Consider the following 128055-nt stretch of genomic DNA (forward strand, 5'->3'; position numbering starts at 1 on the left):
ATCATTTCATTCTCACAAAAAATACTTTTTTTTCTTTTTCTTTAGCTCATTTGAAAACAAATTGTTCACAGGTTGTTCGCATGTAAGTAATGTCATGCTATGAAGTGAAGAAAGAACCGCGAATGAACTCAAGAATATTGATCAGTGATCAGTGAATGTGACGATGAATATGTTGGTGGTTATGTTGTTGATGTTGATGTCATTACAGTTGATGTTGTTTATTTTGTTGCTGTTGTTGATGTTGATGTTGTTGACAGTGATGCTGTTAATATCAGTTGTGATGTAATTTTGCTGTATGTCTTCATTATTGTAATTAATTACACTAATTTGTAAGTGCATGTAGAGGAATATCTGTATAGGAATGAGCAAATGATTTGTATGCATGCAGTGTGATCAATTTATATTAAATGCAAAAAGTTTAAATAGTAAAATAATCTGTTTACATTATGTGTATATATATATATATATATATATATATTTATTTATTTATGTGTGTGTGTGTGTGTGTTTGTGTGTGTTTGTGTGTGTTTGTGTGTATGTGTGTGATTATTTGTATATGTGTGTGGTTATTGGGATTATATAAAAATTGAGTTAGAAAATAATTACTATTTGATAGGAGACAGTTTGAATTTTCAGAAGAAAAAGTATTTGGTGCTATTTTTAACCTTAAACAACATATGATTTTTGTGTTTGCGCGTGTGTCTCTGTGTGGTTTGCATGTGTGTCTCTGTGTGGTTTGCGTGTGTGTGTGCTTTGCATGTGTATGTTTGTGTGCGTGTGGTTTGCATGTGTGTGGGTGTGTGTGTGTGTGTGTGGTTTGCGTGGGCGTGATTACATAAATGTAAGTAAACAGGTATTAAACAAGATACATAAACACGAACACATAAATTTATAACCCAAAAATACACACACACATATATAAATGACACATAAAGGTAGAAGAAAAATAGGACATCGAGTATAGAATTTTATTTGGCAGGCGTATGAAGGGAACATGGAGAGAGTTGGTCATTGGTCAGGTCGGTGCGTGCGAAGATTAGGTAGGAGCATGTGTTATTTACGACTGACAACAGTGGCTTACGACTTATAATATTACGACTTAATTTTACGACACTTTTCGAGGTTTTGGGAGATTAGAGGTAGCAGAAAAAATAACGTACATACGGGTAGAAAAAAAAATTAATTCAGTGCTTGCTAATAATTTTTAACCTTGATAAATAAGCCTTGACCATATTTTTAACTTTAATAAAAGCTTATTTAATGATATCTGATACATTCAGATACAGAATTGTTAACAGTTTAAAAATGAAATAAAAATATATCTTTAAGTTGGATTAGTTAAGTAGATGCGAATCTAATAAATTGTTTTTGATGTTTCAATTTAATGGGTAGGTAGGTCGACATAAAACATTTCTGCCTTCGATTTGTTTCTTCTCTAAATTATTAAACCAGCAAAAAATATTCATTTACTTTTTGCGTAAATTTTTGATTAATTGCTGAACTTGGTGCCATTTCTCACATATTTTGTGTTAATTTGATATTTGATTATAGCTAGCAGATATGCATGTAATATTAATAAATATATATAATACACATCAATTATATATAATATATATAATATATATATAATATATATATATATATATATATATATGTATATATATAGAAAACGCAAGTTTTGTGATTTATGAAAAATATAGCTCAACTAGTTTAAAATATTTTAAAAATGTGATTATGTGACTATGTGACATGTAAATGTTGAAAAAGTAGCAAATCTGTACGATTGTATCAAACGGTTTTCATACATCTAACAAACTTGAAAATTATGCGGTATGAGTCCTGTCTGTGTGTGTTGTATACGAGTGTAAGTTTGCTCAAGAACAAAAATTTAAACAATCACATCACACAATCACATCACACAATCACATCACACAATCACATCACACAATCACATCACACAATCACGACGCACACACACACACGCACACACAAAGATATATATATATATATACAAATTTACACACGTACACACACACATACAAGCACACAAACGCAAACACACTCGATGGCAAGCAGGCACACTCAAGTTACAAGCACACAGCACAACGAGCGCCAACATTCGGATTTAATATCTTGATCATTTGGATTGGAGCAATTGACCTGAACTTGACCTCGTTTCATTGATGGCTCTATATTAAAAGTAGAATAATAAAATGTCCTGGAGGCCACATGCACACTTTTCTGAATCAACTTCATCTGTGAACATCCCAGTCGTTGTTGTTGTTGTGCTCCTTGAACGTGTGCTGCTGACTGGCTGAATTGATAATCAAAAATGTTTTCCAATCTTATAACGAATGTCGTTTATAAAAGTCATCAAATTTCAATAAAATACCAAATAATAATCGTAATCGTGTTTAAAACACCAATTAAATAGTAGAAAGTATTTTCATAAAAAATTTTTGAAGTACCATAGGACCTTGGAAGTCACCACAGAATATCATTGAACGTCTAAATGTTTTTATAGGAAATGTGTACAATTGGCACCGTACGTGTTGTTTACATTCACTTCGACACCGGTCGAGATCAGATTTCCGAATGTCGTATGATTCAATTTTAAAAATTCACCAATCTTCAAGTAAAAAATTGATTTTAAAGATAAAACATTGGAAGATGTTGTGGCCTCCTTTGCGTCAAGTAATTCACCTTCTGCTGCCCGACGACGACATTTTTTAACGCATTTTTTATCTGGGCCAATTCTGTCATTTTTAATGTTGATAATGTTTTCATGTTGAAAATGTTAAAGCTAATATGGTCTTCCTTTTTATATTTTATTCAAGAAGTTGTAAATTTGTGAACTTAAAATATTATTTAATTTGTAATTTATCGCAATGCATTTATTTTTAATTCATTGTAATACATCTGTTTTTAATTTATTGCAATGCATTTCATTTATTTTTAACACTTTGTGTTTCGTTGCTCTGCATCTGCATGACTCCCATCCATCCGGCCAACCAGCTTATCCAGGTCAATGATGGAAGCATGTCTAATGAGTGGATCAATCAACAAACTTTCATGGTATTAAATTAAAGAATGTTAAAAAACATAATTTAACTTGGACCATACACGTATAGCACAGCCCTACATAATATACATAAATGTACAAATTATAATTGTTTAATAATGTACAAATAATATCGTTGGTAATGATTCAAAAAAATTTTATAAACTTTGATTTTAAAATGTTGTATTTCCCAAGAAAAGTAACATTTGGCAAAAATTTATATAAAAAACACTGGTTTTGATACAAAATCATGAAAATTGTGGAACAGGATAAAAATCGAAGGGCAAAAAAATTTTTGCCCTTCGATTTTTTTGTGTTTTTGCTACACCCATACTACAAATGCATAATTATTTGAATGGCCACAAGAAGTTTATATAACTAACTCAACTGTAAGAGTAAAAATGTAAAGAGGTGAATAAAACAATGACAATGAAACAGACATGAAATACATCCGAAGCTATCTTTCCTCGCTGTGTTCGTTTCGTACGTCAAATTATTTGAGAGTACATGCATGGGATATGGAATGCATACACGTTGCTTGCACTTATTGAGTGAGTTTTAATGTGATTTGCTCGAACCTCCTTTCATAAAAGCAATCACTCAAAGTGAGCGTTCCAGCGTTCACATCCAAATATTTTTTTCTGCCCGACATTTCGCTATGACTCTTAACTCAAATTTTTAAAGCTCTGTGTGTAAATATCAGACGTTTTTCAAATAACATGTCTGTTGGCATCAAACTTATAACTTCTTAAATCTTACGTATAAACCTATATATATATATTAAACTGTAAATCCTACCGATGCTACATGCAAAAGTAAATAAATGGCACGTGTCAAAACAACACATACATACAAACAAACACATAGATGAAACATGGATGCAAACACACGCAAACACATGGATGGACACACACAAACATAAACACATAAATAAACACCCCCACAAACACAGATAAGCAAGCACACGAACGAACTCAAGACATTCACAGACAAACATGCATAGCATTTCAAAGAACGGAGGAGGCAGGAAAGTTGGTTGATTTCATTGAAATCTCTTGCAAGCTTTCTCTGCACTAATCGAGTCATAAATATTCATCTTTCCATTGATTACAGGTTCTGCTTGCATCATACAAACGTCCCCTCTCACGATCCAACCAGTAAATAACGCCTCCTTCATAAAATAGTTTTGTTGTACTCGCTGTTTACTTTCACCAACGTACAGTTAGGTAGGTGGCTCAACTCTTTTTGTTTCCAAGTTTTACGATTGGTCACACGTTTTTTATTGAATATCTTAAACCAAAACAAATGCTACGATGATTTAACGGAGAAAAAAGTTCAATTTTAAGTTTGAATTTAATAATCAACGATGCAACAACACTGGAGACTCATGCACTCGAGCACGCAGAATGGTATGCTTTAATTTAATTTTTACTAAGCTAAGTTATATAAATATTTTTTGTTTTGAAAATGCCTAAATTTTAAGAATGTCCATAAATTCTTCTGAGATAATTAACTTTATTTCGCTAATTTTATTTTGGAAGATTTAATCGTTCAATAAAAAATTTAAATATGATTTAAACCATTTAAAGTGGCGTATTCATCGGAGAATCCTATTAAACGTTTGAAGAATTTTAAGAAGATTCAAGGACATTTCAATTTTTAGCAGTCAGTTATGAAAATAATTTTAAATTTTAAACAATAATAATTGACGAATCAATATTTAAATGTTTATTAAAATATTTCAAAAATGATATTTAAAAATTAACAAGTTTTAATAGAAAACTTGAATTTTAATAAACACTTCTAATGGCTACAATAACTTTTCCACGTCTCAGAACATTTAAGTTAAAACATTAATTAGTAGCCTATCTTAATTAAAATGCCAAAAGAACGTTGCACTTTAAGATATGTGAGCTAACCTATTTTAAAAAATTCCGTGACTCGCATTTTCCCCCGATCACGATCACACCAATGAAATGAAATATTTTAAAGTTGCAATCTTGCACCAAGTAGAGGAGCAGAAGAGACAGACGAGGGAAAGTGCATTGCAGCGTTGAGCGGGTTCATCAATCGTCTGCTCCCTTCCCGCCTGCCTGCCTGCCTGCCTGCTACTGCTGCTCAACGATGCCTCTCCGTCGTTTTACTCTTACTCGATTTTTGCTTCAATGGCAATCTGTCAACGGCTCGCTTTTTTCAAAATATTTTTGGTTTTTTATAAGAATTAATATATTTTATATGTATTTATAAATCTCTCAGAATAAAGAGAACTTTAAAAATTTGTTAAAATATCTTTCAAACTTCCTAATAAAAATGCTGAAACTTGGACTGAATTAATTTTTCATTAAGCGGAATAATTTTGCGTTTACTTTAAAAAAAATTTAGAACTTCTACCTGCATGATAAATTGACGTGTTCAACAATTAAGAAGAGAAATTTGTGAAGAGCGAGCCAACTAACTGCAGGTGGACCACTTGATCATGATCAATAACATGTTGAGTCTCCTTCATTCCAGCAAACAGGTCCTATGCTCAAAACATCAACACTATAATAAAAACCTTAGTCCCAAATTAAATAAAAAAATTGTAAAACAATCAAAGTTGAAAACTTTTAAAATAAATAGAACTAAACAAATTATCTACTACGAAATTTGAAAAAGTGGTAAATAAACAAAAGTGCTTAGAAATTTTCATTAACGAATTAAATAAAATTATTTTTCAGACTTGCCTTAGCAATACCAACGCAATCACATACAACCATAAAACTGAATCGCTATCTATTGAGTGACATGACACATTTGAGAACATTTGCACCTGCAAAATTGTGGCGGAATAATTTGAAAAGTTGATAAAAATATCTTTTATATTTTTTTAATAGTCTTTGTAGTGCCAGTTTGCATAGAGTAAACATTTCATTTTAGTAAAGATAAAGTATTTGGATCAGTTCCTTCTACTCATCAGTGTTTGATATGATTTAAATTCACATACACAAGCACATACATGATGATCTTGAACTAACATTGCATTCTTTCCGTTAAAGCCCTCAATGATATTCTTAACCGAATCACGCATTATAATATTCCAGGTCAAGCAAACACATCAATCAGACATATACAGTGACGTATCTAAGCAGGCCTGAGTGCTATAGCCCACCGTTGTAAGTTGTATTTTCAAAAAAGTCAATGAAGCTCATTTTTGCACAGAAAAAACACCGTTTTATTTAGAAGTCTTATTTTGGCTACACAACCACAAATCTTGGCTAACCATCAAAATGTCAAAATATTCTTGAACATATACATGTAAATGCCCAAATATATTATGCTAAAAGATACATTAATCATACATTTGTTCATTGGGATTTTCAAACTGAAAATTTGAATAATTTTATCATTAGATGAATAACAAATTAAAAGATTTTTTAAGTTCATCATTTTAATGTTATAAATGATTATAAATATTGATTATAAATAATATACTTTTGATTATAAATAACTATTTGAAAAATTTCAAAGTCTGTTGATGACCATAAAATTTTCCGTGAGAAGAACAACTATGCAAGACGTCAAGTTGCACTGGCTCGGACAGATCAGTGCAGAGAGTGGCTCACTAAAAGCAAAGGTGAACAAATAAAATCTCTGTATCGTATAGCAAAACAAGCAAAGCGTACGAAAAAAGACATAGTTGGTGCCTCATGTATAAAAAATGACAAAAATGAGATGGTTCTTGAACGAGATGAGATCAAGCTACAGTGGAGAGAATACTTCAACCGTCTGTTAAACGAAACAAATCCCATCAATGTTAACTTTGACGCTCCACCCATCGAAGGTCCGATTCCAGACATCACTGTAGAGGAGCTTACAGAAGCTCTGAAAGCTATGAAGGATGGAAAGGCAGCAGGGCCCTCTGGACTCACAAATGACATTATCAAAGCATCTGGTACTTCAGGTATCCAAACGTTACTACAACTTTGTCGTGAAATCTGGAGAAATTGCTCAATGCCGACTGAATGGAACTATAGCATGACAGTCCCGCTATACAAAGGCAAAGGTGATCCATTGAACTGTTCGTCATATCGGGGTATACGTCTGTTAGAACACTCCCTGAAAATTTTCGAGAAAATCATTGAGAGAAGATTAACGTCGTGCATCACAATCGGAAATTATCAATTTGGTTTTCTAGCGGGGAAATCAACAATTGATGCAATTCACATCCTTCGGCAACTGCAAGAGAAGTACCTCGCAAAGTATCAACAACTATCACACATTTTTGTAGACCTTGAAAAAGCATTTGATCGAGTTCCCCGTGAAGCAATCAGGTGAAGTCTACGTCGACAACTCATTCCAAAATATCTTGTTCGACTTTTGATGGAAATGTATACGAATACTAAGACTCTTGTCAGCACAACGGTTAAAAACACAGATGCATTTGACATCGGCGTTGGAGTTCACCAAGGCTCAATTTTCAGTCCACTGTTATTTATAACTGTGGTGGAAGAAATCACAAAACCGATACGCACTGGTGACATTTGGAAACTAGTATATGCTGATGATATCGTTTTAACAGCCACGTCTGAGCAGAATGCAGCACAGATGTTTGAAGATTGGAACACCAGACTCGCTGATCATGGATTCAAAGTCAACATCAGCAAAACCGAAGCAATGAACACTGGTGAACCCATCCAATCCACAGCTACTGGACGATGGCCCTGTTCAGTTTGTAAAGCTGGTGTAGGTAACAATTCAATCAAGTGTCAGCAGTGTAACCAGTGGTGTCACAAACGTTGTTCAAAAATAATTGGTTCTTTATCTAAAGTGTCCAATTTTGTTTGTGCTGCTTGCATGAATCAACACAACAAATTCGAAATAGCACTGTTTTTGAAGCCATTAAAATAGAGAAAGTCACATCGTTTCAATATCTAGGGGATGTTCTGGAATGTACTAGAACAGCTGAAGCTGCCGTTCGAGCACGCATACGTGCAGCCTGGAATAAATGGCATCTCCTTGCCTCTATATTGATGCGGCGTGACATCCCACTACCACTACGATCAAGACTTTATAAATCTGTGATACGTCCGGTGTTGTTATATGGTGCAGAAACATGGCCAATGACAACCAAACTGGAACAACAACTTCAACGAACCGACATGAAAATGCTCCGATGGATGCAACGAATTAGTCTGAAGGACCACATCAAATCTACCGAAATCCTGCGTCGTGCTGGTTTAGATGATATAAAGGACGAATGCCGGCAACACCGTCTGCGGTGGTTTGGTCATGTCAAACGAAGTGGAAACAGTGCCATAACTTCTCTTGCAGATGTTGAAGTACCTGGCACACGTCCCAAAGGCCGTCCAAAGAAGTCCTGGTCGCAAACAATCGAGCAAGACATGAAAGCTCTAAATTTAAATGAAATGGATACAACTGATCGTCTAATTTGGCGCAAAAAGTTGATGGCAAAGAAAACAACGTCCTACCTCGGGAAACCGAGTCTCTGGGCGCAAAACGAAGATTGATTGATTGATTGATTGATTGATTTCAAAAGTTGAAAAATGGTCATATAAAATGTTTGTTTGTCTAACATTTGGGCGAACCAGGGGGTTGACGCCCTTTTATAAAAGCAGGCCATTCAAACATTTGTCAGAACTTGCTTGTATACTTGCATACTTAGATAATTAAATGGAGGTATTTTTAATAGAATATGCTATTAAACTATCATTAACGATTACAGAAATAAGAAGAAAACCAAGAATCAGTTTAATCGATTATCAATTTAATTACTTTAAATTAAAATGTGAAAATAATGGAGAATATAATTGCAAAAAACGGGATCGAATGTGGGAAGGTGGGTTAAAAATACTTTTTAACCGTTTTCCGAACGTTAGTGCAGCGTTCTTCAAATGACATTTGTTCTTTAAATATCTAGGTTAACTTTTAAACCTGCTAAGTTTCTTTTAGCATCTTGGATTAAAAATTTGTTCAGATAATTATTTGCATTTTAGGAAATTATTCATTGTTTCATTTATTTTTTTAGTTCGTTTTTGGCCACGTACTTTTACTTTATATCTATATTTAATATTTCTTGTTGAGCAATGAATTTTTAGATGTGAATTTTTAAACTGAAAATTAGCCCCAAGCAAGCAAGTGCAAACCCTCTGAATAGAACACACACTGCCAGTCTGCTCTGTACTGTAAGTTAAATTAAAATTAAAGTAACTCAACCTGGTAACAAAAATAAAAACATTATTTATATCTCATTATTTTTAAAAGTAAAGTGTAGATTACTAATCTATCATTTTTAAACATAAATTAAAATCAAAGACTTTGATTCAAAGTGTTTTTGCTTTTAAAATTTAAATTTTAAAGCTTTAATTAACTTTTAAAATTTTAAATTTAATATGTTAATTCAAATTTAATTCAAAATTTATGTTTTTACAAGCCATACTGAATCAGCTGTTTTTTCTTCATGGCCATGTTTATGTTGGCAATTAGCTATTAGAAAAATTTTAATTTTTGTAGAAACCATATGGTTTTATAAGTTGCAAATAAAATTTATTTGCAACTTGGACCACTAGTATAATCTAGCTTGTTTAATACGTATATGTATTGTATTATTTTATAAATTATATAAATAAATAACATATCAGCATATACTACTCTATTGTTTATTGTATTTTACTAGACTGGCATACCTTAGTAACAGTAATTAGACAAGTTTGATGTAAGTGAGGTGGTAAGATTTTTGGTTTGGCAAAATATTTAGGCTGTCAACTTAATGATCATTTTTATTATTTACTCTTTAATCTAACAGTTTTGACTCCTACTGCTGCATTTTTTCAGAGGATAGAACACTCTGCAGATGCTTTCTTTTGCTAATAATGAATAATTTTTAAACTCCTTTTTAAACTCCTTCACTGAAATCATTTCTTTTTTTAAATTTTGTTGGAAGATCATTCCATCATTCCACTCTTTTAAATTAAAAAGAGTAACCAGTTTACATCAGTCACCAAGCTTTGTCCAACTTCTCAATCAAATTTGGGACATAACAAGATCTGCAACAATTGATAATAATTGATTTAGGATTTTGAATATGCCATGTGTATTTTTAGAAATGTTCTTAGATTAAGTCTTTTTTTTATTTTAGCTTCTGAAGAATGATGTAAAATTTCTATTGTAGTTATTTATTCTCTATCAGATCAGTTCCATTTATTGCTGTTCAAGGCAAGTTCTAAGACATCATTCCAAGCAGTCAATTGAACATGCATGATTTTTATATAATGCTGGTCATCTCTAATGTTAGGCTAATTAAATAATTCAAACTATTTACAGTAGCTGAAAAATTAAAAAACAATTGAAGAATGAGTCGACTTGATCAATTCTACAGAAGGTTACTGTTGACAAAGTTTTTTGTGAAGGGATGGGGCAATCCAGAAAACTTGAAAAGGTTTCAGTTCTACTCCAGCTGGATGTTATTTTCAATTTATGTCACTAGTTTGATTGAACCGTTTTTGCAGAATTTTTGAATTTCGTAAGGTGATATCGTGCAGAGATACCTGCAGACATCTCGTCTCACCTGATCATCCGGTCTACATTGACTATGTAATCATTCTTATTGTCCTGCTTAGTAGATTGATTGTATTTTTATTTAATTTTTATTCCAAAGGAAGAAAAGTACAGAGATTATAAGCTGATTGGTGGGCATTTTTTATCACCTCTAACATTGCACATGCCTGGCATCATGCCAAAAGAAACGGAAACGGCGAGGTTGGTTTATTATTTTTATTATTTAATTATCCTGTGACTGACTGCTACTTTGCGAATTGTTGGTGTTACATTTTACATTTATGGAGCTGCCCATGCTATCATAGGCAGATGGGTGAATTAAGAAATTGATGCTATGGTGGTTTGTAATGTTGCTGAAGGTTCCAAATGGTGATCCCGGTAGTCTGGAAGTCGAAAAGAAGACCAGTTTGCATACATCTGGCTGGAACCGGAGATCATGTTGGTTTTCTCCCATTCCACAACAACTTCAATTTTTCTTATGTCTATTAATATTATTATTATTATTTTTGTTGTTATTTGTTAATTCATCACAATTTAAATTGTTTTTTATACAGTTTTCATTTGAAATATTTTTAAATTTCTGGCAATGTGATGATGATTGTGGATGTCAGAAGAAATTTTGAATACTTGAAAGTTCTGAAAATGATAAGGAATATAATAATAATAATAATAATAATAATAATAATAATAATGGCTTGACAACTTCTCAAGTATTGCTGACTCTTGAAATCAGAGCATTGATATATATATATATATATATATATCAATGCTCTGATTATATATATATATAATATATATATCAATATATATATTAATATATATATCAATATATATATATATATATATCAATGAAATATATATATATATATAATATATTTTAGTTAGATATTTTAGTTATAATTATATGCGTCGAGTAATAATATTCAATTGAATTATTTAAAATTCATTTCCAATGAATGTGACAAAGTTCTTTTGGAGAAGAAGGACGCTGCTGGCACGACCTCTCCTGAAGGAAGCTGGCATTGCTTCCATCATCCTCGAAAATCCTTACTGTTGAGTTGTTGTTCAGTTGTTGTTCAGCTTGTGCTTTATAAATTTTTTATTATTAACTATTATTCATTTCTATTATTTATAATATAATTTTTTTGTATGTAAATTCTGTTAAACTCATTGAAGATCATATCAAATTATTTTTTTAGATGGCTACAGGAAGCCGAAGCAGCAAGTGTGAGTTTCAAAACGTTCACGTGGTTTTTATTCAGTTATGAATTTACTCAATTGTTTTTCTACAGCTTTAGCATTTTAAAAAAAATTTATTTAAGAAATGAATTTTAAAACTGAATGAAAATTTTCCAATTTATTATATACGCAATTTGCTTTTTATGTCATTATTTTACAATACTTTGTATTACTGTTCCTTGTCAAATCTGTCACTTGGACTCATCATTTCATTAACAAATTAATGTTACGACATGCGTCAACCATCCATCCATCCATCTATCCAGGCGGTCCAGTTTGCACAATGTATCGGACTTGTTTGTGATGGGAGGTGCTCTCGTACTTGAATCATTAGTGCTCCTGCACTGGTGCACCAAGCAGGGGTATGGACCTCTTGGTCTCACTGGTATCTCAATGGGAGGACATGTTGGTCGTCGTGTATACATAAATGAATGTGTGTGTGTGTGTGTGTGTGTGTGTGTGTGTGTGTGTGTGTGTGTGTGTGTGTGTGTGTGTGTGTGTGTGTGTGTGTGTGTGTGTGTGTATTGCGTTTGACTTTTTTTGGTTTTTACTAGTTCTTCTTAATTAAATTTATAAATTACTGTAGCAATCTTTATGATGTATATTTAAATATATTCGTTTTGTATTAACATATATTTTTAAAAATGAAATTAACTACCTATTTGATGTTATATATCAGATGGCTTCTTTAGCGGCTACCAACTGGCACAAGCCAATAGTTCTGGTTCCATGCCTGTCCTGGAGTACTGCTTCCGTAGTTTTTACTGAGGTTTTCTTCTCATTTTTTATCACCAGCATGACAATCATTTTGTTTCATTTTATTATCTGATGGACAGTAAGTAGGTATATCATTTTCAAGCCTTCAGTCTATATTGATGACTATCATGAATATCCAGGGTGTTATGAGTGGGGCGCTACCATGGAAATTGCTGAAGGAACAGTTCTCCAAAGAAATTTCACTTTATGGGAATGAATTATCTCAACTTATTCAGAGCCCCGAGAAGGTCTATATTTCATTTTTTTCGTTATTATAAACTTCAATTTTCCACTGCCTCGGCCGTATTAAGTTGGTTGCTTTGTTTTTTTTGTCTTTTGCTCCTCATGCAAATATAGCTATCATAAGGCAATGTCAAAATTTCAACATTTCGTTTCCAAAGTAAAGTTGCGTCGTTTTGGCTTTAAATTTTCGTTTTCCACATTTTACAATTTTCCTCTTCACTGACTAACTACATTCTTGAATTCACACCTAAAACTCTCTTTTGCATTTCTATTTCTATAAATTAAATAAGATATGGAAATATTTTAAAAATAGATTTTCTCAACTGTTAATGGGTAAAGTTTTAAAAATATTTGTTCATTTTTTTATTATTTTATTTTGTATCATTTTATATTTTTGCATTGACAACAAGTTAATTTTTTATCGTTATGAACGTAAATTCAGAATCGACAGAACATGGCATTTCGCCTTGGGAGTGAATTTGTTAAAAATTACCCTGAAAGTGTAAAAAACTTGGAGTCGTTGCGCAACGAATTTTTATCAAAAGATGAAAGTGACGTATCCGACTTTAAAAATAATAACCCTCCAGTTACAAAAGCAGAGAAGGCAACGTCAAAATCTTGTGAGCAACGATACGACACATATCAAAAGTCATCCTCCCTGTCTTCAATTTTGCATTTAAAATCATTCACCGACGTTTTAAACCTATCAGCTATTTTCAACTTTACGTCTCCAACGACGACGTTGTCAGCGGCAATAAAAAACCATTCCTCCGATGCCAAACCCGCCTACAAGCCACCAGTCCGACCGTTTGGTGACGAGCAAACGCTCGACTTCATGCGAGGCGTCATGGACGAATGCACTCATTTAGGAAATTTTTCTGTTCCCGTGGACACCAACTTGGTCATCATTGTGGTTGCTAGAGCGGACGCGTATTATCCGCAATCCACAGTTTTGGGTCTGAACGAGTTGTGGCCGGGTTCAGAAATAAGATACATTGACGCTGGACACATTTCTGCATACCTACTCAAGCAAGGAGTGTTCAGGTTTGTGGGTTTGAGTGTCTATCTTTATATTAATAATCCTTTTTCGTGTGACTGACAACGTATCGGTCTTATATTAATACGCTATTTTGTCGGCAGCCATTTTTTAGATGTTGAATCTAACCATTCACTGTCTTTTCCTATGAAATATAAAGATCCGTAATCATTCCATATTTTTAATGCTAATTTAAAAACTAGAATTTTGTTTAATTTTAATCAAATTTTTAATTTGCAATCTTTATAATGGTTACAAAATACTGGAAAGCTGTTATATTTTTTCATTAATTTTTTAATTATAAAAAAAAAGTTTAGAGAGCATTATTTAAACTTTTTATACCGTTCGATAAACGTTATTGTCCACTCACAGAGTCTCATTCCAGTTTCACCTCTTTCTATTATTAATTGTTTGAATAAATTAATAAATTAAATATAATTAATAATTTAAAAGTTAACATGTGGCACTTTTGGTTGAATTTTTACACGCAGGAAGGCAATCAGTGACGGGTTTGAAAGATATAATGAGAAGTATCCAACGACATGATGATCACGCAAGGTCATCACAACTCATTCGGTCATTCTCGTCATTTCTAGTTTATAATATTAATAATATTTATTAATAATAATTTGTTCCCGCTACTGATATGTGCTATGTTATTTTTATGCATTGAGTCAATTTGTTTTTGTTTATATTAACTGCAACGCATCATTTAAATGTTAATAGTTTTTAGCCCGATTGTTTTTATATTTATAATTCTAAAGTAATCATGCCCGCATCACTATTTTCATGTGAGCAGCAGACGATTGGGGAGAGGTTTCTTAATTCCTGGTCTGTTGAGTGTTCAATAAAATTTTCCTATGTCACCAGATTAAGGTTTGAGACTTTTTAGTCTTTTCAAGGATTAACACGCTGATATCTTATACATATGTATAGGTAAGATATAGATAGATAGATATACGGATGGATGGATGAATGGATGGATGGACGGACGGTGGGATGGATGGATGGATAGACAAACATGATTGAAATTATTTGCAATGGTTCTTGCTTCGCACATTTCACGCCAACATATTTTTAAGCTTTCGTACGTATTGTTTGAAAAGTTTAATCGATTCATTTGACCAGAGTGCTGTCTCTTCCGTCAGTTTCTTTCCTTTCGCACTTGGTTCCACCAGTCGATATTTTGTTGAATTTTGAATTACGCCAAAATTTTCATTTGATATTTTTCAACAGTAAAAACAAAGGATAAATTTAAAATGCAACATATGGGAATGAACAACTGGAAGTATAAGTTAAATAAAGTAAAAAATGTTACACGACGGTGTCAAGCTGAGACGAACGTTATCGTTGCGTCGGTTATTAACATTGGTATGATTTCTTGAATATGCTACAAAATAGGTTTAATTTTAAAGTAGAAAATGTAGTTCGTGGTTAAAAAAAATTTTGAAGTGATGGCCGATTCATGGTTTTGTAGCGTTAAACTCCTCTTCGCTTTCACTTTCGTCTAACACGGGAAGGTGGTTTATTTCGGCGTTCGTCGTTATCAGCTTCACCTAGAAAGTAGTTATAATGTTTTCATCAACTTTATTTAAATTTTCAACCAAACAAGTTTTTTAAATATATTGAGAAAATATTCATTTGAACAGCTAAAACAAAGCTAAGCTTATGTTAATATGTTTAGGTTGTCGGTTATTCATCTAAGTTGAGTTAAGTTATAAACAGAGAATTATTATGATTTAAACATTAGCAATAATCTTTCAAGAAAATTAGTGATGAAAATAGAAATTGTTAGTGGAATAAAATTTGTTATCGTCACATCCACGTACGTACATACCTGGTCGTATCTGACGTGGTTAAAAGCGCCATCGCTTTTGTTCGTGCCTGCCAAACAACAAAACGGTCCAAGCATTTTTACCAGGAGACCGATGACGAGGATGAGAATAAAATCGATAGCCAAGTGCCACGCGAATATCATCGTGGCTAGCATTATTTCATTGTGGTCTTCATCTTTCCACGGTATGGCGTTTGGATTGGGATTGTACAATATAAAACCAACCTGCCAGAACCACGTTCCTTGTAGAAGCACCAGAAAAGACCTGGCCAGTGCAACAACCACGTTGTTCCTGAAACGAACTTCAAAGAGGACGCAAATAACGCAAGCATGTACGACGTACAAGAGAAGTGTGTGGAGAATCACATCCAGTTTTGTTCTCCCGTGCAGATGAAACATGAAGAGAACGTCTTCAACTATGAATGACAAACAGGAGATTGCATAATCCGTGTTTTCTGGGAGAGGTGCACCGTGATGCATCAGTATGTCAACCACTCCTGAGAGACCAAAAAAGAAAAACATTGTTGCGTGCTGCCCATTGCCTAAATGTGTAAAATGGCCATCTTTATACGCTGTTATGACTTCCAGCACAAGACCTAAAGTTGTGAATGCAACTTTTAATATTCCTTCAAGTTCAAGATTTTTGCATTTTTCGCACGGTAAACAATCCGGCTTAAAGGTGACACTAGATTTGTAGGGTGGGGAACCTTTTTTTAGCGATTTGTAGTACCTTCTGAATGTCTGCACTGTCCACCACAAGGAGAATATAATAAAAAATGAGCCTGGTAACGCGTGTCCACCAAATGTGCCCATTTTGATATTTCTTCAAAGGATCTGATTCTTAGGACTTTTTTAAGAATTATCTGGATGAATTGAATTAAAAAATTATTATTTTATATTTTACTCTGAATTTGTCAATGTATAAAATTTTATTGCATTTGAACTTTTACCCAATTCACGCATTTTTTAGACTGCCTGAAAAATTTATGCCCAAAAATTCATCCAATGAACTTAAGCTAAAATTTGATTTGACGTTTTGTAATTTATGGCCAACTTTCAAGCATTCAGTGAAATGATATTTTACAAACTTTGCCAACAAATTCGACATCTTATCTGATCTTTTCAATAGTAAACAAGACCGCAAAGACATCATTTAATTAAATCGTGTTTCGCCATTGAAAGGGAGACACAAATTAACAAAAGTTGGCGCGTCTCTATCTCGTTGATCATATTTTTAATACACCTATATTTTTCAGTCTGTATGTTTATTTACGAACAAAAATCTAATAAACCCATAAACTAAACGATCTATCAGTTGTTCTTTTTCACAATGTTCACTTAGTGTGTTTTCTAGATTCACAATTTAAATAAAGTATACAATTTAAATCAAAAATAAAAATCGCCATAAATTTTGGTATCATTAAAACAGATAAATATTTTCGGCAAAAATCAACTGTTTGTATCAAGCATGAGCCAGACGATATATTTATAAGGAAATGTAACTAACATTAACATAATCTGATTAACATGCACAATTAAAGCAGATATACAAACCAGACGCCGACGAAATTATTTTAACTAAACATGGTTGCACATATTGCACGTTTTTGTTCTTATTTTTATTCCTTTTTTAAATTATATTTGTTTAATTTTAACGTCAGTTTTTGCAACGTTTGCTCCTAATGCACTCGCCTAATTTCCCTGCGGATATATTTCCCATTGAAATAATTGTTTACTTACCAAATATTGAGAGTATTCATTTTATAAAATTAATACTGCGTTTGTTTCATAGTTTGTCTGCCCAATGCATCAGCACATAATATTATTTTAGAAAATCTCGAGTTACACCAACTTTTTCCGGTAACAAATTTTTGAATATGACAGCTAAAGAACTAATATTCAATAGCCAATGAACATTTAATTTTTTTAAATCCAATTGTTAATTTTTGGATGATAAAATTTAAAATAATAATAAATTTGATTGATAATGAACTAGAATTTAAACGATAACGAACAAACTCCAGATATCCCTACCAAAACTATAGAATAGTCCAATTAATGAATAAAACATATTTGCTGATCTTAACAAACGTCAAACCGGTCGTTTTTATGATAGTATTTCCATTTTAGAATTTCATAAAAAATCTACACTAACAAAACAGCTCGACTGTCAGAAATAATAATAATTAAAAGAACGGTTAGTTCATTAAAAATGATAAACGAACCCACCTTATTCAAAGCAAGTAAAATTAATTAAGTAACTCATCAATCGAATGCATTGGCAATCCAGTCCCTCTAGCTTTACGTTAATTTATTCATTTTGATGAGATTTCAACACATTGCCAAGCTTATGTAGCATTCAAATGCTAAACATTATGATAATTCGTAAAGGTAAGTTTAATACCTGCTCTACGCGCACCTGTCTTGAGTATACGAACGCTCGAGCGCACATGCGATATTTGTTTATAACTTGTTTAGCTCGAGTGTGAGGAGACACACACAACGTCATTACAAATGCGTGTTATACATCGTGTTTATGTGTTTTTATTTATTACAAATATATGTTATCACGTTATGCATTGTTAGTCATTGAAAAAATCTACTGTTTAGTTTTTCTAAAAGGATGAAAAAAAACAGAACCAAGGTTCAGATAAGTTTTTCAGATGAAAGTTTAAAATTACTACATGAAACTTTAAATTTTTTTGAAATTTGAATGCAGTTTATAAAACTAGGATTTTGTCTTGATTAAATTTTAGTGTCGCCATGGGCACGGTTAAATAAAAATTTAATAAATTTAACTGGTATTGATTTAATCACAATCAATTTGTTTATTTCATATCCATTGTGATGGACCACCAATTCTCAGCTAGATGTGTGTATGTTGTTGGTTTGTAAGTTTATATGTGCGTAAAACCAAATCAGTTTGCATGCCACATAAATATTAAAACATATATAATACAGCAAACATTTTACATGAAGAGTCGTTGAACAATTCGTAGTTAATGTAGTCACGTGCACAGCTGTTGAGTGGTTGCCGTAGTGATATGCCGCAGATACAAGGTAGCAAAATCTTTCATCGATCTTAAAAACACTTAAATTTTTTTGTGTATGTAGTTAGTTTAAGGAGTCTGCATACACAATAACGACATGATGATTGAAAAGTATGAAGATGGTGATAAATTCAAATGTTGGAAGATGTGTTTGTGGGTGCATGTGTTGTGTATGTGTGTGCGCGCGCGTGTGTGTGTGTGAGTGTGTGTGTTGTGCACCCGAAGATAACGTTTCATCAGGCAGCATCGTGCAAATAATTTCTGAACAGGTATGAAGAATCTGAAGAACCAGTCATTGACTCTTGAGTGCTGTCGTCACGACGATATCAGATAAAAAATACAGCCGTGTATCATAAATGATTACACGACACACACACACACACACACAAACACACACACACACACATATATATATATATATAAAACATCATAATTTATTATAAAAGTAGTATGTCCTCATCATATAAAACAGATGAAAAAATATTGAAAAAGATAATAAATAACATGTTAAAGTCATAGATACAACAGCTCATTAAAATTAAGAATCTACTACACGAACAGGAAAACATCATCTCTAATAATAAAGAACAATCCCAACATTAAACCTTCCTCGGATATGAAAAGTAGTCATTTGATTTATTCATTCACATGTAAAAATGTTGAGTGCGTGCATCAAAATTCTGAATACATCGGAATGACTAAAACAACATTAACGAGAAGACTCACTATGCGTATGCATAAGCAACGTGGAGCAATAAAAGACCACCTAATGGAACAACATAACACTATTATAACAAAGGAAATTTTAGACAATAACACCAAAACAATTTATTACAACAGAGAATACTTCAAATTGAAGATAGCAGAATCAATTTTCATCGATAAACGTAAACCAGCAATAAATATTCAACTAAATAATACTAATATTCTTCCAACAAAGAAACACATGATTAACTTTAATTCTAATTAAGTTACAATCAAAGTCGCTGTAAAAACAAAGACACAAAGACGGAACAATATTATATAACTACACTGATGATGGAAGTCGATGCCGAAAAGAGCTTTTCTGTAGTAATAACGTTATTAACAATGTTTTGTCAAAAATGTAAAATATTAAAAGTTTTTTATTTAACCTTAATAAACTTCATCAAGATGATAAAAGTCTCGTTAGAAAAGTTGAGAAACTCAACTACAAGTTGAATAATGCCGAAAACGCAGTGATCTTTATAAATAATTGTATGTATGTATATATATATATATATATATATATATTTATATATTGATGAAAATCACAGCATGTATATATATATATATATAATCACAGCATATATATATATATATATATATATAGTATGAATTTCTACATATTTGTTTATAACTGATTATAATTAATCAATTTAAAGTTTGTTTTTCAATTTTCCTTACTAGAATTTTCTGAAAATTGTTCAATTTATTGAAAATAAAATTGTTATCCAAGTTCATCATGAAAATTTAATAAAGCTGTCGTTATTATGATTTACGAAATATCGTTAGAAAAATCGAAAAATTAAATAGGAAGCTAACTAACGCGGAACGAGCTGTGATTTTCATCAATAATTGCATTTCTGACCGTCTTAATCCGATATACATTAATAAAAAAGCAGATTGTTACATGTATTTTACTTTTATCTTCCTACAATCAATCGGTAATGTGTATTCCATCACTCATTTTCACTGTCTATAGTATGACTTCTTAGTTAATTTTTCATTTTATGTCATTGATACACATTTCTGTATTTTGTTTTTTATATGCTATTTATCATTCTTGATCATATATGTAATATGTATGCATATTTTATATATGTGTATATATTTATATAGTTTTATGTACTTACGGAGTCCGTACAGGATAGTAATAACTTCTGGCCTCCTATATATAACATACATATGTATTAAATTTATTCTTCTTTGCTTCTTAAAGTTTATAGTGCAGCTGAATTTTTTAAAATGACAATGCTAAAAGATATTACATCGCCTAAGTATATATGTAAATAAATAAAATAAACAGATATATGGTTATATATGTATGTATATATATATATATATATATAATATGCAAGCATGAGAATAGAACGACATACGTGACTGAGGTCAGTGATTTCTACACACATTCTGCATTCATGTATCACATCATTTTTAAATTTACTATTTTTTTACATTTGTAAGAAAATTAATCTCAACTTTTAAATTTAAAGTTTCTATCAGTTGAACACAAAAGAATTATGTCGACGAAACTTTTCAAACAGGCTCATACAGATATTCAGTTATAATAATTTCAACATACCTTTTGCACTCATGAATTAGGTTGGCGTTCGTGGCTTGGAAACCGATCAACGGCATTCATACTCCATTGGCAATCGGATCAAAAATAGATTCAGAAATAATTAAATAAACCGTTTGGGTTATATTGACTGTAGTTGAATAGTTGTTTTTATAAAAATTGTACAATAAAATCTCATTAAGAAGTTGGAAATAAGCGAAAGTCTGTAGTCAGCAGCGGTGAATCCAAGAAAATATTGAAGATTCAGATTTAGTTTTTTTTAGATTAAACGGAAAATTAGCTTAAAAATGTCATCAACCAGAAAATTTTGAAAAAATCATACCCCACCCACCGCGAAGTTTTGAGTCCGTCGTTGGTACAACATAACTTATTTGCAAAATTCTAAGCAGGAAGTGAGGTAGCTAAGAAGCCTTTAAACAGTTTGAAAGATCCGTTCTGAGGTTGAATAAACGAATATTCGGTGATATTTGAAATTTCAATTCAATAGAAGCAACACTAACACATTGGCATATATATATATATATATATATATATATATATATATATATATATATATATATATATATATATATATATATATATATATATATATATCTTAACTAATAATACTGCAAATACATCATTTTAAAAAAAGAAACAACAAAAATTGCGATCGTTAACAATTGCTTTAGTGAGAAGTTTATAAATGATAACACGTAGTTTTTAACGCTAACTTGAGTTTTAAATTTATAATGTGTACAATAAAATTAATGATTTTACATTTTAAACACGAGTTTTAAATCAATTTAAATGACAAATAAAATAAATGAAAACGCTGAAACACATTACGAGACAACAGTGATCACAAACAACATGCAAAAAACTGACATCTAGGGGTGAGCAGATAAAAAATTTAAGTGATGACGCTGACGCGAAATTTTTGAAAATCCACACTTGATAATGCCAACATCACTCAGTTAACGTTTATTATAATGATGATTATTATAATAATTCAACCTTTCATTGAAACTTCATAATTTCAAAGAAGTTAAATGCATTATTAGTACGTTAGTTAAACGCCGTGTACAAATTGCAAATCTTTTTCAGTAAAACGGTCAATATTCAGTCACAACTAGAAAATAATTTGTTATGTAACGTGCAGCATGTCTATGCTGAAATGATGAGATGGCATATCGTGGCTAACACTAGAAATAGCTACCGAGATGTTGAACACACATTCGCGCACAACATCACTACAATGATGATGTCATACGCATCATTATAGTGATGACGTCATACACATCTTTACATCGATGATGTCACGCACATCACAAAAATGATGACGCCAAGCACATCACTGCAATGATGATGCCGAAAGAGGTTCCGTGGCGTCGAACTTTTGACCTTCGACATCTATGTCTAAGAGAGCAAAAGATTTTGAGGGGAATTGAGGCGTGTCATCTTCAGGCTTCGAAGGGATGGTCTCTAAGAGAGTTGGTGTGATTCGAGATCTCGGAGAACCACCATAACCGTAGTGAACTGGTGAAATTTTTTTGAAAGCACTGGCATGTGGTCTAGGTCTCGGAATGATATCCAAGGTAACGGGTCTTTCGGCGGAGATGTGCTGGAGATGAAGTCGGCGTTCCTGACTAGATGATCGGCGGGGCGGTGGTGGATTGATGAAGGTGGGTGGAAATCCTCCTGATGCATGACAACGGAAAGCATCTTTTGTAGCAGTGGAACCAGAATCATAACTTGCGTTGCTCGAAACAGATGAAGCCATGCAACCTGAGTTTCGAGAAGGGGAGGTGTACTTAGACGACTGCAAGTCAATTTCGTCTTCTTCGTCGTCGAAATTAGGTTCATTGAGTGCGTGCCAAAAATGTTGTTTGTTTGTTTGTGGAGTTCTCTGATGATGCCCCGGAGTTGTGTTTAACGAAGATTCAAACAAGGATCCCGTGTCTGAAGATGACAACTGTCTTTGATGTTCAACAAATTCTTTGTCTGTCGATGGCGAAAGTGATATGAGCACTAGATCGTTGTTGTCAATGGAACCTTTCCTTAGTGGAGACGACGATCTTGGCGAATGACTGCTAGCAGAATACGAAGGAGTGGGTCTTCTGTCGCTTGAAGGAGTCCACATAAAAGAGGATTCGTAACCTGATTCAGTAAATTTTAAAGGCAAGTCAAAATTTACGCTTGGTCTTTTTTTCTGCTGCCTGACCAACGTAGACATATTCGAGGCGTTTGGATTGGAGCAGTTAGAAGAGCCCTGATAAAAATTGATTTGACGATTTGTAAAATGAGGAGCATTGTTGAAATCAAAATTTACATTCTTGGAGAATCGATGACTACTGTACTGAGTGTGAGAAGCTGATTTGCTTTCTGACATAGGTTTCCAAATATCATTGGAATGCTTAAATGATGATGTTGTAGCTGTGTAAGAAGTAGTCGTAACTGTTGAATTGCATGAAGATAACGAATGTGATGACGTGGTCGCTAGTCTCATGTCAAACCCAACGGCCACATTGGCTATCAAAGCTGCAATGTTGAGAAATGCTGAATCCACTTTTCTATACGTTGATCTTTGCGACTTAGATACTTCTGGAACTAATTGACTAGTAGGCAAATCCAACTGAGATTGCACATCTGATTGGCTTAACCAGTCATCATCTTCTATATCTGAATAGCAGTAGAAATTTATTTTGCAAGTAAAAAAATTTTATTGCATGATATATTTGACGTGGTTATTTTAGTTGAATTTTAGATACCCATTTCTTGAAGTGCTCCGATGTTTGCATGACCACCCATTTGTTGGAGAGATCTTTCTAACGAGGGAACACTCTTGCAACATCTCCTTTCATTGAATACCAAGGAAGGCCTCTGCTTGTCTTTCTGCAGGGTGCTCGGCCCCCACGTCTTGTTCTTCATGCCTTCTGGTGCAGCTGGTCATGCAAGGAATGGTTTGTTAATTTTTTTAATTTTTAAAAATTACGTTTAAATATTTATGTTAATCCCGACCAATTCTGCAGTAACTTTTCAGTTTGAAGGAAGATCATTCTAAATCCTAGCAAAAAAGACGGAAAACCTCCTCCTACTAAAACGTGTAGAATTGATACACAAGATCGCAGTTGATGGAAGATTTCAATCAAACTCAAGTTGTCGCCTCGGAAACGGGCTTTAAAATTTACCTTAAGCAAACAGGTGCCTCTCCCACAAAACAATCTCTCACGATCGTAGCTAATTTTAATTTAATTCCATCTGGCCCACGAAGCCTGTGTAATTCGCTTCTCAAGTAGATTGGCATCGACTAGAACTTCAGTACCACAGCCTTAAATCTAGCGGCAGAATTCAGAATAGGTTATATTATAATATTATTCATATTTACCGATCACTGCACCTGTAGATTTGAAGAGACCAATTTGCCTTTTTCAGCCAAACTTGGGACTCATCATAACAGAAAAATGAAATTGTATTAATGTGATTATCATTATAGTCACATTGTTGCTCAGTTTTTGAAGTATATGAAAACTGTAAAATTCTATTTAAAAAATTTTTTACAGAAATTAAAATGCAAAAATAAAAGAACATGGAAAACTTCAATTCTAAATATAGCCAAAAAATAATAATATATAAAAAACAAAAGAACTAAAAAAAATACTATATGAATAAAACAAAAAACAAATGATATGAAAAAACTCAACATTACTTTGTGTACATTGGCATGTGAGGATTTCACGCAAACTAAAGCTGAACAAAAATAAAAATTTTTGCCAAACATATTCATAGTTTACAAATCCTTCCTAAAATTAGTTGAAAATTGTAACAAATTCATTATAAAACATAAAAAATTGATTTAAATATAAACATAACGATAAAAACAATAAAAGATAATTAAATGAAATAATAAATAATTAAAATTGATATAAATATTAATGAATGATAGAACTTACAGGCAACACTTTTAAGACTTAGTAAATAATTTGATGCAATCGAATTTCTGACTGGAGCTCCAGATGATGATGATGAAGATTTTTGTCTTGACCTTTCTTTTTCTTGCTGATCTGTAATTTTTTAAATTTATTCAACGTCAAAATAAAAAAAAACTTTTTACTTAAAAACTGTAAAATTATTTTGTGAAAACAACTTAATGTATCCAAAAGTTGCAAAATTGTTACGTGATTTAACTAACTTGAAATTTCATTCACAGATTTGCTGCTTGTTGGTTTCAGCAACTTTAACCTACTCTTTTTGAATTTACCATTTCTTTTTTTGAGTGCAGGTTTGGAGATCATCTGCTGAAGAATCATAATGTTCATTTCTCGTTCCAACAACTCTACTTCCTTTTCTGCTAACTTATCTTCTCGCTGTTTCAGGAAATCTTCATGGATCTTCTGTTGCAGAGCTGCTCGGTTCAGTTCATCCTCTCTGGATCGTAGTTCCTGAGTGGTAAAAGTAGTTCCAGTTGAAACAATTACTTATTTTAAGTATCATTTAAGAAACATACTTCTTTTGTTAATATATTTATGAAGTATTAAGCTGATGTATAAACAAAATTTATTCCTTAAAAGATATTTTCTACGCTATTGCAAGACACAAGTTAAAATTTGAAGCATAAGAATGTTACTAGTTCTTTTGATTTGAGTTCTTCAAACATGGTTTCGATTTCTTGCTTCCAATCATTTTGCAGTGAATGGAATGATTCATGTGGCGTTCTAACAAATGATGACAAAGAAAGTTCATCCAACATGCACAAAACCTCACTGAACGATGGCCTCTCATGTGCTACTGGCTCCCAACACTCTAAGTTTTTCAGTCAATTCAATTTTTAAAAAACAAGTAATTTTCTTTTTTCTCAAAAAACTAAGGTTTGAACGTTATAAAAACATCAAAATATGAAACAAAAAAAAACAAATTAAAAAATCCATGATTGATTGATTGATTGATTGATAAAGTATTGGTTCAAACTTTCAAGCAAGGCTTTAAATAATGATGGGCAAGTGGAAGGAATAGGCAGGGTGAGTTTGTTGACAGCCACCCCATAGGCCACAGCCAGCGAATCAATACCTTTGTAAGGGGTCTCCCCGGTCAACAACTCCCAAACTACAACACCATAACTGTTTCCATGAAAATAAATCTAAACTTAAGCCAACAATATATATTTTAAAAGCCAATTGATTGTCAATATGAAAGAGCTTAGCAATAAAAAAATCAGTAAAAATATAATGTAATATTAACCTCCAGACATCACTGTATTTAGAGAAGGAAGAATTTTTTATGACCTCAGGAGCCATCCATGCATAAGTGCCGGCTGCACTGGAACTTGTGATGTGGTGAATCTCACGAGCTAATCCAAAATCTGTAATCTTCATTTTGTTGTCACGTGCTTCAACACCATCAAACTTCTCCAGCAGCAAAACTGAAAAATATTTGTTTCAACATAGGTAACACTTTTTCATAGTACAATTAGATCCAATTTTCAGTGGTGGCGCATGAACAAATAGAAAAAAAAATGAACATATCAATGTTTCAAAACTAGTGGTTAGGCTCAATCGCATCAAGATAACATGTCAATGAAAATAAAGAAGATTTTAAATTAGATTTTAAAAAATCATAACTAAATTGAAACAAATGAAATATTCTGACTGTTGTTAGACTTGAGATCTCTGTGTATCAAAGGTATGGGAGCATCCTCGTGCAAATATTTCATACCCCTTGCAATCTGGAGTGCCCACTCTACCACCACATCTGGACTCAAACGTTTCCCAGCAAGGGCTCGATTCAAAGGACCACCCCTAGCGTATTCCATCACCAGACACACGTTTGGCGGTTGAAGACAAACTCCTTTCAGTGAAATGATGTTCTCGTGATCGAGCAGCCACAGCAACTTGGCTTCTTGTCTGACATTATCAATGATGTGATCAACCTGCTGGTTACTTTCATTGCATGAAACCTTTACAGCTACCTCAGCATCACACCACAACCCTCTGTAAACCTGTTGTATTATAAAGTATGGCAACCATTAACACTAATTTCAAGCAATAATAATTCAGAATAAATTGTAACAACCTTTCCAAAGCCTCCAATGCCAATGACTTCTTCTAGCTGAAGGCTGGCAAAATTTATTTCAAACAGCTTGCTTTCGTTGCCTTCTGGTTTTGCATCATTGACAAAACTCTGTTAAAATTTTGAAAACAACTTTTTAATCATATTAATTCGAAAAAATGAGGAAAAATATTTTACCCGTGGAAAAATTAACAACTTTTTGTTTTAAATAATTTATTTTTTATAATGCAGCTCTGTCAAATGCAGAGCTACCTACATTTCATTCTATATGTTGTTGTTAAACTTTCGAGCCACAAAGACTGTACTGCCCACACCACACGATGCACATACACGTTATGCATGAACGCGCAAGACCGCACCATACGCATGTGTGAAGGTTTTTGAATTTCGGACAGACAGTATTTGAATCTACCATGCCATCAAGTAATAGCAGCTCGAGACATGACATTCCTACCGACTGGGTTAACATGGTCACCAGCTCTACAATAATGCAGCTATAGCATGTGCAGAAACCAAAAAAAGTAGAACTCAAATAAACATTGTAATGTAGAAAGAACACCAACCTGATTAGCAACATAGGCACTTGGGAAAATACCAATTTTGTTATTAAACTCTCCAGTCCACCAGCCATCATCTCCTGATATGCGAGCATCTCTTGACAAGACCTGGATCTGATCACCCTTCCTGAACGACAGTTCATCTTCTCTGATGGCCTCATAATCAAAAATGGCGGTCCACGATGTCGTGCAACCTTCATTTGATGCATTGCTTTTCCCTGATAAATCCGACCTTGTTTAAAGAAAGTGAAAATTCTAATAACTGCGTAATGAAAATATAATCTAATCTAAATCAGTGCTTCTGAAAGTGGTTGTCCACGGACCAATAGCTCACGGCGGACCAGTAGCTGCCGGTCGGCGGCGAGGTTTCAAAATTTAATGAGAAAATTCATAGCTTGGACAACAACGCAATTGAGAAAGTCATTATTATTACTAGTAGATGAGTTTAAAGGTACGCAAGCTTACGAATGCATATGCATGCAGTTATGCACGACTATAATTAATATTGAAGGTGTAATAAAGTTAATTGTTATAATCGTTTAAGCATAATTTTAATTGACGGTAATCTTAAGAGTAGTTTTGTGAAACAACGAATTTGCATTACGTTTGAAGTCCATGAACCTACTTGGCACTAGCGCTGGAGACAGCAGATATTCCACTGACAGACAACTTTTCCAGTCGGTTATTCATTATGGAAACGCAATTGTTAATTTCTGTGTGTTGTTCTCTTTGATAGGATCAGCATTTCTTTTCATCTGTCTCGCTTGCTGTTGGGCAGAAAAAACAAATTTTGGAAAATGAATGTAATTTCTTTTATTTAACATTGGCATTGCCGTAATATAAACATTTAAACGCGATTATGTTTTTAAATTCAATTAATTGGAATAATAAACAATCGACTTATTATTATATAATTTTAAAACAGTTTGATTTTAATAAAGACCATGCAAATGATGAAGAAAAACGTCAATAAGGAGTCAATGATCAGTTGAACAAAAACTGGATCATAATAAATTTTTACCTTGATTTTAAATAATATCAATATATTCTTATTTAAAAAATCACTGAATGATGTGAAGATAGCATGATACCCAAATAAGAAACAGCACGAATGAACAATAGCAGCGAATACAAACAATTCTTATAAATGGCAATATGAATGAAAATCAACTCATCAATAAAGCTTCGTTTTCACATTTGGAGTTCACACACACAGACATGTGCATGTAAAACGTAAATTTTATATTTTAATGTGAATTATTTTTACAATTTTTAGTATGCAAATCTCACCACATCAATTATTTAATTAATTCAATTTAATTAATACATCCAGAGTTAATTAAAAGTACTATTAAATTTTATTCAAGCAAAACTTTTTAATTTTCAAAATGTGATGAACTGATAACTCCACGTTTTTGAAATTGTAAGTAAATGAAATAGACTTCAAAATTCTCAAATACAATGGTAATTACATAAAATATGAACAATTATCAGTGAATTGATATTATGTAACAATGATATCATGCATCAATCTGATAGATTCACATTTGAAACAATGCTAAATGAGCTCAAAAAAAATTTAAGAAAACCAGTATAACAATTCTTATAATCAAATATAACACATGTGTGTATATGTGTGTATATTTATATATATATACAAATTGTATGTATGTATGTATATATATATATATATATATATATATATAGAGAGAGAGAGAGAGAGAAAGAGATGTCAATGTACTGTTGTAGAATTTATATATACATGAAAGACATGCATTTAAGAGCTTGCCTCAGCAGCAATTATGCTTGGGTGCCTCGCTTCACCACGCCTCTTCACAGAAGCGTATATAACTATATATACAATAACTCTATCACATTTTTTTCAAATTTCATCTAAAAAATTAAACATTTAAGAAAATAACCATCAAACTTTATTTCAATGAAAATAAGTTGAATTAAGAAATAATGTAAAAAAAATTAACCATTAGCAACGAAAATCATTCTGTTGTTTATGGTCTCAATATTTTAAAGAACATTCAAGTTCTATGTGAGCGATTATAAGGACAACATTTTTATATTTAATTCCGCCGGTTTTATCCTGGTTTTTTCGTCATGGAAGGAGATAATGTAAATTTTTGTCGTTTGTTGATTAGTAATTTATTTTTATTTATTAAGTAAAACCAAAAGTGACTGACAGTAGTTACGATTGTGTTGTGCTATTGTTTTCATTGATTTGTATTTGCATTTGTTTTTTTTTACTTTTTCAGTTTTAATTAAAATTAAAAACTTTTTCAGTTTTAATTAAAATTAAATTTTGTCGTGCATTAATAAATAAAATTTAATAAAAATGACAAATCAAATATTTTATTCATATATTTTTTTTTATGTCATGTTATTATTATTTATTTGACCTTTTAAAATAATTACAAATACATCACAAACAACAACAAATCACCTAAAGAAGATGAGCTAAAAATAAAAACCTTCCACAGCGATAAAAAGTATAGTTAATTAAATATTTTTATGAAATAATTAATAATATTAAGTTCATAGTTGTGAGTTAATTAGTATCAGGGTCAGGGAACATTTGTTAACTTTAGGAGACGAGTAACAAATCCTGTTCACAAACATAGGTCTTCAATAATAATTAAAAATAAAATATATTAAAGAAGCTCTGGAACAATAAAGCAAAAATTTTCAGCTGTAGAGTTGTCATTGGGTGAAACACACTAGAAGGTGAAATAATATGCGTAGAAACAACTAATAACTTCAAAGCACACTTGCCAAAAATAGGAGGCAAACGTTAAGTTTTGTGCCTAATGCAGATAATTATGCATTCATTAGACAAAAATAAGTTTGTTTGTAAACACAACCAGGGATATATATGGTTAGAGTTGAGCTAGTTTTTAAAATTTTAAACATTAAATTAACTTTTTTTTACAATTATAGCATCATCCGTAATTAACTACATTGAGCATGAAACAATGTTTGCCAACTAGGATCTTGAAATCTCAGTGGTCCTGTCACAGACTCAGTCTTCTTGGATCACTATAAAAATCTTTATTACGTTACGTTATGTTACGTTATGTTGTCTTATGTTAATTGTTATGTTTGTTATCATTAAGCCTCAAACGAACCTATTGTTTCAGCTATAAAATTAGCCATTTTTCATAATAAACTACGTAATAATTTTTGTTAATAATAATAATAAATGTGGTCTTTTTAATCATTAAGCCTCAAACGAACCTATTGTTTCAGCTATAAAATTAGCCATTTTTCATAATAAATTACATAATAATTTTTGTTAATAATAATAATAAATGTGGTCTTTTTATCAGTTATAAAATCACACACAAAGCATCTTCAGCATTATGGCTAACATGTAGATTGCATTGGCCCGCTGTCAATCAATCAATCAATTAGTTTATAAAGCGCTATTTCTGCATTGTTCAACAGCGCTCTCTAATGAATTTTGCAAACAGATGGGTCTTGAGATCCGCTCTGAATTTCATAAGTGATGGAGAAGTAGTCAGAAAAGTAGGTAGAGAGTTCCAGAGAAAAGGGCCAGTAAAAACAAATGCAAATTTAGCATAAGAGTGTTTAACACGAGTTAAGAAGAAGTGAGAATAAGAAATTGAGGCTTAATAATAACAAACATAACAATTAACAAGAACAAGAAATCCGGGCACAATTGCATACTGGGATTGTACATACTGCATGCCTGTTATTTATTTTTTAGTAGATAGTAAGAGTTTGTACTGTTATTTCAAAGGATAATAATTATTATCATAAAGCACACTTATGTCTATTTTGGGGAATGGTTTGAAACTTTGTTCTTCATTTACTTTGTGTACCTAAAAAAAAATAAATCATATTGTTGTCATCATCAATCATACCGTATAAAAAACATATTGTTGTAACCCTTGACTCTTGTAACTACCAACACCGATGTTATAATATTCAACTTTATTTTGTTTTTCCCTGAGAGGAATGGTATTAAAAATTAAGCTAACAACTTAGCTTACTTAACTAACAACTTGGATGCCTTCATTTCACTTCTATCAAAATTTCTACAATATTTCATTTTAATGTATTCATTATGTTATGTGTTTGGGGGAGAAAATGCTTTCCTTTATTTGTTTCCATTGTTTTGGTTATCTAGTTTGTATGGTAAGCGAAGTTGCATGGTATTATAAACTTTTATATATGGGATAGATATAATATGTAAAACTATATGAGAAAAGAATCAATTGTAATTAATCGATAAAGTTTCACAGCATAAATGAATTTGCACCTAGTTCATAATGACAAGAGTAAATTGTTTAGTATTTCAGTGAATACAATATATTCTATGTATCTCATACATTTGATATTTTCCAAATTTTATTCATAAAAATTTAAAAAAATGTTTCCTTGTTTAACTCTGTACAGGGCACATCAAGTAATTTGGACAAATGGTCAAGATGTACATTTTATGACTCTTTGTGTTACACTAACGGTTTGTAAAAATAAAATTCTCATATCATTTGTTCTCATATCATTTCATTACGTCCTACCTCAGGTAACCGGGTCTCTGGACACAAAACGAAGATTGATTGATTGATTGATATCATTTGTTTCATTATTTTGTTTTTTTTAATATTCTTGAAGGTAATGTTTAATCTAAGTGGGTGGATTTCATTTAAAAGTTCACATTCACAAAAAAAATAAATTTTTTATAATTAGTTTGATTGACGTATGTGCTTTATGAAAGCAATTGCAAATCTTTCAACACTTTATTTCAATTGAACTGCAGATCTGGGCTTACTTGTTGCTGCCTCAAGCCTCACACACAGGTATTGGACTGGCAAGTTGATTTACATTGAAAACTACAGTTTTGATGATGGCAGAATTGATGGTCGCCACTGGCAGGTGTCCACTGATTCAAGCATCACTAATATTTCTTACCTGACACAATCTGATCGCGTGCTCACTGCTCATGATTCAGGTTTCTTATAGTTTTTGGTTCTACTCTGATTTATTGGTTTACTTGTCAAAACGATTTTACAAGTCAGAACGATCTAGAAAGTTTTTTTCTACAATTGTATAAACTTTTTTCATTCTTACCTTATATTAAGGAAAGTAAAATTTTTAATTTCTAATATTTAGGGTTTTTATTCTTTCATATTTTGTTAAATATGAAAGAATTTTTTTTTTTTTTAAGAAATAATTTTATTATTTTATTTATGTTTTTTTCACACAAAATCAATGATACTGTCTTCTGCGATCAGAAGATAGTATCATTTGCTAGTTGTTTGTTTCTATATCATATTTTTTCTGTTAGATTTCTTTTATATGTGTTTTCTTAATCTCTGTTTCTCTTTACTTTTCAATGATACTTTTCAGAATTTTTTTTTTCAGATTTTTCAGATTAACAACAAATAACAACAACAACAAAATAATAATAATAATAAAAAGGCTCTTGATAATGATGACGGTACATACAGTGACGTCATCATACAGCTTCACCGTCGTCTTGATGCAAGCCTCCAAGTGGAGAGCTCATGCCTGGAAAGATTCGAAGATTCGTCCTGGGTATGACATAAAACTGCATCCACGCTGCCTTGCGTGATTTTGAGTGAAAGGCTAGGCCCACTGCTTATAACTGGTGGTTGTCGTCAGGATGGGTGTCCGGATGTAAAAACTTTTCCCCAAATTATTCCTATGCCATCACAAAGAAAAACAACGGCCCCTAGTCCCCAGCAGGCCTTAAGTGGTCAAGGGGTGCCAAGAATCCCTGGGAAGTATGCAATAGTGGAGGGATGTTGCAGAAAAATTCAGAATGGCCCCTCTATGGTGCTTAGACTTGGAAAGCTCAATGTTGGATCACTGACTGGCCGCAGCATGGAAATCGCAGAAATGCTCCAGCGTAGAAGGATTGACATCTGCTGCTTTCAGGAAACCCGATGGAAATCGAATGGTGTCTGTCATGTCAACTCAGACAAAGAAAAATATAAACTATTCTGGAATGGTCAAAAGACGGCCAAAAATGGTGTTGGAATTTTTGTCAGAGAACCGCTAGCCCAAGAGGTACTGGATATTACAAGGATTAATTCACGTCTTATGTGGATCAAGCTTCGCATAGAAAAGCAAACAATGATTATTTTTTCTGTATATGCACCACAGACAGGCGAATCAGAAGAGATGAAAAATGACTTCTGGGCTGCATTCTCTGACACCATCTCAACAATACCAAAATCTGAAACAATCCTGATTGGAGGCGATCTCAATGGCCACGTTGGAGAGAAAACAGATGGTTTTGACAACGTACATGTCGGTTTTGGCTATGGAAAACGGAATGAAGATGGCAACCGCATCCTTGAGTTTGCTGAAAGTCACGTCTCATAACATACAAAAGTGGACCATCAGCCACGCAAATTGATTTCATCGCTGTCAAGCAACAACACCGAAGGCTATTCAAAAACGTCAAAGTTATACCTGGCGAATCATGTGTCGCCCAACATAGACTTCTTGTGGCAGACCTGGTTGTCGAACTGTCAAAACATAAGTCTAAACAAATGCCTCGGAGAATCAAAACGTGGAAGCTGAAAAGCAATATTCATCGAGAAAAATTTCAACAGATCGTCGCAACACAGACCACCAATCGCAAGCCAATACAGATTGGAGTACATACAAAACCGTTTTGATGAACGCTGCAACTACAGTTTGTGGGAAAACTGGTACAAAACGTCAGCATGAACGTGACACTTGGTGGTGGAATGACAGTGTACAAAATGCAATAGCTGTAAAGAAAGTTGCATACAAGCAATGGCAAAAATCAAAGTCTGTTGATGACCATAAAATTTTCCGTGAGAAGAACAACTATGCAAGACGTCAAGTTGCACTGGCTCAGACAGATCAGTGCAGAGAGTGGCTCACTAAAAGCAAAGGTGAACAAATGAAACCTCTGTATCATATAGCAAAACAAGCAAAGCGTACGAAAAAAGACATAGTTGGTGCCTCATGTATAAAAAATGACAAAAATGAGATGGTTCTTGAACGAGATGAAATCAAGCTACAGTGGAGAGAATACTTCAACGAAACAAATCCAATCAATGTTGACTTTGACACTTCACCCATCGAAGGTCCGATTCCAGACATCACTGTAGAGGAGCTTACAGAAGCTCTGAAAGCTATGAAGGATGGAAAGGCAGCAGGGCCCTCTGGACTCACAAATGACATTATCAAAGCATCTGGTACTTCAGGTATCCAAACGTTACTACAACTTTGTCGTGAAATCTGGAGAAATTGCTCAATGCCGACTGAATGGAACTATAGCATGACAGTCCCGCTATACAAAGGCAAAGGTGATCCATTGAACTGTTCATCATATCGGGATATGTCTGTTAGAACACTCCCTGAAAATTTTCGAGAAAATCATTGAGAGAAGATTAACGTCGTGCATCACAATCGGAAATTATCAATTTAGTTTTCTAGCGGGGAAAACAACAATTGATGCAATTCACATCCTTCGGCAACTGCAAGAGAAGTACCTCGCAAAGCATCAACAACTATCACACATTTTTGTAGACCTTGAAAAAGCATTTGATCGAGTTCCCCGTGAAGCAATCAGGTGGAGTCTACGTCGACAACTCATTCCAGAATATCTTGTTCGACTTTTGATGGAAATGTATACGAATACTAAGACTCTTGTCAGCACAACGGTTAAAAACACAGATGCATTTGACATCGGCGTTGGAGTTCACCAAGGCTCGATTCTCAGTCCACGGTTATTTATAACTGTGGTGGAAGAAATCACAAAACCGATACGCACTGGTGACATTTTGAATCTAGTATATGCTGATGATATCGTTTTAACAGCCACTTCTGAGCAGAATGCAGCACAGATGTTTGAAGATTGGAACACCAGACTCGCCGATCATGGATTCAAAGTCAACATCAGCAAAACCAAAGCAATGAACACTGGTGAACCCATCCAATCCACAGCTACTGGACGATGGCCCTGTTCAGTTTGTAAAGCTGGTGTAGGTAACAATTCAATCAAGTGTCAGCAGTGTAACCAGTGGTGTCACAAACGTTGTTCAAAAATAATTGGTTCTTTATCTAAAGTGTCCAATTTCGTTTGTCCTGCTTGCATCAATTCACAACAACAAATTCGAAATAGCACTGTTTTTGAAGCCATTAAAATAGAGAAAGTCACATCGTTTCAATATCTAGGAGATGTTCTGGATTGTACATTGAACAGCTGAAGCTGCCGTTCGAGCACGCATACGTGCAGCCTGGCATAAATGGCATCTCCTTGCCTCTATATTGATGCGGCGTGACATCCCACTACCACTACGATCAAGACTTTATAAATCTGTGATACGTCCGGTGTTGTTATATGGTGCAGAAACATGGCCAATGACAACCAAATCAGGGATTCTTGTGTTTGGTTGAAAAATTACAAAATTATTTATTAAAATTTAATGGGATTTCACCAAGAAAAATAGTGTTCATAAAAATAATTTTTTCATGGTTATTTTTATTAAATAACTACAGCTTTTTATACATTAAAATATTTTTAAATATCAAATAAACTGTAAATTCTGTTTTTAACTACATTAGGCTCAGTGGCAGATCTAGACTACTTTGACATGTAGCCAAAAATTTGAGAATGTTTAAATTTTTACAGGGGGGGGGGGGAATTTTATGGGGAGTGTGAATGACGACCTTTTTCCCGCTTATCATGTTCGAATTTTGGTCGATTTATCACATAAAAGGTCTTTTTTCTGACTTATTAAACAATTGCTCACAACGGGGGTTAGCGCCTCCCCGACCTCCCCTTTAGATCCGCCATTGAATAAGCTGTTATGGTATCATATTTCTGTCATTTTTGCTTTTGCTGATATGTGCGTGTGTTTGCCCGTGTGTGCGTGCGCGCGCGCGCGTGTGTGTATGTTTGCTGCTTGAATGCCTACTTATTTTTCGTAAGAAAGATGCAAAAATACATTGAAATGAATTATTTTTTCACTAACTTACATTTTTTTATTTTCACTATTATTCTACTTTATTGTTTATAATCAAATAAGTTCAGTTATTAGTAAATGAAGAAAAATAATATACATATTCTATACTTTTGAGTGTCGCCAGTGTTGAGGTCATTGTAGTATTATCTTGGATGAATTCCATTATTGTACATTTCCAGTCTGTCTATGTTGTAGGTTTTTAATGTTGATACCATTGCACTTTCTACATAAAATTCAGTTACTATGGGATTTTATTTAAGTTCAGCTACCAACGTTGTTAACATGTTGCAATGATAAATCATGGCGACGACAGTTAACAGCTTTTCCAAACAATTAAATTTTGATTTTTGAAGCATTCTTAAAATGAATATAGTTCAATTTTTGCCACCCGATAGTTAAATAAAGTAAAGTTTTTTCATTTTATTGTAATAAGTTTTAAAATTAAAACTATTGTGTTCATGTTTAATTTATATTTTTTGTAGGCTCCATATCTATGTGGCAACTTGTGGAAAGTAAATGTTCACTAAATCTCTTACTATCTGACGATGCACATGATGACATTGTTTCATCAATAGATAATTCTCTCAAACAAACACAATTTGTTACTGGAAGTCATGATTGCACGTTAGTAATTTTTCCATTAATTTGTATAACTTGTTTATTTCCAACTTGATCAGTTTTTCAGAATTTTTCCGTTTTGCTGTTGATAAGTGTGATATATTATTATTTGTAACGTTTTCTCCAAAATAAACCCACAGCATAAAAGTTTGGAATGCGGATGAATGCCTGCCAATAGCCACACACACAGGTTTTCCATTTTTCTCATATCCCCTTTTTTTTAGAATCAACTTAGTAAAAAGTATGTTTTGAATTTAGGTCATATTGATGCTGTCAGCTGCCTGTCTTTCAGTCTCGTTAACAATGATGTCTTTCTCTCGGGGTCATTGGTTTGTACCATCTCAACTTTGGTTTATCATTGCCCACTATCTTTTGACTTAATTTAATTTTTGATAAATTCATTCTTTTTAAAAAATTTGTTTTAGTATTCTTTATTATTTGGTATTTTTGTTGTTTATCAACATATAGGACAAAAGAGTATTTTTATGGGATTTGAGAAACACTAAACCTGCTTCAACCGTTTGTGAGTATTGAATAGTTTCTACCTTTGGTTGTGACTGCTTAAATAGGTTTTTATGATTTCATTGTTTTGCTTGTGGTAACCGTTTCCATGGCATGTTTAATTCACACGCAAGAACTACAAACAAAAGAACGATATTATGGTGAAGACTAGAGTAGTGGGTGCAGATCATATGGGCAAACAATGATATGTTATTGCTAAGTCAAAATTTCGATTTTATTTTTATTTTTTGATTTTAGATTTTGTTTCTCGTTCTAATTTGTTTCCTTTTTCCTTATGTGTTTTAGTATATCAAGTCTAATTTTCATCACGAAATTTATTGGACTAAAAAGTTTATAAACCTAATAAAAATTGAACATGGTTATAAAATTTTTCAGACACATTGCCTATAGTTACTCCAACATCACTGACTTGGGTGCCTGGCAGAGAACACCAATTCATCATTGGTACAGAGGCTGGTGAAGTTTTAATCATGGACACGAGGTCCACATCGAGTCCTCTCAGAGTCATTGATGTTCACACGAGAGCCATATCTAAACTTGCTTTTCAAAGCTCAAAGTTAGCGTTTTTTCATTCATCATCGCCACCGTTTAATGGCACACTTTACTACCGAGCTAACGATATTATGTGAAGGACAAGAGAAATTAGCGTGGATGAAACGTGCAAATGGTTATGATTGCTGACGGGATTACATGTCCAGTGAACTTTTAGAAATTTTTTCCAAATACTCAATCTTTCTTAAATATAATGTTTACCCCATACTAAGACATTAAGGCCATGCATTTGCCAATTTACAACCTATTTTGACTCAGTACATCACTCAAACACTTATTTCCTGACCCTTTTCAAACATCATCATTGCTAAACACATCTACCAAAGTCGAATTATTTGATCATCTGCATTTCAGTTACTCAAAGTCTTTTAAAATTATTCATTGAGAATTTCTTCTTCCACTCATCCTCAGACCTCATGATTACAATGCTCGCCCTAAGTTACATTTATCCCTTGTATCCAAGTTACATTTGTTCCTTATATCCAAGTTACATTTGTCTCTTGTATATATCTACCGGTATCCATGTTGCTCACATCAAATGCCTTGATGGGCTAAATATATTCTGCACCTTGCCAATTTTGGCCGTTCACGTCATAACGCCTTTTCCGACCGAAACATTCCACAGAGTGTTCATTCATTGTGATTTGTTTACATTTATTATGAACGTATTATTTAATTAAACTGTAGGCACTAATTAGTTATGGTGGCGATGATTAAGTTTTATTCAGTTTTGATTATTTTATCTATGTCGTAACTGTTTTCCATTGATGTTTAAAAACGAAAGTCAGATGAATAATATTTCTGTAAAACGACCATCAAAAAATTGAAAACAATTTCAGGTTGATGTTAGCAACGTCATCTCATGATGCTACCGTGGCTCTGTCTTTGTACAGCCCAACAGATAACGAATTGAAGACTATGTTAGTTCATCTCTAATATTTTGGCAGATATCCGTGTATTCGTTTGTATCAAGTTTCATCCACTTGTGTATATACTTATTATTTATGTTTTTATTTATTTATTCATTCATACAATTCTCTCTCTTTTTCCCGAGATTTCATTAACAAACACACAGTACATACACGTTAAAACAACACATCACATACACAGCATGTGGTAGGCGAGGATCTCTTTTGCAATCAAACCTGGTCACTGCAACAGCAATGTCAGGCACTTTATCGTTACACCATCCACCCAATACATATATATATATATATATATATATATATATATATATATATATATATATATATATACATAAATTGTATGTGTGCGCGTGTTCATGTGTGTGTATGTGTTGAAAGGATGTACTCTAAGATTGGCTTTGATAATTTTAAACAACGTAGGTACAAAGATTCATCCCATAAGGATTGTGTTCGAGGTTTGGCGTGGAAGCCACACAATGATCAGGTGGTTTCATGTTCCTGGGACGGCACCTTGAAGTGCCACGAAGCAGCACAAAATAGGATGGAAGTCCTATGAATTGGAAATTTAATATTTTATTATACATACTGTTTCGTTTTGCCATTCAAACTATGTTTTGGCTGTCCTGTTTTTTCAAACTTTGTTATGTTCACTTATTGGTTTAATAACGCAGTTCAATAAATTCCGAGACAAGGTCTTCTGTGTGTTCCCCTCTTGGCCAGAAATCAAGTGTAGCGTTCGCGTCATTCGTTTGTATGTGGCTATTAAATGTTGATCGCCGATGAAGTCGGCAAACGTTAAACGGTTCACGTTAAACGTTCACGGTAAACGTTAAATTCGGTTCTTGGGTGTTTGTGATCATTGATATTCGTAACACCGCACCCTAGCATAGATGTGCATATTTTTCAATCAAGGTCGATTTTATCATTTTCTTTTAAGTATCTTTGGTTTATTTACTTTTACTGCGATTTCGATAATAACTTTCTGATCTGCTTTTGATTGTGTAGATATTCTGAAATAAATTTTTGAATTGTTCAACTGGGAAACTTTTTTAAATGTTCAAAAATAAATTTTTGTTTCAAATATTAAAACAATTGTTTTAAAGTCAAATAAGCCTGCTGACTAGTTTTTTTGTTGTCTTCTATTATATTTTTTCTATTTTTGACTTTGCCAAATTAAATTTGCAATATTTTTGTAATAGCCTAAGAAGAGAAGCAAAGGATTTCTGGAATGAAGCAAGACAAAACCCTATAACTAAAACAATAAACAACAAACTACATTTTAAAACAAGCATACATACAGTTAGAAATAAAAGATATAGTCTACCTTTACAACATTACTTTATTTATTTAGTCAGTGTTAGTCGTAACTTTTTTTAATAACTACAAACTACATTAATTAAGGATTAAAAGCTAATTGTTGATGTAGTTGTTAATGACATTAACGATTAACATTACAAACAAATGGTTTCATTTATAAAATAAAAAAAACAACAGAACTAAAAAAGATTTTTTAAACATAAACTAAAAATTTAAATCATTATTAATGTTTGTATATGACTTAGTAATTTAATTTATTTATTATTCTTTCACTGGTAAGTAATGTTGTTTGTAAGTAATATATATTACATATGTAATAAAGAAAATGAAAATATTGTTTAGTTTAGTAGCTAGCTGCTAGATTAGTAAATTGTTGAATTTTTATTTATAAATGATTAATAATTCAAAATGTTTGTGATTCTGTTTAAATTTAATTAAATTTAAAAATTGCAGCTAAATAGTCTGGATAGATGAAATAATTCATTAGATAAACATGCCGATAGTGATAGACAGATAGATAGAGCCATTGCATCACAGATAGTCATCATGTTATGTTATATTATAATTATATTATATTATTTTATTGATTATTACTTTAGCAGACAGTATCATCATTATCATTATTATTATTATTGTTGTTGTTTGTTGCTGTTGTTGTTGTTGCTGGTTCATTTATAGTTTTATTATTATTATTATTATTATTATTATTATTATTATTGATTCATCCATAGTTTTATTGTTATTATTGTTATTGTTATATATTATCAAATTAATATTATTGCAATACAAGGATGGATGATTAATCCATTAAATATAATTATGTGTGTTTGCAAGTGTTTGTTCTGTAGTGTTAGATTTTGCTATGAAATTGGAATAATCTATTCTTTGTTAATTTTAATTTTAAAATTTAAATATATACTGTTATTTGAAAATACCTATTGAATGACTGACTGAATGACCGACTGACTGATTGATCGATTGAAAAATTATCAGCTGTTAATCTCAAAATTTTTTTAAATAAATGTCGTATTTTTGAATTGAAGACTTTACAAATCAGTTATTATTTATCAATTCTAAATTAAGCAAATTTAAAAGCCCAAAAAATTAAAGAGAAATGTTTGCATGGGCTTCACATTAATTAGTTAAGGAAAACAATTCACTGGTGGATAGGGTTGGATAATAAAACAAAGTCAATCTTTTTCAAGATTACTAACTTTTATTCTTTATTAATGTTTACATTTTTCAGATCTATCAATGATGTTAATAATCTCACAATGAACAACAACAACAAAACGACGACCGACATAACGAATGACTCGAACTACAAGAAGTACACCTCAGCCATTGACAGCGCACTGAGATCATTTGAAAACACAAGTGAATGGGCTGATTTGATTGCGGCATTGGGGAAACTCAACAAAGTAGGATCTATAATGTTATTAGTGACTAAAAATAATTATCATTTTTTAATGTATATTCTTTTCTTTCATTCTTTACAATGCGGTTCTGTCAAACACAGAGCAGATTACACGTTATTCTACACTCTTAAATAAACCAATGTGTCATAAAGGCTGTACACTATTCCCAAAACTCGATGGATATACACGTGAATTATGCACATGCAAGCATGCATCATACAATCATATGATGGTCTTCGAGTTTCGATCAGGCAGTATTTCAAACCATGCCATCGCATAATAGCAGTGCGAAACATGACCCTCCAACTGGCTGAGCAAACTCCTCTGTGACCACTTTGTTATTCATTGACGAAAGTGTTAATGGCTCATTTCAGTTCAGTTGTATATTTTGCTTTTTCTGTCTGTTGATATTTCTTACGTCAAAAGTTCTTTTTGTTTGTCTGCTTCTGTTTTCTGTTTGTTTGAATCATTTCACATTAGCTCGCAATTCATTGGTTTAGTTTGAATAAAAACAAGTGATTGATGCAAGTCTTCTGACCAATGAGATAGATAGATAGATATCTGTGATCTGGTTATGTGTTTCTTATCTTACTCACATGTTTAAAATCACTTCTAGCTTATGACTATTTGTCGCTACTTGTTCATAACTTGAGCCATTCAACCAAAATAATAACAAGACTAGAGGTGTAGAAAGTGAAAAAAAAATTAAAAAATTTGTAAAAAAAATTTTTCTATTTTAATTTATTAACCGAATGCTTGAATCTGATATTGCGTAAGTCAAGTTAATGAAAATCAATGACACTCAAATCTGCCAGTAACTGCATGGATCCATAGAAATTTAATAATTATTGTTTATACAGTCTCAATGGAATGTTTATCTGGCTTTTAATTAGCTCCTGTTTGTTTGTATATCTGTGCCTACATCTTAAAAGAAATGAAAAGTTCATTTAGAAATGCGATTAACTGGGATTAATTCATATTTTCTCTTTTGTTTTCAAGCTGGCTTACTTGATTAGATGATTGCACTGTCTGAATATTTATTTATATTATTAATGTTTTTGAGTTTAAATAACAAATTTTTGAAATATACCCATTAATTTTATGTTCTAAAAAGTTCAGAATCATTATACAAAAAATACTCAGGTGTTGAATTCCTACAGCAAGTATACAAAAATTCCTCGAAAAGTGCTGATAGGCAAGCGCTTGGCTCAATGTCTTCATCCCTCCCTACCGAACGGAGTGCATTTGAAGGCCCTCGAGACGTACAACATCATCTTCAGGTGCATCGGACCGCACGAACTCTCACTCGACATCTTCATCTATAGCTGTGGACTCTTTCCACTCTTGAGTTATGCAGCGATCAACGTCCGACCCGTCTTACTCAGTATTTATGAAAATCATTTTGTGCCTCTCAACTCTTCCATACGACCTGCCATGACGGGATTGCTAATGGGATTATTGCCTGGTTTCGAAAATGCTTCAGAGTATTTTGAGAGGTAGTCATTTGATTAAGTCTACATTAGCTGTTTGTTGAGGTGATTGTAAGAGTTCTACTTGTTTATGCTCCTAGTTTCTTAGTGTTTTATTTTTTTCACTCTGCATGTAGTGAGTAATTTATATCGAAATAGAATTGATAATGATAAATATCGCAAAAACAAAATACATGCTTCATTTCCCGCTCGTAATAGAATGCAGCAGCTGTTGGAATCATTCAGCGAATGCGTGGATAAGAGCCACTTCTACACGTGCATGTGGGAGTGCATCAACTGCAACTCAGCTGTCAGGTGTGCTGGCCTCAACTTCATCATCATGCACTTTGACAAGAAGCAGTCAATGGAAGATCAGATATACCTCATGGGTACCAACATATGCCTGCTGGTTGGTCTCTTCTTTTTTTCATGTTTCGTTCATTATTTGGTCACTAGGTGATTCTTTATTATGAAAATTATGCCACATCACAACTTTGATTTTTTAGAAATGTCTATTATCTAATCTATTTTAAGGGCAAGAAGCTGAATTATATAAGTACTTCTATACTTTTTAGCTTTATATTGTGTGATTGTATGCACAATTAAACAGTAAATACGATTGTATATATATATTAATGTATATAATCATGATTGTATCTATGGCTGTATGTGTGATAGTGTTTGATTGTATGTATGAGTTTATGTATGATTGCACGTGTGGCTGTATGTGTGATTGTATGTATGATTTGATTGTATGTATGATTGTTTGTACGGTTGTATGTATGGATGCATGTATGTATGTGTAGTGCCCAAGGATTTTTACGACATTACAATTTGGTCTTATTCAGTAATTTTTCTGGATCACACTTTTCAACCTCTTCGAATTCTCTAATCGTTGACTCTGTAGACAATGTGCTGTTGTGTGCTTGTTTTCTAATATGCCAATATACCTGCCACGTCACTCTTTTCAAGTTATTTATTGACTGCGTTGACTTGCAATTGGGACTTTTTACTCCGTCAATTTTTTTTCAAACGTCTTAATTATTTAAACTTTAGTTATCATGATTTTTTGTTTCGAGTACAAAGTTGAAGTTTGTTTACTCACAAATCCTAACTAATTTTCCCCTGTCTCATTGTGATTTCTTATCAAGAGCTGATGGATACAAAAAATTTTGTTGTCTGTAAATCTTTTACATGTTACAACATCTTTACACTTTTGATTGTTAGTGATAAGGGCTGCTTCACTTGTACATGGCAATCAATTTATTGTTCAGAGTTAAATATTTTATTACCCTTCAGTTATAGGTTAGATGGATTGATAGATAGGTAGGTAGGTAGGTAGGTATGTAGGTAGGTAGGTAGGTAGGTAGGTAGGTAGGTAGGTAGGTAGGTAGGTAGGTAGGTAGGTAGGTAGGTAGGTAGGTAGTAGGTAGGTAGGTAGATAGATAGATAGATAGATAGATAGATAGATAGATAGATAGATAGATAGATAGATAGATAGATAGATAGATAGATAGATAGATAGATAGATAGATCGATCGATAGATAGATAGATAGATAGATAGATAGATAGATAGATAGATAGATAGATAGATAGATAAATAGAGAGGAGAGAGAGAGAGATTTGAATGAAATGATGTTTGTGTGAATTAAGTTTGTTTTGGGTGTGCAGTCATTTTGAGTTTGTATGCTGATGGAAGAAGTTATATTTCCATCTTTCTACATACCTTCCCTGAAATAGCTCCATTTCTCTTTGGTTATCATAACTTTTTCATAGCGTCAGTGTTGTTGATGATGAAGTAAGTGTTGATCATAATGTTGTTGTTGATCATGATGATGATGATGATGATGATGATGATGATGATGGTGGTGGTGGTGGTGGTGGTGGTGGTGAGTTAGGTGTTTATGATGATGATGATGATGATGTAGATGTCTATGCTGCTGATGATGAAGATGTGGCAGTAATGATAAGGATGACGGTCTTGGTAATGCAAATGTTGGGAAAACCATTTCCTAAACTAATTTATTTTGTAAAGAATGTCTCTGCCTATAATTGCAGTATTTTACGCAACTGTAATCAGCATTGTAATTACATTTACCTCCTAGTAACCAATCCCTTTTTTAATTATAAATAAATAGATCAATTAGTTTTTATATTCTTTTACACACTTTCGTTTAATTAAACCTACTAACGAACATTTTTCCATCAAAAAATGATGATGATAGTATATTAATGTTATGTTATTTAAGTAGCTTAGGCCTTTATACGCAACTCAAAAATTGATTTGTTATTTCTCCACCTTGAAATTTCAGTTGCTAATTCGACAGCATCATCTCTAATTTGCCACTTGCCATGGTTCACAACAGTTGTTAAGCAGTTTAAGTATATTTAATCTGGTTGTGATGATTAAGGGTCTCGTGGCCGAGTGGTTAACGTGTCCGTCTACTACTCCCATGACCCGGGTTTGAATCCTGCCGTTTCTGCAGATTCATCCGGGTAGCCGACCCTCGGCCAACCCAGCCGTCTATCCTTCCGAGGTCGGTAAATGGGGAGACGACGTAAGTTGTCGCATGTTGGCCGGCGAGATGGCTCAGTAGTTCAAATGCGCGCTGATTCGAACATCTCATTGGCTATCATACACTCAGCGTATATGATGCAGTTGACAGCAAGTAATGGCAACCTACTGTCCACAATCTTAGCCAAGAAAAACCAACGACAGCTACTACAAAGTGTTAGAAGTTGATGGTGGCCAATGTCCTGAAAAGGATAAGGCACAAAAAAAAATGTGAAGATTTAAATTTTGTTGACTGCTTATCAAACAATTAAACAATTATAAAATCAATCTTTCTTAAACTTTTCATGTAAAACCTTCCAACGTAAATTTTATTTTTTGAAAAATTTCTGCTATATGTCGTTAATTTGGAATGTAACACCAATTTGTGAGGTTAGCAATAGAAGAAAGACGTTGGTCAAATGAAGTGATGTTTATCTAGGAAGGTTGAGGAGCTGTAAGGATTGTAAGAAAGAATTATGAAAAATGTAAGAATTATGAAGATTGGGATAATTATTTTTTTTTACAATTCTTTCTTCAATATTAACCAGCAAACACATACTGTATGTAGATACATGTGAAAGAAGGCATCAGACCCACACGTGATAGGTGTGGGTCTCTTTGCAATTTAGTCCAGGCACCTTATTGTTACATCATTAGTTTTTGCTACCACATGAACATCTGACACAGCGCATCTCATGTAAGCTTTTTTGAGAAGATGGGCTTTTGTCATTTGTTTGCATTGGTACAGTGAATAACACTGTCCTAGCTTGAAAGGCAGCCCACTCCATACACTAGGAGCAGCATGGCGGAGATCACGACCTGTGAGGTGAGAATGAACAACTGTTAAGGTTTTGCGGTCTATGTAGGTGGATTGCAAAGAAATTCATAGCTCTGAAGATAGTTTGTAAAAAAAATTAAAACCCTGAGCAATTATTTTAAGAAAAGAATCCAGCAAACTAAATTTTATTTCGGTTAGAAAGTTGAAAAAATTTGCAAACATTTTTGGAGGTGCAAGCTGTACAGGGATATTTCGTTTAAGTGGGATGGTGATGGATGATGAATGATGAGGCTGACGACGACGACGACGGTATGGTGCTGATGAATTTATCTTATCTGCTATTCATTATAAAAGTTAATTTGTAACGTTAACTTGTTAGTTGAAATGATTTGTTATTAATTAACAAACAATTAATTAGGTTAATTACAACTAACTAATTAATGACTTTTCATTAATTTATTTGTATGATTGATGATGCAGGTTCAGGCATTATGCCTCTCTCTGGAGGACAGTGCTTACCTGGTGCAACGATGTGTCCTCGATCTTCTCATCTCGTGCTTTCCCATCCACAAATGCCAACTACCTCGTTCAGATATCTTGAACGTCCTAACACATGCTGTTACTATCCTGTTGCGACGAGATATGTCCCTGAACAGACGTCTTAATGCCTGGCTTCTTGGCACTGATTTAAATGGCGTACCCGTGCCGTTCATCATTCCGCAGCACTTGCAGCAGTCTCTCCAACAACAGCAGCAATCTCAGCTCGACGCTTCTTCCAACAATCCAGCAAAGCATTCCACTAACCAGCTTCAAAACGTCGATGTAAATTATTTCAACATTTTCACAAAAGATCTCTTGATACTGGCCATCAAATCGATATTGAACTCTGACAAAGATTTCAGCAGCAGTTCCAAGCAGAATGTATTGCTATCACTGAAGACAATGATCAGTCTACTGGACAGACCTGAAATCGTCAGCACCATTTTAAACGATTTGTTGTTGGATGTCCTGCGAACGTTGTACAGAGAATGCCACACAAACCTGCAGGAGAACGTGAGAACCTTGGTCAAAAGCAAGGTAAGCTTCACAACCTCATTGGCAGATGAATCACTCATTAGAAAAATTAAGTTAGAAGAGAAACAGGCAGCTGTTGAGATTTACAAGACTGCCAACATATTGTTCACTAAATTTGATCCCAGCTATATTTGGAATTTTATAGCCAAGTTATTTGGTGAAGCTTGTAAGCAATCCATTAAGTTATCATCACCAGAAGGGCATTCATCCACCTCATCATCACCACCAAGTGCACCGTATGGAAACATTATAACAATTAGAGAATTTGTTGACATTGTAACTTTCCTGCTTGATAAATTGTCATTGGTATGTCACATTCATTTTTCTCCATTTTTTTCATAATAAAGATTATTTCCTAAATTAAATAATAGTTTTTTCAAAGATGGATATGTTTGTTTGGATTTATTGTTTATTTTCTGTTCATTGATTTAATATGGCTTAATAATTCGTGAAGTTGAGTGTTTATGAATTCATAAAAATGGCAGCATGCATGTACATTTGCATGAGAACATGTGCATCACACGCTGCTGCTGAGATGTTGGGACTAATTAATTAGCTATTGATTGTTTATTGATTAACTTGGCTGTGCGTTTTTATGTGCACCACTGAATTTTTTGGTTTCTAGTTTGAATTATTATAATAAATTTGTTATCTAATTTTTAATGCAACACCAACAGGAGACCTACTTTGAAATGAACACACAACACTTCCCCAACATGCTCATCCACATTGTGCAAACCCTGCAAGAAAACTACAAGCAGCTCTCAAACGATGAACTCGTCTCTTCTTTGAAACTCTGCTCTAACATTATAACTCGAATCATTTCGTACTGCCATTCCATTTCCATGGACTACGTGCGAAACAGAACTGGAGGACATAAAAGGGGCAAGCAGTTTCGTGAGGTTGGAGCTTCCAATTGCACCACGGCAAACGTTGCAGACGATAAAGCCGCTGCCGAAACGGTGAATGATGTGAATGCTGGTGAAGTGGATGAGCACAATGATCTTGACGATGAGCATGATTTCGAGATGGTTGGCGAGATTGTCAACAAGCAGTTCTTGAACAACAACGCCGATAACAATGATGATAACGATGATGTAACTGTCTCTAACGATAGTAATGAAATAAATGAATCCACAAGGAACTGTGGCAATGATCATCAGTCTGCCACAAAAATTATAAAAGATGTTAATTGCAGGTTTCTGTACCAGGCTGGATACGTCAATAGAAATAGCTCCTTATTCACTTTCATAGACAAGTTTTTGATCTTCTTCGAAGCAGTGGTTGAGAATAGAATTGTTTCATCGAGCAACCTCACGAACCTCACGATTGATTATTTGTTCACTCATTCAAACAAAACGGCGTCATGGAAAGATTATCATAGCAAAATATCAAAAGTTATATCGACGAAGAAGATCAACTTTAAAAGCAAGGCAGAACACGAAACGTTACTGAATCACTTGTGTCTCCTGCTCTCCAAATCACTATCCCTCTCCACCTACAATGCCTCGTTCAACGATATTGGTATGCTACTGCTCATGGATATCAAATTAAATGATTATATTTTTATTTTTTATATTTCATTTTATTGATTGATTTAAACATCTTATAATTTCCAACATTTTATTATTTATTATTTAATTTAATAAAACTCAAAGATTTTGTCAAAACATAGTTTTTGTAAATCAGCTCTCACCCTCAGATGGCCAATGTAGCCAGTTAAATATAATTGTTATGTACCTAATTGAGAGGTTTTAGAATATTATGAACTTATTTGAGCATTTGAACAGCTGAAATATTCAAATTATTAACATTTAAATATCATCATCATATCTACATAAAAACATACGAAATAATTGTGCACGTTTTATCATGCAATGTCTGAATGCATAGTTGAGATGTTCTCTTTGTTTTTGCCACCACAAATGAAAGACGTGCATTTAAACTGTGCACACACAACACATACAAAGTTCGTTTCAATATTAACTCTCTTCAATATTCTGGTGGCGTATGGCCTGGTGGTTAAAGGCGCATGGTCCTGCTTGGCAGTGCGTACACTGACTGGATTCGAATACCCGCCTATCACATGCTTTGTGGCTGTACGTATGTTGTTGATATATCTCAATTTTAGAGTTAGAGTCTTTAACCTTTAGACCTTTTTCTTCAACTTTTGTGCAATAAGTTTTCTGAATATGTGGTTTAAGTAAATCTTTTTTTGAAATTCTAGTAAATATCGGAAAATTTCGAAGTACGAGAGCAGAAGAGTTAGAAGAATTAAAAATGATTCCTAGTGGATTTATAATTGTGATGATTCTAGATGTGTTCGTGGGACCTAAGAATAATTTTTGTAGGAATGAAATTACGAAAATCCGTTTTATTTATATGAAATTTTTTAGTTATTTATGAAATTCGAGACGATAACTTTTATAGACAAATGCTCTAAAAAATTCATAATAACAGGCAACTTATAAATTTGTTGTTAAGCTTAAATTTCCTTGTTTCAAACATTGCATTCAACTCAACCTACCTAAACATATTCCATAAATACTAAACATTCTACCACAGAGATACCAGCCTGGTTTCAGAACTTGTTTTGTTTGTGTTTGCTTCCACACGATTTTGGCGTCCAGTACATTTCCATTAGGTGCATCTTCCAACTCATCCACATCTGGTCTTCATCTTCGAATAGCATGCATGCCACTGCGGCTGCTTACAATGAACATGATGATGATAACGATGATGATGGCGAAAATGCAGCCGTCTCTGATGGTGATGATGTTGTTCCCTGTCGTTCTTACCATCAAGCTTATTTGAATATATTGAATGAGAAGACGTGTTTCTATAAAGTTTGTATCATTGCAGTCTGTCAATAATGTTATGCAGATGAATAAATAACGTACATTTACATTGATAATATTGAACTGTTGCATCTTTGATGTGTGGCTTTGCTTCATTAGAGCGCTCAATATGCAAGCTGTTTATTTGAAAACTATACAACTACGCAGACGTTTGTCACGTTTTTAATGCACCATTTTTTTTGTAAACAGTTTCATGAAAGAAAAAACTTAAACTTTTTTTTCAAACTTTTCGTCAGTTGGCAGGGGGCAGTGTATGGATGACGATGCTGAGAGCAATGGTGGATGGTGAGTCAACTGGCTCGCTGAAGATGGTTGAGTTGTTCAACGACATCCACCAACACGCACCTCACTCACACATCTGTGAGGAGGTCATCACGGAAGGAATGCTTTCCAGATGTCAGGTGCCTCTCCAAGGAATTTGCTTTATTATTTTCATGATAAGTAAGGATTGTATCGTGTTTTTGGAATTATGAGTCCAGTTTTTTCTAAAGTATTTATTATTCTAATTGATTATAATGTGTTTAATATTGCTAGAATGAAAAGGTTACTGCCACAATGCAATTCTTGAGTTTTTGGCAAAAGTTAAAAGAAATGGACACATTAATAACCAGAAAGAAAACATATGAAAAGTGATTCACTTGGAAAATTTTTTTATTAATTTTTAATTAATTTTGCAGTTTTTTTAATTTTTTTGAATTTATTTAAGTAATTGTAAATAAAAAAAAATGAAATGATTTTGGTCAATTTGGTTTATTGAAAATTCAAAGATTGATAATAAGATTTGTTTGGGCCTCTATATGGAGTTAAATTTTTGAATTAGGGCAATTGTGATTATGTTGGACGATCTGGACAGTGACAACCAAGTTTATTCATCATTGGCCAAGTCGTGGTTGATCTCATGTGTCAAGGTCAATGAACTCTCGAACATTATTGAACCTGTACTGAAGGTTTTGTTGCACCCTGACACTGCAAGGTAATTTTTTTCCTGTTAACAATTTTTTGTCAGGGAAAATCATTTTCTTTCATTTACTGTTTAATAATTTTAGTATTTAATTCTTTAGCTATGCTTGAAGTTGTTTTATTAATTTTTAATAAAAATTAAATTATTATTAGTTAAAGTTCACAATTTTTTGGTTGCATTGAAGATGGAAAATCATTTTCTTTTATTTACTGTTTAATATTTTTAGTATTTAATTGTTTAGCTATACTTGAAATTGTTTTATTAATTTTGATTGAATTGTATGTGATCCAGCTTAACTGCATCTTCTTCTTGAAATGTTCGCCAGAATATCAGTCCAGCAGCTCGAGAAATCATCTTCAATGCAACCAAACAAGTCACTGGCAACATCTTCTCAACTTCTCATTCAACAGTCTGACCAGCAAGAGCAGAACGAGCAGAAGGTGGTCGCAGTGAGTAACGAGGGAGGAAACATCATGTACCACGTTGACAGCAGCAACAGGTTCAAACCTCCCAAGGTTGTTTCGTCATTTGAAGATTGTCCTGCCCTAGCCCTCACTACCCTCTCTGACAAAGGCTCCTCCACTCGCAAGGCAGCCATCCTGCTGGACAACTACCTTTCTACAAACCGTCCAATGCCGTCGAACGTCACTTTGAGAGTCAATCCGTTTGGTTCTTCGGCTGTCTCCGACGATGAAGATGATGACCTCGTCTACGGAATGCCGAAAGAGAAATCATCCAATGATAAAATGGCCGGCAATGTCTCTTCTATTGCAAAGTCAGCTATAAGGCTGGATAAGGAAACGTGTTTGAAAGAAAAAATTATATTTGAAGATGAGAAGCATGGTGCCACTAATGATCACCAAGAAAGCGTTGATTTCAATGGGACTGATCAGAATAATTTTAGTTCCGAACACAACAACCTGACTATAACTTCCATCAAGGAAAATGATGTAGATGATTCCAGTTCAAACGATAAAAGCGGTGATGGTCTTGAAGATGGCAGTAACAAAGTTGAATCGTCATCTGGTGATGAGGTAGCAATTGAAATTATAAACAACATAATTGAAGAATTATTTGATGATGGCCTCAAGGAGGAGTTGAAAGAAATGGGTGGTCTATGTGATTTTACTGAATTCGTTGGTTACAACGCCAATGACTGCATCGGTGTTAATGACAACACCAACAACATCAATGACATTAACCACAATGTCAATAACACTAATGATGACGTTGAAGAAGAAACCAATCTCGATGACGATGCCAAAGTTTTGAAGAAACGTTTTGAACGATTTGGTAGTCTTGAACTGAACAAGACTTACAACGCTAACAGCAACAGAATTAATTCGCTTAGGTCTTTTGTCCTTCTGTACATTCGTCATTATGACTCTGCTAGAATTCTTTACGTTTTAAAGTTGTTGAAAAGTTTGATTCTGACCGATACTAGGCTGGTTATTCAGTCTCTAATGAACATCACTCACTTCAGCGTCAACAGAAACAAAATGGAACAGAACATCATTCTTGACCTCTTTCTGAGACACAAGCAGAGCATTCTAGGACATGAATTTCACGCTCCCCTGCCTTATGATGTGCTGGATAACCACGCCAACAACAGTAACTACTTGGAATTAGTTATCTCCATCTTATTGTATTTTGTCAGAAGTTATTATCCATGCAAGAGCATTGAGGCTGACAACTTGCCTGATAAGACAAGAGATGTGGATACTACTTTGCAAAATAACAAACAGAAAAACACGAGCGTAGATAATGTTAATGAGGCAGCTAACAACAAATCAAAATTGATGATGGTCGATATGATGAATGCCAATAAGGAAGTTCACATCAACTGTTGCTTGCTATTGAAAACGATCTTCCATGAGTTGACGAAAATCATTGCAAGTGACATCAAAGCCGCCTTCTCTGTTTCTGAACTACTAATAAAAAGCAAAGTAAAAATTTTGCTTATTTAACATCTTTTTATTTTAAATTTCAACATATTTTTTCTTCTTAAATTTTTTTCCAACTCAGGTTCAGAAAACGATTTTATACTCAATATATTCAAACTTGATAAGTTCTGGCAACTGCAATATTAACACAATGATGAACAACTCGGACTGCAGCAGTTTGTGTGGCAACATATTGGATGATTTATCCAACAGTGGCACGTACCAGAATGCCTTCCTGTCATTAATCATATCTTTGGTGCAACTCGAAGATCAGATCTCTCTAACAAAACCCGATTCATCATCCGAACAACTACCTAAAGAATTTGAACAGATGTTTTTAAAATTCATGACCACAAATGGTTGCAGTGGCACCAGCCTAGTGAACAGACAGCCGAGCAGCGCTTCCTTCGCTACCACAGGTACTCTTGCAAGCAGTCAGTCGTCGTCACACATCATGAACGATCATCATCAGGTATCATCAGGTCTCAGGAAAGATATCATGTTTGTATCTAGTCAGCCCGTCATCTATCAACCCATACTGTTGCAGGCTATCATTCATTCACTCAGTCTTTCAACGGATGAAAAAGTGCACATACTTTGGATAAACTTCATCCATCAGTTGATGCCACATTTCTCAAAAGCATCTACCAAGATCATCACAATTGTACTACTTCAACTCTGTGCCAACATTGAAAAGTGTCAAAATCGATTGCCATTTTACAGGTTTTATTTTCAGTTGTTAGTTGTTATGCATCATCAATCAGACTTTTGTGTATTTATAAAAAAAATTTGAAAATAATTCCTCCTTAAGGACTGGAAAAAATATAAATAAAATAAATTAATTTTTATAAATAGGAGACAGTCATGTGAGAATTCTCCATCAGAAGATGTTCCACCTGTCTCAACAGCCACAACCATTACGGAATCAACAACCTCAACAATGAACAAATTTTCACCCGACTACTACTCACAGCTCATCAAATACCTGACCTCTCTCTACCACTTCTGCTTATTCGACTCAATTACTTGCTACAGTGCTCGCCACAACCTCACCAGCGATGGCGGTCAGATGGGCAAAATGCAAACGTTCAGTGGTCAACTTGTGTCCGGTATATTCAGTGCTTTTACTTTTCAAGGCTCAAATAAGGTTATCTCCATTTTTAAATATAATCGCGTTGTCACTAACAATCGTTTGAGATGTAATCATAAAAGTTCGGTAGAAATCAACCAGTTTTTACTAAACTTAACATCTCATTATTTAATTATAATATCTGGTAACAATGATGTGTTCAGCTCTGGTTTTAAAAAATTTTTCATCCTGTGATTCAAATGAAACACTTTTCTGTGGTTCCACTCCATTCTCTATTTAAGTGTCGAGTTCCTCGTTTCCAGCTTTCACCACAAAATCTGTTTTAAACTTGAATCAGTTTCAATTGCTGTAAATCATGCTACATGCTGTTCAAAGGTTTTATTAAAATTTTTGTCAGGAATGCTTCATAAGCGCTAAATTGTTGTCAAACCCCAAAACTAGTTCTAGACGCGGCTTTTCATCGTAATAGATCATGTTATCTGAATTATTGGATAATTTATTTTTTGCAACTCGACTTAACAGAGTCGCAAGACGAACAATTTGTTGGCCTCATCTGATGAATCGGCCAGCCAGATGGAGTTATGCAACAACATGTTGGCCCTGTTGCCTAATGTCACAACAACAGCTTGCAGTATCTGGATCTTTCTAAAAACATCTCATTCCATTGAGGATGAGGATGATGATGAGGGGGAGGGTGGCTGTGATGATGTGAACAGAGTCGATAAAGACTGGACTCAGGTATTTCTAGCAGCATGTCTTTTTTTTGTTTATATTTTTATCTCACGCCCATCATTTATAACAACGCTATTCTTGAGTTGTATGTAACTCTTGACTACCGTATCATCACGATGAACAAATGCATCCAGATGCAGATTAAGTGCCATTAAATCATCAATTGAAATCCATGTTTAAACAGAATCTGCACTGCTGTTCGTTATAGAATAATTGTTTTTAACCAGTTTGCCATTAAAGTGACGGTTGAAATGGAAATGTTATAAATTATTTGACCAGAGAATGAAGCAGCGAATTCTCGACCTGCTGAATCCAATCGCCAACAGCCATCAACATTCACTATTGACCGCACTCGCCTTGCTGTGGAATAACAACATGATCATGTCTGCTTATGAGGATATGGTACAATCATTTTCTGCTATTTAAAATAAAGATGCCTAAAAATCATTTTAATTTCAACTATAATTGCAACTATACGTTTTAAATTATTTGGATAGACTGGTATGTGTATATTAAATCAAATGCACAAAATGAACTGCATTAAAGTAACAAACTGCATTCATCGCCGTACAGGTCAGCCCGCCCCTGACTCGCTGCCACACAACCATCATTGAGATCATATGCCAGTTGAAACACGTCTCTTTCAACTCTCTTCTGACCAGCATCAAACAGATCATCAAACAACCATCTTCAACTACTTCCACCAACAACAATGTTCAGGTTAGTTCATCTGGTTGTTCATGTTGTTTTTGATGTTGTTGGGTGTTGTTGTTCTCATACTCTCTCAATGTTTTGCTTGAGTATGACCGGAATTATTCGCTACATCGTAGTGTTGTCACTATTCTAGCTAGTAAGCAATTCAGCTTAATTTTTGGTTTATTTGTTGCAATTAAATATGTTGCCATTATTATAAGTTAACATGAAAAAATCATTGGTTTCAGTGGCGAATCTAAATAACTTTGACGGGGGAGGCAACATTTTGAAAATGTTTCAATTTTTAATTTTTTTTAAGTTTTGACGGGTCGCCGGCTAAGATTTGTGGTAGTTTGGCCAAAATTAGGCTGGCGACCTTTTATTTTGATATATATAGTTATATAATGTTGTTTTTCTGTGCGGAAAAAGAGCCGAGTTTTATTGACTTAATCCAACTATTGCCGCCACTGATTGGTGGTGTAATGTTTCTAAATGTTCATGAATTTATATAAACAAATTGATGAGCAATTCAAAAACAAAACTCGGATTCTAACAAAAATCGGTACGACCACACTAAGGCACAGAGCAAGTACGTTTCATTGGAAGCCAGTTTATTGCAGCTGCTTCTTGCATACATGAGGCGCATGCCAGATGCTTCTGTGGTAGAATCAACAACGGCGATCATCACATTCATCAAGGATGTCTTCCAAGCAAATGTTGATCATACAGCTGTCTTCGTCCTTGTTAGGTCGGCATTTTTTGTACAGCAATTGATTGTTCTGTAGAATAAGTGGAATCCTGTCCATGTTTATTTTCATTATTTAAAAATATTCATTTGTTTTCTAAAATTTTCTTCAGTAGTTTTAGTTGCTTGGTTGAATGCTTTATTCTGCTTTTGATTTTATTTTTTAAACTTTCAAACCTTCAACCCCAAACAGCATTCTGCACTGCCTGCTTCAGAAGGGGCCAACATTTGAGGAGAGGAGGGACCACAAGGACATTCACGTTAGTTGATTCACATTAGTTAGTTGTTTCATGTTAGTTGTTTCCCGTTATATTAATATATCCCATATCAAATGTTTGTTGTTTCATATATTTCGTTTGTACTGCTTTTTTCTACCAATATCATTTGATGCGTTATCATATGTGTTGTTTCGTTATTTCAAATTGCAAACAACGACAGGACATAACGTACAAACTGCTTGAAGCATGCAGCAACGTAGCTGGCCTGTCATTGGAGCAAGCTAACTTCTTCCGGAGACATCTTGCTGTCAAGTCCGATCTCGTAGCAGACGAGAATAAGAATGAGGACGCAGTTATTGCCGGTTCGTTACATTTTAAAAATAATCTTTCACCTTCGTTTTGCACATTTTAAACTTGTGCACTACATTATGAAGATTTTCACTGAATGTTAAGGTTGTAATTTTAGACAAGATGCAGATGCAACGTGGTCCTGTTGTGATGTGAAATAGTAGCAACAATTGTCCATAAATTAAATAAATCAGATCAGGATGCTAGAGTATTGCTGGAAACATTTCACGGTGTACTGATTCAATTTTATTCAATTTTAAAACGATGAAACTTGACAGATGAACCGTACAAAGGAGGAGATGCATCGTCAGCAATAATGATGACATCATCGTCTTCCACCTCAACCTTGAATGGACTTTATCAAAATTCTCTTTCCAGTTCACAGTTGCAACTCTTCCAACCGACACAAAAGCAGCCTTACAGCAAGACTTTCAACGCAACTACATATTCACAGAGTGTTCAGGGTTTGTACGTCTTGGCTGAAGTGACAGCCACACTATTGGACGTTGCATTCCAAAGTGATGAGAAGGATAAGGTCACCCCTCTCCTCAACAACATTCTCTCCAACGTCTTTCCATACCTCAGAAATCATAGGTATGAATGTCATCGCTTACTTATTTAGATATCAAATTTAAACTGAAAAAATAAGGTTTAGTTTTATACGAATTATCACTCGGCTCCGGTAAATAAAGTTTGGATAGAGTGGTTGTTTGAAGTGACCACCTGGAGTCTTAATAGTTATTTATTGGCTTGGGCTGGCTCGGAAAAAACTGTTATTTAACAAATGTATAGATCCTAAGCATTTTGTTGTATTAATAATAAGTATCTGTGTATCGTGTGTATCGAGTGTTCAATGCATTTATTGAACAAATGACAGATATGGAGTAAAACGAACCACTTTGAATTTGAAATTTTTTTTGCGGTTAATAAACTGATATTTTATTGATATTGTCTATTCTTCCGACCTATTATAACAATCGAAAACGTAGGTTAAAATACATGACCATTACTTAATGGCCCATCTTTCTACTTGAAAGGAAAAAAGAGTGAAAATAATATATATTTGCAATTTTTAAATTATCTTTAAAAACACTTTAAAGCTAACTGGTTCAAATTTAAGTTCTTAATTTTTGAAATTGTTAATTCGCTATTTAGATGTTTAATGTTTTTATAAATTTCACAAACATTCATGCCACAAAATATTTATTCACCCAATTCGTTGAAAATGTAAATCAGAGTGCAACTTTGTTGTTATTGTTAGGATGACGAACTCTCCTAGCTACACTGCCTCTTCGAAACTACTGTGCAATCTCAGTGAGTACCAGTACACGCGAAGGTGTTGGCGCAAGGAGTGCATGGACCTCATGTTGGATGCCAACTTCTTCCAAATGAACATCAAATCCCTCCAACTCTGGACCGCCATCGCCGACAACCTCATGTCACATGACAAGTCTTCCTTTCTTGATTTGTTAGGTACGTTCCACCATGTTCACCTAAATTGTCATCGTCGTAATTAAATTATTTCCATATCGGTTTTCTAAATGCAACTAGTTTTGCTGGAAAAATAAAAGATATAAACTTTTCTAATTATGACAATTTGATGCATTTTAAAAATATTTTTTCAATATATCGTAGCATTATATAGTATTGAAATACAGTTGAACCTTATTAAGATAATTTCCTATTAGCGTAAAAACATAAATTATTTTATTTCCAGCTCGGTTCAGTTTAGCACAAACCAGCTCTTTAAACTTATTCAGTTCTCGAGAATTCGAATCGGAACAGAAAAGGCAACTAATCAAACGGCTGTCCTTCACATTATTTTGCAGTGAAGTTGATCAATACCAAAAGAGCATGCCTGATATTCAAGGTTGATGTATTTTTCAATTTTATTAATATGTACTAGTCATAAGAATTTTTAAAAGAGAGTTTTTTCATTTTGCAAAAATGCATACTTTGGCCTTATTTTTATATCAGAGAAGCTGTCGGATTGTTTGCGACTTCCAAACTTTCCTGCTTTGCATGCTGAGGTGTTTAATTGTTTTAGAGTCCTTGTGCTCAGAATGTCGTCGTTGTTGTTAACTTCCATCTGGCCTACAATGATTACAGAATTGGTTTGTTCTCAATGTGGTTTTAATCAGTAAATACTAATTAATTAAAAAAGAGTTAAAATCAATTTGAAATTCTTTAATACTTTTAGTTCCGTCGTTTTTTAATATTAATTAATTGTCAATACATTCTTAGATTCAGGTTTTTGTAAATATCGAACAGAAGTTAGGAACTTTTGACCCTGATGAAAATGCAAGGTGGATTCGATTTGAATTCATTCACTTACAAACGTTGTTTCATTTTGATTATTTCTACATTTTATGTTCTATTTTATTTTTAGCTCTAAATTACCATTTAGTAGTAACATGTTTAAAACATATAGACTCATTTCGCTAAATTGAAATTTTTGTTCAGAAATTATAAGACAACAGATTTGCTAGTGGATTCAAATGAGGAACGCATCAACCTGTTGTACCTGTCAGCCTGCAAGCTCCTGGACCTTTTCATTGCATTGCCACATGAAAATCTTCCGCAATTTCAACTGTAGGTATTAGTTGTTGCAACAGACTTTTTTATTTTTTTTATTATCATTCACAAATTGTAGTGATGAACGGTCTGTTCTCAGACACATTTTCATACTTACCTACACCACTATTGTTAAATTTTTCAGGGCACGTTTTATTATTTGTAATGCACTTAATATTTCTTGATATATACATAACTTATGGAAAATATAACTGTTCTTGTATTCACATTGAAATGATTCTATTTGTTTAATGAATAAGATATTTGTAGATTAAACTTTGAAAACATGCAGATACAAATGGGCGTTCATAGCTGAATCGTCCTCTCCTACCACCACGACACTTGCCTCCACAGTCGCTTCAGATTACTTGAATACTTTCAGACAACAAAATACCACATTTATGCCACACGTTGTTAAAATATCTAGGCTGATGCAATCAAAGGTAACATATAGTTTGCTAACAAGTTTTAGTTAGAAACATTTGGGATTTTACTTGAGATTGTGTATATGATCTGCCATTGAGCCTATTTATGCAAACATCATAATTTGATATTTTGAGATAATTAAATGGTTTCTTCGTTGTTATATATTTTCATCTGAGTCTTAAGAGCTTTGTAAAACATGAAATTTAATGGGCAGTCAATATGTATTTTAAAAGTGGGTATGTTTATTGGTCAAGCCTCTTTGGCATCTAACATTTTCAATGAAGTAAACAGGATTTGTCCTTTTTGTTTCCAAATATGTTCAGCATTAGTTTTATTATGGAATGATGGACGATTATTTAACCTTTAAATAAATTTGACTTATTTTTTTAATGATTTTATAGTTCGGTCTTATGATGCCCTCCTCTAAAGTGAGGCCTCATCAATTGACGCTCACCAACATCAGAGTGACTTCGCTGAGGGATTTGCAAGAGTTTTTTGTTACAATAGCGAGTGACGCATCTACAAATATTAAACCCTTCAGGCACGATTTTGGACCATCATCTGCTACGGAGACATCCAAACAGTCATCAATAATCAAATCCAAATCTTATTCTAATTTCACAACGGGCGGTCCGAAAATCTTTCGAGATGTAGACGTAAATCCCATTGAAGCCATCGAACAATCCATTTTGAACGACTTCTTAGAAAAAATGACTTGATTTTATGTTATATATTTTTAGCTATAAAAACTCACCTTTAACATTATGTAACATTAAGTACTCAAATTAAAAACGTTAGTTTTAACATTTGGATTTATTTTAATGTATTTATTTTTTTAAATTTTGCTTACAGATGTGTGAATAATATAATAAGGCAAAATATTATTGGTTGTTTTCGCGAATTAAATAATTATTCATCATACTCTGCATTGCATAATTAAATTAAATTTTTCAGAAATTTGTTGACCCATATATTTTTCTAGAATATCAATAAAACATGTAACATAAATATCAAATCAAATAAATTTAATTTTACTTCGGTTATCAGATGAGTTTCAATTTTTGAAATAAAAAAAATCATGAGTCTTTTGTAAATTTGTTCCTTTAAAAGATTATGTCCCAAAATAAATAATAACCATCATAAAGTGTTTTAATATAGTTTTATCAAGCTGTCGATATAAATAAAGTTCTTGGTTACAAGTGTTATCCCGTATTCTACAACTTGGCCAAGTCAGAGATCCTTACCGAGTTTAGATGTCTATGCCCTGACACTAACCCAAAACTTATATTGTTTTAATGAGGGTCGCTTTTAATTAAGTATTCCGTAAAACTGTGTTTCTGAAAAAATGCGCAGTCACCGTTTTTTCACGAAATCATCTAAAATCTAAACGCCCAGGTTTACGATCGTCTTCTTGTTCTCACTTCTTCTTAACTCGTTTTAAACACTCTCTTGCTATATATGATTTTGTTTTTTCTGGCCCTTTTCTCTGGAACTCTCAACCTCCTTCTCTGACTACTTCTCCATCACTTACGAAGTTCAGAGTGGATCTCAAGACCCATCTGTTTGCAAAATTCATTGAGGAGCGCTGTTGAACATCGCGGAATAGTGCATTATAAGCTAACTGATCGATCGATTGATTGATTGATTGGATTGATTGATTGATTGATTGATTGATTGATTGATTGATTGATTGATTGAATATTGTCTGCACCATGAAAGCCATTCAGACAGTCCTCAAAAACATCAAAAATTATTTTAATGACAAAGTACAAACCACGTTTGAATTTAATTAACACAATTTATTTAAATTTCAAATTTAAATATACTAAATAAACAGTTTAATAATTCCACTAGCCCTAAAAAATTAAGCTGTCAATAAAAAATTATGAGACTAAGAAAGATTTATATAGGTTAATAATAATCGAAAAACAAAAGAAAAATCAAAATAATTACAATTAATATACGCATGAGATACAAAGCTAAAAGTTCATTACAATTCGTTTTCACCATCCCGTTCAATCAAAACCACTTGTTCCACATCTGATTTAGATTTCTTGTTTTTGTATCTTATTTTGCTCACCGTTTCCAAGGCTCCTGATTTAGTTAATATTTCAATTTCACCCTCATCATCGCTCGAAGACACCAACAGATAAGGATTTTTGCTGGCAGGTCTAAATTTGTAGGCTGTTATTACAAAGAAGCATATCGTGGACGATTCGACAAGCAATTCTCCAATCCAGGTGTATTTAAATGGAATTGTGTAAGTCAATAGCAAAATGATAACTCGAGTGAAATAAATGTAAAAAACTACAAGCATGTAAAAATGACGAAATATTTTCAATTTTTCCAAATTAATTGTAGCTTTGCCATCAGTTGATGAGGCTTGCTGGAGATGCCTGATTGACCAAACAACTGGAAACAAGATGGCTCCACAGCATGCCAGATCAACGAGAATGAACACATGGTACCATATGTTGTAGTTGGTCTCTCCTTCTTCACTCTCAAACATAATTATATGAGCCACATTTGTTAATATTTGCAGGGGAATTACGATTACAAAAATCTTTTTTTCTTTTTCAGAAAGAATATGCTTGACAAAAGTCCATCCAGCACCAATTAGAATTATGGTGACAAACATCAAAATTCCTCTTATCAAATAAATAATGTAAAACAAAATTGCAAACGTTTCTTCTTTCTCACCATGAACATCAATGAAATGATAATTGATGCCATGAAAAAGCAAGGATATAGATTTGATTAGCATTAGAACAAACATGAGATAATGCATTTTGAAGACTTCTTCTTTTGATCTACAAAGTATAAAGAGCCACAAGCCACTTAAAAATAAACTGACGGCAAAGAATGCATAATACATATATGGCAAGGGCATGTCACCAACTGTTAGAAATCTATCATTATTTTTTTCAATTATATCAACAGTCAAATTAACCAATCCTCTTCTATCACAATTGTGGAATGTTAATGTGTACAAACCAGCCTCACTAGAATTAGAAATTATTACTTCGAAACTCAATAGATACGAATCACTGTCCACATTTCTAAGTAATCTGAGTTGTGTTATGTGTTCATTCTCAACGTGAGAAAAATTGAAAGCAGGTAACGACGAAGCATTTTGGGTAGACACATTGATTGGGTAATTTATATTATTCCCAGTTGTCAACAATGCAGATCTGTCATGAAGAATTAAACTTTCCATATTTTTTGAACGATTGATCATGACTAGGTTCTCATCAAAATGAAACTTGAATAATATGATTGAACTGGAAAGTTGGTAGTGAGTTTCACAAATTGGTGTGTATTTCTCACCACCAGCTGGATACAACTGACTTGCACTCGCTGTTGTCACATCTAACGTCATCAATACTGAATTTGACTTCTTTAAGTTACTCATATTTACTGACATAGAACCTTTAAAAAAATCAAAGATTTTAGCAATCGTTTATTATAAATAAATTAATTTATTTATTTATTTATTCATTAATTAATATATTAATTGGCTGGATTTGGACTTAGTTGCCCATTTTTTATTTTTATTAAATTTAATTTAAATTTCTATATAAAATATAACACAAAAGGTTTTATTTGTATATATATATATATATATGACATATATGTCTTCTGTTTATGATTTTAATTTTTATATTTCATGTAATTTATTCATGTTATATGTAGTAATGTAATATAAAAAAAAAGTAAAACAGATTGAATATTCTAACTATCTATTTTCTAATCAATAATGTAACCTGTAATGACATATCATAATATATAATATATAATATTATAATATAATTATATATATATCAATGAGCCATAATAATAATAATGAACAATCATATTGTCATGTGGTTTTATTTGTTATTAAATTTCATAACAAATTTAGACTAGGTCTATTTTAAAAAATTAATAAAACAACAACAACAAATTACAAATTCTGATGTAAAATTATTAGGTAAAACGTGAGATCAGTACTCTTATGGTATCGTCCATGTTTACAAACTATTGCAATGTACTTTTAATAAATTGACTCCGCCCGTGTTGAATTGAAAATAATTTAATTAGGTAAGTTTTTTAGATCATTACTTGTCAAATAGTTGAAATAGTGAACATTAAATAAAAAAAAGTTAAAACATGAGTAAATTTCTGTTTTGATAACAATCAATGGCTTATGGATTGGTTAACAGGGTTAGGGTTAGGGCCTCCCTTTATAATAAAATTTTCAATCATTTCACAAATATGGAGTGGTTAAAATTTTCAATCATTTGTGAAATGATTGAAAATTTTGTTAAAAATGGAGGCCCTAACCCTGTTAACCACTCCATAAGCCATTGATATTTAATTTGACAAGTAATGATCTAAATTATTATTATAGTAATGTTCTAAATTATTTTCAATTTGATATAAATAAATAATCAAGTGCTAGACAATTCAACACGGGCGGAGTCAATTTATTAAAAGTACATTGGATAGTTTGTAAACATGGACGATACCATAGGAGTACCGATCTCACGTTTTACCAAATTATTATTAATTGTATGAAATTGAAAACTAATCTCTAAAAGTAAATTAAAAAAAAAATCAGAAAATTTTTAAATTAACCCTTTTCTGCAAATCCAAAACTGGTTAGATGGATGTAAGGCCGTCGATCTTGATGGATATTTATCTTGTGCTTTTTAGGGCGGACATTACAAATAAACAGCACATTAACGCATAAGAAAATTGCGATCCATCGTCTGGACCAGACCATTTTTAACACGAAAAATAAATGTAAATATCAATAATAATCTATCATGTAGCGCTTTCTATTAATTGAATAATTATCCAAACATCGATTCATAAACGTAAGCTGTGAATAAGACGATTACGATTATGTGAATGATTTTTTTACGAGAAGCAAAGGGTAAACAAAAAATTTTTTGACTGATTAACTGCAATTCGTCATTTGAAAAATGTAACTCAGTACACGGTCAGGATTGATTTATTGATGGATTGGCTAATGGAAACCATATACATATAAACAAACACCATATTCACGTAAAAATTCACACTCACACACACACACACACACACACACACACACACACACACACACGATTGCTCTTAAATTATTTTCGACAGTCAGTTTTACTAGGCATTTCTCAAATCTGTATAGCATTCATTCTTTTGAGTTAATATTGCACACTAATTTTTCCAGCCAAGATTTGTGGCAAAGACTCAATGGTACACTTTCAAGCATGAGTTTGATATCTTGATGATGTTCACAGGTGCACACTTGATGCGGTCCAGGCGATGAAACAGTTGCATATCATGGTGAACGCAGTTAGAAAAAAGTTGAAACACCAATTTTTAATTTTTTTTGTTAAACGAATTCAAAACAAATTTCTATGATATTTGCGAGTGAAACATTTTTTAATGGGATACTTTTTCCATGCAAGCAACTGTCTAGTTTCACTAATTTCACTAGTAATACGATCATCAATTAGTTTAATAATCTTTATCATTTTCCAAATGTAGCTTCAATGAATTACATACAGGAAATGGAGTAAACCATTTGCTCTAAACTTTGACCTAGAATCAATTGTGTTATTAAGTTGTATTTTTACGCTGTAAACAATCTCCCTGCACCAATTATAATGGTTCTCTTGCTTCCAACGAGAGCTTGCACGTTTAAAATTCCATGTGGAGCTCCGAGACATCTTTTGCGTTTGAAGAAGCTTTTCTAAGGCTTCCAATCCAGTCCAGTTCTAGAAGTCGTCCAGTGTGAGTTTTTGCAAGGAATCACCTTCTTAAAGTTAATCGGTTTTTACCTGAGCCTTTCCATTACGGGGTGAGTGTATAGAGAACAACGTCTGCTACGATTAAGCATCTTCTGACTTCCTTATATAATCAATGCATCCGTCGATCAGATGAACCTCGCTTAGTAGACACCTGATAAACAAACAGAATCGACCAAAAATAAACGATGCCGACTATCTATTTAGAACTACATTTATTTGTACGGCGTCTAAATTGTAAAATTCCAAAAACGGCAAACGTAATTTAGAAACAAACTATACAGAACTATAAAATAAAAACCGTCTAGTTATCAATTAACTAACATTTAAAACAATTGTCACAAATTTTAAAGATATATCGATGAAAATCCTATTCACAATGTGAAACAAAACAAGTCTGAAATAGAAAGTTACTCAAAAAATCAATAATAACAACTCCAATAATTACTATACTAATAAAACAAAAAAAATATTTAGTTATTAGCTTAGATCATTACCATCGCAAAATGCCAATTAATTTATTTATCTATTATTTTATTTCATTCATCTTCACAAAAATTATCTTATAAAAATATAAAATAAAATACAGTTTTTGTTCAATGGCTGTGAATAAACTTCATGCATTCACTTCCTTCTGGTTGGCTGGGTTATCCTTGCTGAAAAATTATTGTGGATATGTTGTTTTATGGATAATTTGTTGTGGACAACATCTTTTTCGTTTGACTTAAGTAATTCTCTATGTTTCAGCAACATCATCATTTTCTTTGATGTTTTCTTGTCATCATCTTCGTTCTTTTCAGCTTCACTGGGGCTGCATCCAACTAATTGATTGTTCTTTGAGAAACATTCTTTAAAAAAATTTTTTTCGACAATTAGTTGAAATATCCTAAACACTAAAATATGACGGACACTTTTTTATGAAAGGCTATTTCACATTGGAATCAAACTAGAACCCACGGTCTACCCGCGTAAATAATTTTGCTTAATAACGTTATAAATTTCAGAAGCTTTTCATGGCCATAATTTTGATTAATGCTGCTCATGAAAATATGAAATAAAACAAAAAATATTGTGATTAAAAAATTTTTACTTTGGGTATTATTTCTTTTCCTGAGGTCCCTGCCAAACAATTGGAGAGTTCTGGATGGACTCGCTCCTGCCATCAACCGAGCAGTTGCCTCGTGGGCAAACACCTTCCAATTAAATAAATAAAAATTTGATAGCTGGTTCTTTTGTTAAAACGTCAAAAACCGTCATTATCTCCAGAGAGAGAAATAAGTTCACAATTAATGTACCTTAGGCATGGCGGCCTTAAGGTGACCAGCCAACTTTCTCAAACTTGCCAGATCGCTCTGAAAGTCAAACAAATCCGAGGTGTAAACGTGGATGTTGCCGTTATTGTTAGCTGCTGTTGTTGTGTTAACAACATTCTCTTCATCACTCGATCGCTCACTCCTTCCACACTGCCACATTTCGGTGCGAGTGACCAACAACCAGTCACATGTCAATAACTGGAACGCCTGCATGGTGAAAATGTTTTTAATGTAATTTATTGGAAGACTTATACGTTCAACTATTTAAAAAGCATTGTAAACTTCAAAATAAAGAAAATAAGCAATTATATTTTTACAAAAAATAGACAGTTGAAAATATATGATGATGCAAGCAAGCAAGCAGCAAGCCTACCTGAATAATTTTGTTGTTACTCTGCATTGTATGCAACTCGATGCTTTCTTTCAAGAGATTGCTGGCTTTGTTGCAAAGCTGTTTACATGTTTCCACATGTACGTTGTTAATATTACTTCCACTGCCACTCTCATCAGCATCCATCAGACTGTACCTGCGAGCTCGGAACGCCATGTAAACACTCCTCACAAGCGGGTCACTAAGTGCAGAGATTGAGCTAGTTAGTGACGGCCAAGTGAACGTAAATGAGGATGGAAATGCATTAAAACCGTCATGATGTGGGCAATGTTTTTAGATTAATTTGTTAATTAACTTCTAAAAGCATCGTCTAACGGTGCATGGTTATTCAAGCAAAGTGAGCACATCTACATTCTACAATCACGTCGTTCAATACTGATCCAACAACAACAACAACATCAATACTGATTAAAAAAAGACATCACCTCGACTTTTGAAGAAACTTTGGCAAAGTATCGACGACAGAATAGAATCTAAAGAATAAAATTATAACAATAGAACCAACTGGTATATTTTTGTTTTTTTTTTATTTACCTAATCATCATAATTTCTGGAGAACGAAAAACATACAAACAGCGTATGAATAAGTAATCTCAGTCATCCATCATAAAAACGAAGAAGCAAACGCAGAGGCACCTTTCAGCATACTGCTCCTCTTCATTCAGCCAGTGAGCTGCCACTGCCAGCAACGACGACCACCACTTCGACAAGTCATCAGCCCCTGTAACGAGTTTCATTTATACTTATTTCATTGTATCAGAACTTATTTAGAAATGTTAATGGCAGTTATAAAAGTATTCAAAGTGGAAACATTAGTTACCATAGTTAGAGTGATAAAAACAATATCTGAAATTTGACTCTGGACATAAAAAAGCCACCAAAAAATTTCGATTACGGACCAAGTTTATTGGCGAGATGTTCGAACTGGCAGTCTCCAATGATGGCCAGGGTGTTGAAGCCCGATGAGCACTCGTTCAACAGATTCAAAAACTTCAACGTGTCGGGAGAGTGGTGGCTGACCCTGCATTTAAAAAGTTACAATTAATCAGTTCAGTTACAGCAGAGCACGTTGTTAAGAAACTAATAAAATGTATTGTACGTACATTTATCTATTCCAATCTGAAATTTCTAAAACATAACAAATTAAATCAAAAAATTGTTTTAGTGTGTGCAATCACGTTCTTAATGAAAAAAATTTTTATTACAAAAAATATTAAAAATAACGGCGACCAAAGAACCGACCAATCATTTTCGTATTTATTCAAATGGTTGTATTTCTTCTTGTAGCCAGGAGTCACAAGTGCCAGCACGGCCTTCTCCAATAAGTTCTCTCTGAAGTTTTGTAAGATGTGAGCCAGTGGGTCAACTGTTCGACAATATTAACAAAATTTAATACCAGCTAATTTTACTTTGACATAATTTTTAATTTGACGTTGTTGGTGTTTGATGGAACTTGTAATAATCACTTGTATTGTATCGCAAACAAACAGAATAATTGCATTTAGCACACACACAAAGCATACAAACACACATGCAAAGGATGAACGTTCAGATACCCTGATTTAGACAGCTGGTGAAGATGGACTTATCCATCTGCATGTTCCATGTGGCATCGACAAAATATCGGTGCCCCAGCGGATTATTGAGCCAAGATAGGGAAGCAGGGATGACGTTGCAACTTGTGAAGCAAATTGATCGAGCCATTGTCAGGAAGTAACGCTGAGAAGTGTCATTCACCCAACCATTCAACTGTCATTCATCTAATCATTCAACTGTCATTCATCCAATCATTCAACTGTCATTCATCTAATCATTCAATTATCCTTTATCCAATCATTCAACTGTCATTCATCTTATCATGAATATGTTCGATAGATGAATGATTGGTTCACAGAATGGTAACCTACAGCCAGAAAATGAAAATGAGTGGGAAGCATGATCCTTATGGACATGGCTATCAAAGTGTAGATCTCTGCAAGCATCCCCTTTGGCAGAGCCTCACCAGAAACCTGGATAATACCAGGCAAAATAATCATAGGTTATGAGTTTAAATCTTTACAAATTATTAAATTATTCTAAAAATATTAACAATTCACCAAAAGTGAATAGAAAACAAAAGAAAATTTAACGTATTGTAATCAAATGGTTTAAAAATTAGCAAAAATACAGTAGCGTAAACATTGAGAAGAAAACAAGTAGACAGGTACCTCAGCCAAGTTGATGGTGCATAAAGCCAAGTTAATGCCAGCGTACGTTCCCTGGCTGACATGGTCTGCGAGATTGTTTGTTTTTAGAAATTTGGATATTGCATTTTTTAATTTAATTTAATTCATTTGTCTTTTCGACCTTTGTACAACTGTTTTTGTTTGTCATTTTGATTATATTTTTATGTAGCAGCAACACATTCAACCACGATTTCAAAATTAAAATTTCAACCCAAAAATTTGAACGAAGTTAAAAATGAATATTTTTAATTATGCTCGGCTGCTCATCAAAATTGAATGAAACTAAAAGATAACAAGTCGAAATGAAGAACCGAAATCACATGTAAAATTTGATGGCAGGAATATAAAAGAGAAAAAAAACGAAATGAAGTCAGCAGCCAGAAGAGTAGAGATGAGGTTACCAGTGAGATGCAGTTGCAGTAACTTGTGGTACACCACAGTGGCGTCCCTTGCAGACGACTGTATGTCTTTCCTGCTGACCCCCTTGCACAGCTTGCCTGTTTCAAGACAAAAATTGCTGAGTGATTCTTTTAAAAAAATAATTAAACTTTTTGAGAAAAAAGGAAAAAAATTATTGTTTGGTTATTGATAATTCAAACAATTTGACGTCTTCAGTTATTATTATTATACATCAACCCACATAACTCTTTATTTTTTCCTGTAAATTCAAGCCAGGTTATAAATTGGTACTGATTTAAGTTGAAAATTGAATTTACTCATATCTGTATGATTGATGAAATTTCCCTTTTATGAAAATTTTAATAAATGGGGTGGTTTTTGAAAATGAAAAATTAATTAGCATGAAAAGAAAAGAAAAAAAAACCTGAAATCATTTCAAGCCACAAGCCCAGGTGAATCCTGTGCAGAAGTTGTCTGATGAGGTTCCACACGAGACTTGCAAAGACGTCAAATTTTGTAGTAGGCAGTGGTCGACCAAGAGCCATCAAACATCCACTCAACAGTGAGGACGCTTCAATGTACGACTTCTGTTTTGTACAAGTTGTTCAAAGCATTTTATCTTCATAAATGATATGATTAAAAACAATAACTATGTTTCCCAACTCTCATATAAAAATTACAACTCATAACACCAGTATGATATGTACTGCATATTGCACAGTGAAATTCGAACATTACATAATATCAATCTGGACATATAAAGAAAGAATTAAAACGACAATCATCAACAACAACGTCGCTAATAACAACAACCAATCGGAATAAACTGCAAAGTTGAATAAAAAGAAGTATGCAAGCCACCCTGAGCAGTTCAATTTCAGCTTGATTTCGCTTCCTCCAATACAGAACTGATGATGGCGACATGGGCTTAGTGAGGGGCTCTCCGAACACAAACAACTTCATGATGATGACAACGCCAACCAAACAGTTCATGGACCATACAACGAATGAGGGAAGAATGGATTGAAACCAGTACTGAACATCCACCATGTCAGATTCTGCTGATAATGTTGGAAGAATATTTAGTGATGAAATATTTCACGTTGACAGTCAGGTGTATTTTGAACGCGCGTGAGTGCAAGCATACAAATGAGATGAAAATTAATGGCCGACGACAACTCACCCTCAGACTGAAGCACCCTTCCAGTTGAGACACTGTGCTGGTCTGGAGCCGACATGAAGAAAGACATGAAACCACCGAGAAACAAACCAAGTGGGTTGAATGCAAACATGGAGAACATGAAGATGCAGAGCACGAGACGTGACCGATCCAACATGCCTGGAATAATGCGCAACTTCTCCTGAGATGATGAGGAGGAGGATCCACCTATAAAACAATGTTCTCCTATCAAGGGTGCGTGCTCATATTCATAGTTTGTAAACATCACTCATCTTATTTTTGCCGTCAGAAGAACTAATTTATTGAATTTTATGTGTTATGTGTAAGTGCATGCGCATGTCATATACTTAATAGTAATATAAAGCAATGAACATGATGCAAGTAAATAAAGAGTACAGACCAGAAGATGTGAAATCTTCACTGAGGCCAGGACTGGGAGGCCCAGATGATCCAGCTTCTGATGACAGATGGCAACTGGAGGGGGATAGTGATTCAGAGAGTCGGGAGGAGCAAGGGAAAGGATGATCTGTGATGTCAGACTTACCTGAATCGTGGATGGCTGCCAACACATTCTGGAAATCTGCAGGTTCAAAGACTTTTTCGTATGTAAACTTCAACCGAAAACATTGATACATAAAAAAAATGTAGAACTAAATTTATGAGCAACCTTGGCTACCATTACTCGCCAGCCTCAGCGCCATGTTCTCTTGCTTCAGTTTGTTGTTGTTAGCCACAAGATATCTGATGTATTCTATGGCTTTTCTCAAGACTGCTGATTTGCTCAACTGTTTGTAACATAGAATTTATTTTAGATAATTATAATTATATAGAAAAGTGAGTGATTTTGAAGTGTTCCAACATAAATTAACAAAAATGATAAGTTCTTAAAAATAAAATCCAATAAAAATGATCTAACTAAAATTTTAAATAACCTATTATGGTTACAAAGCAATAAAAGTTGTCAATTTAATAGCTATGGAAAAGACAAAGCTCAAAAATAAAAAAAATACCTTTGAGTCCTTGCCAGCTAGAAGCTCTCTTAATTCCACAATTCGATCATTGATGCTCATTCTGTACCTCTTCTCAATGGCATTGTGAGTGGACTTTGGTTCAGTGCAGAAAGAATCTGTCAGCATGAACTGGTGCTGAGTTGATAACTGGCTGCCTCCATCCACCACCTGTACCATTGTTATAAGTTTTGAAAGAATAAATAAAAAATATAAAATATCTAAGTTAATTATTTTATTTCATACTACTTTATCTTGGTTCACTTTATTTATTTCATTTTATAGCACTTTATATTGCAAACAACTGGATAAACAAGCGACACAATAGTGTAATAGTTAAGATGTCAGTCACTATGACTGGATTCAAATGCAAGAAGATTCCCTATCATCCCTTGAATGTGTGATACGTTGTTTTGTGTATATTTACATACACTGCACATTTGTTGATGATGCCTCTAAGANATACTAAAGAGAGAATAAATAAATATATTAATTATCAATTTTATTCTATTTTAATGCCTAGTTACATAAATGACTGACCCCATGAACGAAGATATAATATAAAAAATTGCAAACTCTAATGGGCAGGTTGGCAATTGTTATTGTGGGATGTTGCTGTTGTGCTTGTTGTTGCTGGACAGCAGGCTGGTTGGTCAACAAAGCAATGGAACTTGAAGCCAAATTGTTGGAATGGTTCTGGTTCAATAGCTTATTAGATGATAATTAATGATTATTAGACTATAATGATGATTAGACTATAATTAATATAATAAATAATAATATAATTAATGTATTATCTTGAGAAGATAGACAAAATAAGTTATAAATATGACTACATAAATGATTTCTAATATAAAAGTTCAACTATAATGACCTTAAAAGTTGAAGGCTTCTAATACTATATCATTATTCCAAAATAAATCACATTGTCCTATAATTCAATTTATATCATTATAAATGAAATTACATAAATCAAATCAACAAAAAACATAAAAATTTATTAATTTTGACACATAAATCAAAATCGTTTTGGTATTTAAAAGTTTTTAGAAATAGGAATAACACAAACACATGAAACAACAACAACAACACACGTTTAGACGACATTTTCCCCGAGATCGGGGGTTGCCGTTTGGCTACCTATGATGAAACCATTGTCACTTCTGTCATCATAAGTAATTTATTTGGCTAATTTTTACGTAGGACGCCCTTCCTTACGCAACCACAGTTATAAGCGGTGGGCCTAGCCTTTGATGATCCAACATCACTCACAAGGCAGTGAGGGTCAGTTTAATGTCGTAACCAGGACATTAAACAACCACAAACAAATGAAAAGGATGAAAATGGAATGGATAGATAGACTACCTGCTTCAACTGCTGCAAGCTGATGCAGGTGTTCAAAGTTTGGTTAGTATAAGTGCTGTTGGTGTTGCTACTTAAATTGTTGTTGTTTAGTATTAATTGTGTAGCACTGTTCTGAACGTTATTCAATTTCAACGGAGGCTGACTGACATTGATGCTGGGTTGCAAAATGATCTTGTGAATTTTCTTACCATCATTTACATTGTTAATGTTGTTGTTATTTATGCTATTATTGTTGTTATTTATGTTATTATTGTTGTTATTTATGTTATTATTGACAAAATTATCACCGACATTGTTACTAAGGTTGAGATTGCTGTTGTTAATATTATTATTAATTATGTTATTACCGTTGGCAGCATTATTAACAACAACTTTTAAGTTAGTTTGTTCCTTGTTCTGCAACAAAGCATTCAAATAGTTGTGATAGAAGCCTGAAGACTCAATTCTCAATTTATTCATGCCAACATTATCACTAATAATTTCATTGTTAGTATGTTTAATGTTATTAGAGACGATGACAGCGTTAGCAACCTCATTACAGTTCAGCTGGTCTTCATCATTCGTGCATTGCAATAAGTTGTCAGTTTTCTTCACAGGCTTGATGATAACCTCAACCAAATTATTTTTCTTTTCCGCATTTTGAATCTTCCTATCAGGACTAGGCTGTAGTAAAAGTTTCTTGATGATGTGATGGGATGAACTACTTCTATTTTTGCTTTCGTTTTCTTCACTTTTGATTTTGAATATATCGGCATTACCACTCAAATCATTATTAATGAAGTTTGTGCTGTCGTTTAAATAATTGTTAAAATATTGAACATTATTTTCATCAGTAAAACTGCTTGCACCAGGATTAGGTGGAGATAAATCATTCACATTCAAGAAATTATCTTCTGAAGTTATCAAAGAATCTTTAGCTACAGTTTCGGTTAAAAAATCTAAAGAAAAAAAATGCATAAATTAATAATTAAATTTTGTATGTACTAATATTCACATACGAATAACACTAAATAATCAATCATTATTATATAAATAATGCTGAAATTGCATTGAAATTATAATCTCACTAATTTTTTTATTTTAATAAATATAATATATAGAGATAACAATTTTTACTCAACAAAAAACAACGATAAAAAATTGAGGCATTGTTGGAAAAGATTTTAACCTCAATCAACATACTAATAGCAGATGAACAAGGGAAGATTGATTATTATATATGCATGTACTTTTATATATTTGATGACAATTAAAATAAAAATGATTTGTATTGAGTACTTCATTTATGAGGTGCAAGGTAGTGCATAAACAGAAGATAAGTGTTTTATTTTTGAATATCTTGTTTCCTCAAAAAATAAATATAATTATTCGTCACAGGATAGGTATATTTATCAAGCCAAAATGTATATGAAAATGGCATTATCATTAATTCCTTTAAAGACATTGATTAATGACTTATATTTCCTCATTAATGTAAGGATGTTCTAATGAAAGAACAAACAAATAATTGTGACCAAATAAAAACTTTTGAATACATTTTTTAATATTTTATATATTTAATAAAATTCATTCTTATTACGTTGAGGGTGTGTTGTTTAAAAAAGTCATTGAAATATAAATAGATGGCATAACTTAACCATTATTGATGATTACATTACTTACAGTGTTACACTATGTCTATTTCTAATTTATTTATTTTTATTATTCTTTTTTTTAGAATTTTTTTTTCAGTTATTTAATTTAATGAATTTCATGTGCTTTCATAATAGTATGTATCATGTATCCTATTATATTATATTTAAATTATCATAGAACAAATTTATTGTTCTTGTAAACCAGGTGTCATGAAACTGCATGCACGAATCTGCTTAAAGCTCACCTGATTTACTAGTTATATTATAAATTATATTAATTATAAAATTAATTAATTTTGTCACTGTTACTGTGTTGTGTGAGTTGTGGCCTAAACAATCAAGAAAAAATCAATTGATAAACCTAGATCGGCAAAATTTGACAAATCATCTTCCAAGGAGAAATTAAAATCAGAATTATTTAAGCTGTTGAGTTCATTTTCTTCATAGAAACCGGGCCAGGCATCATTATCAAAGTAAGATGATGACATCCCTGGTATCAGGTCTGGTAGCAATCAAAAATGTAATATTCTTCAGATTAATCTTTCCTCTATTGTTTCGATCGATTAGGAAAGTATTAGGCAAACATTAATAATTTTTATAAGCTTAGAACGCCCGACGTCCAACACATGTTAAACAAATTAAGCGACTTAGAATCATCATGTTTTTTATTAAAAGTGAGAATGAAGAACGAACACATCACTTTTGGTAAACTGTCGAACCACCAAAGAACCTTTAGCTTACTACACTGGATGGCTTTTTGCATACAATTAGAATACCACAAAATTAGAATAAATATAAAGGCCTACGCTCACTTTTAACGGTCGAACAAAGAGCTTAAGGGGATTTGGAGGGTGATTTTTTATCGTTCGAGTCATATAAATAGAATATATATTTTTTTTTATTGTTCTTTAAAAATCAGGATCTGACAGACGCAGAAACTGAAACAACATGCAAGGCAATAGTACAAAATTAAACAAATGAGTGAGTAAATAAATACAAAAAGTGAGGAGGAAAAATGTTAAAACATAAAAAATGAAATAAGTAAAAATAAAATAAATAAAAATAATAAAAAAATAAAAGAAAAGTAATTGACAATGAAATATAAAATGAAGTAACGGGCAAATTAATAGACTAAATTATGACTTAGTGAGTTAGTGAGGTGATCGATAAATAAAAACTAGATCTGTGAATGATAAAGTTCTAGTGAGTATTTATATGTTTGATGCGTGAGATGATGAGTGATTCAGTGATGTCGAATAATTTGATGCCTCTGAGACCATGTGAATGGAGTGTTTTGAGAGCGTGAAATGTTTGAAAGGCTTTTGTGATGATGTGAATGATATGAGGTGCTATATTGAGTGTGGAGGTGAATGTGATGCCTAATATTTTTAATTGATTTGTGCGAGTGATTGATGGGTGTTCAGGAGGTAATGTTATTTTTTACGGTTATTGTGAATGATGAGTTCGAATGATTTATAGAGATTAAGTGACAGGTTGCATCCATCGTTTTGACCATGTAGTTAATGAGTCGAGTTCTGATTGGATGGTGTTTGAGTTAGATGATGGGATGATAATTGATAAGGTAGGTGTCGTCAGCGTATTTGATGATTTGATTAGAGCTATGAAAAGTTTTGAGAGTAGAAGCTTTGATGATAAAGGTAGATGGTCCAAGGACAGAACCTTGAACTACGCTAGAGCTACTAGGCAGAGTAGATGAAAGAGTAGCGCTAAAAGAAGTAGAATGACTCCTATTAGATAGAAAATTTTATTCTATTATATTCTATTTATATCTATATTATATTTATATGGTTCGAGTCAAAAGTTACGATCGTATATTTACTAATTTTGGAATATTTTTTTAATTGTTATTCAATGTGGTAATTAATTACTTTTATTTGGTATAAATTTAAAAAAAATCGACATTACCGAGAATAATTAAAATTTGAAAAAATTGAGGTTCTTCCAACCCATAAGAAAGTGTTGAATATTGATAAGGCTTTCCTCTTGTAGAATACTTACTTAGGCTTCTGTAATATTATAACTATAAATAAATAAATAAATATATATTATATATATATATATATATATATATAGAGAGAGAGAGAGAGAGAGATTAAAAATATAAAAAAATGTAACTATTCCAAAAACCAATGTTTTCGTACCTAACGCTTCAACAACAAACCCTTCAAATGAAGAGGTTGAAGTAATATACCAACAGATATAAACAATAAAAAAGCATCACCAAAAAAGACGTCAAACTTATTGTCAAAGTTTGGAGTGCTAATGATAAAATTGGTCTGGGGTGCACAGAAAACGAAACAACAAATAATCAAAATATGGACGGGAAACACCAAACTGAAAAACTATGAAAAGAAAATATTTGGTATTAATAGAACATAAATGAATGAAACGGTTTAGACATAGAATTAGATCGTCGTCTTTAGTTGTGAAATATCATGATGAAGATATAAATTAAACCAAAAAGAAACGAAAGAATGGAGACAATAGGATAAAATACAGATATCTCGAGAAAAAAATGGAAGGAAATTAGACATGAAATAATAATAAATAAATTGAAACTTACAGCTCTGAAATTGAAATAAAAACAAAATTAAAGAATCTACAAACAGCTCTCAAAGCAACAGATCAAACATGTAAAACTAAGAAAAAAATTAAAACGGTAGGCTATTTAACTGATGAAACATGGAAATTTATAAAAAAGAGAAAATTGGAACGAAATACAAAGAACTCTGTTGCAAAATGTAAAAAAGTTTAAAACAGGTCAAATTTGATAAATAATAAATGCGAAAAGGTTTTCGCACTAAGCAAACACAATAAAACAAGAAAGGCTTACCTAATTCATATACTTAGAACCACGTGGTAGAACAACTGAAAAGAAAACAAAAGTACACGTCAAAGATTGTACAACACAAAGTTGGAAACGTCTTTCAAAAATCAAACAAATTAAATGGAGAGAATATATTGAAGATTTATTTACAGATAACAAACAACCCAACCATCCATATTAGTACAAAGTAAAATGTTCAACAAAAATAAAACGATTAGAAGAATGGTGCAAGGCAAACCTGGTTATGTTATCGAAAAAATGCAATCTGAAAAATTGAAAATTTCTAATAATTACTAATCAGTAACACTAATTTCTCATACCACATATGCAAGATTATGTTGACCACCTTTATAGAACCTTTATACTTATAGCATAACTGGTTAATAAAGCTGACTATAACATTTTTAAGGTAACTTACTCCTAATTTCACTGTTCATCAAAATGAGGTTAGCCCAACTATAAATATATGCAGCTAACTATAAATTATATTTATTCCAGTAGTGTAACTATTCAGCAAATAGTCGAAGAATGTTAGAATAGATAATCGAAAAGTAAAAAAAGCTTAACAAATTTGCAGACTTGTATAGTACAGTGCATTTACACATTTACACCATAATTTTAAAACTATTAAAACCTAATTTCAATTTTTTTAGAAACTTATAGCAAGAATAAAAAAAATGCTTTTTTTATTTTGTTGACAAAAAATTCCTTGAACGATTGGATAGAATTAGTAGCCAATAAAAATTGAGAATAAGATTGCAAAAACATAAAATCTATTGATCGACTGAAACTGCCTTGTATCAGATCAAGGCGAGAAAAAAATCTTGTTCCAGCTCTCAAAATATTAAGAATTAAAGAATTTTTTCTTCACAAACTGAACTTTTATGAATGCAAATGTAGATATCGCTAGTAACGGTATTGTAAATTGGAATCGGTTAGCAGAATGGCGAGTAAAGTGAAAAACTACAAAAAATTGTGAGGTTGTTGTAGAATAACCGTCCAGTAAAGTGATTCATCTGATACATAAATGTTTTAAATTTAAAACGAGATTAACGTATGGACAAAGAAGTAAATTATATACAAAAATATATTAGGAAAAATAACATTGTCAAAATATTCTGTTGACGTTCGCGAGAGGAGGCGAGAGGAAAGAAAAATTTTATGCGCGCGCATGCATTCGCCGTACAAGCCTAATGCATTATCGATTTTTACAGCATTAGTAGTTTTCCGTTTTCATTCATACATATCTATTCTGTACGTGAATAATATAAAAAAATGAATTATCGGTTGTAGCATTAAAAACAGTATATTGTTAAAAACTGTTTATGTGGAAACTTATGTTTCATCTAATTGACTGATATTGAATATAAATTGTTTTAATTAAATACATTTTATTAAATTTATTTTACTCTTTTAAATTTTTTTATGTAAATTTCATAATAATAAATAAGTTAAAGACTAGCATAAGCAAACGATAATATAGATTATTAACGTTTATTCAATGATCTCAGCGTACATAAAGCTGTTGATGATAATGACAGTCACTACCAGCTGCTGTAAGCAATCTCTCATGGAATAACAACATGCAAGCTATCCATGCAAAAATATACTACATAGTTTCTAATATTTTTATCAAATATCTTCTTTAACAATTGAAATTCGATAATCAAATCTTATTGTTTTTGATCTGTTTCAACGTTATTAACCGAACAAATTGTTGAATTTGTAAAATAAAATCAGATTTATAACGTCATTATGTCGATATATCGATTTTATGTGAATATCAAGTAAAATTACATTAAAAGACATTGAATTTTGGTAAGAGAAGTAATTTTAGATATATTTTATTGACTTCTAAATAAAATAAAATTTAATTATATATTTCCTTAACCTTAATCAATGTTTTAAAAATATCTAATTTATCAATAACGTTTATATCGTTTCATTAATCAACCACACGACAGAACTACAAACTTAATGGGTTCAGCCGAAAGTGAAATGATGGATGGACCTTCGCAGGATGGCAACGAGCCGGTCAGAATAATAAGAACAACTAGAACTCATTTGTTGTGTCTATCCAGAGCTCACAACAAATTTTCAATTCAGCTATACCAAGAATTTGCAAAAGATGGCAAGCGGCCGGGTAATTTTGTAATATCTCCTGTCAGTGTATCTCTCGGATTAGGAATGATACACATTGGTGCTCGCGGTTCTTCAAGAGAAGAGTTGAACAAATCGTTACATCTGCACGAAGTTCAGGATAATCAACTACTTCCAGCTTATGCTGCCCTGCACTGGGATGTGACAAAAACTGCACAGCCAAGAGGAGGAATATTCGAGTTTGCCATAAGACTTTTTGCCCAACCTGGTCATGTAATGACAGCAGCATACGAGCGGATCTGCTCGAGATATGATATTACAAGAATGAAAAATGTTGATTTTCGTAATAGACCTGATTTAGCTCGTAAAGAAATCAATCAATGGGCGGAAGAAAAAACTCATGGTCGTGTCAAGGACGTTTTGCCAACAGGAATCGCCGATACAGACACAAGTTTATTGCTGCTTTGTGCAACATATGCAAAATTGTCTTTTTTATACCCATTTGATAAAAAGAAAACCACTTGCTTACCTTTTTATTTGCACATGGAGGCCCCACAAGTACCGATGATGTATCAGAGACGATGTTTTCGAATGGCATTTATTTATAAACTTGACTGCGATATTTTAGAATTACCATTATCGAGCGGAGAATTAAAATTTCTTGTTTTACTGCCAAGAAGATCCGAAAATATTACACGTCTCGAAATGAAGTTGTCGAGATCAGTTTTGGATAACGCACTCGATCGAATGCAAGAAGAATTAGTAGACGTTTACTTGCCAAAATTCCGTTATGAATTGGGAATAATATGTTGGGATGCTCTTGTCAAATTGGGAATAAAAAACTTGTACATTAGCGGAAAAGCGGATTTTTCAGGTCTTGATGGTACAACGTCCCTCTTCCTTTCAAGAGTTTTTCACCATTTGTGCTTTGAAATAGACGAAGGCGCGTCGACACCGGCAACGGAAGTTAATTCTTCTATAGGGCCTGGTACATGCTCAGGGACTAATTCATATTCTAATTCTATTGCAGACACCAGCGTCCAGCAACAGGTTCCGAAAATTTTTCGAGCCGATCATCCATTTTTATTTTTAGTGATAGAAGAACGAACTGCAGCAATCCATTTCATTGGCCGTGTTTTCCGTCCTCAAACATCAAGTGTCGCTTCGGTTACATGATAGTTCAATTAAACATTTCGTTTTTACACAATCCAGTTGAAAATTTATTAAACTATGTAGCATGCCAAAATATAAAACTCCGTCTGAAACCTAGCATTAACTAGGTTTCCTTTCTATTAAAATTTTTCATTTCGTGTGTAATTTTTTGCAGACTAAATGTTTGAGAATTAATTGTAGACGAAACTGCACGCGCACGCGCACACATACACACACACCACGTTACTCACAAAAAACAAAACAGTCGAATAGCTATTATTTATTTGAATTTAGACTTTTTGTGAGTTGATTTTAAATAAAACTTTTTAATTTCTTTTAAGTCAAATAATTTGAAGTTTAAAAATAAACAAAAATGCCCTCACGAAGAACTGAATCCGACGTAAGATAACAAATGTTTATAATTCGACTTCAAAATACAATTCAACGACAGCCACTGTCTGAGAATGCACCATACATTCATGATTTATCAAACAGTGAATGATAAAATAAACTTACCAAGCAATAAAAATATTGGGAGAGCCACAAAAAAATAAAAAAAAACAAAATATTCAAGATCTCGATCTAGAATTTGTATAATGTTTCTCTGTTCTCGAATACGGCTTTGAATAGCGACTCGATCTCTTAGATTTTTTCTCATGAGACCTTGAACTCCTATCTTTAAATCTTTTAGCTTTGTGTGACCTCTCGGCCGACCTAGATTTTCGCTCTCGTGATCTTGATCTTTTACGATTTTTTGATTTCGAGCTTTTGTTTCTCGATTTGGATCTTCGTTCGGATGACTTATTTCGGTGATCACCTGAAGTTTTGAGTCTCCCAGACTTAACTTCTACAATTTTTGTCGGTAAGTTTTGATTCAAATCATAATTTTTTATTTTCACATCCACACTGGGTGACGTCTTGCAAAGAGCCTCTCTACTTTTTTTAGAATGATCTCTCTGATCTTTGGCTAATTCTTTCTTTTCATCTGAACATTTACTCTGAATATAATCATTATGCTTTCTAACTTTATCAATATTATCTATATTTTTTTCGAGGTAATTGTCTTTTTTCATTTTAAATGATTTTCTTTTTTTCTTTGCCTTTCTTTCTGCATCTGATTCACTCGAAGAAGTGGTTGAAGAACTAGTAGTCGTTGTTCTAGATAACGAATCTGATGTGTCATCTTTTTTAGGGACATGAAATTTTTTCTTTTCTTGTTTTTGCGGTTGATCTCCAGGTGCCGAGGTTGTTGATTCACTTGTTCCCTTTCGAAGTTTCTCTTTGGTCTCAAGTGGATTACTTGATGTGGTGGTGGGTGATCTCGTTGATGGATAGCACCGGCTCGCTAAATAAAAACACGTATATAATGCAATAATGTAAATGAATTTTCCAAAACTGTACAATACATTCAAGTCATTACATAGTTGTACAATGTACACATGCTAAGAAATCCAATTAGTTAAGAAAATAAAACGTAAAAATCAAAGAGCTAACATCGTCATACAAATATCAACCAATCATCGTTTATAGTCTCCATCCGTTATGGGTCGGATATTTTTTATAACATTCATCAGTCATATAAATATCTTATTTAATTTTTAATTCTTTGAATTTACAATCAAAAAATCCATTGCAGGTACTAGCTATCAATTATTTTCCGGTGTCAATATCGTGTCTTATTAAATCGTTACATAAGACTCATTCTCATTATCTTTATTTCTCAAATCAACGTTAGTACAAAAATTTTTTAAAAATTTCGAATAATCACATAACTCCGATTCTGAAGATTTTATATAATTGAATTGATTTAAGCGCTGTTATCAGTACTAGACCTGTGGTTAATTTTTTTCAACACTCTCTGACTGTAACATATCCATTACATTGTCCAATATATTTTGTAACTTACTCAATTTTAGTCTGAACTCAAAAACTATGAAAAATTTTTAAGTGTGTAATAAAAAACCTGCAGTTCAGAACTATTTTCAACGGGACCACTTACAGTTGAACGTAAAATGGTCTCAGTTAAGACAGAACATCTACTAAACAAAAAATTATAAAACGAAGAAATTATATTTACTTGATTGAGAATTTAAAAGACTCATTTTTTCTTCAAAAGCCTTTCTCTTCATTCGAATTTTCTTCATGGCTTCCTCAAAATCTTCGTCATCATTGTCACCATCTTCATCATTTTCCACTGCTTCACCATCCACGTTGTCCTCTTCACTGTCACTGTCATACTCCTCGCCTGGGGTTGTTCATCATTCATAGGAGCAATTGAATGCAGTTTCAAAATATAAAAAGTTAAAGACCAAATTTATTATGTCTCTAAATGAAAACATGAAAAAGAACATACCCAATCTGGAAATAGAAGCCAAAGCCGATGAAGTGGTTAATGACCTAACTGGGGCTTCACACACACAATAACATTTAACTTTTCAGCATTATTTATTATTGTCAGTATCTACACAATACTAATAAGTTTCATAAATAAATAACATCACAGTAATATATTTCAAGATCATTAGATATATGATTTTTGACTTAAAAACTATTAAACTGAAATAGGAATAGGACTGTTTGTGAAAGTAAAACAACATATAATTGATCGGTTGAATGGTTCATTTCCAAATCAAAATATCGACAGAATTATTAAGTTTAAAGGAAGATGCATCTTTACCATGCGGTTTATCACTAGACCTTATTTGGTTGTAAGCAAAAGTTGTAAATGAATGTTTAAGTGTGAGATTTGTGTCAAAAAACAATTTGAAATTCATTCAGTCAAAATATAAAAAAACAAATTTAATTAAGTTATTTGACACATGGAAAGTTTTATAAAGTAAATATTATGGGCGTTGCAAATTTACAAACGTACTGGTGTTGATTGATAATGAAACAGCTCGTAGATGAATTTAATTTAATGTACTTGTTGCCATTATATAAAGACTGATCATTTATAGCATTCTTTTTAATACCTTTTAACTGTCTACTTTTTGCTTTGTTATAAACAAAAGTTGCGACTGAGTTGACTTCTTCACTGGTCACATCCAGCAGGACCTCAGTTAACATCCTCTTCACCTTCGCCATCTAAGTGTCGTGAGTCCCAAATTTCAAAATGTTGCGTTCATTTAATAGGAACAATGTTTCATTAAACATAATGTGTTAAACTTTAAAAATTTTAAACTCACATTAAGGAGATTATAATTTAGGTGAAAAAATAAATAAGAGGACCACCCATCGAGAGGGGCCATTGTAAAGTTTACAGAATGTATTATAAAACCAAACAAGTTTAAAAGCCTACAACATCAAGACATACCATTATTGCTTCCTTCTCTCCATCTGATAACTCCTCCTCTTTCTTATCATCATCATCGTCGTCGTCGTCGTTTTCTACCTCATCAGCCGGTCTCGTATCACACTCCTTGTCCTCGATATCATGATCCATCTCAGGATCACTGCCATCATCAGCAGCAGCAGCCGTTGATCCCTTAAGTCGTAAACCAAAGCGTTGGAAATTAAATGGTGAAAAACTCACTAAAAATCTGTAATTGTTTAATGCAGAATTTGAAATAAAATTTGAGAAAATAAACAAACCGATTGTAGTTCATGAACGCCACTGCCAGCACCTTCCTTCAGAGGAGCATCACTTACATTATCATCATCATCTTGCTCATCGACATCCTCTTCTCCTTCAGTGCCCTGCTGCAATGACTTCCGCCTCCTGTACTCTTCCTCCAACTTCTGCCTCTCCATCTGCCTGTATTTTTCTCTCTCCATTTTTTCCAGTCCATCCCTAATCCAAGCAGGAAGCGATTTGCGTTTTGCAGCATCTAAATGTTTTAGAATAAATAATTTTGAAATCCATTCATCACAAAAAAAAAAAACAAAATGAAGTCATTTGATACGTGACCCATGAAGGGCAGGTCTTTGAAGTAATTATTGTTGTTGCTGTTGTTGTTGCTGGTCAGCCAGGATGGATTATTTAATACAGGTCGAGATGTAGCAGGGATGTTGGTGGTTGTCACGTTGGAGGCAGCAGACGGCATCCACGCTCGCTTCACTACCTGCAGTCAATAAATGTTTGTGGAATTACTCTTCAGCCTCGTGGCAAAGAAACCACACCCACCCTCTATTCATTCCACCTTATAAATATGGTTTTTGTTTACAAAATAGTCTCAACAAAATTTCAATTGATCTTTATCAGCAGAAAATTAAACCTTCAAGGTAAAGTTCTCAAAGTGAAAGAATTTTTAATACTGTTAAATATATTTAAGCACGAATTTCCTCATATTTAATGTAACAAAGATACTGATGTGAAAGACAAATACATCCAGCATAAAATTTAATGGGATCAAATTTTTTTAAAACTCATCCTCTGAAGTGGAATAACAGTGACAAAAGCCTGACGTTGCATCTTTTATATGCATAAATTGTTAAAGAATGATTGAAATGATGTGACCTTGTTTGCTTAAGTTAGAATGTTATTAAAAACTTAACAAAAATATGATCAACAATAACAGTCCTATGTTTCTGACTCTATACATCCTTGGAGAAACAACTCTAACAACCAACACTAACAACTAACAACTCTAACAACCAGCAACCATCACTATAGCGGTTATTATAGATTCAGGTTGGAACAAATGGAAAAAAGTTGAGGCAACAAACAGCTTCATGAAAATTTATGCACGTTGACTTTCTTTGATAACTCATTATTAAATAATGAATTCTCAAAAATAAAGTAGCAACACTTACTGGGTTAACTGGTAGAAAATCACCTGTGTTAGAATAAGTGCTCACGTAGCCAGAGGATGATGGCGGTGGTTGTGTCATTGAATCTGGTGCTTCTGTGTTGATGTCTCTCGCTGCAAAGTAGTCACTATCCTGATGTACTGACGATGTCTCTAACAGCTGATACCATTCAACAGCATTTCAAATTACAATTAGTAAATCTACCATTTTAGTAATTTTTATAAAAACAAAAGTGAAAATCTTTTATTTATTTTTAAAAATAGAAAAAAAAATACAAAAATGACAGAAAGATACCGACTTCACTTGTATCAGTTGGTGGTGGAGGAGGAGGGGGAGGGGGTGCCACAGCCCACGGTGAAATGTTCCAATTATTCATCCCAGTCGGAACATTGACTGGCTGTTGAACAGGCTGGGGATGGTAATCAGAGTTCACCAGCCCCATCAACCCAGAAGCTGTAAATTAATAAAATAGACAATCTTCCATCTTTCAAAAACTGAGCAGCCGTTTTGTTCATTTAAATTTGAACGCATTGAAAATATGTGACCTTGACTTCATGCAATTCTTTACATTAAAATTAACAAACCTAAAGAATTACAACTTTCCATATTTGAAAAATTTACTGTCTCTTGTTGCTGAGCTAACAAATTATTCCTCATGTAATCGTCGTTATAATTTTGCATTTGCATTGGTGGCAGGAGTTGTTGAGGGAACTGTTGCAGGATTGCTTGTGGCACCGGAGGAGGAGCAACAGGAAACTGTTGATTGACAAGGACAGGCATCCCAACCATGTCTCTATGCTGCATCCACTGCTTGGCCAGGGTGGCCCAATCTTCATCCAGCATGAAAAAAAATATTTATTAAAAGTGATAATCACAAACGATGTGATAAAACTGAATTGCTTAAAAATTTTTTTAAATAGCGTATACATCTCTTGTGAAAATGTCTTACAAAAAACTGTAGTAATACATAAAGCAAAAAATGAACTGTAAAGAATTATGCAATACATGTCAATGCAGTTCGAATTTTTAACCAAAATAAAATTAACTATTTTCGGTGTATTCTAAAGCCCTAATGGAAATTGAAAAAAGAAAATATGAGAATTTAAAAAATGATGAGAAGATGGAGTTTCAAGATAATAATTAATTTATATTATTAGTTGAAAATAGAAAAATTCAAGCATAGATTATTGACCTTGTTCTGCATTTCCAGTGAGATTTGGCTGACCCCAAGGCATGTTTGATGACTCCTTGTTCCACATATTGCTCTCAACCAAAACAATTGGCTATGACAAAGATAATTACAATGATAATTATTAATAATGTTAACAGATGTATGACAAATTTTTTTGCTCAAACAAAAAGTTTCAAATTGACCTCATCTCTACACGTGAGTGCATGAAATAAATATTTGAAATTATATGGAACTACTTTTTTTATGTTTTACATGAAACAGGACCATGAAATCTGTTAGTATCAAATCAAAAATATGAATCTATTTTAACCAAGTTTCTGTTAATTAATTATCTGATTGGAATAAAAATCCCAAATTACTATCCTTTGCAAAGTAATAATAATAGAATAAAAATAATAAAAAAAAGACAAATAATTTTAATTTTAAAAACATAATGACGATTTTTAAGCTTGAGTTGAGTATAGTTAAAAATTTGAAAAAATGAAAATTAAAAAGTGTCTAAATTTTAATTTATTAATTATAATAATTATAATATAATTATAATAATAGCCATTTCATTTGCGTTAGCATTTTAAAAATTGTTACTTTGCTACATGAACTTGTACTAATATTAATAGTAAAGTAAAGTAAAGTAATTACTAATATAAAAGTAAAGTAAAAGAAAAAGTTAAAAAATATTAAAAAAATTTTTGGGAATCTCAGTCTGAAATTTTTTTATTCTGTTGTCTGTGGCTAGCTAAGCACTATCTTACCTGAGTATCTGCCCTCTTGTTTAACTTCAAGGTTGGCAGGTATTGATTCACTTGATTGCCACCATAATTTTCTTAGTTTTGAGCATACATCGTCTTAAAATCGTACTGCTAACATACTAACTGCTATTTCTACATGCTATGACTTTTTTTTATTTGAGTCTGCAGGCCACAAGAGCTCGGTGTACTGTACTTGTTATTATGTAAGTAACATAACATCGTTAAAGTAAAAAAAAGATTCATTATAAATAATACATTCACCAAAAAGGTCCTTTCTACCTTTTTCTTGATTGTAAGTAAGCCAAGCGACTTTTGATTTTGATTAACAGATAAAACGGACGTTCAAAAACTCCGTGTCCACATTAATTAAACACAATTTGACTCGGTGATAAGCAAACAAAGACACCAAATATAAAATTTTATTAAAAAAAAACAAAAAAAAGCATGGATATAAATATATAAATGTATATTTATTTTTCCATGAAAAAAACAATACTTTTTTTGCAGTTTTACGGCGTTTTAGCACTGATAAACTTTCAAGTTTTTATTTAATCAATTTCAAGCACATACTTATATATAATATAGACGTGAAGTGTTCTTAGTTTGTGTCTAATGGTGTCTAGTTATAAATGTAAATCATACGCAAATCATCTAACACATTGATAAATTTGCATTTTTTAATTAAAAATAAAAATTTATGAACGGTGTGAATTCTGTGAAATTAATCGAAAGATTAGTTTTTGTTTTTTAAACAGTGAGTAGTTTTTGTCTTTGGTTACGGCAAATAGTAAAAGTGTCTGAAATTTCCGGTCGATAATAGGTTTGTGTTTTCGACCGAAATTAGGTTTTTGAATTTTTTGGCTTTTAATGGGTTCTAACAGTTCTTTCAAAAGTTTGATTCAGTCGGAGCTTTTGCAATACTACGACAAAGTGATTAATTTATTACTATTTTTTTTACTTTTGGTTTTACTACTTGAGTTTAATGATTTAATTTATTTAGATTTTTATTTTAGTAGTTTTTACTTTTTTTAGTTAGTAAATTATTTATTTTTCTTCATTCTAGTGGCTGATTAACATTGATATTGATCATTTTAATGATCATGGATCATTAATTCATTGGTACTTGATATTATATTATATTATTAGTTATTAAAAAAACTCAAAAATATAATCATAATGAATGTTAATTTTGTTAATTAGTTTTAATTTTTAGCTCACTCAGGCACCTGGCATTGCATGACCTATTTAGTATTTATGTCATGCTGTGTAAGACAAGTAATGTAAAAATACTAAAGTTATAAATAAATAAAGAATGTTTACGTTATTTACGTTTTTTGACTCCTCCCTTTCTCTGTCACAAAAATTTTTAAACCCCTCCACAACAAAAGAAGAAAGCATGTCACAATTTTTTAGATACTATTATATTATTATTAATGGTTAAAATAAAATTGTATGTGCATGTGTTTCTGGTTTTATTTATAAGTTTTTTTATTTATCAATCAAAAATATACAAACAATAAAATAAAAACATATTATTTTAGATTAAATAATACTAAAATTCAGTTATTTAAGATATAATTGTATTTAGGCTAGTAACATCTATACTATAGTTATATTTTGTAGAATATAAGTACAGTTCAATTCATTATGTATACAATTGAACTGTATTCATTATCTCATGTTAATCTATTGGATTGACAGTTTATTATTTAATTAATAGAATGTGAAAATGCAAATTGGTATTGATCATAAAGTGCCAATTCATTTTTAGATTATATATATATATATTTATATTTATAAATATATGTATATATACATATACATATATAGATGATTGCAAAATCAAAATAGGTTCTATACATCCAAGAATAAATTGGAAAACTGTATATCATTCAAATTTTAATAAAATAAATAATGACAACAAGAATTTGGTTAGAAATATTGAGAAATGAAATAAAAAAACTATCCAACAATAGAAATTCGGTAGATTTCATAAATTACGGCATTAACCAGCATATACATATAATTAAACCAATTATGTCCACAATTCAAGCATTTTTATACTTCTAAAATTGAGTAGAAAGATGGCATAATTTTAATGGTTACAGGGGTCTGGTGATGCCTGGTAGTGTTTTGATCTGAATGGGAAAAGATCCTAGTCTATCATATGAAAGGAGTACAATGTCTCGTTTTTAGGCATGTTCACATTTGCTGGTTGTGTCATTGATATTATTGAAGAAATACAGTGAGAGGTCTTTAATCTTTTTTAATCTATAATTTGAGTACAAGGAGTGTGTGAAAAAATGAGAAATTTGTTTCCTGGCCTATTGTTTTTGAATACAACATGCTGTTGAAAATCAATCTTTGACACAGTTTCTTAATTAAAGTTTATAATTTTTCAACATTTTTTCACTTCTGTATATTTAAACAAATTTCTTTTGTGGTTTATAAAGAATTTAAAATTGAGAAGTAATATTGCATAAAAGTTATTTACTGCTGTTGTTTAAATTTATACATTGTTAAATTCTTTTAAAGGTTGAATGCAATGAAATTATTAGAAGCTCACTTCTTGGTTTGAGAAAAGTTTCCATCAATGTTCAGAAATCTGATCAGTGCCACAAAGATAATTTAGAAAAAAATTTCCAATCACCAGAAAAGAAAAAGTTTAAAAGCTCTCAACTGGCTAAAAAATCTTTAAAGAAGTTCAAATGTACTCTTAAAAGCAGCTTGTTGCTGTGTGATCAGGAAAGTTCTTATGATAAAATTTTTGAAATTGTTAGTTCTTCTATGTTTTTGCCAATAAAATATTTAAAGTATTTTTTTTGGTTGGTTACTTTCATCTTATATTGACCTAATAAAGAAGTCTTAAAGTTGTGTGATTTTTGTATGTTGATTTGAGCTAATCCCTTTTTATTTTTAAATTATTTTTCTAACATCCTCAATTCTGAAATATATGAAATAATGATCATCACTATGGGTTTTAAACCTTTTCTATGACATATATCAGTTTTTCTTTTTTGTTGACAGATGTAGATAATGGATTTATAAACATTTATATTTTATTTTACATTTTTTTATAGATACCACATCGTGGAGCAATCTTATTTTTGTTTTGAATAGTTGACGTGTTCTTTGTTCTTGCTAAGTTCTTTCAAGATGAACTTTTGACATGATAGACAGCACTAACATGAATGGAATGACTCTTACATTATGTATTTCTTTTCTCTCAAAGCACTAAAAAATTTGAGTAAACCATGAAATTGTGAATAGGTTTTAATGTATCAGTGGTTCTCTGACTTGAGACAATAGCATCTCTTTCTGCCATTTTATAATTGTAATGCTGCTGCATAATGACAAATTTGTGGTTGACCACACAACGCATTCTTATGATTCATTTTAAATAATTAAATATATTTGGATATGCAAAAAACCCTTGAAATACTAGAATAATATCAGGTCTGTGTGACTATCAATGAAGTTTCAAATATGGGTTTATTTTTGCTTGTACAGACCCTACCTAACACAAAGTTGAAATTTAAATGAAAATTTCATTTTGCGCGTTTTAAATTGGTTTTGCAGGGTCAGATTGTGTGGGCACGTTTGTACTTTTGCTCTTTTTGGCCTGCTGTCATCATTGACGGTGCAATGTGCGGACAGAAACAGGCCTCTCATGATAATTACTGGGTTTTCTGGTTTGGAGATCACAAGGTCTCAGAGGTAGAGTTTGTATTTCTTCATAAACTTTCATCACCATCATCATTTTTATGGTTAAGACTAGTTATATTCAAAGTGGGAATAGTAAATTGAACTGTGACTATCCCATCAATGCATGTTGTTATTAATTTATCAACACTAGAAATCAATTATGCAACCAGATATTTCCAATTTCAAATTTTAGTAATAAACAAAAATGTAGCCAATAATGCATTCCAAGAAAAAGGCAGATTTAAGCTAAAGCAGCTTGCCCAGTTTTTACAGTTTTTATAATGTTCCAGTTATCAATATGTTTATTTTCCATATTAATGAGACAATTTCTTTGATTAACCAGATTTTTTAAAAGTACATTAATTTCTTCTTATTTTGCTCTAAGTTTAATATTTTACCTTTGTTTTGTTAGGTCTTCTACTAGAATATTATTTTAAACTGGTAGTTTTTTCCAGTATCTTAAAGATATATTTGTCTTTTTTTCATATGTTTCACTTTCGGACACCAGTTTCACTCAGTTCTGAACATTTTTTGTGTAACAATACAATTTCTATTTTTCTTTTCATACTAATTTGCACTGTCATTTTTTGTGATGAAAGTTGCAGAGTATGTTAGGCTGGTTGGATGAATTCAAGTTTATATATTGTATTGCATGACTTGTATAGCACCCCTCTTGAAAGAACCTCAGAAACACTAGCACAGCTGTGGATTGTTGAACAGTTGATTTTTTAAATGCTTCTTGAAAACTTGTTGGGTTGTGTTGTCAATTCTTTTTAATTCTCTGGGTACATCACCATTCCAAATTTATACTGATGTTACTGAGAATCTTCTTTAAACCTTTAAAATATTGATGTACCTCATCAAAAAGTGTAGACTGAACAGGCTGAGGTTGGTGCAAAACTAAGGCTAGTGCTCATCATTAAATTGTAAAGAAAGAATGCTTGACTGAATGTGACACATTTTAAAATATTAATTAATTCTTCATTTTATGGATATCCTGTATGGAAATTGAAAAAAAAACATTTTGTTCTTCAGGCCTTATATTCTAATTGTGATATTAATTTTGATGTTTTTATTTATAATTTTCTTGATTTTGAATTAGTGCTGGCTTTTTCGTCCTTCATATTTGCATCTGTCATTTGTTTGCTGTTGCTTACTCACAGGTTACTTTGAACAATGTAGTGGACTTCAGGACTACCTTTGATCAAAATTATAACAACAAGAATTTTAAAAAAAATTATGAGAAAGGAGTATCTGAAGCGTGCAAAGTATTTATTATTTTCACTTTTTTCAGTCATATTTTTTCGTTAACTTAATTTAATACTTCTAACTTTGAATTTGCTTGTAAGTTTCTGTAACGTATATACGTTTTTTTTTAATATTTTTAGTTAAGCCACTTTTTGAATCACAGTTAATTAAATTACTAAGTCATTAACTAGTCAATTAATTATTCTATTTATTTGTTTTTTTTTAAATCATTGTTTTTTTTTCAATGCTTATTATGTCTAAACATTCCTACTTCACTATTTATTTTCTGTTATCATTTCATGTTATTGCCTTGCATGTTGTAACAGTTTTTGCATCTGTTGGACTTTGATTTTTTAAAGAATTTTAAAAAAGTTAGTTATGTTTAACTTTGTTAATTTTATGGTGTAGCTATATTACAGCAGAATTGGGAAGAATGCAGATAGTGACAAAATAGCTTTGAACTGGATAAGTCTTTATGACACTAACGATGAACATGCTGATAATATGCTTAAAGAAACTGGTAAAATATTTATTATCTTTAAATATTTTTTTTTTCTTAAAATTATAATAATGGTAGAGAATAAGAGTCTATTTATGACTGAGTAGGACTTCATGAGATGAGTATAGATTGGAAATGATAGTGCGTGGGATGAATAAAAGATACTGTAGAACTTTCATCTCAATGTTCATTGGTCATTTTATTAATTATCAGACTCGTCGGGCTCTTTCTAACTACGTTTTTTATTTTTGGCTCAGTATCAATGTAATTATCACAGGGTTTTAAACATAGCTTAATTTATTATTACATTGCTTTTCGATTGAACTGATAATAGATTTTTTAGATTACTATTCATTTATACATTTTATTATTATTGATTTTTAATGTCATGGTTGAATCTATACATGCTTACGTCGGTTGAATCTACTTTTTAAGAACTAATTTATATATAGTTAATTTAACACAATGTCATTTTCGCCAACTGCTATACGGATATATGAGAAATTGTAATGAGGAAGAAACTACAGTTGCATTGATGGGGATGAATGATGTTTTATATTATTGAAGGATGATTATAGCAGTTCAAGTGTTGGACTTGTTGGTTTTAATAATAAAGTGGATTCTTGTGTTGGTTTTTGATATTGAAATGGATTCTTGTACTAAATTGAATAAGAACAGAAATAGAAAAAATTAGAAGTTGAGACAAATCTTGAGAAACCTTGCGGTGTCTTTGATTTTTGCATGGTCTTAATTGAGGCCTAAATGTAGCTTTGAACAAAGATGATGAAGATAATAATAAAAAGTCTCAGCTAAATAGTTTTGTTGCGTGTTTTGTTATTATTTTACACTTATGTTATTATCATTCTTTCGGTCAAAGCATACAAATTTTTATTTTTTTGAAAAGCCATATGCATTGTTATTTTTGGTTTTTCTTCTTATTGTTTTACAATGATAATCTGGATAATAATTTGATGTAATTTTTTTTTTCAATAGATTTGTCTATTCCTGATTGGATAATTAAGATACTGGACGAATATTCTAAGCAGAATGAAAGAATCAGAATCGCTAATGATAGTGATGAGGAGGATGACGATGTTAATTCCAATCATTCAAACCATGATTGCCGTGTAAAACTGAATAAAGACATTGATTCAAACACTGCAAATCAAGAAACATGGTTTAACTGGAAATCTGAAAAAGGTTAGCCGAATAACATGCGTGTGTGTAGTCTTATATGAGGTATCCATTGATATATAAAACCAGTTTCCTAGGCCTATGGACGTGTTACTTGAATTTCAAACTAGTTATAAAAGTATTAGGATGTTAATTTTGCACCTGCCCCTGGTTCACTTTAATAAGGTTTTGGATGCTAATTCACTCACCATAATGAAGTTAAAAAATTGATAACCCTGTTTATGTAAATATAGTCTTAAAAGAATTTAATTTTGTGGTAATGTTTCAAAAATACATTCAAGACAAAATAAGTAATTGATTTCAAAATATTAGTGTATAAGAAAGAAATGGTATTAGGAAAGTTTAAATTTGTGTTGAGAACCCAGCGGTTTTTAAAATTTGTTAACTTCATAATGTGCACTTGTTTTTCAGGTGCATGTTTGTCATGTCGAGCTAATATTGGTGCATATAACCATCCATTCCTTCTTGGAAAACTCTGTATCACTTGCAAAGTTGGTTTTTTGTCTATAGTTGTACAAATTTCAATAATAAGAATTTTGTCATTTTCAGTTGTGGTGTATGCTTATAACGTATTCCAAAGTAGGCCTAAAAGTTGAATGACATCTGGAAAAAATCCTCAATTAATAAAATAGTTACACCTCACTGAGAACAATTTTATTTTACATCCCGTCACTTCATTGTGTGTTTAATTTTTTTTTAGAGAATCGTTTATATTCTTTCTTAATGCTTTTCTTTTCAATGTAGTCACATATTTGTCATTATCCCAATGTTTCGTGTAATGCCTGATAGCCAGCCCTGCTCTAAATTAATAAATCTAAATTTTCATTTTAATTAAACAATAAATCAATATCATTACAGAATCGACTGATTGACAATATTTTTGTCTTTGATACCGATGGATTTAATGTTAGTTTTGAATATTTTCAGTTTTTTAACATTTTCCAACCAATCGTTGCATTTTTAAGTAATTAAAGTTTTCAGAATAATCTCACTAAGAAGGTTACAGGTTCAACATCTTGTGTAGATCTTACGTTTCTTTACATTTCCAGATCTTTAGACATAATTTACAATTAACTCTAGTTATGTTACCTGACATAATCTGGCAGGCATATAATTTACACGGTGATCTGAGGTTTTGCTAACAAGTTACCAGACGGGATTGCAGTTTTGTTCTAAGATATTTTCTACTACATTTACACCTTATGAGAATACAAATTCGTAAACAATTGTTAACTATGTGGATTCTTTTTTATTTAAGTTAAAAAATCTTTACACAACTACACGATTATCAACATTTTAATATTTACAAATGATCCGATGGATGCAACGAATTAGTCTGAAGGACCACATAAAATCTACCGAAATCCTGCGTCGTGCTGGTTTAGATGATATAAAAGACGAATGCCGGCAACACCGTCTGCGGTGGTTTGGTCATGTCAAACGAAGTGGAAACAGTGCCATAACTTCTCTTGCAGATGTTGAAGTACCTGGCACACGTCCCAAAGGCCGTCCAAAGAAGTCCTGGTCGCAAACAATCGAGCAAGACATGAAAGCTTTAAATTTAAATGAAATAGATACAACTGATCGTCTAATTTTGCGCAAAAAGTTGATGGCAAAAAAACAACGTCCTACCTCGGGGGAACCGGGTCTCTGGACGCTAAACGAAGATTGATTGATTGATATTTTATCATTATTGCTATCGTTTTTAATTCTCGCTTAACTCTCCAAAGTATCAACTGGTGCGTAAATCAATGCGCCAGACACACTGCATATAATAAGCAGGGATCTTTTTTGCGTTCGAACCTCGTTACTGCAACAGCAGGACCAGTGCGTAAACTATTACACTGTCGAGTCATCCAAGCACTTATGTACGCTCATGGTGCAAATATTTCAATATAAAATTGTTTTAATTAATTAATTAATTTAAAAATTTATAATTAATAGATGTTCTGTGTTATATGTGGACAAGCAGGTGAAGTGTTTTTGTGTGACAAGTTGGGCTGCAACAAGTAAGAGAACATTGTTAATAATTTTTTGTCAATTTACATAGGAACATTGTTTTTATTTGAATTCGATAATTAAATAGCGTATTAAAACACAATTGCGTCTGGTTTTCTCTGGTTATTACTATACATGGAAAGCCAGTTTTAAGAGAAAAACAGAGCAAGTATGCATATCGGTTTAAATTATAAAAAAAAAATTATTGTACCCCTTTGAAACTATCAATTTTTATTTCATCTCAATTTTTTATATCATCTCATCATGAAACGTATCATCTTATCAGCCAGATGGCATGCACATCACAGCTCTTGACTTTATCACCTTCATAGACTCAAGTATTTATATCAACATCATCACTGGCAAACCCAGTTTAGGAGCAAAAAAACATCTACTGTTCCCAAAAGACCTTGGAAATAATTCCTCTCATGTGCATTTATCATCTCTACTGTAAAAATTGATTTGATTAAAGAATTTGGATTCAAGACTATTTTTATACAATTTTATTCAATTATTAAAATTTGTAAAATTTATTCAAATTTTTTTTAGTAAAATTTGTCCTCATTATTTCATTGTATTTGCTGTACACATCATTTTGACAGGGTGTTTTGTTGTAGGTGCATGACGGATATCTTAGGCAAATCGCAAGTGCATGCAATCAAATCTGGTGAGATGTGGACGTGTTTCATTTGTGATCCCACTTCTCATCATCTGATCGGCTGCAATGGGGTCGTAGAGAACTGGAAGGAGGAACTAAACTACATGTTTCAACCTAATCCATCTATTCTGCCTGTGTGTAATATTTTATTTTTTAGTTATTTTCAGTTATTTTTATCTTGTTTTCTAAAATACTTAATTTTCTTATAAACATAAAACATTTTTACATTATCCGTTTCAATGCAATTGCCTTTTATTATCTGCAACTCTGATACTTGCCAATAATATTGAAGAGGACAAGACGAAGGATGAAAGTTCTCTCCTTATTTGATGGCATCAGCACAGGTTTCTTACTATTGTTTTTATTGTCACTATTTTGTTTTTTTATTTATTCTTTATAATGCAGATCTATCTAGCAGGCACAAAACTGCTTGCATGTTATTTTCTACTCGTAATTAAACTTTCGTGTCACAAAGGCTATACTATGCACATCATACAACACACATACGTACTCGTTATATATGCATGCCAGTTATTTATCATTCCATCCATTATTTCTAACCTTAACTGAAATATCATATGTTGAAATGAACAAAACCGTCATAGTGTTTTTTTTCAATTTAACTGTTACTCGAGATTCATCAATAACTTTTATTATTTATTGTCATTGAAAACCTGTTTGCAATTGAACCTGTTTCAGTAGACGAACGGAGATGGAATGTTATGTTCTGCATTTTGTTGTACGACAATTTTCAATCAATCAATCATAAAAACATTAATTTCTCCCTTTTATATACTTGACTTTCTGTCACTTTGTCATATCTGTTTTTTTACCCTTTACCGATTCAGTTAGCCAGCTAAAATTTTCGAGGCAGGTGTATTTCTTCCCCAAACAAGCTTCCACACAAGCTTATTCTATTAGATAAGCGTTAATTAAATTAAATCAATTAATCAAATTTAGTTGAAATATATTTTCAAATCAGGTAAAGTTGTTTTAGATCAGTTGGATGTCGACCTTGAAATATATTACGCCAGCGAGATAGATGAAGACTCTCTGCTGGTCAGCAAAGGAAGACATGGAGGAGGTGTGGTGCACTGGCTGGGGGATGTCACCAACATTAACTCAGAAATGGTTTGTATTGCGTAATCATCAGTCATCTGACATGCATCAAATTTATTTTTGTCTTGAAATTCACTTCTACGTTGCTTTTTGAATTTTTTGAAAAGTTTGCTTAAGGAAGACAATATAATGTAATAATTGTTTGTATCAATGCTCTCATTGGTTACGCACAGTTATTTGGAGACTGTTGGTTCTCAGTATAATCAATACCATACATGTACACGAATTATATATATGATCTCTGCTGTTAAATTTTTGGTTTTATTACAACAGTACATTTTTGATTTAAAAAAAAAAATTCTTGATTTTTTGACTGTTTTAAATGAATTTAAATTGTGAATGTGCCATATTTAAATATTTTTTTCTTTCATTGATAGCTGGAGAAAATTCATCCTATCGATTTGCTGATTGGCGGTTCACCATGCAATGAGTTTTCAGTTGCAAATCCTGGCAGAAAGGGACTGAGTGAAGGTTGGCTAGCTTATAATTATTGCTCAAGTTGTGAAAAGAAGCCTTTGTGACGATGCTTATGGTTTTGTTAAAGTCCTCAAATTTTGTCAAAGCCTTTCACTACCCCCCGTAAGACTTCAGCACCCACAAGAGGGCCCTATCACCTTTTTTGAGAAACATTGCTCTCATTTCTTTACTCTTCATTTTATAATCAGAATTTTGAAAATTAATGTTGGCATAAAATGCACTTGTTTATTAACTGCAGATGGTACAGGAGTTTTATTTTTTGAGTTCTACAGAATATTAAAAGAATTGCAAGCACTCATGACCCCAGGTTTACTCTTTCTCCTCTTCTAATAATTTTTTACAGGAATTTTTTGTTGAAGATTAAGGTGATAATTTCGTTTTTATTACTAAGATTTTAATAATGCTTTAATTTTACAAATTTTTTCTTATGAACACTGATGATTAGCGTTTTTCAATCAACATGTTGGTCATGTTGAAATGTTGGTTATTATTTATCGCAGACAGGCCGTTGTTTTGGTTGTTTGAGAATGTATCAAGCATGCAGAAACATTGTAAAGCCACAATGACCAGATTCTTTATGGTTTGTTTGTTTGTTCATTCTTCTGTTTAGTTGTGCATCTATTTTCATTTAAATGACCTAATGAATTTTGGTTAGTGTTATAAATATGTTATATATGAAAGTATTGATTTTAATTTGTTATCATTATGACGTCATAACAAGCTGTAATAAGATTTTTATAATTTTAAATTGTTTTCATATGAACCCTTCTCATGACTTACTTCATTCAAGTGCCACCCAGCCACTTTGGATGCCAAGTACTTCTCGGCCCAGAATAGATCCAGATTGTTTTGGGGTAACATTCCTAACATGTACTGGTTGGTAGTGGATTGAGTGGGAAATTGGTGGTAACGAGAATTTGAATGATTGGTTGATGTTTTATTCTCGTTGATCCATAGGCATAAGCTGCTTTGGGTGGGGGGTTAATTTGTTGGTATTGGTCTTTTCCAATTCAAAAAATCATTTTTTCATGTTTTTCCAAAATGTGTTTAATAAACATATTTGAAGACATGAAATTTTTCAATTATGAGGATTTATTTTTGTTCAGCTTCCTTTTGCATACTAATCATCAGGGCTGGATTTTGAGATGGGCAGGCGGGCCATCTTGGGGGCCTCCACAACAAGGATTGAAACATTTGTTTACAGTTTTGCTACTGACTTAGTGTGGACAAAGTTGCTCTTTTGAGATTCCAAAAACAATTAGGGGCTTCCATTTTTTTAAAGCCTACCTACACACCTCTGATCTTCGAACAACCTTATTCATAAATTGAAAATTTTTCATTGTAATTATTTGATTGGAGCCATATTGGCCATCTCAAGATTTTATTTACTTACACCCTAGTTAATTATTTGATTTCAGTCCACCTCAGTACAATAAGAATCTTGCACCAGATCTCCTCAATGAAAGTCTTTTTCCAGGTCGACGGTCTCAGGTTCATCATACTTTATTGTTCTATTGATTTGCTTTGTGTATCATTATATATATATATATATATATATATATATATATATATATATATATATATATACGCGCGTGTGTATGTGTGTTTGCGTGCATGTGTGTATTTTTTAATCAATAATTTATATGAGTTTTAGAGATGTTTGACAATAGACGACACTTAACTCATAAAATCTTAGGTAGTTAAGTTGAGGACAGTGACAACCAAGCAAAACTCCTTGTTGCAAGGATGCAGAAATGAGATGCCTGTGTCTATGCTTGATAACAACGAAGAAAGCTTGCTATGGATACCTGAACTAGAAAGGTCGATACATATTATCATGATGATCTTTGCTGTTGTACTGTTAACTATATTTTCGTATTTTTGCTTTTATTAATGGTAGCCTTTGTTATTCTTATATAAATTTTCAAGAATAAATATATTGTTCGTTGAACTGTAAAAATTCTGATTTTTTCAGAGTGTTTGGATTTCCTGATCACTATACAGATATAGGAGATTTACCTCGAACCAGACGACAGAAGTTGATTGGACAAGCTTGGAGTGTACATGTCGTTAAACATATTTTATCACCACTTGCTGATTTGTTTCAGTCAAAAATTTCTATCAATTAATAATGGATTACGAGCTTCTTTGAATAACTGGCGTAAAATATTAATGCGCTCTCATAAGCCGACATTTTACTTCAAGAAGAATTTATCTTGGAAATGCGAATTTTCACTTTTTTTCATCAATATTTGAATATTTGGCATTTATATTGCTGAGAATCTGTAACCAATTTTTTTGATTATAAGCATCCCTCAAGTTTTTTATCATATTAAAAGTTTATTTTATTTTATATATTATAGGTTTCATATTAAACCTTGGTTTTTATTCTAAAGAGTTTTTGTCTTCAATCATTGAAATGACCCAATTCTTTTTCTTTTATAATTCTTTTTTCAAATGTTATTGGTTTTTTCTTTTATAATTTTTAATGTTTTTAGACCATCCTTATGACTTTATTTGTGTGTATATATATATATATATATATATATATATATATTACATACTTTTTTTGAAAGAATATGGCTACGTCTACTTGTATATATGCCTATATATCATACTTTTTTGAAAGAAGCTTGAATTGGTTGTTAACCTCATTTACATTCGATTTTGTCTGATTCAGTTGAATAAAAAGTCAGGTAAATATAGTTATTTAATCATCGATTGCGTTCGAAAAAATTCTGAAATAAGCGACAGCATTTTTCTATGGACCCAGGTTGCTTATACTTGAGTGATGCTTGCTCAAGAGTGGCAAACGTTTTAAAGGGTGTTGTGTGCCGCACGCAAACAACTTATCAATTTTTCTATTTGAATATTGACATTTTAATTAAACTGTTTTGCAATGTAAAGTTGTTTCATTCGTGTTGCTTTCACGAAGAAAATAGACCGACTACATTCTTAATGGAATTACGCGAAATCGTGGTAGTTCATAAACAGTAAAATTTAATAGACAATCATCAAAAACATTTCAGAATGTTTAAGAAAAGACAATCATCAAAAACAGTTCAGAATGTTTAAGAAAAGTAAAAACTTGGGAGAGAAGCGGAAAGCTTGACTTGCTGTTATAATTTCTGGAGCAATAAAAGAATACATTTAGATGCTCTTACAAATAATTGATTGATTGAAAAATCCACGATAAGTAATGTAATGCACATTAATGGTGTTGTGCTCTAGCATGCTAGTAATTCAAAAGCATTTGATAGGTCATTCAATACATTCTGATAAAACGTCACGAACATTGTTTTTCATTTCTTATTACCATCATAGTGAGAATGTTAATGAAAATAACTCATGTTCTAAAAAAGTTAAGAAAAATTGTTAAAGAAAATATGAAAGAGGTTGCCATATTCTCTCATTGTCTGTGATATTCTTTTTTGGATTTGTTGAGAACCTTAGCAAATTATTTGAAGAATAGTTACTCAAAGGTCTTGAAAACTAACAATCTTATTAAAGCCGTTGAATGCGGGTTTTGTTTGCTGTTATTAAGCAAAAAAGTGTAAATTTTTGAGAACTTTATTGATAGTCATATTTTAATGACTGAATTAAAATTTTATGATGAATTTTACGTATTTTTTGCATATCAAAGGATGTTAGTTTAATTTTTTGTATAATTGTTTTTGTTATTTAATGTAATGAATATCCGGATGCTCTTTTTGGAAACAATGGGAGTACTATAGCTACTCTTCGAGCAAATGCTTTTATAACGGCTATTTATACAATGACACAAATCAAGTCAATTAGCCAAACTCGGGTTCTATGTGTAATACAATGTTTCCGACTTGAAAAATTGTGTAATTTGTAAAACTGAATAACAAGAATAACTATATTTTATTGACAAAACGTCAAATAATTCGAACTGTAACCGACGTTTTGTGTAATCTTGATTTTACTCAGCAGCATAATTTGTTGTCGAAAATGAGAGCCCGTATTTGACATTTTGTACAGGGCCTGGCAAAGGTTTAATTCGGCCCTAGTTTGTTTAAAAAATATTTGTTAGTCCTACTTTTAGTCAAACAATAGGAGTTAATCGCCCAAGGCATTTTCGTTCCGCTTTTTAATTTTGGTCTCACAGGGTTAGTCTGCTTTTCTAATGTAGGTAAAATTATAAATTTAAAAATAATTGAAATGAAATAAATTTATCTTTGCCTGTTGTAAATATTGCCCATAGATTTTGTTAAACTCCAGTGCAAAAAAACTATTAACGAAGATAAACACTTATCAATCAGTTCATTGAAATTGTGCCCACTAAAACTGCACTGTTCATGTGGGAATGTTCATCGGAGAGTTCGCCATCTTAAAATTCAATGTTGAAAGTATTTTTAACATAGATGTTATATGCACAACAAAATATATGACGTCGATTGTAAATTGAATATATTTTTAAAACTATTTTAAAAGAATACCGTAATTTTTCTCTATCAAGAGAACTAACTACTTGTTAAAATGAAAAAGGAAATGGATTCAAAGTCGCTTATGGCGATCGTTTTTAAAATAATTGTCTGCTTATCGTGCATATTGATTATAATTTGTCATCTCACAATATATTTGCAATATGAAAACATGAAAACTCTCTTTACAGATTATGATGATGGCGAGTATTCATTTTACATAATGATGTTTGGCGCAATGTCTACAGCGGCAAGTTGTTTTGGAATTTTTATTATTTCTTTGAACTCTGATTTAGAGGTTCGCCCCTACATCAAAACTGCTATCTACGGTTATCTTATTTTAGATTTGGCGCTTCTCACAAAGATGGTTTGCTGCTGCGTCGTTTTGTTTTATACAACTTTTGGAACCAATTACGTTTTTGATGTAAAAAGTTTACTTTCAATAATTTGAAGCTTTACCTAGTGAATGTTTAAAAGTTTGCTTTTTCATTCAAATTGCATTATATACTTACTTAAGAATGGGTTCTTTCAAGCGATGCGGAAATATAGAACTGATGAAAGTGTTAAAAATCTGATTGATTACATCCAGAGGCGTTATGCATGTTGCGGTAACTTTCATTATTCTGAATGGTTCAAGGTTGACTGGAAAATCAGCATGTCTGAGCATTTAACTGGCTTTCCATCTGCTTGCTGTGATAAGGTGGAAGCTGAGCTGCGTGGGGTTACCTGCATTTCAGAAGTTGATTATAGGGTTAGGTTTCAGTTGCACACTATGTATATAAACTATTTGTTTGACATTGCAAATAAATTTTTTAAGATTTAGTTTAATATATAAAATATAAATTTTCAAACAGGATCTGGGTAGGTTGGTACCAATTCAAACTGGATGCTTGGAACCGGTCAGGTGGTGGTATTATATGCTTTTTCTTATCTCTGCTATATTGTTTGGTGTGGCTGCACTTGCTCAGTGTAAGTTTGATTTGCTTTAATATATTCATTATTCAGGGCTCATAAATTTTTGTGTGCAAAAAAGCATAATTATTTTATTTGCCATTGTTTTTTAAAAATGTCATAGTAGAACTTTTTAAACAATCGCAGTGGTGTCTTTTGGAATAGCCGTGCTGCTAGCCGGCCAAGAAGCCAGCGCCCCAACAACTGACGAACAAAAAAGAGCGCTGATGCAACAAACAGCAATTTATAATGTCGCAAAAGGAATGGGGACGAGAATTTAGCATATTGAGCAAACTAATTTGACAAACGGTTGTGCGCGCGTTTTTAACTAAGCTTGAATATTTTGCTGTTAACTTATTTATTATTTAATTTTGCTGCATTTTGAAATAAAACTTGAAATATTTTTTTAAATTATTCATAAATTTATAAACAAAGCTTAATAATGATTTAGTTCTACAACTTAGAAGTGATTTTGTGTACCTAACATAACGTAACCTAACCTAACCTAACCTAACGTAACCTAACCTAACCTAACGTAACCTAACCTAACCTAACGTAACCTAACCTAACCTAACCTAACCTAACCTAACCTAACCTAACCTAACCTAACCTAACCTAACCTAACCTAACCTAACATAACATGACATGATATGACATAACACAGCACAACATAACATAATATTACATTACATAACATAAAAATAGTGGGCTCAACATCAAAAGTCCATATGACCCTGTTCAAAATATCATAACGCTATAAAATAATTATTGACCATCTATAAAATGGAAATATAAATTGGAAATTATACATTTAAAGAAGAAGCGTTTACATTTACAAACTACAACATCGTAGGATCATACACAAAAGGAAACTTTTCATATAAACATCCAATCTCATTTTAAAATGAGATTGGATGTTTCGACCACTTGGGTTGGCAATTTTTTCCAAATTTTCCAAATTCTGTTTGAAATAAAAATTTTTAATATACTTGTTTGACTTCATTGTGTCAAATTTGAGAATTTAACACTTTGCTATGCACATATTCGTATTCAGAATCGGGTATGAATGCTACTAAGCACATTGCCCAATCTTATTAAAAAGTTAAAAAGGTTAAAGGTCTGTTACACTCTTACACTCAGGCGGGGATCTTTTCGTCAAATTTCGGTCACAGTCACAGCACGCACTGCGAAATAGCCCCAGCCTCCTTAACCACTCACTAGCCATCATGCCATCTGGTCATTCTAATAATTCTATTCATACGTTCTAAGCACTTATAGAAAAAATTCTACATGAATGATTCTAAGTATTCTAAATATGTGTTGTTTTTCAGTCTTGATCAATTGAAAGTTTAAGGTTCGTATTTTTTAGTGTTTTTGAAAATAGCTAGTTCCGCTTTGCGCCATAATCGTTCGTGAAGGTGCGATATTAAAATGCAAACAACACAAAAAAATCGAGTTAGGGTTAGTGTTAATGCTTATTCTCCGTTCATTTCAATTGTAGTGAATAATCTTTTTTTTTTTATTTCTAAATTGTTTTCATAAAATAAATTTACGGAATACATGTTACGCTCCGACCGCTTTTGTTACTTTTTCTTTCCTTGGTTATGGACGTTATGGTTATTAATTAAATAAATAACTATTATTTATTTCTTGTTTATTTTTTTTTATTTATTTTTTGTTCAGTTTTTCAAAAATAAAATCTTTACTTTCTTTTCTACCCTCTCATTCAAATTCATTCTTATTGCTTGTCATTATGTTCAATCTGATCTGATAAATATGGAATTTTTTAAATGAGAATTTTTGATTTTTAAGCTTTAATTAATTTTATTTTAATTTAATTAATATTAATTTTTAATCAGCGTTAATGCTGTGGTGATGTTTAATGTGAAATGTTTGCCAGTGTTTTAATTTAATATATTTTGAGTGCTTTTCAATTTTTTAGTCTGTTGGTTAACCCTATGTAGTCAACCCTATATTGCAACACATTCTGTCAACCTGGGGTGTCCTACACCCCAGGTTCAAACATGATGGAATAATGTTTTGTAAGTATTTTATTGAAGATAATATGAAACTGATAAAAAATACAATGTTTTTGTTTATAATAAATTGTAATATATATATATATATATATATAAAACAATGTTATATTATAACTTTTCACAATAGTCTTACCTAAGTTAATTATTTGAGGCAACTGTAAAATATTGATTAATTAGCAACAATGTTTTATAGTTTATTTGTCGTTTTAAGCATCAGTACAGGTTTCACAAACCAGACGGCTGTGATTTTGACAACATGGTATACCGCATGATGAACATCGGCTTTTGGTTTTCCGATCTGATGAGCGTGGGCAAATGCCACATCTCTTCTGTCCTGAAGATTCTGGTTGCTCTGCCTGAACTGCTATGGCTGGTTGAAAACCCATTGCTTTGAATGCCAGCTTCACTTGCTTCTGCATAACAAACGGATTTTCACTTCGTCGTTGAAGGTGTTCTTCTACCAGCTCTTCAGAAAGATTTTGTAAAAATAATCTTCGTTTGTGCATCTTTTTTTCATTCCATTGTGGATTTTTTGCTATCCAAACAACATATGCTGCAACACAAGCAACATCAATGACGTTAAAGAAGAGTGTCATTGGCCATCTGCTAATTTATCGTTTGCAGCTGTACAGTCCAACTAGGTGATCGAGATTGTATACTCCTGATTTTGTTTTATTGTAATGATCAATAATGTCTGGTTTGTTGTTGTCAACATCAACTGCAGCATCATGATGCATGCTCGAGAGCAGAATTACTGCTTTCCCTTTTTTAGGAACATAGCTGGTCAATGTTAATTGATTGTCAAAACAAAATATTGATGACAATTCTTCCCTTGATTGATTAGGAAGTAATTCTTTTGGTATATCTTGCTTATTTTTTCGCATTGTTCCAACAATGGTAGTTTTCACGGTCAAAAGATCTTCAGCTAGACCAGTGCTTCTCGAACTTTTTGGTTCGGCGGACCGGCAACGAATTTAACAGGAACGTCGCGGACCGCCACCCAGCTTGCAGAATATATATATATATATATATATATATATATATGCGAAGTGTTATCAATTTTACAAAATTTGAATCTTTTTTTGTATAACTTTATTCAAAATGAAATAACAATAAAAAATATTTCAACATTAGAAAATAAAAATTGTTGTAAAAAATTAGTGAGATAAATGAGCTTGTTTTCTATTTATTAATTCCTCAAGACGTGGCTGAAACGAAGACAGTGCCACACGTAGCGGAGAATAAACTTCCAAACAGTTTCTGTATTTTGTTTTCATTGCAGTCAAACATGAAAATCCAACTTCGCATAAATAAGTAGAAGGGAAAGGAAGAAGGGTTTTTATTGCTTCGTCAGTGAGCTCTGGGTATTCCGACTTGATGATGATCCAGAAAGAGGAAAGAGATGATGTATTTTCAAACTTCATTTTTAGGCCTTGGTCAGCAGCAAGCTCCAAAATTTTATCTTCCAACTTAACAGTCAAATTTTTCTTATGTTCAACAAAAGGATTTCTGATCCATGTCTTTCCTATTCGTGGGTCATCCTCCGTAGGAAAATAAAATTCAAACCGTTCAGATAAGCTGGACAGATGCTCAATGATTAAGGTTTTCAAACTTTTGATGTCAAATCCTTTGCCTGCTTCATCAATGACTGTAGCTAAATTAAAAAACATTTCGAAACATTCTTTTTCCAATCTTTTTATCCAAGATTTTAGCTTTCTTTTTTGTCCTTCAATTTTATCAGCCATTGTGAAAACAGTCGCCATTTTCCCTTGGATTGAAATATTGTGATCATTTAATAATGCAAATATGTCTGACAAATAAGCCAATTTTGCGAGCCAATTGATATTCATAAGTAATTCTGACCAGATGGGCTTTTTAACCTGCAGAAACTCTGCTAGTTCATTTTTTAATTCAAATACTCTTGCAAGAACCTTTCCTCTGGATAGCCAACGCACTTCAGTGTGTAGCAATAGATGTTTATGATCAGCCCCCATTTCTTTACATAATCTGGCAAAAAGTCTTGAATTTAGTGCATTTGCTTTCACATAATTTACTATTTTGACTACTTCGCTGAGCACATTATTCAGTTCATCTGACATTTTCTTCACTGCTAAACTTTCTCGGTAAATGCAACAATGTGTTGCTTTACACTCCGGTGCTATTGCTTTAATTTTAGTTACAACACCAGAATAACGTCCAGTCATTGCTGCAGCACCATCTGAACAGACACCAACACAATATTTTAAATCTTTTCCTTTACCAATGATATATTCACTGACAGTTTTGAATACTTCAGAATTTGTTGTATTTGTTGGGAGTGATGCTGAAAAGAAAAATTCCTCCTTTAAATCTCCTTCGTATTCAAAACGAACATAAACTAACAAAATAGCCATATTGGCCACATCTGTGCTTTCATCCAGCTGCAAAGAATAATACTTTGCAAGTTTCATTTGTTCAACTAGCTGCTCTTCAATGTCTTCTGCCATATCGCTAATGCGTCGACCAATAGTACTGTTTGAAAGTGGCATCTGGTCTATTTTTTTTGAAGCCTGCTCACCCAGCATCTCAAAACAGACATCTTTGATGCAATCTTTTATTAACGTTTCACCAATTGTGAATACCTTTTTCGCTTTGGCAATTCGTAGAGCTACTTTATATGAAGCTCGTAGCGCACACGTGTTTATATGGGAAATACAAAACATTTGTTTTTGGCGACTCTTCAGATCAATGCGTTTTCTCTCAAAATATTCTTTTGGTTTTAGCTAAATGTCTTTGTGTTTTGTATTTAAATGTCTTTTTAATTTTGATGGCTTCATTGCTACGTTCGACAAAACCTCGCTGCAAATAACACACTGCGGTTTCAACTCTGTTCCATCGTCCATTGGCATGAAGCCAAATTGAATGTATGATTCATCGTACTTTCGAATGAAGCTAGTTCTAATACGTTTTGTTGCACACGTTTCAATACCAATTGCCTTTACGATGCCATTTTCATTGTCTGAAATTGAAGAATCGTCACTACTTTCATATATCAAATTCTCTTCCTGACGTTTCCTTTTCAAAAATTTGTCTATTGGGCCTTGTTTCGCCATGCCTAAAGTAGTTATTTTTGAATAAAATAAACTTTTACTTTCAAGAAAACAAATTAGCGGTCTTGATAACATCAAAATAAAATGAAAATATTAAAAAAAATCTGAACCAACCTGACAACAGTTCTAGCAACTTTATATATTAATTTGAATAAAATTTAATAAATTGCAAAATGAGTTATTCAATTTATATATAAATTTCAAAATTACAAATATATTTTAATTTAGCAATAACGTTGTTAACTCCTAGTTTTACCGGGTTTTTATCAATTTTACTCTGAACATGTGCAAATAGCTGATAAAGAAAGATTGAATATTTAAGCTGGATCCGATAGTTAATTGGTCACGCGTCCTTTCGCGTTATCACATTGAATATTAATTATAGTCATGCATATGCATTCGTGAACTTGCTTACCTTTAAACTCATTTACTAGTAATAACAATGACTTTCGCAATTGCGTTGCTGTCCAAGCTATGAATTTTCTGATTAATTTTCAAAATTTTTGGAACCTCGCGGACCACCACTTTGAGAAGCACTGGGCTAGACTACATGAAGTGAAGTAATTATCTATGATTATATTGATGCTGTAACATTTATTATTATTATTTCTTATTTATTATTATTATTTCATTATTGCAATACTAATTTTAGTTTAGATGACTTCAAGACTATTGGGGTGTAGGACACCCCAGGTTGACAAAATATGCCGTAAGACACTTCAAACGCTCACATACTCAAAACCAAATATTTGAATTAAGCCAGATTTTGCCATATTCTAGGTGAAGGAAGGTTATAAGATGTCACAAAGGTATATAATTTAATTTGTTCAAATATCTGAGATACAGAATTATTTATACCCTCTGGGATGTGATACACCCCAGGTTGATGACATAAGGTTAAAGCCTTCTTATGAAGAATATTGTACTATCTATTTATGTTATGATATTATATTTATAATTTATATACTATATTTATGACATTAAATTTATTAACAGTTCTGCTTCATGTATAATTAATACCTATATTAAAAATTTTCCTGCATATCACTATTATATAGTATAATTTAATAATTTAACATAGTTATTTCTGATTCTGATTGTATTGTCTAATGAATAAATGTTTAAAAAATTGCATTGGTTTATTATTATTTGAATGAATTTTAATTATCATAAATAACGGTATTTTGATTTGTAATTGAGTGTTACCAAGAAAACTTAGAACATAGAAAATTATTAAATAATAAGTTAAACAATGTTAATTATTTCTTTTACTCATAATAAGACTAATTTTAGTAATATAAAGACATATATATATATATAATAAATAATTTGTTACCTAATTTTACTTATATATAATTATGTATACTTACGCCATGCTTTTAATAATGTGTTTAAATGAATGCCTTCGATTAATTAAATTAATTATTTTTATAAATCCTTTCAGTACTGCAATAGAGTGCACAAATGATGTTTCTTCCCTGGATTTCGAATTTATGTATGTAATCACTTTTTATGACTAGGGATTCTGAAACAAACATTTCTAAAAAATGTCCAGCGCAAAGTCTCTCGCTACTTCTCTTCTTCCATCACCCCAAAATACCAAGGTCCCAGTTGAACAATCATCAAAGCCACATAATAAACATGTAAAAAAGTGTGTCAGGGACTTAATGAGTGATTCTCTCTCCCAGTCAAACGCTTCGTCGATTCACGAGTCCAGTGACATGAGCAGCATCACATCATTTGATGACTCTACTAGTGAATATGCTAAAGGTGACTCACCATCACATTTGGGATCTTTCTGCTACCCTCTCAACGAATTGAGAAGAAAGTACAAACGAGAGTTCAAGGATGCCATACGTAAGAACTACAAATACATGATGTCTGAAAATATCATGGATTCATGCAAGGTTTTTTCTATTTTATTTCAAATGTATAGTTTCGTTTTTTTTATATATTATTTACATGTAACAATTACAAGCATTCACCAAATCATTAACAAAAATTTTGGGTTAACAGATTTAGAAAATTTTAAATTTATTCATTTATTATATTCTTTCTTTCATCTCAAAGTCCGACCCATAACGGATGGAGACTATGGACGAGGATCGATTGATTGATTGATTTCATTTCAAAAAATATTTAGTTTTTTCATTTTTTGAGTGTTATTGATTTTAAATTGAATATATTTAAATTTTTTCCACGTATTATAAAGTTAATTGACTAATAGTAATTAATCTCTGCCAGTTGACAGAAAATGAATTTTCGGCATTTGATTCTGATGAGGTGAGCAGTGAAAGCAATGCGATAAGTTACAATGAATTTGTGAGGCAGTACCAGGAGTTAATCACTTGGCTGACTAACATGCATGAGAATATCAACCAGAACCAAGTCAATTGCTGCAATTCTGAAAAATATCTTAATCAGGTCTGCAAAATACAGAAATACATGCATAATTTTGTCATTTGTCATAAATATTTGATTATTTCAACAAAATGCTCAAAGATCTAATATATATTTGAATTTAACGTAGGCCTATCATGAAGAATTGTTGCATCGTCTGACTCGCAGAACACAATTTCAAGAGTATTCAAGGCAACTGATTGTTCATTACCCCAATAAGCGGAATGATATCTTGGCAATGTGCAACCGTGTCGACCAATTGTGGATGGAACTTGAGAAGGATGTTGTGCCAGCCAAGTTGGGAAATCCTCTTTTCGTCATTGAAGGTTTCATACAATTCTTTTAAATTATTTAGTTGATTGAAAATTATAATTTTTTTTCTAAAAATATTTTAAACTGATTGTGGTAAATAGATACAATAAAAACTACTAATAGTTTTTGCCCTTATATTCTGAGACCGGTAGCTTGATTCATTTCTGTTTCATGTTCTTTGTGTGAAGTCCATAGATTTGAATATGCTCAGTATCTATCTACAGTTGATACTGATTGAAAACTTTCTGCATTTGTGTAGTTTTCATTTTTTTTTTTTGAAACATTCTGTTTAGGATATAACTGCCAGATACAATGATAACATGTTTGTTCATTTTAAGATATCGAACAAGATCTTCAAAATTTTGAAAACTGGATCATCAAAATAGAAGAAGAGATGAATATGTCAAAGAAAGACATAGAAAATAAAAATGCTTCCCAGCAATTCATCACAGTGAATATTCTTTATTATTTTTTCATTATTCACACATTGCAGTGACATACAACTTATTTTAACTGTTCTGTTGTTTTTTGTAGAATTTACAAAGAGAAGTTCAATCAAAGTCAAAATTTGTGACATCTATCTCGCAAATGTGTGAAAATTTGCTGGCCGGCAATGCAAAAACTTCAAGTGGTTCTTGCTCTTCTGTCCAACTCAAACTTGGATCCTCAATTTTTGAGGAAAGAGTGAATGGAGTGAAAAGGAAGGCAGGCATGTTGCAGCACAGATGGGAGGCAGTGTACATCAGCTGTCTGGAGTGGCAGTTGAGGATTGAAGGCAATCTCAGGATTTGCAAAGTTTGCTTACTTCATTGCTCTGCACATTTTCTTTAATGATGTTTAAATTTTTTTGTGAAGGTTTAGTTTTAGAATGCTTTTAGTTATATAGTAATTCAATTTACAGAGACTTAATAGATATATTGGGTTTGGTAAGTATATTATTAGGGATGCACCGGATTCAGGTTTTTCAAATCCGGCCAGGGCCGGACTTAGCCGGATTTAAAATTCAAAAACCGGCCGGAGCTGGGGCCGGATTTTAGTTACCATTTTATAATACGTTAGAAAAAATACTCACATTTACGGTTATCTACATGTTGAACATCAAAAAATAACACCAAGCAAATAGTTATATAATTCAAATATATAAATAAGTTGTGTGATACGCCAAATTCTGTACACAAAGATCAGCTTATAATTTATGCATATTTGCATAACCCAAGTTAAAGCACAAAGAAAATTGTCCAGCTCACCGCACAATTAGTGATGTTGTAATTATTTGTCATGTATACCTAGCCTAACCTTTAACATACCATGTTCTTAAATTATGTGCTTATGTATCTCTCTCTCTAAATATATATATATATATATAGATATATATATATATATATATAGATATATATATATATATTATGTAGCTCTATGGTCCGTCATGTGCAATTATCAATATATAGTATATACATGTGCACAAGTTCTTTTACACAAAGATCAGCTTATAATTTATGCATAACCCATGTTATAGCATAAAGAAAATTGTCCAGATTACCTCACAATTAGTGATGTTGTTATTATGTGTCATGTATGCCTTTAGCTTAGCCTTAGCCTTTAACTTATTGACATAAAATTAATTGAATTCAATAAAATTTTTTTTTCTATTTCTAACATTTTTAAAATAGATAGACGCTTAAATCTGGCCCTAAATCCGGCCACCAAATCCGGCCGGGGCCGGATTCGACCGGATTTGAAAAAATGCCGGATTTTGGCCGGGGCCGGAGCCGGGGCCGAACTTCGGTGCATCCCTAATTGTTATAGGTATCTTTGGTTTAATGTTTAAATAATTCGTTGAATCTGGTGATGCAATGGTTAATCTGTGAAGAAAATTTAAATATCAAATTCTGTTCTTTAAAATAAATTAAGTTTTATGCTCTGTAGTTAATGAAGCTTGCATATAAGTTTTTGGGGCAAATTTTGCTGTGAATGTTTTTGAAATACGATTTTGCTTGACACATCATTTTTATTCTTCAATTTAATTCCAGCTTGCAGAATATCATGCAGATGATTCAGATGATGCAACAGATGATACAACAGACGGCAATTTGGATACATTTGGAAGTAACAATTGCCTGTCAATGATTGAAGAAGAGAAGGATCAAGATCTACAATCTGATGCAGCAGATGTGAATGGAGTAGTGGCAGATGTATTGAAGAAAATGAAGAGACACCAACTGACTCATGATGGTGATGTGGGCTACTCAAGTGATGGACTGCAATCGCCTATTGATCTACGTTTGCACACCTCTGGACTGGTTAGAAGTTCTTTCGATGAAGGAAATAGGAATGTGAGTAAGATGAAGACAAATGAATGTAACATGGGCTCCGACATGAGTGATAGTAGTGGTGTCGGCATTTCAGCAACTACTGGTAGCTGTATGAGCAGAAGTGAGGCAGCCACAAATTCGGACCAGCTGATCAGTGGAAGTGTAGGTAGCAGTGGAGATAGCATTGGCATTTTAGTCAACAAAGTATTTACAAATTATGACAGCAGTGTTCCAGCAACTGAAGATGAATTTTCAAATGATGAGGTCAAAAATGTGGTTACATCTAATGATTACTCTACCATCTACAGTAAAAGCATGGACATGTTGACTTGCTATGAGGAAAGGAACTTGAAGAATCTTGTTAGAGACGGATCAGTGAGTGACGGAGAAGTGTTGAAGAGTACTGATAGTAACATCACAAAGTTTCACATACCAGACACCCTGACCAGGTGGAACAAACACAAAACAAGACTCCATCTCAATGAGGAGTCCCCTGGAGATGCCTCCTTTGAAAGTCCATCTGACAAGATTTCACTAAGGAAATATAAACAAAAGCAAGCTGTTTTTGCAAGTCCAATCAAGTTAGCTAGGAAAAGAGCATTAAACAATAATGACAATCTTTCTTTGTCAGATGGTTTGTTTCAGTTATTAATATTGCTTTGAATATTTTCGTTTTTTTAAAGTTTAGAAATAAATAAATTGATATTTTATTTACATTAAATATTTTATAAAGATTTAACATTTTTATAAAGATTGTTATGTCAATTAAAGAAAAATAAACTTGAGCTACAAACTGTTGTATTTTTTTTAACTAGGTCAACTGGCTAGAAAGTTCAAATCAGAAAAATCTTATCACAAAATAAGAAAGATAATGTCTTTTGAAGGTTTGAACTTGAATCTGAGGCATTATGATGTTGATGAGAACGAAGAAGATGAGCAATTAGTAGTTGATCTCCAACAGAGGACCAACAACGTTCAAGGTAGTACACGAGGCGTTATCAGAAATCTAGAGACTATTGACCATTAATTAACATTATTTTTTTTTTAAGTTACCAGAAGATTACTTTGTCTAACATTTTGTTTCAAATACGTTAGATTTTGCTCTAAATCTATGCAGCTGATCATAATGACGTTGATAGGAATTGATGAGGAATAATTATTTGTTAAAAAATTGAATTATTGGATATATATAAATAAAGGTTCAGACCAGCGTGTGCCAGATGATGAATTGATGTCAAATACAGCCGATGAAATCAGCAGTCTCCAGTCCGAAGTCTGTTTATTTTTTACCTTAAACACTTACATTTGTAAATTTTTAAAGATTTTTGATAGATAATTCACTCTGATTCACCACTCTGGTATGCACATTATATTTTGTCTTAATGGTAGCTCATTGTTGATGTATTCATAGTTTGAACTTACGGATGTTGAAGTGGAAGACACAAGCTTCAAGAGCAATGTGGACATATGGTTGAAAGATAATATCTTTGACAGATATTACTATAAAGTCAATAAACATTCTTCAACTCCCAAGGTCAGTGTGCTCCATTCTTTTTTGAAGCAGTCATGTCATTTCTACTTGCTATATTTGCTACACTTTGGTTGCAGACAACACAGAGTTCATGTTAAGCAAAACACCAACTAAATAATTAATGTCTGACAATTTCGCATTTTTAGTAACAAATTACATGAATATAGGCCATCCTGTTAACTATATGATATGCTCTGTATTGGCGCGTGTGTAGTGGAATTGAAACATAAATAATAGTATTATTTTATTATGAAAGTTGATTTTTTCACAGAAAATTACATACATTCACAATGATTTGTTCATACTAGAAGCTTGTAATCTTTCCCCTCCTTTATATCTTTGTATCTGAAATACAGTGTTCCAACGCAATTTTTTGATCTAAATACTCTAAAGAAAGGAGCAACTGTACGATGTTGTGTTTTAAACTTTTCACACCTCAATAAATCACTTGAAACATTTTGTGTTTGTTCCTCAAAAATCTAGTTATTTTTTTGTAAACTAATGTATTTTAATTTTTTGTTTTTAAAATTGTTTTTAATTCTGCCATGGGCCATAAAATATCTTGTCATAGAATATTTGTTCTACACTCGTGGTATAAATTATTTTAGAAATTGCTTAAATAATTTTTATACAAAATGATGACCTCAAAATAGAGTCACCAGTCTCGAATAGCTAGCCGACAACTGCCGTTCTGTGATTACCTGACGGAATCTGACTCAGAGGCTGAGGAGTTCAAGGCTACACTGGAAGATCATAACAGAGCCTTCACTTACACTCAGCAAGTTGTTCAAGACATCGCTGATACATGGGCAGCTAATCCTCAACAAACCCCTGATCCAAACAAGCTGGTTTGTAATTCTTTGCTTCATTTAAATATGTGGTTGCACTTGGCAGATGGTCCTGAAAAACTTTTACAACTTTAAATTTATGTATTTCAGGAAGGTTATTATTCCTTTTTTAATTTAAATTTTGTTTATTTGAAAAGCAAAATAGCACATAAAAAGTTGGCGTTGTATTAATACTACTGATAAAATAGTTGGAGATAAATATTACAAACTGAATCACTCATCTATTTTTTGTGTAGTTTGTGTTGCGGTAATTTATAAAGAATTCAAGCTGCAAGTTTATATAACATGGTTGTAATTGGTGGCCACACACACAAACAAGCACGGACTTCACAATGTTTTGATGGTTCATTTTAATCAGGATTTCCTAGCTTTTGTATTTTGAAATGGTGGGCTGTACAAGAAAAAGAAATTAACTTTTCTGTCTTCAGATTATCTCATTTCATGAATAATATTTTTTGGTTTAATTTAATGAATAAACGTATTTGAATTTGAATAGCACATACAATATAGAACTTTTGTAAAGTTATGAAAAAATTACTGGAAAATTATTTAAAATTTTTCCAATTGATGAACAGATGGAACCACTAGCAACGTGCGAAACCAGTCTGATGTGTTTGCAAGATTTAAAAGCAGCTCTCACTCGCAGCAATAGTGCCTGCTTTTTTTATGAACAACAAATAAAAATTGTTGAAGGTTTGTTGTTGCATTTTTTCTCTCTCATTTGGGTTTTTTATATTTTATATTATTTACTAACGCATTTTTTTGTTTATTTGTTTTTATGGAGTTCATGAAATTGCTCATTAAATATCTTGTAATGATTATTATCGAATATGTAATAAATTAATAAATCGGGTTGTCCGTGTTTGCTTTCTTATTTTTATGGTATATTATACTTCTATTATTGCATGTTATATTGTAATTTATTATTATAACTGGACCAGCAGGGATGCTGAAGAAGTGGTCAGATTTGAAGATGTACATATGCCAACGGCAGCAGCATGCTTGCAGCCTCATATACTCTGAAACTTTGAAGCTGGAAAAAGATTTAAGTAGATCCATGCTTCTGTTGCAGATGTTTGACACAAAAGAGTGTGCAATCATGACTGAAGGACTTGCTGATGGTGGTGATCACGGTGATGATGATGAGGAGGATGACGATGAAAGTGGTACTGCTCTTCAGATACTTGTTGAAACGATTAAGGCTTATAAGGTTATTATTGTTTGTTATATTGTCTATATCGGCTTTGTCAGTATAATCTTTTATTAATCCTTCCTTATAGCCTATCAATTTTGTACAAAATTGACAAAATGCGCTAAATTTTAAATAAAAATAATGATTTTTGTAACAGGCTGAGAAAGATCATCTGTTTGCATTGAAAGAAAGATTCGGCCAACTCTTGAAGAGAAATTGCCAGCCAGTGTCAAACAAGTTATGTGAAAAAAATTATTGTGATGAAGGAAATGTGTTTGAAAAAATTGGGAAGTTAAACAATATCTGTGAAATTAGCTTGGAAAAGTTAGATCATGCTTTTTTTCAAATAAATACATGAAGTGGTTAATCTCTTTTCTTTTATACATATATTTATATATAGCATTTTGTATTTAATTTATTAATTTTTATATACTTTTTGCATGTCATAGAAGGTTTAGTTAAACGCTGGCTTAAGTAAATGAACTAATGAAATTTAATGCTATGCTGTATTTTAAAATAGCTTATAAAAGTTGATAAGTCCAAGTAATTTTCCAAATATCTGTGGTTGGCTTATATTTTGGAGAGTGTCTTGCACAATTTGTCTTGCACAAGCTGAGTGTCGATTTGCATTTAGAATCATTTTGAAAGACCATAAAATATTTTGGGCTGTCAATGAAGAGCTTAAAATTTTACAACAGCTTTAAAAAATCATTTCAATAGTGCCTGATGAACCTGTACTTAAGACAGTGGTGTGAATGTTCATGAATGTTTGTAGCATTATAAGATCCAAGCGATGAATGAATGAACAGGGCAACAAGAACAGTTATGTCCCTCTTATCGGCTGTTGAGCCATGTAACAAGTTCATTGAATTGAAGAGACTGATCACAACATCGTTGGATCAGTCGCAGCAATGTCTGCAAAGTGTCGACTATGAGAACAGTGGTCCTGCTCTTGTTCAGTTGTTGTCAAGCGAAGTTGGTATCACTTGCTTTCTTGCTTCTTTTCATTAAATAAGCTTTATGATTTTGTTTGGTTTTTTTATTGTTAGAAAAATGTACTGCAATATTTTGATATGGTGTGTTGTCAGAATGGTAACATGTAGTTTTTAATGTGATAAGGTATTTTACGTAACAAAAATATCTGAAAAAAATTTATGTTTTTTTATTGTTATTAAGATGAAAGGTGGGTGGATTGATTTGAGAGTGAAGGTCTCAGAGATGTACCAGCTCAATACCTCAATCTGTCAACACGTACCGATGAAGAAAATATTGAAACTGATCAAGAGTGATCTGGAGAAAATTGATGGAAGGTACAAAGAACTACAGCTACAGAGTTCATCCGTCATTGAGAAGCTCATATCAAACAAATGTTCAAGTCTTGGTGCCAGTGTGCTGTCCGATAATGTCAACCAGCAACAGCAGTAAGTAATTAACTCACTAAGTTACCATGCACATCTCTATTTCTACGTATGTTGCCAAATTTAATTGAGTTGTCTCAATTAATTGTTATGTTGCAAATTGTAGCGGCCCATCAATTGACGAAAGTTTGGTCAAGGAGAGAGCGTCAGATCCCAACAGCACTGACAGACAAACAGGAGTTCCGACGGCAGTATGTAGCACTCCTATACAAGAAGGGAACAGTGGTGTGGTCAAAGTCATGAGGAACATATTGAAGGTAGGAGTGCCACTTTCGGCTGCAGTTTTGTTTCTTGGATGGATGTACACCTATTCAAGCTCGGGCCCCTGCAATAGTGACTGGTTTGCAGACTGGGGAATTGTTATATTTCCTAATCTCAGATATCCAAGAGAGAGACCTGCTATCTGATCTGAGTGACTAACTGAAGGATTGACTGACTGACTGACTGACTGACTGACTGACTGACTGACTGACTGACTGACTGACTGACTGACTGACTGACTGACTGACTGACTGACTGACTTAATGGTTAGTAGGTTGAATGAATTTTGATTGAATGATTGATTGATGTGAACTGTTTTGTATAGAAATATATTGAGGCCCATAAAGAGACCTGAAGCTAGACGAGACCAACTATTTATACGATCAATTGCTACTTTGGAGTAATGCATTTACAACATATCTATATTATATCCACTGTTATATATTATAAATCATCGGCATGTACATCGTGCATTCATCAACTGCTAATTACATCATGTTTTTATTAACTTAAGTTACATCGTTTTTTTATTAACTGAATGGTAAGTTGCAACATGTTTTTATTAATTAATTGATTAACCAGTTGGTAAGTTACATCATGTTTTAATTAGTTAATTAATTAATTAACCGGTTGGTAAGTTACATCATGTTTTTATTAACTGGTTGGTAAGTTACATCATGTTTTTATTGATCGATTGACTGATTAATTAATTTATTTATTTATTTATTGGCTAGTAAGTTACAACATACTAAAAATTGGTTGGTTAAGTAGAAACATGTTTTTATTAATTAATTAATTAGTTAATTAATTAATTGGCTAATAAGTTACAGCATGTTTTTATTGATTTGCTAGTAAGTTACAAAATGTTTTTATTACTTAGTTGTTTGACAAGTCAACAACGTGTTTTTAATCTTTTTAACTGGAAGTGGACGATGGAGTTGAGCAACTAGTTTGGTGAATAATTGAAGCTGTATAGTGTACGTATTCAACTTACACTAGAATACCGTTACTTCACAAGTTACTACTCCATTCATATCATTGCATACAAATGATAATTGTATTAATTGCAGGATTACTTCTACATATACTGTATATCTTATGACGCGGTGTGTACGTATGCGTGTGTCTGTATTAATTAATTGCTTGCCCATACATTTTTAATGGCATGTTTTTATATGTTATTAGTCGGTAGTTAAGGTTTTTACATAAGGTTTATTATGTGTGTATGTATGTATGTGTGTTAGTATGTATGTGTGTGTATGTATGTATGTTTGTATTCCACATCTTAACTGTTCGTAACGTTTGTTAGTTTGCTTGCAACATGCTGCTCATGGTGACTGCTGTTGTGTAGTGTTGTTGTTGTTGCCGATTGAATGGATGGATGTTAGTTATTTGTATGTACATGGTGCTAATTTATTAAATTAAATTGCGTTATCCACGTTGAAATTTCTTTTTTCAAATTTTAATTAATCTATCTTTCGTTGTAATTCACGATTTTTAATTTTTTTTTTCAAAAATTTTTGTTTAATTATGATTCACGATCTTTGTAGTACTATATTTATTAATACTTTTTACACAGTATTCTTCCAACGCATAGTAAACTAGTTTTACCTGCTTTTTGTTTTAAATATCAATGGTTGTTTAATGATTTAGTTTTACAGTATTTTCTATTGTTAATAGATTTGGTTCCGTCTTCCAATCTGTCCTCGTTTTCATTGATAATTTTATTAACGTTTGACAACGTTCTAATGTCTTAATTAATGTACTAATTGAGCGAGGATGTGCTCGATTATATAGGCGCCATTGTTCTTACACGTGCATGTTCACAAACAAGGTCGACATTCATTAATTGAATCACTGACTTAACTTTGTTCGTCCGTTTTAGCATTTCTTTTCGACTTTATAACTTTTGTTAGCGTTCGCTGTTTTTATGTTTTTATTAAAAACAACACGTTAATTTTTTTTCTTCAAAGTAGAAAATCTTCCGTCGTGTGAAGATTGAACGTTTCATTTTCTCATATGCTCTTACAATACTGAAGAAAAAAAATTGTCGTTGGTGATATGTGAACCAGTGTGAATGTGATATTACGTATGCGTGCTTTAATGTTAATTAATATTTATGCAGCATTGTTTCACTTGTTCGTCGTGATTTAATGTTGATATTATTTTATATTTATTTTATTAAATTTTAATTAATAATTTTTGTGTAAAGGTTCAGACCATTTGTCAATCATTCATTTATATATCTGGTATATTAAATTGTGAATAAAATGTCGTTATGTAGATTGATGTAGTTTGACATTGTAAAAAGCAGCGATGTTATGCTGAATTACATGGTCATCGTTATAAATGTGCATGTGCGTGCATACATACAATGGTAGCGAGCTAGCAAGCACATGATGCATGTCTCAACTTGTGTCTGTCGTATGTTGTTTATAATAGCGGTAGTGCCGTGGTAAACTAGTGAATGTCAGTGCTCCACTCCGCTCTGTCTGCTGTCCCTCTATCTTTCTGTCCTTCGTTCTTTCAACAAAATGGGGTTTGTCGTGAGCATACGAGTTTGCTTCGTGGTTTTGTAACATTTATCTGCCTGAACTGATTATGTGATTATTGAGCACCATTTAGTGCATTATAAATTTTGTTGAATAAATTATAATAAAAACACTAGGGTACTATCAAATGTTTAAAATATTTTTGCATTATATATTTTTGTAGGTGATGGTTCCAGTCAATTTGATGATCTAGATAGATGAATTATGGTTGGTGGTTGAATGAATTTGCATGAAAAATTATAGCTCTTGAAGACGTGATGGATCATTTTTCATTTATGGTTTATCAATCTTACTTTGTTTATGAATATTTGAAAGATTTTGTGTCTGGCTTCATGTTTTCGTGTTCGTCAGGATTCGTCTGAGTTTAGCTGTACTAATAATAATGCATGATTATGTTAAACCTCATTTTTTCTTTCTGCATGTCTGTCACATTTTTTAATTAAATTATTTTTCTAATTTTTATGTGATTTTTTAAAATTTTGTGTATTTGTGAAACATTTTATTCTGTCCAAATTTTAAAATTTAGTGTGAAACTTTTATGTCGTTGTCTTTTTTTAGCTGAAATACGTTTTCATTGCAGTTATTTAGTTTAATATTTTCATTAAAAACAGATGTGGCAATACATAGTAACCAATCAACAAATGCTATCAAAATATTACTTATTGTTTAGTTTAGTCATCAATGTCTTTATTTTTATGTAGAAGAAGAATCATTTCGTTGTTTGTTCGAACTCCCCGTTCATTTCGGCTGTCGGCGCGCGTTCAACGTACATACAGCAAGTTTTATTTTCACATGTTCGATGGTGGCTTGCTAGCGTTCTTCTATTCTAATGATTGTTGTTCGTGGTTTGACGTGTGCATTTTGCCAATCCAATGTTGCTCGCGTTTGCTTCTGTTTGTCTTCTAATGTATACCGTAATCAGGAAACAACGTCTTATACATTCTCATCTTATAGATGGCTAGTTTATGTCTTATTATTTTTAGTTATCAGCTTTATATACATTATATATATATATATCTATGTACGTACATATAAACATATGTAGATATAAAATATATGGTAGTTGCACCTCACTCTTTGTAACGTTGTTTTAAACTACTGTGAATAGTACACAATATTTCAACATTTCCTCGATGTTGCACGCTATTTTTGATTTTAAGCATTTCCGTGCATTTATAAGAGGTTTGTCTTGACGAAAGTGACAGCTTCTAATTTTTCAAAATTAAAAATTCACACAAATTCTCAATTAAAATGTTAAGTGTCCTTCAATTTGGTTAACCATAATAATGTTCATTAAATATTTAATTCAATATCCTTTTGGAAGAATTTTCATTTAAATTTACAAAATATTAATCAAACGAGAGTAAAAACTGACGATTTATTGTTTATTTTGAATTCATTTTAAAAACATTTGTCGTTTTAATTTGTGTTTTTATTTTTCAATATTTCATCTAAACGTAAAAATTAAAAAATTGAAAATTGTATAAAATCTATACAACGTAATGGATTAATACATAATTACAAAATTGTCATCAAGAATAAAAATAAATAATTGGATAACCCCTTCACGTCGTTAACAAATATATTTCTGCTTCCAAATGAAAACAGGAAAAATGATCGTCACGAGCACAATTTGATGACACTTGAACATTTGTCGAAATTTGAACTTCAAACAAGAGGTGAAATAGGAGTGGTGGGATAGTCGACAAGTATTAACATCGGTAGACTGTCATCTTATAAACAACCACAAGCCCTCACTACCATGTTCTTGTAGAACTTAAGAACGATGTTGCTGTTGTCGTCGATGTAGAGGACAGATTGCGTGGACAACTTGATGGGGGCACAGCATGGCTTGGGCACATATGAGGAGTTGAGGGAGTGAGCTAGAGTTTGTATGATGGCATGGTTCGTGGCATTCATGTATGAATTCATCGGGTAGGTGCATTCGCCGTAACAGTAGTTGGCCGTGTAGCCCACTGGAGCTATCACCCAATCCTATGTTTATGAAAAAATATTTAGAAGCATTATTAATAAATTTTGTTGTAATAGAGGATCAGCAGTTGTTCATTCGCTTTGATGCGATTCAAATCCTGTAAGTGCGGATCTCGATTGTCACACGCGTTTTTGTGATGCGCGTGATGTGATCCTATGCAGTCAGTAGGTTCTATGTACGCATACAAAAATAAAAATTTGACTAGCAACTGAAATGTGAAAAACTAAATGCAGGTAGTTCTACGATTTTCAAAGATGAGTAATAAATGAGAAGCTAAGTCAAGAAGGGTTTAAACATGATATTGATGTTATAATAGGTTTTTCTGGGTGAGATGTCTCATTGCATTCAAATCTACAAAACAGTTTCTGCACATCAAACGTCATCAAAATTCAGACAAGTTGATACCAACCTCCCAGCCTAGATCGCCGAAGTCCACGTATAACTTTCGACGTTGGCAGAGTCTGGTAACTGTTGCAATAATTTTTAAGAATGTTTCGAAAATAGTTTTGAATAGAAATACGAGAAGGCAGTAAAGCAGACGACTAACGATAGTTTGGTTTCTTCTTGTACGAATTTCTCTTGTTCCGACTATCCTTGCGCACTTTCCTGGTTTTGAATTCTCCGAGGTTTCTTATGTCGGCAGATCTTTTCTTTCTTCTACTCAACTGAATCCTCTCATCTTCATTTTGCGAATGAAACATGGTGACCAGGAAAGCCTGGTTTCGTGGACTGGTCCTCGGGTTGTTCAGTTGAACGCCGATTGATGATGGGTGCACCGTTTGACCTGTGGTGTTATAAGTGGCACGATACTGATTTCATTTCGTTCATCATTTTAAATGTTAATTTCAAACATCGGGAACATTGGCATATTGACTTTAAGTTTAGGTTAATACATTTTGATAAGGGTTGATAAATAGATGCTTCTCAAAAAGGCAGACAAACCACGTTCGTTGAGTATTTGAAGTGAGAAGACGATTTTTTTCCTGAAGCCCTGCTCATTCTTCAGTGCTTCAGTGACGTCATAACTCAACCATTTCTGGTACTGCAGAGTGCTGCGATGATGATGACTGAAGGATGGCAGACTGTGGAGTACGTGAGAGGCCACCAAACTTACATTCTTCTGTCTGCATTTGGCGTGAGAAGATTTTATTTTTCGTTCATTCAAACGCGGGAATAACTGCAAGTAGTAACTGCGTGTGATTCGCTGCAATGTAATGTAATGTCATGTGATGCTATTGACTGTAATGCTATGAGTTTCAACTTTAGTCTTACAAGTTGTAGAATAACTTAAGGGAACTAATTGGCATGTGATGGTGTTGAACTTATTGTAATGTAAAATAACGTGCCGTATGTGATTTAACGTGGTGTAATATGATGTAATGAGATGTTGGTATAACCCGATGTAAGAAACGAACCTTCGGTGTACGTGATTAACTCTGTAAATGTTAATATGATAGGAACTGTTAATGGATTTTGTGGTCAGTATCTTCAAGTAAGCTTTCTTCAGCTTGTACGTCGTTGGTATTTCGCTTAGAATGAAAGTCAAGTTCGTGACTGGAGATGGTCGGTAGGCTGATCTAATGTTGTAACCTGCGTGCGAAAAATATTGAACAAATTATATCCATCGTTTGACTTGGAAGTAATTTATTGTCTTGTTAAAAGCCAATCCAGGTTTTAACGTTTCCACTGAGTGTTGAAGCATTAATGACAACATGAATCTGTTTCATCGGGACAATTAAATTGAACGCTGAGTGTTTTTCAAAATTCATTGATTTATGGAGTTCTTCAGCTCTTCAGATTACGTGCACAATAAACATATAAACTGCGCACAACACACACACACACACACACACAGAGAGAGAGAGAGAGAGAGAGAGAGATACACGGTTCACATACAAAGTACATATACAATGTTAGCATCCATACACGAACAAACATGCGTACACCTACACACACACACACACACACACACACACACACACACATCTACACACACACACACACACACACCTAAACACACACACACACATACATAGACAGCACACACGTGCACACAGGCACAAACAATTTTTTCAATGCATGAATACAATAAGATTTATTACATTTGGCGCGAACTAAAGGAAAGAATCAGCTGAAAATTGGTTGATCTACAATTTATTTATAATAATATACATATATTTATATACATATATTTAAAATTATATAAAAAGGAAAATGAACGTTTGACAACATAAAGAAAAGATGATTGGTTATCCATGCACAATCACGTGATCACGGCCATCAACCATTCGCTACGATTTAATTTCTTTAATTTAGGAAGAACTTACCAACCGGCAACATACAAACGAACGAACAAACGAAAATACATTAGCCGTTGTTCGCATGCAACAAATTAACCATCATCAACAACAACAACAAACACAACAAAACAATAAAAACAATGCCAATACAACAACAACATCAATGATAACAAAATAAAACAACAACAACAACAATAACAACAAGAGGAATGGCAAAGAAAATAAAACGCGGCATGTGTTGATCAATGGTATGCCGAATCGCTTAAGTAAATGTTTTGACGTCTCTAATGCTCGTTTATTCAAGCAAGTCACATGTGTTTCATGTAATGCTTTTTATTAGTATTCTTCTTATTGTTGTTATTGTTGTTGCTGTTGTTGTTTACGTTGTAATTGTTAGTGTATCTTTTGTGGGATTATCAATTAATTTAGAGAGGTTTTAACTTTCTCCTGGCTTAAATCGGCTGTTTGATTGTAATCGTGATGTGAGGATGATGATGTTGTTGATATTGATGATGTTGCTGATGATGTTGTTGATGATGTTGATGGTGATGATGTTGTTGATGATGTTGTTGATGATGTTGATGGTGATGATGTTGTTGATGATGTTGTTGATAATGATGATAATATTGATGTTGGCGTGATGTTGGCGAAGATGTTGATGATGTTGATGTTGGCGTTGTTGTTAATGTTGATGTTGAAGATGTTGTTGATGTTAATGTTGATGATGTTGATGATGTTGATGTTGTGGATGATGTTGATGTTGTTGTTGATGTTGTGGATGATGTTGTTGTTGATGATGTTGACGTTAATAATGATGATGTTGACGTTAATAATGATGATGAAAATGTTGACGACGATGATTCTAAAGATGGTACCCTAGGATATTGACAATAGAAGG

The 128055-nt window shown here is 32.5% G+C and overlaps 19 protein-coding genes across 19 annotated transcripts; 11 read left to right on the forward strand and 8 right to left on the reverse strand.

Moving 5' to 3' along the window:
• Positions 1-10410: 10410 nt before the first annotated feature.
• On the forward strand, positions 10411-14435 carry HELRODRAFT_67498 (hypothetical protein; the record flags this gene model as incomplete). Its single annotated transcript, XM_009024333.1, has 12 exons — positions 10411-10496; positions 10567-10651; positions 10716-10816; positions 10975-11053; positions 11583-11667; positions 11815-11842; positions 12121-12259; positions 12534-12623; positions 12751-12858; positions 13305-13439; positions 13503-13901; positions 14385-14435. The coding sequence occupies 12 exons, from the start codon at positions 10411-10413 to the stop codon at positions 14433-14435; spliced, it is 1386 nt and encodes a 461-aa protein (XP_009022581.1).
• A 666-nt stretch (positions 14436-15101) lies between these two features.
• Positions 15102-16536, reverse strand: HELRODRAFT_95099 (hypothetical protein; the record flags this gene model as incomplete). The annotated part of the gene is made up of 2 exons (XM_009024350.1): positions 15102-15445; positions 15727-16536. The coding sequence occupies 2 exons, from the start codon at positions 16534-16536 to the stop codon at positions 15353-15355; spliced, it is 903 nt and encodes a 300-aa protein (XP_009022598.1). The 3' UTR covers positions 15102-15352.
• An 8723-nt stretch (positions 16537-25259) lies between these two features.
• HELRODRAFT_66475 (hypothetical protein) lies at positions 25260-27189 on the reverse strand (the record flags this gene model as incomplete). The annotated part of the gene is made up of 6 exons (XM_009024180.1): positions 25260-25514; positions 25700-25875; positions 26041-26189; positions 26311-26491; positions 26719-27067; positions 27139-27189. Coding segments are annotated over 6 exons (1161 nt in total), but the record flags the coding sequence as incomplete, so codon positions are not given.
• Positions 27190-27707: 518 nt separating this feature from the next.
• HELRODRAFT_153784 (hypothetical protein) lies at positions 27708-27869 on the reverse strand (the record flags this gene model as incomplete). The annotated part of the gene is made up of 1 exon (XM_009024791.1): positions 27708-27869. A coding segment is annotated over one exon (162 nt), but the record flags the coding sequence as incomplete, so codon positions are not given.
• Positions 27870-33527: 5658 nt separating this feature from the next.
• HELRODRAFT_67414 (hypothetical protein) lies at positions 33528-34381 on the forward strand (the record flags this gene model as incomplete). The annotated part of the gene is made up of 2 exons (XM_009024318.1): positions 33528-34068; positions 34167-34381. 2 exons carry the CDS (start codon positions 33528-33530, stop codon positions 34379-34381), a joined length of 756 nt encoding a protein of 251 aa, XP_009022566.1.
• Positions 34382-41912: 7531 nt separating this feature from the next.
• Positions 41913-46123, forward strand: HELRODRAFT_162645 (hypothetical protein; the record flags this gene model as incomplete). The annotated part of the gene is made up of 4 exons (XM_009024792.1): positions 41913-42059; positions 43200-43552; positions 43745-43934; positions 46013-46123. 4 exons carry the CDS (start codon positions 41913-41915, stop codon positions 46121-46123), a joined length of 801 nt encoding a protein of 266 aa, XP_009023040.1.
• A 759-nt stretch (positions 46124-46882) lies between these two features.
• HELRODRAFT_162646 (hypothetical protein) lies at positions 46883-49524 on the forward strand (the record flags this gene model as incomplete). The annotated part of the gene is made up of 3 exons (XM_009024793.1): positions 46883-46906; positions 47339-48238; positions 48610-49524. The coding sequence occupies 3 exons, from the start codon at positions 46883-46885 to the stop codon at positions 49522-49524; spliced, it is 1839 nt and encodes a 612-aa protein (XP_009023041.1).
• A 990-nt stretch (positions 49525-50514) lies between these two features.
• HELRODRAFT_189009 (hypothetical protein) lies at positions 50515-53697 on the forward strand (the record flags this gene model as incomplete). The annotated part of the gene is made up of 5 exons (XM_009024794.1): positions 50515-50778; positions 51027-51191; positions 51325-51419; positions 51611-51763; positions 52077-53697. Coding segments are annotated over exons 1-5 (2190 nt in total), but the record flags the coding sequence as incomplete, so codon positions are not given.
• A 963-nt stretch (positions 53698-54660) lies between these two features.
• Positions 54661-61384, forward strand: HELRODRAFT_107183 (hypothetical protein). Its single transcript, XM_009024795.1, has 15 exons — positions 54661-54841; positions 55307-55522; positions 55796-55918; positions 56090-56236; positions 56788-56957; positions 57148-57214; positions 57393-57538; positions 57944-58114; positions 58782-58993; positions 59238-59390; positions 59498-59634; positions 59765-59862; positions 59984-60112; positions 60387-60537; positions 60922-61384. Exons 1-15 carry the CDS (start codon positions 54764-54766, stop codon positions 61237-61239), a joined length of 2316 nt encoding a protein of 771 aa, XP_009023043.1. The 5' UTR covers positions 54661-54763; the 3' UTR covers positions 61240-61384.
• Positions 61385-62510: 1126 nt separating this feature from the next.
• HELRODRAFT_66676 (hypothetical protein) lies at positions 62511-63737 on the reverse strand (the record flags this gene model as incomplete). The annotated part of the gene is made up of 1 exon (XM_009024202.1): positions 62511-63737. The coding sequence occupies one exon, from the start codon at positions 63735-63737 to the stop codon at positions 62511-62513; it is 1227 nt and encodes a 408-aa protein (XP_009022450.1).
• A 2771-nt stretch (positions 63738-66508) lies between these two features.
• On the reverse strand, positions 66509-71977 carry HELRODRAFT_107185 (hypothetical protein; the record flags this gene model as incomplete). Its single annotated transcript, XM_009024796.1, has 15 exons — positions 66509-67160; positions 67403-67505; positions 67608-67832; positions 67999-68197; positions 68442-68489; positions 68653-68737; positions 69014-69096; positions 69247-69382; positions 69573-69735; positions 69924-70025; positions 70224-70288; positions 70643-70738; positions 71065-71227; positions 71502-71701; positions 71824-71977. The coding sequence occupies 15 exons, from the start codon at positions 71975-71977 to the stop codon at positions 66937-66939; spliced, it is 2046 nt and encodes a 681-aa protein (XP_009023044.1). The 3' UTR covers positions 66509-66936.
• Positions 71978-72476: 499 nt separating this feature from the next.
• Positions 72477-72956, reverse strand: HELRODRAFT_66987 (hypothetical protein; the record flags this gene model as incomplete). Its single annotated transcript, XM_009024263.1, has 2 exons — positions 72477-72605; positions 72831-72956. The coding sequence occupies 2 exons, from the start codon at positions 72954-72956 to the stop codon at positions 72477-72479; spliced, it is 255 nt and encodes an 84-aa protein (XP_009022511.1).
• A 7719-nt stretch (positions 72957-80675) lies between these two features.
• HELRODRAFT_66915 (hypothetical protein) lies at positions 80676-81950 on the forward strand (the record flags this gene model as incomplete). The annotated part of the gene is made up of 2 exons (XM_009024242.1): positions 80676-81762; positions 81805-81950. 2 exons carry the CDS (start codon positions 80676-80678, stop codon positions 81948-81950), a joined length of 1233 nt encoding a protein of 410 aa, XP_009022490.1.
• A 272-nt stretch (positions 81951-82222) lies between these two features.
• Positions 82223-89006, reverse strand: HELRODRAFT_189012 (hypothetical protein). Its single transcript, XM_009024797.1, has 11 exons — positions 88896-89006; positions 87868-87958; positions 87260-87505; positions 86974-87128; positions 86679-86834; positions 85834-85987; positions 85518-85753; positions 85240-85410; positions 84899-85010; positions 84004-84171; positions 82223-83271 (listed from the first exon to the last, which is right to left on the reverse strand). Exons 2-11 carry the CDS (start codon positions 87932-87934, stop codon positions 82496-82498), a joined length of 2241 nt encoding a protein of 746 aa, XP_009023045.1. The 5' UTR covers positions 87935-87958; positions 88896-89006; the 3' UTR covers positions 82223-82495.
• A 1808-nt stretch (positions 89007-90814) lies between these two features.
• On the forward strand, positions 90815-102626 carry HELRODRAFT_162653 (hypothetical protein; the record flags this gene model as incomplete). The annotated part of the gene is made up of 21 exons (XM_009024798.1): positions 90815-90861; positions 91175-91391; positions 92196-92333; positions 93485-93589; positions 93978-94089; positions 95062-95268; positions 95674-95753; positions 96121-96168; positions 97207-97271; positions 97863-98052; positions 98211-98262; positions 98901-99049; positions 99415-99508; positions 99753-99821; positions 100015-100094; positions 100305-100390; positions 100933-101005; positions 101211-101335; positions 101490-101580; positions 102144-102210; positions 102544-102626. 21 exons carry the CDS (start codon positions 90815-90817, stop codon positions 102624-102626), a joined length of 2178 nt encoding a protein of 725 aa, XP_009023046.1.
• A 1821-nt stretch (positions 102627-104447) lies between these two features.
• HELRODRAFT_189013 (hypothetical protein) lies at positions 104448-105318 on the forward strand. The gene is made up of 3 exons (XM_009024799.1): positions 104448-104710; positions 104814-104928; positions 105058-105318. The coding sequence occupies exons 1-3, from the start codon at positions 104495-104497 to the stop codon at positions 105189-105191; spliced, it is 465 nt and encodes a 154-aa protein (XP_009023047.1). The 5' UTR covers positions 104448-104494; the 3' UTR covers positions 105192-105318.
• A 6267-nt stretch (positions 105319-111585) lies between these two features.
• HELRODRAFT_162655 (hypothetical protein) lies at positions 111586-112784 on the forward strand (the record flags this gene model as incomplete). Its single annotated transcript, XM_009024800.1, has 3 exons — positions 111586-111945; positions 112283-112462; positions 112569-112784. The coding sequence occupies 3 exons, from the start codon at positions 111586-111588 to the stop codon at positions 112782-112784; spliced, it is 756 nt and encodes a 251-aa protein (XP_009023048.1).
• Positions 112785-113338: 554 nt separating this feature from the next.
• HELRODRAFT_189014 (hypothetical protein) lies at positions 113339-121262 on the forward strand (the record flags this gene model as incomplete). Its single annotated transcript, XM_009024801.1, has 15 exons — positions 113339-113545; positions 113652-113709; positions 114421-114572; positions 114781-115696; positions 115878-116042; positions 116262-116335; positions 116474-116596; positions 117247-117441; positions 118017-118134; positions 118386-118651; positions 118791-118957; positions 119443-119608; positions 119810-120054; positions 120158-120391; positions 121193-121262. The coding sequence occupies 15 exons, from the start codon at positions 113339-113341 to the stop codon at positions 121260-121262; spliced, it is 3156 nt and encodes a 1051-aa protein (XP_009023049.1).
• A 2787-nt stretch (positions 121263-124049) lies between these two features.
• Positions 124050-126360, reverse strand: HELRODRAFT_107188 (hypothetical protein). The gene is made up of 5 exons (XM_009024802.1): positions 126273-126360; positions 125800-125981; positions 125405-125641; positions 125267-125325; positions 124050-124859 (listed from the first exon to the last, which is right to left on the reverse strand). Exons 3-5 carry the CDS (start codon positions 125556-125558, stop codon positions 124599-124601), a joined length of 474 nt encoding a protein of 157 aa, XP_009023050.1. The 5' UTR covers positions 125559-125641; positions 125800-125981; positions 126273-126360; the 3' UTR covers positions 124050-124598.
• Positions 126361-128055: the final 1695 nt, after the last annotated feature.

The sequence above is a fragment of the Helobdella robusta genome (genome assembly GCF_000326865.2).
Source record: "Helobdella robusta unplaced genomic scaffold HELROscaffold_4, whole genome shotgun sequence".
NCBI lineage: Eukaryota > Metazoa > Annelida > Clitellata > Rhynchobdellida > Glossiphoniidae > Helobdella > Helobdella robusta.

Bases quoted from the DNA above. Each gene is read 5' to 3' on its own strand.
- HELRODRAFT_107183 (XM_009024795.1), top strand. From the start codon at position 54,764: ATGGGCAAAATGCAAACGTTCAGTGGTCAACTTGTGTCCGGTATATTC. The intron at 54,842-55,306 runs GTTATCTCCATT...TCGACTTAACAG, and splicing joins CTTTTCAAGGCTCAAATAAG to AGTCGCAAGACGAACAATTT. The intron at 59,863-59,983 runs GTTTCATTTTGA...ATTTTTGTTCAG, and splicing joins TTCATTCACTTACAAACGTT to AAATTATAAGACAACAGATT.
- HELRODRAFT_189012 (XM_009024797.1), bottom strand. From the start codon at position 87,934: ATGTGGAACAAGGAGTCATCAAACATGCCTTGGGGTCAGCCAAATCTC. The intron at 85,011-85,239 runs GTATGTCTTGAT...CACGACACTTAG, and splicing joins GAGAGAAGGAAGCAATAATG to ATGGCGAAGGTGAAGAGGAT. The intron at 83,272-84,003 runs GTAAATATAATT...GTTTTTATTTAG, and splicing joins TCTTTTAAATTCTCAATCAA to CGAGCCGGTGCTATCCATCA.
- HELRODRAFT_189013 (XM_009024799.1), top strand. From the start codon at position 104,495: ATGCGGAAATATAGAACTGATGAAAGTGTTAAAAATCTGATTGATTAC. The intron at 104,711-104,813 runs GTTAGGTTTCAG...ATTTTCAAACAG, and splicing joins TTTCAGAAGTTGATTATAGG to GATCTGGGTAGGTTGGTACC. The intron at 104,929-105,057 runs GTAAGTTTGATT...AAACAATCGCAG, and splicing joins TGTGGCTGCACTTGCTCAGT to TGGTGTCTTTTGGAATAGCC.
- HELRODRAFT_107188 (XM_009024802.1), bottom strand. From the start codon at position 125,558: ATGTTTCATTCGCAAAATGAAGATGAGAGGATTCAGTTGAGTAGAAGA. The intron at 125,326-125,404 runs GTTAGTCGTCTG...TTATTGCAACAG, and splicing joins CAAGAAGAAACCAAACTATC to TTACCAGACTCTGCCAACGT. The intron at 124,860-125,266 runs GTTGGTATCAAC...TCATAAACATAG, and splicing joins TCGGCGATCTAGGCTGGGAG to GATTGGGTGATAGCTCCAGT.